Source organism: Andrena cerasifolii, chromosome 13 (assembly GCF_050908995.1).
Source record: "Andrena cerasifolii isolate SP2316 chromosome 13, iyAndCera1_principal, whole genome shotgun sequence".
NCBI lineage: Eukaryota > Metazoa > Arthropoda > Insecta > Hymenoptera > Andrenidae > Andrena > Andrena cerasifolii.
The window spans coordinates 3,194,358-3,316,298 of record NC_135130.1 but is presented as its reverse complement, the minus strand read 5'-3'; the positions used below and the strand labels follow the sequence as shown (position 1 = coordinate 3,316,298).

The window sequence follows — 121,941 nt, the reverse complement described above, 5'->3', positions numbered from 1 at the left end:
ATTGTATCTACACTCACTATAAAAATAATAACTATTTACGAAATAAATGTTTCAAGTGTACGTACATATATATTTTTATACTACTGCAATTTTGGATATGTTGGCCTCGAGTTCTTCGTGTACCCTTCATGTTCTCTTGCATTAAAGAAATTTTAAGGCATATACCAATTTATTCGTCAGTAAATGGATTATAACAGATAGCAGGACTAAACTGTTAAACTAATCTGATACTATAATACTTGGCCACTGCTTCAGAGCTAGCCATCATCCCCATGAAGCAATAATTTATTTTTATCATTTTTAAGTAAGCTATGAGTGACTAGGAGAATTTAAAAACCTATTAGAGAATTCAGAAACGATATGTTACGCAAGAGATTGCGGGGGCGTTTTGTGTAGAAAGTTTTTGCAAACTAGTATTTTCTGCAGGAAATATAATGAAGATGTATTTTACTTCATTTGTAAATAATAATATCTACGCTTACCTGAAACGAAGAAACAAAAAAACGTGCTTCAACAAAATAACCGCTTCTCGATTTCGATGGCTCCTACTCTTCTGGCATAGATGGGATGAATAATAATTAGTTTGCTCCACAATCTTTAATTTTTTTATCCAAAATATCTTCCATATGCAAGAATATTTGAAATTTATCCCAATCAAGCTGATGACTCGGAAAATAAGATTATTCAATACTTGAAGGACTGTTTCACCCTTAAATTGTGGACTTAGCAAAAGCGAAACAATAATTCGTAATCCTTCAGATTTTAAATTATTTACAAAATATTTTTAATAATCTGCATAGGTAATCTATTCGAATCTTTCTCTGCTCTTTTGCATTAAATTTGCTAAACTTACTCCAATTTCAAGTAGAGAATATGCGGTTTGCTTCAGTAACCGTTAACTAACGTAAGTTGATAGAAAAATATTCTATTCACCAGGGGGTGTTTAAATGCTCAGCAAAGAGCGTGTTGAAAGCGTAGGTATTTCAAGAATGATATGTCATACATATCAAATTAATTCCAGATACGTGGGTAAAATATACGTTTCCACTGATCCCACATTCAAAATGGGCCCAGCTCACCCCTACAATTCTAAATAAAAAAAGGTACTATTCTAGCCTTTCACATGTAAGCTGTGTCAATTTTCGAATCGATTCTCCATTTCAGTTGAAATCCCATTTCAGCTGCTCAGCTGAGGACCTTGCAGCGAGAGGGATGCAACTCCATTTTTTACAGTTTTTGAGTTATGACCTGAATATACGTAAAAAAATTCTACATCGTCCGATACAAATCCGATAACAAATGAGCGATTTATTGCAAGTTTTGAAACTGCACCCACTACTGTCTTGTGCAATATTTTTATTTCAGGCACTTCCAGGTTTGAAAAATTCGACAAAAATAGGAATAAAAACTTACCAACTCAATAACTACTACTTATTGTGTGAATATATATAGTTTTCAATTAGCGTTCTCATTTTAATATTTTAAGTCAAAGCAATAATTTTATAAACAGTTCTTTCTAATTTACTCGAAGTTGGTAAAGAGGGAGCTGCACCCCCATCGCTGCATTACTAAACCTTGAACCATCGGTAAAAACAAAATAATCTCCATATAATGAGGGGTTGCATGGGGGTAATTAATCGACAAGCCGGTGATTTAATTGGACAATTTATTACGTGTGCGCCGGTATAGAAATATCATACAAATTCGAAGATGATCCGAATAGATTACGAAAACGTTAGGTTCTAAGGGTGTTCTCCCTTTCGGTACATGTACATTACAAGGGTATCGGTGTGGAACAATTCTATACAAACACTTAAAGGAATCACCACTAAAACGAATCACTATAGTTAACGACAATCAATCGGCCGGGTAAGAGGAGGGGGGGGGGAGGAGGGATGGGGTGGGAGTTATTATATACAATTCAGTGCTCTCCCGTGTTCACATGAAGCTCCGCACACTTTGGTATTAATCGAATGTACATACCTGCGTTTACAATACAACTTACAACGTAAATCGGGAGTAACGTGCTATCGTCGATATTAACTTGCTTTTTTACTTTTTTTTTTTTCTTAAAATCCTTTAATACGTGACTCGGCTATTCGTGTATCGATATTATGAATAAACAGCGCCTTACGGTACGTCGTGGCCCGAATTTACAGTGTTAAATATTCCGCTCACCTACATTGTAAACGTGGCATTTGCTCGCCGTTCACAGCACCGCAGTTTGGTAATCACAGTCGGAGACTACGTGTTTATTCGCTAAGAGCTCGCGGCTCGGTACCGGCGGTGAGCATTTAACGCGCAGGGGGCACGATTCCGAGCGATCGTTTCTCGCTTCTTTCTTGCCGAAGGCGAGAGCGAGCCTCGACGCAAAGGACGGAGTATCAGGCGTCCGAAAGACGGAGCGAGGCAAAGTGTCTCGTACCGTTCCTCGCTCGCCTTCAGACCTGCTGACCCGCGCTCGTTTCATCTCGCTCTCGTCTTCGCAGGACAGGAGTCAGCCAGAAGTGGTGGGGTAACGAAAAGCATTCAACGTGTAGGTCAGACCGAGCTCTTAGCGAATTAATGCTGTACCCCTTTTCACATTTTGCTGTCTCGATGGGGATGCGGCAGGTAATCTGGGTGAATTTTGATATGATATTCAAGGAACGTCATGAATTTTATGCGCTGCTTAGAAGTTCGTTAAATTGTTATTAAAAAAGGCTCGAATGTCGAGACTGCCAAAGGTGAAAAGTGTGTGGACTGTATGCATGGCTTCAATGCTATGCTGGATTTGGTCAATTTTGAGTTTGATTCACTGCAAATTAGTTTATTCCCTCGTTCTGTGGTAATTTGTCGCTATTTAATTGTGACGAAGTTATTTCTCTCCTTGTGACTGGATTATTGTGATACAAAATGTAGCAAATTGGGTAAATCATTTTCGAATGATTTTTCTTTAAAGTAAAGTTACATGTTGCAAGTACGTTGTGTAATTAATATCTGGTTTATATTTAACGTTACAATGTATTGGATAGTGTTTGTTGGAAATTTGACCTTTAAACTAAGAGTTTATAATAAGGAATCGATCTCTCAATGGCAGACGCGAGAGTGAAAAATATTAGCGATGATTAGGGAGGCTGAAAATGCAAAGTAAAAGAAGAATGTATACTAATATATTATAATCCGTTACGCTATTAAAATTTATTAAACCCTTTCAGCTTTGTAAATTGGTAGAATTTACACAATTATTTATTTAAAAGAAGTAAGATTAGCGTGAATGTACTTTGAAAAATTAATCACCTTGTGTACGTTACTTTTTGCATTTTGTTTTGAATAAATATTATTTAGTCCAAACAACAAGGATATATTTCGAAAATATTTTGTTCGTCCATTCTACAGAAGTTTATAATCAGCAGGGTTGTAAAGAAAGGTGATTCAAACTTTTAATATTCGGAGGGTCAATATTAAATTCGGTCAGAATACTTTTCTATTACACTAGAGTAATTATTTCTTTAAAAAAAACATTACAAAATATTGCAGACGACAATGTTGAAACGATTAGTATGAAATAACGAAGAGCAGAAAAGGGTTTGGACATGCAATTCTTTGAGAAACGCATGAAAATGTTGAATAAATAAAACTCGTTTTGAAGAATATGTATAATAAATAAGTCAAAATCATTCGAAAATGAAGACGGGTCTTAATAAATAAAGTCTCATTATTTTACAAGCTCGAATTCGAAGAGAAAGGTTGTCTTTCATTTACAAACGAAACCTTCTTCAAATAAATATTTTATTCGGCACGAACAAACACTCATTACTTCCACTTTGATTTTCATTTTTTTTTTTTTATTTAAATACACGATAAATCTGCTGAATTCTGTCGACGATTACGCCCTTAATTTCCTCCTTCTCTTGCTGTTTCGGTGACAAAAACGCTGTTTGACCATTTCAATGAACTAAAAAGAGATTTGATAATAAACAGAAGTCACCGAAAACGTGAATGTTGTACAAAATTGATTAAATTAAACGTCCAACACAATTATCAAATTTCAGCGTAAAACAGAAATTTACTCACAATCACAATCGTTTCCAGCTAATTAATACAACCTCGATAGGATACTATTCATTCTCTGATAACATTCGTCGTTAACACAAGACTATGTTCTCAACAGAATATTGAAAACTTAATTACATAACTGTCTTCCTTGCTCGGGGTCGATCTAAGGAAAATTCACTACACTTATTGCACCCCTTCACCCCGTGAAAGTCCACTGAAATCGCGCAAAGATTAAACAAACAAATCGATCTGCCATTTAAGCAACGGATATTAATTTGTAATTATTTAATCTTTCGTGCAGAGTCGTTCGTCGTAATTCCAGTGCACTAGGGTGAATTTCGCTTAAAAGTATTAGCACAGTAGTAAATTAATTTTATAAATGTTCAAACTAATTGTCATTTACACAATCTCCCCTTACACGCTTCGTAAATTATAATAATGATCGGTGTCGTCCGGTGGTCTTCGTTCTCCACATTTCTTTGCAAATTATTTGATTAAATTATGATAGAAGTACAGTAGTTATTCGTTAAGAGCTCGGGATTGGCGGTAAGCATTTAACGTAGAGAATGAGTCAGATTGACTCGCTCTCGCCTTCGCCGGACAGGAGTGAGTGGCGGGGACAGCGCCGAGCTCTTAACGCGTAGGCCAAACCGAGCTCTTAGCGAATAAACACCGTATGTTGCCTGAAAAATAACGGTACATCGTTTTACATGATTCCTCCCGCCTGTTCCCCTCGAATACCATTATCGTCTCGCGATAAACGATCAGCTGTCACGCCAACGAATTCAATCGACATCTTCCCCGAATCGTCATATGCATTCTACCTGAGATTTCTCCTGAACAGATGCATTCGTATATCAATCGAATTTCCCTGGTTCACGATACGAATGTTTAATTACGAAACATCGAGCACGACGCCTACAATCTGGTAAAATAATACGATAAATAATCATCGACTTTTTTTACACTCCGAAATATGATCGGAGCACTTGAGACACGCATTATTTATTTTTTTTTGTTTTCGTAAATCTTACAATAATTTCTAATTACTTCTGTCGATTGAACGATAGTAATTCGAGCAATTGCTTCGATCGTTCATTTAAGCTCTTGTTCCTGCAGATTACTCCTTCTCTGGTATAATTTGTTTTCGCATCGAAAAGATCGATTACTCTTAACCCCTTCGCGCGGATATTAATTTTGTCGCAATGAAGTTTTATGAAGCGACGAATCGCAAAAGTAAAATTTTGATATTCCTGTTAAAGGGTGGGATGAAGATTAATGTAGGGAAATATTATGCCACTGTCTTATCACGTTTAGGCCCTGCTCAGGCACGGCGGTTTGAATAAGGCTTTAAAAGTGGAATCGTGTGTAAAAAGAAAGCAAATTTACAGGTGACAGATTTTCATAAAATTGAAACTTTTAAGAGAACGAATGAATATCCATTTTTCATAAAAGATATCTCTTCTGTATTAAAATATTCCCACATTGCGAGGGTGTTAAATAGTTTTTTAAGCGCATAGAAATAGGTATCCAAACTAATAAAATATTTAAAAACGAATTGAGCTGTATTAAATAGAATAATGACGTGTTATTAGGACACTAGGGACAATTTTGTGATGTATTGCGCAATATTAAAATTGAAGTATCTATAAATGATATTACTCACTGTTCGCTTCATGGAGAAATGATAAAATATTTTATTTCCAATGCCTACAGATTCAAATACTAGTTTTCGATTTTCCAAAACTAGTAAGTGGAGCCTGTGTTCTCCATATTATACACCAATAATTTAAAACATTAAAATTTGCAGACAAACATGCCACGAAATTTATACTTAATGCATTTCGTCATAACATTAAAATTCATCTAGAAAAACTAAAAATTCCTCATACCATTCTCCGAAATTCAACTAAATGCGTCGATCTACAAAGCATTATTTCTCTTAAGTTTCCAAAAAGTGTAAATAGTTGGGTAACTAGGATATCACTGAAAAATAAAAGAATCCTTATTTTAAATTATATTAATCATGGAACCCATTTAAACATTTAGCTGCTCCATTCACTAAACTTTAATTCGATTCGTAGTCACCCTACTGCGATAACGAATCGAATCAAAACTGAAAACTATTCGATGGTGAAAAAGGGACTATCCCTTCCATCAGGCGATAATTTATCTCGCGTCAGGCGCGAAAGGGTCAAGCTACTTTCCAGAAAAGCTACCATTTCCGAGCAAACTTTCATCGTCCCGTATCAGTTGTCCATTTCACCCTATTTGTTCTCGCAGACTACTATTCTCTTCAAGCACTTGTTGAAAGAAGACCACGAAGAAAGCGAACACTTTCGTCCGGGCCACACTGCACAACACTATGGACTTCCTGTATCGTGATGAAGGGAGTCACTGTCACTTTCTAGGTAAGTTACGTAGCTATCTGTGCTGTCAGGGTGCTGCCCCATGTCCGGGCCACCACCGCCAGGGTGATGTGGCCCTGGAGGTGGCAGGGGACCCCCACCGCCGCCGCCTCCACCGTCATTCATGGGCCCACCGAGCATGCCCGGTGGCGGCAATTGTGGTGGTCCACTGTGTAGATCGTAGCCGTGCATCTGAAATTTAAATATTAAATTCGAGATAAATTGCAGATAAATTTTCAGCTTGAAAATTATCGAATTACTTGTTGATTTCGGCTAAAATTTTTTCGAATTACTTGGAGATTTCAGCTCGAAAATCTTGGAATTACTTGGCGAAAAAATTTCAGTTCGAAATTTTATCGAATTATTTGGAGACCAATTTTCAGCTCGAAAGTTTTAGAATTACTTGGAGATAAATTTTCAGCTCGAAAATTTTCGAATTACTCGGTAATAAAGTTTCAGCTCGACAATTTTTGAATTACTTGGAGAAAAATTTCAACTCGAAAATTTTCGAATTACTCGGTAATAAAGTTTCAGCTCGAAAATTTTGGAATTACTTGGAGAACAAATTTCAGCTCGAAAATTTTGGAATTATTTGGAGACAAATTTTCAGCTCGAAAGTTTTAGAATTACTTGGAGATAAATTTTCAGCTCGAAATTTTTCGAATTACTTGGAGATAAATTTTCAGCTCGAAAATTTTGGAATTACTCGGTAATAAAGTTTCAGCTCGAAAATTTTGGAATTACTTGGAGAAAAAAATTGAGCTCGGAAAATTTCGAATTACTCGGTAATAAAGTTTCAGCTCGAAAGTTTTAGAATTACTTGGAGATAAATTTTCAGCTCGAAATTTTATCGAATTATTTGGAGACCAATTTTCAGCTCGAAAGCTTTAGAATTACTTGAAGTTAAATTTTCAGCTCGAAAATTTTCGAATTACTTGGAGATAAATTTTCAGCTCGAAAATTTTCGAATTACTCGGTAATAAAATTTCAGCTCGAAAATTTTCGAATTATTTGAATATATTCGAACAGATCTCCAACTTTCGAGTATTCGAGTAAATCGAGTACTCGAACACGCCTAAAATTTAATCACCATTGGGTAAGGGTATCTGTTAGTAATTATTCGTGGGCTACAAAGTAACACTGACTTCATTTTGTTAGAATAAAGAAGACGATTGTATTATTTCAAGCACTTAAAAGTCTGTGACGAAGAATTTTGTATTTACTCTCGTGTGCTAACGTGAGAATAGGTTTCTTATAAAATTCCTTGGGTCATTCCACAACAAATTAATCACTTTTTGCACATGATGTCAGATATTTTCACTAAATTTAGATATGACGTGATTTATGTGAAATTAGGTGGGGTTTAAGTTATCACTTTCCTGGTTTCGAATTTGGTTAAAAAATACAGGCCATCGAAATTTCACTGTTTTCGTGAAAAAACGAATAGAAACTGCAAACTTTGAGGGCCTATGATTTTTAAACAAATTCGACACCAACAAAATGATGACTTAAACTACACCTAATTCCACACAAATTACATCATATCTCAGTTTCGTCAAAATTCCTGGTGTCAAATTCAAAAACCAATAGACTTATCGTGGAGTAGCCCATTTACAACTTGCAATACTCAACAGGGTAGTCAACTACAGACAAACTATCGAGTTTGGATATACAGAAACGAAAATCCACTACTTAAACAACGTCCAATACAAAATCAATGTTTTCACAAAGACATCACAAAGATGCATCAGTTTCTCATTCCCTTTTTAGCCCAGAATTGCAAGGATAGGCCCTGAATGCTACCACATAGAAGTTTCTGCACATAATTCATTACCTGCGAGACCAAGTGGTGGAAAGACGGGGTGTTTGGATCTAGCCTGTCCAAGTCAGTGTGAAGGGCGAAGTCTGAGAGGGCTTTCCACGGCGGTTGGTACGCCTGCACTTCGAGAGGCGTCATTCCTATGGAACTCTCGTGTCTCACAGGACTGCTGGCCACCATAGGAATCCCGTGCATACCTCCGAAGCCTAATTTACGGCCATCCTACAACAGAAACCACCGCGACCTGTTAGATTATTACTAAGGACGAGCTCTGAAGGCGCTTTCAAGGCACGCTTGACATTTTATCATACGTGAAGAATACTTGTAAGCTTGCGATATTAATTACTTCGACGAACTGAACCTTAACCCTTACACGAAATTTGTAAAGTAACACGCGCGAGTAAATTTCGGTCGAATTTACCCAATATAGAAGAATTAAACTCAGTTCATTTAATTATTACGGTTTAATATTTTAGGAACTTTAACATCAATAAAAAAAATATTTTATTACTGACGGTTATTAGTTATTTAAAAATAGGAAGGAGTTTCAGTCCCAATAATATATTAGTAAAGGAGGAATGAGGATTTGCGACTCGATTTTGGGTCCAAATGACCCAATTTCTGTAATAACTTCTTATAGAGAGAAAAACACATCTTGCAATAACGTACCATGGAGGACATTTTTCCAATTAAATCGTCAATGCTTTCATGCCTCGTTAATAAAATATGTTTCATACAGCCAATCACAAAAGTGAATAATTATCCATGGAACTCCAAATAAGTCCAAGTATTTTCTATAATATTGCAAAATAGGGTGTACGTGAATTTTTGTGACTGCCCGTACAAAAACCAAAATATTTTTTAAACGTTCTTCACATTCAATTATTGCAATCAATGTCTTGCTTCGAAAGGATTATATGAGGCTCTGAGAGAAAAAACGGACTAACCCACATTGAAAAATATTCAATTTTTCCTATTTCATGTGATTAGTACAGACTATTGGAATACATTATTGCTACTAACTCAATTTCGCAAAAATATGGGTTAGTCCGCTTTTGCTCTCAATGCCGCATAGGCCGTAGAGGAATTTAACCCCCTGAGCGAATTAAAATCTAGTAAACATCGAATCTCGAACCGTGTAAATCCCCACCTTCTCCTGCATCTGCTGCTTCATGGCGATCGTCTTCTTCTTGTCCTTGCACCGTTTGTTCTGGAACCATACCCTGATCACGCGCGGACTCAGGCCCGTCATCTCGACCAGTTGCTCCTTCATCAGCGCGTCCGGCCGTGGATTCGCGGCGTAGCAAGTCCTCAAAGTGTGAAGCTGCTTCTCATTCAGAACTGTGCGCACTCTTGTCGGCTTCCCATCGGAGCCGCCGCTACTTTTGTGGCTGCCCGATCCCCGGGTACCACCCACGCCCGCCTTGTGCGACCCACTTTCGGACCCAGAATCTGCAAAAAATTCACCACGTTCAAATTAGGTCGTTTGCTCTCTTGGCTGGGTTGCTCGATTCTTTGAAGTAATTTTAACCAATTCGGTGCCGAGGGTAAAATTCGCAAGGGTATGACATCCGCAAATGCTTAAAATGGCTTTTCTAGGGTCATCTTGAAGTATTCAGCTTTTTGTGTTTTTTTTTTAAACACTGAAGTACGCAAAGATGGGTGCTAAATGATGCGTATTGATTAATAGTGAGTAGTGACGGAGAATTTGAATCATGAGGGTTGATTTTGGTTATGTGAAGTTCTTGTGAGGTTTTTGAATTATTTCTGTATTTCACCTGCAAGAAGTAATAAGTTTCAAGTGAAACTGTATCGGCCTTGAAATTGCAATGTTTTAATTAGGTAAGATAAGTAGATGAACTCTGGTCACTACTTTGTGAGATTATATTTTGATAACTCGAAGATTCTAATGAAGTTGTAAACGCTGAAACTTTGACAAAGCGATATTAGACTACGACGTTCAAATAAATATTCAGTAATATAGGACTTGACTATATTTATAGTAAGTTCTTAATAGTGTTTATGGTGTAGTTAATTTTCAATCCTTCCTGAAAAGATACCAACAAAATAATTGTTTGCAGACCATGTTGCTAGAAACAGTAAAAAAGTGAAATCACTTCCATTATTATATAGTATTCCTTACTCTTTATAGTTTTCTACTATAGTAGAACGGACTGAACCCCCCGATATTTCAGATTATTCACTTGGCAGTAGTTATGGTGGCTTAAAAATAATAGAAAAAGATAAGGAAAGGGTCGCCAGCCACGAAAGTGTTTTGTTTGAAACGACCCTCAAAGCAGATGATTTATTTATCAATCTATCTATACCATTTTATAAAAATGTTCGTTTATGTATGCATGTATGTTTGAAAGTGCAAAACTCAAAAACTACTGAACGAATTGCGCTGGACCACGTATCAGAAGAATCTTTGTTTTAATGAGACTATTATAGGCTATAGAATATTTCAAAAATCCACGCACAGAGGGCGCAACACTTTTAAAATTAAATGAGAACGGAAACCCAAATTTACACCGTAGCGAAGCGCGGGTCTTTTGATAGTAATCTATAAAAATGCATGTTACGTTTTTAGGTACTTCATACTCGGCAGAAATAAGGAAAAATGAAATTCCCTAGGTATCTTCCAACTCTCAGGAGACAAATAGGTATACACAAATACCTAAACTATGAAATCCACTCCGTGACGAATAAAACTCACATCTGCATCCACAGTTCCTCAATCTTAACAAATCACAAAGTGAAGAGCATGCACCTTTCTTTCAGTTGCCCCAATTTGTATGCCCCCATCTGATACTAACCTAATAAAACAGCAGAAAGCGTTCCCAAGAGAAGTGAAGAATAAAATTACAACAACCACCGAAACAAACCCCAGAAGCACATTCACAAGGAAAAAGATGTGGTCACCAGACAGCACCACAGTTCTCTGCCCCCCACTGGTTTCGAACTTTCAAGACAGTGCAACGAAAACTTCTACTCGTCTCACCAGGTGAAGCAAAGAGAGACAGTGAGGGAAACGAGCCTAGCGATGAAGAAAAAGGAGCAGACACTTGAAAGGAGCACTGCGCGAGCTGCGATTCCTTTGCGTTCGCCTGGCGACTGTTCGCCGATCTGATGCGCCGCTTATTTGGAAGAAAGCTGACTCCTCGGGGAAGAGCAACGCGACTAAATCAGGAGAATGCAGAGTAGAATGTCCGACTATCGTCCTAACCGGTCCTGCGAAACCTTCCTCGCTGGCTAATGGAAGATCCGGATACTGGTCCAACATGGCGGCTGGAGAACGCGAAGACGAACGCCTGGCGCGTATTCAAGAGGCTAGCGACGATACTGTCGATGGGAAAGCTGCAGCCACTGTATCGTGATCGGTCCTGGACCAGAGTAGATCGAGGATCTTCTTGAGAGCGTTCACGTGGGATCGAGAACACGATCGAGAGGAGTTTAATGCAGCTACGCGCTAGCTGCACGTCAGCGAATTGCATGAAACTGTCATGTCCTGCAGCAGGATTAGCTGGTGATCAGATTATTTGAAAGTCTATGGGACTGTATACGAATCTGACTTAGATATTAAAATGTGCATTTAGGTGGAAGAGATTTTAGTTGAAGTATTTTCGAAGCATAAGATGAACAGGTGGAAGTGAAGGGGAGACCGGGGCTGGTTGACTAATGAGGTTAGTTGACTGGTTCCCGCTAACTGTTGTATTAAGCCGGGGATCCACCTGGAAGCTAATCTGAGCTATGCTATGCTAAGTCTGGCTGTGCTATAAAACATAAAAAACACAGTACAGCTTAGCTTTTGGTGGAAACGGTTGTATAAGGATGTATTGAAGCTAATTTTTAAAAACTTAGCATAGCATAGCATAGCATAGCATAGCATAGTGTAGCATAGCATAGCATAGCATAGCATAGCATAGCACAGCGTAGCTTAGCATAGTGTAGCATAGCATAACATAGCATAGCATAGCGTAGCATAGCATAGCATAGTGTAGCATAGCATAGCATAGCCTAGCGTAGCATAGCGTAGCATAGCATAGCATAGCATAGCATAGCATAGCATAGCATAGCATAGCATAGCATAGCATAGCATAGCGTAGCGTAGCATAGCATAGCGTAGCATAGCATAGCATAGTGCAGCATAGCATAGCATAGCATAGCATAGCATAGCATAGCATAGCGTAGCGTAGCATAGCATAGCATAGCATAGCACAGCATAGTGTAGCGTAGCATAGTGTAGCATAGCGTAGCATAGCATAGCACAGCATAGCATAGCATAGCATAGCATAGCATAGCATAGCATAGCATAGCATAGCATAGCATAGCACAGCATAACATAGCATAGCGTAGCATAGCGTAGCATAGCATAGCATAGCATAGCATAGCATAGCATAGCATAGCATAGCATAGCATAGCACAGCATAGCGTAGCGTAGCATAGCATAGCATAGCATAGCATAGCATAGCATAGCATAGCATAGCATAGCATAGCATAGCATAGCATAGCATAGCATAGCGTAACGTAGCATAGTGTAGCATAGCATAGCATAGCATAGCATAGCGTAACGTAGCATAGTGTAGCATAGCATAGCAGAGCTTAGCTTAGCTTTCAGGTGGATTCCCGGCTTTATAGAGTAGATTAGGCTTCGATTCGCGCTATCGAAACATATGAATGATTAGCTAGCGATTTAATGTGCCGCCGTGACAGAAACTCGCCTGTTATATCAGTGAGGATAAAAAATCTAAAATCATCGACGGTTAACAACTCAACAAAATACCAATGGTTCATGTATAAAAATTAGTCAACTAGCCCCGGTCTTCCCTTGTCTCATGAGGGAAAGTCACAAAGTTTGGGTAACGGATTCGGTTCAAGTTTTGGATATAGTTAGGCCGTTTGTCCAGTGCGGCAACGCAACTGAAATGTAGCTATGAAACGACTTGCGCGCAGTGGCGTGGGTATAATCCGAGGAAATTCGTCAGATGTTTCCTTGACAAATTAAAACTTTGGCTGTTCGTCCATCGCCGCAACGCAACTGCAAATCGACCCATCAGAAAATTACATCTAGTTGCTACTACGAGTTGGACACACGCTTTTAATTCAAACCTCGTCCACCAAAACAACTGCAATTCGATCTAAATTGAACCGATCTGCAACCGATCGCAGCGCAATTGTATGTACAGATCAGTTTCTGGGCAACTGTCGTGTGATTTCTTTTACCCATTAGTTGGCGTATTAAAGTTATTATAATGCCGGAATTATGTATAAAACTTGTACAAACGATTGAAAAGTATCAGTGTCTGTATATGTAATCATAAATTGGTGGAATATTCCAAGAAAGATGTAACAGAAAGGGCATGGGTTGCAGCATTGCCATGGTGGAGCTACACGCAATTCGAGAAAATAATCAGATAAATAATCTCCTAATTTTTGGGCATTTAATGTATCATCAATAATGACCTCACGCATTCCCCTTGCACGTCTGTGGAGGTTGTTAAAGGAGTTTTGCAAAATTTTTCAGGTGGTAAAGTTGTTACTCATGTTTGAGGCCGGGGGTTAGTATTTCAAAGTTGAAATCGAATGATAGAGTTTGACGATACGGAGTACCTATTGAAACTTAAAACCTACAAATGGAATATATTGAAATTCTACATACATATTATAAAAAATAGTTATTCACGACAGCAGGCCTTTAAAGTGAGATTGCCTTTTCGATAACAAAACAAGTGCAGCTCTTACTTGACAGACAATAAACAAAGCGTCTACTCCCAGTTATTCATATTCCTCTAATTCTAAATTTAATTCTAGTTCCGTCTCCTTTCCTGTTTATCAAGACTTGTGTTTAGCTCTTACGACTTTTAATTGGGCTTAGTTATGCAGAAACCTACCAACCCCAAAATGACAAAAAGTTAGATAAAGACAGTACGAATCTCATAATTTTGTGAGATTTATTTTACATAAAATTACCAACCCTTAGAAGAACTCTTGCATTAAAAAACAAAACTACAGAAATTTAGAATAATATTAATTATGCCACTATTAAATAACCCATTAAAAAAGATTGTAAAGCAACAACAAGAAGTAAAATATACCCAATAGAAGAAAAGCTACTTTTAACCAAAATTAAAAGTTAACCAACAATTAAAATCTCGAAACTAAAACTCAATTTCAGCTCATTGAGGATTAGTAGCTTTCTGCATAACTAGTCCCAATGCTTCTTCAACTTCTAATGATTTCCAAGTAACTGTACCTACTTCATTAGCACCCAACGTTTCTGCATTCCAGGATATACTCCACTAACGACTGACGATCTCATAAATAAAACCCCCAGGATATTTGCGATCGAACCTTTCTGAGAAACCGGGCGAATTTCGACAGGGGGCAGAAAATTTTCAGATTCAGTTCCCCCGTTAGTCGCATCGATCAGCGAAGGACTGCTCGAACGAGCGGGGAAAAAGAAGAATCGCAAACCTTTCGGCCACATTTTCGCCGGCCAAACAGCGAAACCTGTTGAGCGTCGAATTTCATTAACTCCCAATTAACGAGTAATAAGTAACTCGTGCCGCGATAAGGATCCAGTTTCCTTGCCTGTGTCCTTTGGAAGGATTCGGTGGACGCACGAAATCCAATGTTTGCGCATGGCGAGAGCAACAAGTCAGCGGAGCAAACGGCACCCTATCTTTGCGTGCCAACTATTAATGGGTAAGCGCGCATAAATGAAGAATCACGTCTAACAGAGTGAAAGTTGATTCGAGGGAACTCACGGATGAGGCAGACGTCAGGCAAATCCTCGAAGGAATCCTCGGTGAACGTGGAATCGATTACTATTAACGTCCAGGCTGGTACATCGACCCATGTTTGCTAACCTTGTGCGCTTCAATAGGTAATGGCCATTTTCGTGACGTTCCGCTATTTATTCGGTGTATGGTGGTTAAATGAACGACGTCGGAGAATCAGATTTTTACATCTTTTTAACAGATTTATTATTTATATTGTGGAGATTGGATTGGAATAAAGTAGAGACTATGCAATGTTAGTTTTCTTCGAAATTCTAAGGATTCAGTTTGTGACGTTTGGCTACCGATATATTGCAATTGCTGGTTTGCAATATTTTGATGGCAATTTTATTATGGTTCCATTATTCGAGTGGGAATTTTTGCTGGGTGGTAGGTCTGCTAGTTTATTTTCTGTGTGGGGTGGGGGGGGGGGGGGGTAAAATTGTCGTCTTTTAGGGATTATTTTCTCTGGAAGACAGTGAAACAAAGTTTTTGCTCTTATTAGAAATATTTTCGATTCAAAGATTTTAGTAATAGTGGTATATAATATTATTTTTTCAATTTTAAAGATACTTATTCAGTTTCACAAATGCCAACAACCCCTTTTACTAGTTTTTACAACGCACTGTATAAATGTGATTCCTTTTTCTCGTTTTTTTTCTTGTTTATCTAACATATTAAATAAATCAGTTAGGGTAGGGTAGTTATTTGGTCTCATATTTTGAAATTCCGTACTTGAGATTTCAGGTGCATCAAAGTTTAACTTAATATTACTACATTCTCGTTCATAAGTAAGCAGACATCTCCTAGTGATATTTCACAGAGATTATTTATTTTTCATCACTTTCGTTGCCGCATTTTTGCCTAAATGTATTCTTCCGTCTTAAGCAATTGTTACGTACACAGGTAACTTGGCGATTTAATGCAGTTTATTTCTGGAGAATGTGTACTAAATACGATTCAGTGCAGAGGGCTTTCCAAGTCCAATTCTTTCAACGCACTAAGATTGAAATATTTACAGCATGAGTGGAATAAAATAACAACGGAAATCATAAGAGAATTAATAGAATGACTGCCAGGGGGGAGGGGGCAAAAGGGGAAGTTGTCGCCCTGGCTTTTAAGAAAAAATCCCTTATTTTTCAAAACTGATCTTTATTAAGTTTAAATAATGAAGTTGGAATTTCGACCGTAAATTTTTTTTAAAAAATTAGAACATATGATTTCGACGCACAGTTCGGTCAATTAAAAGAATAAAAGCTAATTTGCAAATATAAGAAGTATCATCTTCTGACGTCAATATTTAGACCTTTATCAAGGAAAGTTTGAATAACTAAATACTGCGTATGCTTATATGTAACATGCTTGATAGAAGCGTGCGACGTACGAGTCGGTTGAACAATGACTGAGGCAAACAGTACTTTATTAAGTTTATACTAAAAAAGGGAATATTTTAATATAATTTTGGGTTTTAAATTTTTAATTAAATTGACACTATAAAATTTAAAAAAAAAGCAAGAAGGGTATATTTTTCTTTACTATCATCCCAAAGTTGCCCCCCTCTGGAAAAATGTCTGCGGACGCCCCTGCATCACAATGCGCGACGGCTACATCGACGAAAAGAAAATTTGATTCTGTCACATACATAGTAATGTTTCTATTGTAATATTGAAATATGTATTCGATATAGCGCAATATGTCACACTGAATAACATTCAATAATTTTGTAATAATAATGTATCAGGTTTACTTCATCTTCATGTATAAAGCAGAAAGCTTCTATATGTTTGTGTGTTTGTCTGTCGCCTAAAAACTTTCGAACGGTAAACTCTGGGGTCACGAAATGTGTCCCAGCTCCTTATGCCTAGCTAATCCAGATGAATGTGACTATTTTCACAAAAAAATACATTTTTTTTTATGAAATCAGAATTTTAATTTTGGGCGAAGCCGAGTAGTAAAGCTAGTATTCGATAAGTCTCTCGTAACTTATGGACAGGGGTGTATTTTTAGCATTAAACCCTGTAAAAGTGGAAGAATAAAATTGAGGAGCTCAGTGGAAAAGGGGCACATGCCACATCTATAGATTTCTTGTTTTTTTTTGTACTGTCAAGTAACGCCTGCAATCTAGCGTCAACTCCACCAACTTCTAGCAACTTTCTTGAACAAATGCATATTAAAATTCCGTGCTATTGGAAGGAGATGAATACCTAGTGGAAAAGATACCCATGCCACTCAGTGTATGCCCCATTTTTTCAATCTTCCAGGTGTGATGAAAGTGAAGAGGAACAAGAGCTTAAGAGAGAAGAATAAAAATTTGTTCTACAGTCGAGATACAGTATAATAATTATCCACTCATACTCTGATTATTATAGTGTCATTTCTTTTTACTTGAACGACACTATAATAATCAGAGTATGATTCATAGAATGAATAAATCCACCCACACACAAATATATCAAAGACTTAAACATAGCATGAATTACCAAATGAAAAAAAGCTAAATCACTTAGACCAAAAAATATAATACTCATTATAAATCCCAACTGACTTAAAGTAGACAATGCAATAATCTTTTTTAAATCAAACTCAAAATTAGCAATTAACCCTGATATCATTATTGTAAAAACAGATACAAAAATTAAAACCCCCAAATCAAAACAAAACAAAACCTCATTATAACGAATCATTAAATAAACCCCAGCCGTAACTAAAGTAGAAGAATGAACCAAAGAAGACACAGGTGTAGGAGGTGTATTTCTTTGTTATTTACCAAACATATATACAGCAATATAATATTCCAAACTGACTGAAAATATCAGAACAACAGGAGCTGATGAATCAATGGTTTATTCAAAGTGAGATATAATAGAAGCTGTCAAAGAACATGAATTTTGGAGCCAAGATTTGATAGCAGTTGCCATTCGTCATCTAATTCAACTGTCAGTTATAATAATTACAAATTTAGTACCAAATTTCCTGAGAAAATCATTTCTCCTAAAATTTCTTTCCTCGTGGCATATACCTGTTCTCCACTGAGCCCCTCAATTCGTAGAACCAACCAAATAATTGGTTTTGAAATCATAATACTATACCACTTCCTATCTTAAACTTCTGCATTTAACAAAAGATCTGTGGTCCACTGACGAGCGAATAAGTTGTAGTGCAAAGACCTCATCTTCGAGCCTGCCAGGCTAACCTGTCAAACGAATCAGTCTCTCGAAGCTATCGATAAATACTAATAGTTGAGAAAAGATGAGAGGAATCCTGCCTTCTGTCTCTCGACCCAAAACTCATGCGTGATTTCGTGGCTGGCCCCTCCATTACGACGTACAAGGAGGGCAAGAAGGGAACGACTTCCGAAAGGGGCCGTAAAAAGAGGATGAGGAAAGGAAAAAAGATGACTAAACTTTCATAAAGAATAAGAAGAGATGAAGGTGATCGTGCGTAGTTATGTGCCACGGTAGTTGGCGCGGAGGTGCTACATTTGACACCTCGGCTCCTCCGTAAAGAGTTGTCAAACCACTGCCGTCGCCCGCCGCTCTGTGACGGCCACAGGGTTCGCGCGTCGGAAAAGACGGTTTAGGACGGGGCCGATTTCCATAAAGGCAGCCAAGCGACAAGCTCCGTGGAAAATATGCGGGTCGCGCGCGACACCACGAAACTGTTTACGCGGGAATTAGGAAATACGTGGCCCCGGCTGGGCCCCTGTGTCGCGTAGCCACACAATTCCCAATTATCACCGATCAACCGTTGTCGTGCCACGTCGTTAGACCGCCCGTCCAAATGTAATTCATCGCCGCGCCGTGTAAATAATGAATTAGTGATCAACGTCCTAGTGTGTAAATAATAAATCGGTTTACCGTGACTCCCGGCACTGGGGGATTTCCTTCGCGCGATCTTGCCTCATCTCGTGGCCGTTTGGAGGCGCAGCGGTCGACGGCTGTGGCGAGGACGCGATTGCGTCGTTGCTTCCGAGGGATTCGTTAGTGAATATTCGCGTGTTTATTACTGTTTGGAGGAATCTGCTGGTATTCGCTCTTTGAGACACAGTAAAATTAAAATTAATTATCGAATTTCATGACTCGCAGTGGCAGTCAAAAGAGAGGTTAGAATATTTCTGAGCATGCGTTTATTTAAGTAACTTTGGTTTTGTTGGTTATTTTGGATTCTGTTATGAGAGCGAAAAAGCGTACTAACACTGTGTAATACACGGTGTAATTAGACAGGTGTTCCGACTCCTTTTCAGAATGTGTGTTTTTTGTCCTAGTTCTTCTGGCGGCCGCTAGATTGGCGCTCAAGCAGGAAAGGCTGACTTTTTGCGCATAAACTACTAAAAGCTCTACTACTACAATCATATAAAGGCATGCGTACATGGATTTCTTATCACGACGCCTCTCGCGACAACCAGAGGAACTAAACAGAAAACGGCACACAGGGCGGTATTCTCAAGGCCGGTATTCATAGTCGCTACTTCTTCTTAAGCAAATGCTTAAGTATGTGACATCCTCTACTAACCTAGAAGCTAGTAAAGGATGCCGAATGCTTAAGTATTTGTTTAAGAATAAGTAGCGACTATGAATACCGGCCTCAGTCGCTATTTATTCTTAAGCAAATGCTTAAGCATGCGGCATCCTCTACTAACCTAGTAGCTAGTAAAGGATGCCGAATGCTTAAGCACTTGCTTAAGAATAAGTAGCGACTGAGAATACCGCCCAAAAAATCGCTGGGGTAAAGGTGCTGAGTCGGAACACCTGTGTATTACACTGTGGTGTAATATATTTTAGAGATGAAGAGCAAAAGGAAGTATACAGAGCGAATTCCACTTACGCCCAAATCGCCCGTGATTTTCATTAGGGTAGGTTTCCCTGTACGCGACTGGACGCATCGTCAAGAACTTGAAACTCGATTTTCTTTTTGTCGACTTATTTACTTAGAATAAGTAGAAAAGACAGAGTAACGGTATGCATAATGTGACAGGACCGAAAGTTGCGTAATTAAACTATTATCGACGTGAGCCTCATTGGGCGTTTAATCCAGCCTATCCTGCCGATGTGTGTTCACATATTAGGACGGCTGGCTCGAAGAACACTAATCCCGTGTAATCCTGCTGCGTAGGAGGGAAGTGGTCAAGCCTCTCTGGTCTTAACGGCTTCAATTATCAACACCTAATTATGACCCGTGATCCTAACACAACACCGTTATGTCGGGAGAGCCCTTTGAGTTTCCCCTCGAGCGGATACCCTTTCGCAAATTTACCCTTTGTACCCTTGAGTAGCCCATGTCCAGACAGTGTAATCCACGAGTAACCCATGCTCATTTGTACGCGTGATAAAAGTCACGGCATGGTTATCAAATCGTGCATCGTGTCATGACGTCTTGTACTCAGACGTGAGTATAGGTGGCCCCATATCTGCGTCAATCTACAGTCTCTGATTTTCATGTGCTTACGAGCGTACAGACAACTTGTCATCAGCAAAAGACAAAGAACGTTTCTTAAAGCATTAAGACATTCGTGTTTAATAATATTCTAAACCGAAAAACGTTTCTGCAGTGTACGGGTTGACCAAAACACTTGTTGATACTTTAGTGCTGTTTTAAAGTATTCAAGGAATTGATCAAATGGTTAGGTATAAATGTTAGGTTATGGTTAGGTATAAATGTTAGGTTATGGTTAGGTATAAATGTTAGGTTATGGTTAGGTATAAATGTTAGGTTATGGTTAGGTATAAATGTTAGGTTATGGTTAGGTATAAATGTTAGGTTATGGTTAGGTATAAATGTTAGGTTATGGTTAGGTATAAATGTTAGGTTATGGTTAGGTATAAATGTTTTAAGGGGTAATGACACTGTAGAGCCCAGAAAGGCAGCCTCGTTTTGATAATTTTTTTATGCGAGTATAGTGAATGGAATACAAAACCTATTTGAAAGTCTTTATTGTACATACCTTGAAGTACGATCACAATTTTTATTAAATTTTTTTAATATAAAATGGAGGCGCCACAGCTCAACAAAAGAAGCTTCTTCTGAAAAACAGTGTTTCGCGGCCGGAAAGATTTCTCCTTCAATTTTTGACATAAAACAAAAAACCGATTTTTTTTTAGTTCTATATAAGATTATTTCGGGAAGTACACGAGGAAAGTAAAAAATACTGATTCTTGTAAGAATGGTGCGTCATTGAACAAAACATGGAACTGCCATAACCTCGAAATTGTTGAAACACTTTGGGCTGCCTTTCCGGTCTCAACAGTGACATAACCTCTTAATGCTTCGGGAAATTTGTTGACGCATTGTCTGTACGCTAGTGTGCACACGAAAATTTTTAACCGGGTATCTCTGGGAGTGTATAGGGTGATCTGTATTTGGTAGTAAAATCGAGAGGGGAGAGAATTTTAAAAAAAAAATTCATTAACCTTCGTTCCTGAGGAGAAACATTTCGAAATGCTATTTTGTACGAGCTTGTTGAACTAAAACTCGGTTCCATATTTTTTTTATCTATATCTACGCTATCGCAGTGCGTTTTCTAACGTTCAAAAGTACACGTGGTTCTGTAAACATTTAGGGTCTTGCCTGAAGGGATTTACAATTTTTCTAATGAAGCTTTTTGAGATGCGAACTATTGCTACAATTATTTCATGTCTTTCAAAATCTACAGTAGCTCGAAGCATAAAAGGTATCAGTTCGCTGAAGTGGATACAAAGCAGCAATTAATGCTGGTACAATTTGTGTTAACAAGTCTCAGCCATTTCTGGTCCTACAGTTCGAAATTCGTGGTATTCACGCATCAGTATTAGTTTCTTTTTAGGTACCTACTTCCTTTATGTTCTCTTTTTTTTCTATTATCTTCTCATATTTCTTAACCTCTATTATTTTCATCTGCTGATTAGTAATAAAGACGCCGTATTATTATTACTATTATACATATATGCTGAAGTAGAATATGGTTCTTTCAACAATTTTCCAGCACGACATATCAATTTACTGTAATATCTAATCAACAATTATATGAAATCACTTGTTAGTTATTTAACACCACCCCCCCCCCCAACACTTCCTATTCCAAATTAACATTAAATAAAAATTAAATATATAATTACACTGTAATAAAATTAAATATATAATAATATACATAAAAAAAACAATTTTAAACATACAATTAAAATTCAATTAGGTATGTTGAATTGAAAACCTTCAATATAAATTAAACTCTATCCTTAAAGAACAGTACAAAAGCACCGAGCAATAGTGAGCTTTGAACACGTGGAGTTACAAGACTCGCGCACCCATGCATTACCTGATTCTGTTTGGGCATGCGCGGTGGAGGTCTCACTCTTGCTCTGCATACCTATACATGCATTTTCCAGTGAAAGGCGTCCGGAGACTTTTTTCAGGGGTGGGGGCAACTTTGGGATGGTGCTAAAGAAAAATATACCCCTCTTGCTTTTTTACACCCATTTTGTAGTGTCAATTTAATTCACAATTTAAAATTTAAAATCGAAATTTAAAAATATTCCCTACAAGGTAACCCGTTAACCGGGAATTATTATTATTATTTATTATTTTAGATAGCATATTTGTAAATAGCCAATAATCTAATCTAGTACGTATTTAATGTATATTCAAAATTTCGTTGAAATCCGTTCAGCCGTTCAGGCGTGAAAGAAGGATAAACAAACAGACAGCGTTTCACTTTTATATATTAGTAAGGATTTTAGTATAAACTTAATAAAGATCAGTTTTGAAAAATAAGCGATTTTTCTCAAAAGCCAGGGGGAGCAACTGCCTTATGCGCACCACCTCCGGACACCCATGTTTCCAGTAGAATCTTTTCTCGCTCGAATCACGGCGAACGTTTAATATTCCCGTGGAGTATGAAGCCGATGAAAAGAAATTGTTCTTGTACCTGATATCGAGCCGTCGTTGGGGTGCAGATGATGGTTATTGTTCATAAGGGACGCGTTGTTGTTGTTCTCGCTCCCGGGAACACCGGCAGCTCCAGTACAGAGCTTCCCACCCTCGAGAACGTCGTGGTCGAGTCTGCAGAAGAGGCCATCTTGTCTCAAAGCGAATTCATCGCCAGGTACTAACTGCCTCATGCACGCCGAGCATCGGAAGCACTTTATATGGTAGATCTTGCTCTTTGCCCGCATCACGTAGTCGTCCTTGCTGAAGCACTCGCTGCACTTGTCGCATTTCGTCCCAAACAACCTGCACCAGATTTTCATTATCGATAATTTCTTTAGAAATGCATCGTTAACAATTTCATTGAATATTACAATTGACATTGCGTATGCTTGTCTATTTAACCCAGCGTTACCTAAAATGGGTTGCCATAGACCCTAAAGCTTGTAAATTGACTACCACTTTTTAAGGAGTTGTGCCTATTTAGTTAGCTGGCGAAAAAGAACGCGATTTTCGGGAATTTTTTTGTGGAATATCTACTGTATATTTTCTTACAACTACTCGCTTATTTTAAAAGTAACTGCGTTCATCTAGTGAATTCAACCATATATTTACAGAATCTTTTTGAATTTTTAAGTTTAGATGATCTGGCTCAGAGAAATCGTGCTCACCGCACAGCGCCTTAGCTTCCGCGAAAATGGCTGTTATTCGTTTATTTTTTAATGGTTTTCTATAACAAAATTACTGAGAGTTGCTGCATATATGTAGTTTTAAAGCAAGCGAATAGTTGTAAAAAATATACAGTAGATATTTCACAAATAATTCCTGAAAATCGCGTTCTTTTTCGCCAGCTAACTGCTTAGGCATAACCTCTTAACAACGCATGGCAGTGAGTCCTGCCTCAGTGTAGCTTCCCCACATTTGTACATTATTTGGGTGGGTCTGTGGGACCCCGCCTTACCACTTTTGTCACGTTTGCCACCTTACCAGCGCTGGGTTAAAATCAAAATGAAAAGTGCCTCGCAATCATGTTAATCTAATTTGCTATAAATGGTTGTAATTAATTGAATTAAGAATTGAAGTTAGAGGTCTCTTCACGCGAAACACTTTTGACAGTCACTATTAATATTACGGATGTATTAACATATTTTCTATCTCATTCTATTTTTTTTAAGGGAGGACAACAGGGTAATTGCCAGAAAATTAAAGGTCTCTTTGGAAATTTATTAAAAGCAAACTACTTGATGAATCTTTTTGCAACTTTCAGCACTTTTCATTGGACATTTAAGTTACACGAATGTCTTTTTTGAAATTTATTTACAGCTGATTTATAAGCTGTACAGGACCAGTAACTTAGCGCTGCAAAAAATTTGTGCTGACTTGGTGGACAGTTTTCCGACGAAACGGTTCTTCTAAAATCATAAAACCAAAATGTTTTAGAAACTATATGCGGATGGCTATGCCACGACGGGAGATTTTTTTGATTGGTCATTTTCTTCTATTTCTCTTTCAACAAGGGTGGTAATTTTCTAGAACAAAATCTTAGTTTTCTTCAGATGCCCGCCATTTTGTCATTTTGCAAAATTTTCAAAATCGATCCCGTCGTGCCATAGCCACCCGCTTATAGTTTCTAAAACTTTTTATTTTTTTTTTATTTCAGAAGAACCGTTTCGTCGAAAAACTGTCAATCATGTCAGTGGAAATTTTTGGAGCGCAAACTTACTGATCCCATACAGCTTATAAATCTGCTTAAAATAAATTTGAAAAAAAGATATTCGTGTAACTTAAATATACAATAAAAAGTCCTGAAAATTTCAAAAAGATTCATTAAGTAGTTTGCTTCCAATAAATTTCCAAAGATACCTTTACTTTTACGACCATTACCCTTAAATCAGCGCTGTCTCAAGCACAGTTTTTCAGGTGTCAAAAATAACAAATACGTGTTTTTTTTTTATTTTGGCCCGTTTGCATATTTAGGGGGTGAAATCACCTTTGCCAAGTATTGATATCAAGTTTTACACAACACAGTGTTATAATATTCTTTAATCTAACAATAGGAACTTTTGCACCTCTTCTTATCAACTTTGAGGGGTGCTTTCACCCCCTAAATATGCAAACGGGGCAAAATACAAAAGCACGTAGGTATTTGATATTTTTAGGTCGTCCAAAAAATATCTGAAAGCCAAAGCAATTAGGGATGGACACCTGAGAACCTCCCTTAAGTGAATATACCCCAAATATGAATCGTGAATAACAGAATCGTACCGTGTAAAATGGCCCTGACAGTTGGTGCATTATGCTTTACCGATTACCGAGAAATTGGAGAAGTTTCTTGGCGATTGGAGAGTTTCATAACTGACGTTTAATTAAAATTTTATTCTCCCTCTGTAGAGAAACTTCAATAAAATGAGTTAACAATAATTTGAACACGTAAAATGAGTGACAGCAACAAAAATATTTTAAAAGTCACCCGAATAAATACACAATGAATAAAATTTTATATTCCTTGGTAATTTAAATATCTTGTATAAAATCTGATGTTAACAACAAGTCTCCAGAATTATCCCAGTTTGGGAGCTCCTAACTGCAAATTCTGCCGAATGAAATTAATATCAGGCACCCTCCCTTGTTCGTAAATTTTGTTTACTGTCTTTATTCGCATTGCCATGCCCGCGCAGGTTTCCGCGAAATTTAGCTTACACGCCGGATGGACCAGTCAATTATCGGTTTTTAAGCTAATTGTATTCACCTGCAGCACTTCGTTCGATTTCTCCGGGCGAAGCAAATTGCATTCATTAGCGGTGGTTCCTAAATTGCCTAATTTTATTAATAAAACCTACCATGCGATACGTGGCTCGCTACACTGGCTGCCTGTTAATTATTCACTGCCCGAGTAGTCGTATCGCGTCGTGGTCCAATGATAATTAATTGAAGCGGATATGATTGCTGTCGCTTTTCTGCTGCGACGCGGTGTAACATGCTTATTTAATAAGTTATTTAAAATCGAACGAGAGGAATGCCTGGCTGGGTGAAAGTAGGAATGCAGGGACAGAAGATGGTACATAACATCTGCTAATTAATCATGCTCCACGACTAATAGTTGACAATTACGTTGGCGTCGGATTGGTATTTCCATTGTCGTCCTTTGATAAATTGAACGGCATGGAATTCCTATCTCGCTTTTACCATTCCGATGTGCATTGTTAATAATGACAGGCAGAATAATTCAGGCGATTAAAATTGCTCGCGTGATTTTATTAAATATTAACCCTCGATTGTCGGGCTGGCTCAAAATGACCCACAATTTGACTTTCAGGTAAATTATCTTTGAGGCATCATTGAAAATGGTACTACGGTTTAAACCTGGGAATGCTTGATGTGTTAATTTTCAACGATGAACATACGTATATTTGACAATGTTTAAGCTTTATCTCAGAATTTGTGCAATTTAATTTAACTAATTTTTTTTTTTTTTTTAAAACAGCTGATTGGGAATTGGTTTGGGTAGAATCGACCCAGTGTGACAAATAAGTATTTAAGGTTAGTAAATACTTTGTTAGAGGAACTCTGGGGAATATTTCTCGGCCAGAATAGGTTATATTCGACATAGCACTTGGAAATACGAAAGTGCGACGCCAGCGCCTCTTCCGGGCTTTTGGGTAGATGCCGCACTTTTATGCGCACTGTATCGGAAGGTACCTAAGTCGACTAAACGATGCTTTTAATGCTAAAAATACAAAAAAGTGTCTCAAAATAGATACCGTGATATTTCGAGGCAAATTATTTATTTTTTAATGACAATTCTGATAATCCAAACATATTAGTGGGCTTTTTACTCTTTTTCACATTTTATTTTTATTTTATGTGTAATGAATGTGGAAGGAAGAAGAAAAGATAATTAAATTTAGAAAGGCAGAAATAATATCTGCACGTATTTATTTTTCCAATTTTATTGTATTTTATAACTGTATAAATTTAAAAGATATTTCATTGTACTTTGCTTTTACTATTTTTTTTAAATAAAAAGTTAAAATTGTTGAATTATGTTAGAATGTGGCGAGATATTTCGGTGGAAGAAATACACTTATCACGTGGATGTCTTTGGATATTTTATTTTCAAATACAACGTCTACTACTCATGGCTTCTTGTCGACATACAAATCTGACTAAATACACTGTCCAACAAAATTAAACTTTTTTTCTGTTCTGTAAAATTCAACAGCCGTTTATTATAGATTTTTGTGCGCTGAAAACGAATCCGCAATCCGTTTATCGCCATCACCCTCAGTTTTCGATAAATTCGATTTTTTTAAAAAATGCAAATTTTCAACTTTGAACATCTTTTGTGTTCAAACAATAATAGTTATTTGAATTATAAGCATTTAAATATGTTTAAAAAACGATCAAAGGGAAAAGGACACCCGAAATGCACCAATTTTTGCAGATATTTTGCTACATATTTTAACAACTAAGGGTCTAGGAAAAAATTTAACAACTCCACGCGATGCAGTAGAAAATTTTCTTTCGAAAACCATCAACAGAAGTGGTAAGTCACGTTTTGTTTTCAATACAGAAGCGAAATAGTTTGGCAAAACGTGCAGCGCCGACAGTGGTAGTCACGCGTGTCAAGCGATTGTGTGACGCTGAGCGGCAGTGTATCGCGCGCCGCCGTTGACTACCACTGTCGGCGCCGCACGTTTTGCCAAACTATTTCGCTTCTGTATTGAAAACAAAATGTGTCTTACCACTTCTGTTGATGCTTTCCGAAGGAAAAATGTCTGCCGCGTCGCGTGGTGTAGTCAGATCTTTTCCTAGACCCTTAATTTTTTAAATAAAATTAAATATATCTGCAAAAGTGGGTGCATTTCGGGTGTACTTTTCCCTTTGATCGTTGTTTAAACATATTTAAATGTTCATAATGCACCAATAACTTATACCACTGTATTCGGGAGGGTTTATAGCATAATTTGACGCAACAAGCAACAGAATAACTGTTACTGTTTCGACACAAAAGATGTTCAAAGTTGAAAATTTGCATTTTTTTTCAAAATCGAATTTCTCAAAAACTGAGGGTGATGGCGACAATCGGTTTGCGGATTCGTTTTCAGCGCACAAAAATCTATAAGAGACGGCTATTGAATCTTACAAACCAAAATGGCTGTTAGATAGTGCTATCGCAGAGGGCGACACCACTCTCAACGTACAGACACACACACACACGCATACATACAGACCCGCACAGGATGCATTGAACATGTATTCTCAACAAAATTTAACAAGTTTTTAATCGTTTTTCGAAATGCGGCACTCCCGCACGTGCGGCGTCTCTCCTAAAAAAATGGATGTTTTTAGTCCGAATTTTTTAAGGGTGACAAATATTAAAATTTGGATTTTCTTTAATGCTAGTAGTAGGGCAAGATGTTCAACTAATAATACGTATCCTTGGAACAAATTTTCATTGCAAAATATACACACAGTGACAATTTTGCTTAAGATGCGGCAACTACCCCACAATTACCATACGCGTTATCTTACTCTCAACAACAACTGATCTCAACACAATCAGTCATATATAACTACCCTAATTTCTAAAACCAGAAATAACGAATTCCCCAATTCGCTAAGAATTCTTACAAAATTCCCAACAAACCCACATATGCGCGCCAATTTTATACAATTCAACCGAAATAATTCGTCACCCTAATATCAGGAAAAAAATCATCGCTACTGTTACTCTCCCCTTCTTACTCACAACCATCTCCAACAACTGTCTGGCTCGCGTAATACCCAACCCTGCCGCCTTCCACCGTCACTTGGAGATCTAATCAGACGGCCCTATTTATTCAGGAATATCCACGCGAAGGAACACCCAGAAGGGAACCGTTTTACCCCCTCCCGGTTGTTTCGACTTTTCGAACAAGGCGATAGAAACAACAAACAGTCGTCATCGGTGTCTCTCCAGCCTGGCGAATCCATGCCGACCGGATATGCCAGTCTTCTTCTTCGTTCCGTGGGCATTTCGACGTCCGATGGACCCAGTGCAAACAAACCAGCTGTCCCCGAAAGAGAGAAATATTTGGCGCAGGTTGTCGGTAGGAGATCGTGTCGATCAATGCCGCCGTTTAAAAAGTTCCGTCTTTCTTTTCGAGGAAAAGCCACTCGTTTCGGGTTACATTCGAAATGGCGCGTCGCCGCTACAGCCCTGCCAATCCGTCAAACGTGTTCCTCTTTCTTTCTACGTTTGTTTATGTTATTCCCGCGTAACCGGCGCGCGTATTTTTGCGTCACGTCTTATTGTTCTCTTTCGCTGCGATGGTTATTCAATGCACAGACCCTTAATTGTCAGTCGCAGTTCGCTGGTTGCCTTATTATTAGCAGCCCGAGGAACCGTGCCACGCGTTGAAATTTTCGCGCGCTTTTTCCTGGTAATCGGAGATGGGCGAAAAATATATTCGTACCACGAATAGCGGATAAACTTTTATTCGCCACAAACGGATACTTAAGAATTTATTCGATAAGTTTTTAGTGAAATAATAATTAATTTATTCAGGTACTATAAATTGTTTTTAGTCGGAGAATTATTTAGTTGTAACTTTCATAAAGTTAACGAGGTTCAGGTTTAGCAATTGCAGAAAATTTTTATACTTAGTACTGTAATTGTATAAGATTCTATAAATCAATGCTAGTATAGGATGCGGTTTTCAGCCAAACTCGAGAAAATCGACTTTGAAAAATTGTAAGTTTCCTTATATACAGGGTGGTCCTCCACCTGTGGTCAATACTAGGGTTTGTCGGGTTTTAAAAACCGGGTTTAAAAACAGGTTTTTATTTATGAATTTGTAAAATTCGAAAACCGGGTTTTAAATTTAAATAACCGGTTTTATATATTAGAATTAATACGCAGAAATGAGTTAATTATTTAATTAGAAACGTTAACATTTTGACTTGAAACTCGCCTCGGACACGAGCATATTGTAGTATAAGATTTATAATTAGTACCACTGTAAAAAATTTATATTTTCTGCGGATTTTAGTTTTTTTTTTCATTTGGTTTTGTATGCAGTCTATTTTATTCTGTCATATTTTTGTAGATCCATAAATATTAAATGAACTAACAATTTTTACGGATTTTAGTTAATTTAATTTTTATTTATTTATTTGGTTTTGTATAGATACAGTATATTTTATTTTGTTATATTTTTGTAATTCCACAAATATTAAGGAAATTGGACATTTTCAAAATAAGTACCAATATTTATTTACTATTTTAATTATATATTTTTTGTGAAATTTCGAAAACCGGTTTAACCGGTTTTGGGGGAATAGTGGAATTCGAAAACGGGTTTAACCGGTTTTGGGGGAATAGTGGAATTCGAAAACCGGTTTAACCGGTTTTGGGGGAATAGTGGAATTCGAAAACCGGTTTTTTCAAAGGTCGGTTTTTGTATAAATCCTAGTCAATACTCTGTGGGGTGATTATAAAGGCAAAAAACAAGATGAAAATCAAAAGTGACGAAATTGAAGTAAAGGTTTCGTTTTTGAGAAAATTGACTTTGAATTTCACCTAATACGTGTGCATCGTAGGCGCTTGAGGGGCGCGCGTGTTTCGATTTTCTCGAATTTGGCTGAAAAGCGCGACTTACTGCTTTGGGAAATTAATGTCCGAGTGAAGACACTCACGTACACTAAGTATCAAAATTTTCTGAAATTTACAAACCTGAAGGTCCCCTTGTAAGAGGAAATCGAAACTCTGAAGAGTTATTCGCACCATTAAATAATTAAAATTAATAATTTCGTAATAGATAATATTTTACAAATAACGAATAATCATTATCCGAATGAAATATTCGAGTAAATAGGATTTGCTCGGATCGTAGTTATTTTAGATAAATATTTATTCGAAAGAATTCGTGTAATGCCCAACTCTGCTGGTAATATTATTTATCATCGCGATACTATAATACATTTGTTACGCGATCTTGGATGTAGCGAGGTTTTTTTATGAGTCTTTGTGGTATAGGGAATTAATCATTAACTCGGAGGGTTAATTTACAACAGAAGCGCTACTTGCGAAAATATGAAGACTGTTTGAGTTTTTGTTAGAATTTTTTAAAGAACTTTAATAAAGATTTTAAGATATTTCATAAAAATTATACTTTAACATAAAAATTACAAAGTTAAAAAAAAATATTCTGAAATCGTGGTTTTTTACGTTTCAATTTTGAGTATTTTTGAGCCGGTAGCGACAACCTGTGTTACAATATGGGGTGCGTCTCCCGCCGGGTTAAAGGAAGTTGAAGGGCAGGTAAAATGGATGAAAAGTGCCCTGTCAACATGTTTTCAAGATTTTACAAGTAATTAATGTTATTTATAATGTTCTCTCTTGGTACAACTTTAACACCACTTTTTAAAATAATTAAGTGATCACCTCTAGGAACCTAAAACCTTTTTTCATGAACGTTCTACGACGATTCCTTCGCTCCCTACAAGCAATTAAAGTAAATAAAAACGATTTTTGCTTCAAAGTTGAATAACTCGGCCAAAAAAAATCGCACAACAACCACTGAGCACTGATTTTGCTCAGGAAGCTAGTCGCTATCGACTGGTATAAAAGTAAAATGTGTAAAAAAATTTATTCGCCCCATGGAACATCGTAAAGTCGAACAAAAATTAAAAAAATGGGCAAAGTGCTCTTTATATCCCTATAACTTTGCCGAAAAGTAATGCAGCTAAAAATCTGAATAAAATGCAGCTGAAAGTAGAGATTCCACGCTTTCAAACGATATTTTGAAGATATCGATACGACCAGTTTTGCCGGAGTTATTACCATTTGAATTTGCCCTCATTTTTCGGATTCCTGGAAGTAGTCCCTTCATTATTTTGAGAAGTCTGTCTCAAATTCTAATTCTTTGAAATATTTTGAAATCACTTGACAGATATTAAAAAGATTTAGGTACTATTTTCCAATGTGCTAAGTAGTGTCTTTTATTGCATAGGTACTTTATTCTCAACTTTCTTTCAAGCGAATTTTCAAATTGATGTATTCAACTTTGCACTTCACTTAATTTATTTTTCAGTTTACTGTGGCTTCATCAATCATCACAAATCACTTTTAACTACACAAGCTGAAGAACCCAGAGGTATCCTACACCTGAATATTCCGCGTTTTTGAATTTTGAAAAAGGAACGATTTCACGAGGGTGAAATGGTAAAAGAAAAGTCACCCTCCCTAATTTTTTTAAATTAACCCACGTGTTCCCTTAAACCTCCGTGGTCACACCTTCTCATAATCACAAATTGCACTCCAGCGTCATTTTTGATTTACCATTTTCGTATTTTTGATTTACCATTTTCGTATTTTTGATTTACCATTTTCGTATTTTTGATTTACCATTTCCGTATTTTTGATTTACCATTTTCGTATTTTTGATTTACCATTTTCGTATTTTTGATTTACCATTTTCGCATTTTTGATTTACCATTTTCGTATTTTTGATTTACCATTTTCGTATTTTTGATTTACCATTTCCGTAGTTTTGATTTACCATCTTCGTATTTTTGATTTACCATTTTCGTATTTTTGATTTACCATTTTCGTATTTTTGATTTACCATTTTCGTATTTTTGATTTACCATTTTCGTATTTTTGAATCTTTTAACTTTTCAGTGATAGGTAACTTTTCACTTGTAATACTCATACGATCATGCTCCAATAGTCTTTCCCTAGAAATGTAAATTTTGATATTTTGAAATTTGTATTTGAAAAAATAGTTGTGGATAAAAGCGATTCTTTTGGTTAAAATTCGCCAAATTTTAAAATTGTATTATTAAGGTCTAAAAATTTACAGAAATATTGGCAAAGGCATATCCTGGGGTGCGATACACCCCGTGTGACCGCAAAGGGTTAATATTTAAATTCCGAAAAAGTTAAAAGCAAAATCAATGTTCCCAATTTATAAGCTCGTTAATTTCATTAATTTCATTAAAGGTTTCGAGCAATTGAGAACCAAGAAGGGCTCTCAGATTTACCTGCCGAGGCTCTGAATAATTTGGCTACGCGAGCTTGGTCACGGGCACGGCGCGAGGAACATTAATTCTGCATTCGATTTGGTGAGTCGAATGTAACCACGTGTGAACTGCACTTTTTGCCGTGGATGGATTTCACCGAGCAGACGGCAGCTACTGCTCAATATATCTCGCAGATAAAAATACACCGAAGAAACGCTTTGTCAGTTCTTACTTCCCTCGTCTCCTCCCTCCGCCCCGTCGTTGGCGCGCTTTTTTCTCTATTTCTCTGGAATCCCAGCGCGATTTCCAAACGCGTATCGAAAAGAGCGCATCGCGTGTCGCTCGAGAATGCTAAGTTCTGCATTCATTACCATGTTCCCCTCGATCGGACGCTTTTTTATTTGTTTCTCAGGCTTTCTCGAATGAAACCCCTTTTTATCCCTTTTTGCGCGAATTATGGGGCGAAATAATTGAACGATTCCATTTCGATTGCTTTTGTCGTGAAAAGCCACTCATTTGGAGAGCTCTGTTTTTATAATATTTTAAGGAATGTCGAAACAGATAATTCTCTGGTGAGCCAGCAAAGGAGTAGGTACCTAAGTCACATTTCGGTCGAAGCTTATGGGGACCTTCCGGTCTAAATGTCGATTCTTTTTTATTTCATTTGTCGCATGTTCAACCTGTTAGGAATACGTGTTTAAAAGGATTTGTTGAAATTCGTAAAATTCCCGAAGTTATAGGCATTTGAGTAGCGGCAAATGCATGGGCAACAACCGGCTACTAGGCGCCCACGTAAAACTTTAAACGCGTTTTTCTCGAAACAGAGTTCTCAAAACTGTGGGACATGTGTCTCCAAAAGTTATTGTCCGATTCGGCTGAAACTTTTTTTATTTTGAAGAATATACTTCTGGCTAGGGGGAGTACCAGAAAAAATACAAAAAATTGAAAATTTATATTTTTCAAAGGCGTTGAAAAAATGAAAACTATAGGGAAAAAGTGATTTCAAACTACAAGTGTCATTGTTTTCTAAAAATATCATTTTTGTATTTTTTTCCTGGTTTCTCCCCTAGCCAGAAGTATTTTCTTCAAAATAAAAAAAGTTTCAGTCGAATCGGATAATAACTTTTGGAGATACAGGTCCCACCGATTTGGATGAATTTTTTGACGCCTTGACTTTAACGACTCCCCAGTGCTGTCTGCAATGATTAATTATAAAACAAAAAATATATTTCTATAGCTTAAGGCATCCTTAATACAATGCAAAAAGTTCCATTAAATTATATATAGTATTTTTCCTTTAATTAATTCCTAAAAATCACCTATTTTGGGGGTTCTAGACCAGAAGATTCTCTTAAACAGTTTCTTATTGGTTCTTTTTCGTGAATCGAAGTTAAAAATAAATGTTTCTGTTAACATATATGTTATCAACTCCAACGTCCAAAATTTAACACCCCATCTTACATAGCACTTTAAATATTTCAAAGTGCCTATCTGCAAAACTAATAATTCTCACTTATACTCGTTTGCTCGCCCATCAGAGAATTATCGAATGGCGAATAATAATGATGGATTTACTGTACATTCACTGAATTTTTTCCATCTGTGAGGGCTTCAAGAAACTGTACCCTATTATAACGAAATTGATAATATTCGTGGATTTTAGAATTATTTTATCTTTACTCTAATGTATCTTCAACAATACCTACTTTAACATACATGTGCTAGTTACCAGTCAGATTAATTACGCTATTAGTCTAGTGAAATTAGGATCTGTCTACGGAATAGTTCCCAGCAAACTACATTTTGCCACGGGCCTTTATTTCGTCGTTTTAAATAATATGTCAAAAGTCTCCATCGATCCGACATCCGCTGAAAATGTTACAGAGGGTTGAAGGTAAAAAAAAACAGTTTTTCGCGAATATCTCGTTAGCTATTTGTTTTACGACAAAAATAGTTATTATAAAATTTGTAGCTTGGGAAATTCTGTACAAAAAAAGTCCTATGAGATTTTTTCGTAGGAGTATCCATTTTCATGTATAACGGGTTACCGAGTTTCAACCCTCATACATTTGACAAGGTAAAATCCCGAATCCGGAAATTCAAAAAATTCTGAAACTATGCAGATATGTAGAGGACGTCCTCCTGAATGCAACGCACTTTCGTTCGCTACCCAAACTCGCTCCAAGAGGAGATAGAAAAAAGTTTTCAGGAAAAGGTTACTTCTTATAATTAGAACTATCATTCAGTAACTTATAGTCCCTACAGTTCTTATAGTTCGCGAGTTATAACACAAAATCGTAAAATAGCCGGATTTTCAGGGATCAACTTCATCCCCAACGAGTCCGTAGGGAAGCACACAAACTCTTCGCATACCTCTCGTGCGGAAATCCTTTAGTCGTATCTACTAAGCATTTCGTTGAACGCCTATGAGCGTTTAACGCACAGTGAACATGTACCGACCAAGCATATAAGAGCCAGCAGCACCCAGAAGGTTAACACTGCCTCTTCTCCCCTTATTATCACTTACAATAAATAAACATTAAAAAATACTGGCGCTTCCAAACATTTTGTCACCCTTCTGATTCCGAAGCTATTTAGTATTCCTAAGTTCGACTCGATTTTCTTTTGAATAGTGCTTGGAAGAGATCGTTACCTGACGTAATCCCGCTTGCAGTAGGTCTTCCCATCCCGTACGAAGCAGGTGCAGTGCTCGTCCAGAAACTGCTGACACTCAGCGCACTTTAAGCATGCCGCGTGCCACTCCAGATTCGGCGCAACTCGCAGAATCCACTGGTCGTGTATCCGCCCGCCGCATCCCACGCAATGGGAACTTGTGCTCTCTGAAAGAAGACGCCTGCCTTGAGTACACGCGCTTTTCCTTGGACGCGCGGGTTCGAGAGAAATGGGAAATGTGCATGGACTGTTTCGATGTTCTAGAGGTGGAGGCACGCGGGGTTGAATTTTTCAGGTGGTCGAGGGTGTTTCCTCGACGACCTAGAGCTTCTTAGATATACCTACCTGAGGTTCACCGGGTAGCCATACAAGCTTTCTGTCGAAATTTTATTTAGGCAGGTAGCTTTCGAAAGTTATTGTGGTGTGATTGATTGAAAACACTTTTTGGAATCAGGAGAGCCATGGCACTTTGCATTTCAGGGCCCAGGAGGTGTAATAATTGGAGTACCGAAGTGGGTTAAGTTGTCAGTGAAAGCAGGAGCATTGAGCTTTAAGGGGGTATTCTGGTCTGACGGGCAAACAAAATCGATTTTTTCTTTTTGCATTTTCTAGAGGTACATTATATGGGTAATATGTGTGGAAAAGGATTTTTCCAATTCGCATTATTTGCAGAGCTACAGGGTGCGGAATAGGTAGGTATATGGCGCGCTCACTGAGCGGGACGGGCGACGCATAACAGTTTTGTTCCTGCAAGTGTATTTCGGCAAAGTTTCAGCGAACTGTTCTTTCTGGGGCTGGTGGGGGTGCATTTCTGTGTCTTTTAAAACACATAAATCGACTATTTGGTTACAAAGAGACCGTTACTCTCCTAGGTCACCTTTCTGTCTAAATTATTACGCAAAACTTTAAACGCGTTTTTCTCGAAACCATGTTTTTCGAACTGGTGACCATGATATTTCAAGATCGGCTGGACCAACTCGGTCCAAGTTTTGCATATATTATCAGCACGCATGTGGCTATCGTCCCTACCAGAATTATGATAAAATATTTTGTTTTTAAACTTTCACAGACCTTTAAAGTTGAAAAATTGTGCGAAAATCGAAACTTAATTTTCAAACCGCCGCCATTTGCTTGATTTTCAATATTTTTTTTATTGTTCTGGTAGGGACGATAGCCACAGGCATACAGATAAGGAATCTCTTTTCATTTTTTGTTATAGATCACTAGAACGAGCCCAATCATGGGCACCGTGACACCATGTTTTTTTTTTCACCATTACTTTAAAGCAGTCAGCTGCGTTCGATTTTAATTTTTTTCTATTGACAAAATTTGTAAAGATAGTTCAAACATCAATAAACATGTAGCGATAAACTAAATAATAATAAAATTGATGGGTTCTTTGCAAAAAAATTTCGAAATAAGGCGACGAAAACGCCTCGTCAGACCAGAATACCCCCTTAGAGATATTTCAGATTTTTTTTTTAAAAAACTGTGGGCCATATTGGATTAAACTCTTTTGGGATATAATGAGGCATCCTTAGACTTGCAGAAAATATTTTTTTTATGTCGATCCTTCTTATTATTTAGTAATTATTGCGCAGTCTTGTCCACCCCTTCGACGACGTGACTCCTGTTGGTGGGATGTGTAGCACCTATCACAGTCATCTGATCGCAAAACAGATAGAAGCTTCTTAAAGTTAGATAGTTCACGCTGAGATTGGTCCACTTTAAAGAAAATAAATGAAAAATTGAAAGAGTTATAGCGTTTGAAAGAAAAAGTAAGTTTTTTCCTTAGACAGATTTTTCATATTATTCTTTATATCGACGAAAAAAGTATTACAAACAAAAACCTAAAATCAAAATTTTAGGTCCAGTCCCAGCGTAGATTATTTACCTTTAAGAAAATTTCTTTCTTTTTGCAATCAGATGACAGGTGCTACACCTGACGCGAACATCATCGAAGAGGTTAACACGATTCCACAATAATTAATAAATAATAAAAAGGATCTACAAAAAAAAATTTACAAATGTAAATATGCCTCCTTATGTCCCAAAAGAGTGTAAAGCAATATTAACAATAGATTAAAAAAAAAATCATAAATTTCGGGGGCTGTTACACGAGAAGCCCCCCTTAAGGGGTGAAAACACTGCAATGGTCAGAAATGTAAGGGTATTTTTCAAACAAGCAATGCAAATAAATCAATGTACTGCTTACAAACCAAAGCAATCAGAGACGAACACCTGAAAATCTTCTAACTTTGAGGGGTGGTTTAGGCTAGGGTTTTAGGGTAGGGCACCCCCTAAATATGAAAACAGGCTATAAAAAATACGTATATCTTATTTTTCGGTCCTCTAAAACATAACCAAAAATCCCAGCTCTCCTTTCGAGTAGAACACATTAAAATAAAAAAAACTGGATCTCGAATTTCTAGGTCAAGGACAATTTTGCACCTAATTCTTTCCACCAGAACCCACCGTTCCAAAGATGTGCTTAGAATCCCCATGCAGTGGGCTTTCTAACCTTCGAAACGAACTGCAATAATTTAGCTACGTCTTAGGTACACAGCCAGTGGTATTAAATTCATACGTTCCCTAAATCGATTATAACAGGCTGTCCATTAATTACGCATTAGCCACGTATTAGCGACGGGATCATTGTTAATAACGACATTAAATGTCACTCGATGAATTATGAAGGGGTATCGGTTCACCAATCGCAAGATAATCTGATTGCACTGCCGATTACGTTCAACTGCTCCCATTTCGCGACTCATTATACGGATCTTCTGGGTAAAACAGCGATGTGCCAATAAGATGTGCAAATAACATGCCGCTTTTTCCTTCGATATTACGAGAAAAAAAAATGAAGAAAATGTCTCGATCAGCGAAGCTGCCGAAGATTGCAGTTTCTCGAAAACTCCATGCGAAAGTGGTTAGTCGAGTTCATTAATGCGGTACACGTTGTCCCGAGGACTCTTAACTCAAAAGGAAACTCAACTGACCGATTAAACCCTGATAGAGTTTATATCAGGGTGCTTCGTATTCATCTTGATGATAATTTCAACCATCATACCTTAGTTGCCAGTTAGAGGAATATTGTATAGGTATCGTGAAGATTGGAAATGCTGAGTTTTCGAGCCACTTTGAGGAGGCTGACTCCGGAGAGCAAGGGAGGCGGAGGGAATATTATAAATAAGGCCAGATGATGCATCGATAGAGCAAGGGGTGTGGAAATATTATAAACTTGTACGCAGGCACCTGCATGTCAACATTAATTCCAGATTTTTGTACGCTTTGTGGTCACTCGCTTATCTAGAAGTGTTTCGCATCGGAGAACTTGAAAATTTTCGATATCTTCCGGGCACTAAAAATCTGTGGATGTACTAAATCTTTCGACACAGTGCTCTTAAAATCGGTGGAAGCTGTAACTCGAAAAGTTATTCGATTCGGTTGAATTTTTTTTATTTTGAAGAATATACTTCTGGCTCGTGGAGAATCCAGTAAAATTTAAAAAAAAATTTAAATTTAAAATTTTTAAGTGTTGAAAGGACGACAAATATAGGGAAATTTTTTTGTAATTTTTACTGCTAAGTTCGAGCGAGTTCCATGCGATTTAATAATCTGGCATTGTTTTTGATTTCAGCCCAATGGTTTTGGTGCTACAGGTTCCACCGTTTCGGATGAATTTTTTATAAAACAAAAAATGTAGTTCTGTAGTCTAAGACATCCTTTATACAATGCAAAAAGTTCCATTGAATTATATGTAGTAGTTTTCCTTTAATTAATTCCTAAAGATCACCTATTTTTATGGGCTCTAGACCGGAACAGCCCCTAATCCGCTGATGTCCCACTTTGTGACGTAAACGGTGACGCGAGTCTCGCAGACTCCTCTTTAATAATTTGACACTGTCAAGCCTGAACTTATTTTGAGCACAATTATACTGGAGTTATTAGTGACTTTACTTAAAAATATACTTTTGCGTGTTTTCTTCAGAACCACTGAAAGTTGTCTTCGTGACATTGTAAAACCAGGTCGAATGAGAAGAGAGAAAATATAGGAAAAATAATTCTACAGGAGTCTTCCAGGCTCCACGACACCAGTTGAGAGTTAAGGAGAAGAAAATTAACATGTGTAATTTAATTATTGGTGCTATTAATCTATAAATGTGTTATAATTATTTATGTACATCACGATTTGTGCACCACCCTGTATACTGTTCTTGAAAATAAATATCCGCATAAAAGCTGGCGTCGCGGGTGAATACAGACACTTTTTGCGATAATTACAGTCATCAGCTTTTGTTTCAGGAGCGGGATACGCGCCGGGAAGCGAGGATGTCGAGATTGCAGTGAAGGGCCATCGATAAGCTTTCACGCGCAGAAGGGAACAAAAGCGTACGAAGGGTCTCGCCGCGAAAGAATCCCATTTACACTTACAATTCTTACACACTTAAAAGAAAGAAGCTGCGGCACCCTGTGCGTGGGGTAAAACGCTAAAAGTAGTTTTCTGACAGAGCATCAAGTTGCAATTTTCGAATCACGTTGCTCCATAAAACGTAACATTTTCAAAATTATTTTTAATCAACGAGTGCATATTCGACTAAATTACTCGACGTGTCTGAATCAGCCTTTAAGCACAGGGCACACGTATTTTTGTTATTGGCGGAACCGGCCACATCTGCTTATTACAATGCACACAGACGGAGGCTCAGGCGGAGCTAGCGGCGGACTGCGCCGCCTGCCAGGGGCCTTCTTTCTGTGCAGCAATAGTGCATAACTCGTGTTTACGTAAAAGACCATATACATACCCGGAGTCTGAAAAACCCAAAACTTTGCTCCGACTTCCCCCGCAAATCTGTTAGCACATACCCCTATCGCTTTAATACATTACTATACATAATGATCACTATAAATACAACTGCCCGCATAATTTGGATCAGCGCTAAACTCAAAACTCCTCCCCCCCCCCCAAAAAAGGTGCACTGCCTTCGTTAGGAAAGACTCGAGCAGCATGCCATCTTCCTCATACCCCCAAAACTTCTCAACCCTCCGAATTTCCTTCCTCAAAATTTTTTCAAAATTCTCCTCTTTTATACAGTAGGCATCGGCCAGAATCCTGCGGACCGAGCGCGAGGGAACAACGAGAGAGCGCGAGCAAAAAAAAACGGTTCGCAAGTTTGCCCCGTTGCGAATGCAACTGCAACATTGGCCGCCCCACTGTCCGGCGCGCGGTACTAAAATTGCCTACGTCGCGGCGCGGCGCGTTTGCGCGGCCCAAGTGCGCCGTGGCAGAAGCCCCCAGGGTGGGAAGATCGTGAGAGGGGAACGGTGAGCACAGCGGACGAACAGGGGACGAAGCTGGGCGGTGCGCGTTCAGCTCGGTAGCTCGAAACTCCGCCCAGCTTTCCGTGGCTGAAACCATCGAGTCGGCGTATAGGTTGAAGGTTCCTTCGCCTTGTCTCCCGAAAGCATTTCTGCGGGCCGCTCGAGAGCCCGTGGCCCTGACAGGCCCGTCTTATCGGCCGGCCTGTCGGAGATGCTCGATAAATTTCGGTGCATCATCCGCGTCAGCCCTTTCTGCGTGGCCCCTGAATCTGACGCCTGTCGCAATATTGTCCCCTGTTGCGCCGCGCCGTGATTTCCTTCGGCTGTTTATCGCGTCGCTCCTCCTTCCACTCGCGACGATTTCGGCCGCGGAGCGTCGTACTTTGTTCGCAATATCGCTCTCCGGCGAGTTTCCTTTGCAGCGATACTCTTTATTCTATGGCCTCTGCGCCTTCGCTGGGAACATCGTCCCCCGTCGAGTATTGATATTCCGTTTGCGGGGATAGTACTTCGTGGATCTTGCTATTTTATTTTCTAGGTTAGGTACCCTTTGCACCGCGTGGATGCTTCTTCTTTAGTCACGCTACTCTTTGGGGAATGGAAGGTTGCTTTGGTACGCGGGCTTTTACCATTATGGTTGAACACATGTGTTTTGTAGCATTTTTACAATCGTTTCGGGATACATCACATAGCAGGGGGATCCCTTCCAATACAGATACGTGGAGTTTGGTGCTTTCCTTTGTCCATTTGAATTTAGACACTTTGCCAACTGGCGACACTCGGAGAAAAATTTCCGGGAGATTGAAAACTGCCTAGGGTCGTCCGCGATACTGAAGTTCATCTGTCTCCACGGGAGTTGCGGATAGATTGAGGACACTGGGACTTGCTTAGGCTACACCTAGGCCACTGTCCTCGCAGCGACACTTGATGTAGACAGAAGTGTGGTCGGGTAGACGTATCTTAAGGGGCTATACCTAGTCAGGAGGCCGAAAAAATGTGAATGTTTGTGAATTTTTTTTGAAAAAACGAAAGCATATATTTTTACGAAACTTTTTGCATTTTAAAGAGCAATATTTAGAGAACATTTGGTAATTTTTTTGTTGAAAAATATTTACGTTTATAATGAAATTACGAGCGACATCCAAGAAGCCTTTTTAAAAAGTTGTTTTGGGGCGAGCACTGCCATTCGGAACCAGATTATCTAAAAGCAAAAAACGGAAAAGATTTTGTTAGTATATTAATGTATCCTCTGATTCGCGGAGGGATTTTCCGAAATATTAATTTAAAACAAAATGGCGGCTATTTAAAGTTAAAGTCCTGATTTAGTAGTTCTGTTCGCGCAAGAATCAGGACTTCAACTTTAAATAGCCGCCATTTTGTTTTAAATTAATATTTCGGAAATTCCCTCCGTTAATCAGAGGAAACATTAATATACCAACGCAATCTTTTTCGATTTTTGATTTTGGATAATCTGGTTCCGAATGCCAGTGCTCACTCGAAAATAACTTTTTAAAATGGCTACTTGGATGTCGCTTGTAATTTTATTATAAACGTGAATATTTTTCTGCAAAAAAATTACCAAATGTTCTCTAAATATTGCTCTTTAAAATGCAAAAAGTTTCGTAAAAATATATGCCTCCGCTTTTTCAAAAAAAATTCTCAAACATTCGCTCCTTTTCGGCCGCCTGACTAGGTATAACCCCTTAACACCACTTCCACAACACTCACTGTTTCTCAATACACCTATAGTTCTATCCAGACACTGATACTTCTATCAACCTCGCAGAAAAAGATGCTACACTTGTCAATTTAAAAAAAAAATTGGAATAGTAAATACAAATATCTGATACACACTTCTATAACGTAAAATAATTACCACCCTATTTTATACCTGTTAAGAGTGAACTCCAGTCATATCGAATAGAAAATTCCTTAATTTACCAAAATAATTTGTGCCACTTTTGTCTCGTAGAGTGCAATATAGGTTTGAACCGCTGTTTAAGAGATTCGTAAAGAAACATTTTTTGAGGAATAGGTACATACCGAACAGTTTGACTCGATCATGCAATTCAGTAGCCCATCGTCAGAGAATTAACGTTACATTAGATACTCAAAATGTAAAAAAATGAAAGAGATGAAAGGTTCTCTCTATTACGTTACTACCTACTCAAAAGTATTCAACATGTAATTATTTACAAATGTACCAAGAGGAAGCAATTATTTATCCAGTGCAGTTGAAGACAACGGAGGTCTGCTCTCCATAAATTACAATTATGGGCAAGTAAGAAATATCATTCGTGGTTGTCGGACTGCGCATTTTACCTGGCGCTGAATTGCTCCATAATCTGTTATAATGCGTTTTCTGAAATCTATTAGAATTCCTTGGAGGCTTGTCAAAGAGTGCAATAAACGTCAGAAATGAAATGTACACGGCGATGAAGATCATTTAAAGGTTTATATAAAGATAGATCCCCTGTAACCAATAATTTTAGATGCTATATTTAAATCTGAAACTATTACGCAAAATAGTTGCGGTTATAACTACGTACATGTACAGCTTCTATTTTTATAGTACCTATATATACTGGGTGTTTTAGAATTATAATCGCAAATTTAACTGATTAATGATAATCATAAAAAGAAACGAAAAAATTTTGCTATAAACATAAAACATCAGAAATCAATCATTTTCGACATTATTCAATTTTTTTTTTACATTTCGAAACACAGTAGTAGTAGTTTTTTTTATATTTTTACGTGTAGAATAAATAGTACAGTGGTGATAAGAAAAATTGAATATACCTTTCAATGCAATTTTTTTCTAAAACATCACTTAGGTATTTAATTTATCTGACTGAAGGCATAAAAGATTCTTTTTTAAATATCAGGCGCTGGAAGGTATTTCAGAATGTTTACTTTAAATCCATAACCAGGGTTGCCAGATAGTTTTAAAGTCGAGCCCCCAGCTCGCGTAGGAAAAGTAGCCCAAAAGCGCCAAAATTCAAATATCTTGAATGAAAAGGATGTAGAAATAATTTCTTAACACTTTCTGCAACTGTTTTCTTCATTTATTTTAGATACAACAAATAAACTTTATTTGAACAAAAACGAATTTAAATAAAACTGATATGAAAATTAAAATTAACGTTTTAGCACAATAATGCTAATCTATTTTATAAATTTTTTCAAAGCAACCCTGGTCGATATTGTAGCCCAATTCAGAGCCAACCGTCGTCAATTTCAATTTTGGAGCGCCAGTTGGTTTTGCAAAGTAGCCCAAATGGCGGAAATCCGGCAACCCTGTCCATAACTCTGTTTCAATCTGGAAACTTAATGTGTACGTTGCAAGAAACTATAGCCAACCCTGAGAGTAGGTAGTAATTCAAGTAAATGCGCATGCTCAAGTAGAAGAGAGCTTCGTAGAGCAACTTCTGAGGGGATACAGGCAACCAGGTCGGGCTCGTCCCTACAGGCAAAATTAGGTAGCTGCCTAGGGCGTAAAGTTGACAAGGTGCGAAGTTTGAAATGAAACTTACTATAAATGTTTAAAGCTACGAATAAAAATTCAGAGTAAGATCATGAGAAAGCTGAAATACCTAAATGCATTATAAAGAAAGGTCGCATGTTGGCTAGTTCGCCTAGAGCGCAAAAAAGGCTCGAACCGGGTGACAACTAGCTTCGAGGTTTGGCAGATGATCTACTATCGAGGTTTGCGAAGAAGAACGAAAAATACTGGTGGTTTGACCCCCCGCCCCAAAGATAAAATAAAGACTAAACAAAAAAAAAAGAGGCGGAATACCGCACCTTACCACTGTACATATGTATATACTGCACACATTGTATAAAAAGAAACCTAGCGCAACTTAGAATAACTTAGTCTAACCTAGCCTAAACTAGAATAAGATAGATATAAGTTACCTATGATACTATTATTTATATTTATTTCTACTATGTAAGCAAAAATTACCGAAGCGCCCTTTTCCCTTTGAACCACACGCCAAATAAACACTCAGGGTGCAAAATGTTCAAACTAATTACCCAAGTAGGAAACTACAATTAAAAAAAAAGCGACCACAAGGATTACTTCATAGCCCAGAAGCGGGCAGAATGACTCACTCTGTAAGAGCCAACTGGCCATAAGAGTCCCAAAAATAATTGTAATGTATGTTTTTGCTATCGTTTTATAACATGTAAAAATCTATTGTAGGCATAAATAAAATGATTTCTGGAAAAAAAAAAAAAAAAAACTATCGAGGTTTGACTACCTGGTGGCTGGTACTTACTCAAAGATATTTTACAAATTTCGTTAATTTAGGATGCCCCTTCTTGGCCCTTAAACAGACTGCCTGAAGGTTGCGTATCGACTTTGCGGGGCTTGCTCGCGAGGCACGCCTCGCGGAGTGGATTCCCCGTTACTTTTCACTTTGCACAAAGTGATCGTGTCGAGGTAGTCTCCGGCCTCTCCGCTCCGCGAGGCGTGCCTCGCGAGCAAGCCTCGCAAAGTCGATAAGCACCTTAAAGGTAGGCTCCCACTAGGCCTCGCCTCTCTTCTTCAACATATTCTCAAGGAAGAATCCACGGCTCGGAGTCGCGCCGAGGCGAGGCGAGGCTAGGTGCGGATTCTTCCTTGAGAATATCTTGAGGAACAGAGGCGAGGCGTAGTGCGAGTGGATGCAATGCCACCTGCTCAGGAAGAGGTTCTCTGAGCAACTCACCAAACCATGGACCTAAGAATTAAATGGACGGAGCACAAAGCTGCGGGGCCTAAGGTCCTATAAGTAAGGGGGGTGCAGGACACTGCGCATGCGGTGGTGGACGATCGGTGATTGGTTAATGAAAGTGTACATATCATTGATAAGAGGCATTGCCACTTCTATATTTTTTCATGGTTAACTTTGTCGTTGAGTTTGAAACGTTAATAAGTAAATGCAACATTACATTTTGCTGTTTTAAAACTTATGCCACTCGTCAACTGAGGGGCCCATATGTATATATATAAGTAATATATAATATAAGTATACATAAAAGCATATATGCTATTAAAATATATTTTAATACACCCAATATAAGCATTCCGTTTCAAATAAAGCGCGACGCATGCGGACTACTCAGCCAATCACAAGCCGTCCACCACGACTTTTCCAAAGAGGAGATACAACAAGAGGCGTCACTCGACAAGGACAGACATAAACTAGGAAAATCACTAGACAACCAATTTAAATGCCCATTCGGCAATGATCGGTAAAGCACGGTAAACTTCGGCAATGATCAGGGAATTTCGGTAAGGTACATTTAGTCGATTTGAATATCCCGCTCGAATAGACAACCAATTTAAATGCCAAGGTCAAGTAAGGACTTCAAAGGTGCCGCCCGGAGTGACGCCTCTTATTATATCTCCTCTTTGACTTTTCTCTTCCCGATCGACTAGCTCGACCCCCTCGCCCATGTCGAGACTTTGTGCTCCGTCCATTTAATTCTTAGGTCCATGGACCAAGCACATGGAACCGAGGCTAGCTCAGATAACTTCAGGTGCGGAAAAAAACCGAGGCGACGTGAGCCTACACTGCGTTCCATATAAGAGTAGACCTGCGTCGTTACCGATTTGCGACCGATCTGCGCAGCTCCCGGAGCTGACGCACGCGATTGGTCGTAGCACTGTCGCGATTGGTCGCGGCACTGTCCCTGCCGGTTTGCTACCAATCAACAGTGCATCCCTGCGCGAAACGAGTACGCTCTAATGTGGAACGCAGCGTAGATGTGAGTGCGAAGAAAGTTGCGCCGAGGCGAGGCGGGGCGTAGCGAGGGCCTACCCTTAAATTCTAATTAAAATAAAGCCTGTCTAATATTAAATTCTCGAAACCCTTGCTTATTTAAGTAGGGTTACCACGCGTCACGATTTGACCGGGACAGTCCCGGTTTTCAACCCCGGTGACTCTAGATTTTTTCACGGAATTCTAGGAAGAAAGTAAGAACACTGAAATATTTCCGAAGACAATTTAGCACAGAAAAATATGACTTGGCTTCCAAGTAGATTGTTGCCGTACTTATAAATAATAAATCCTCCATTGTGTCTTTCATCATATGACATTTTTTAACCACTATAATAATCGTAGGGAGGGTTCCCTGAACGCCGGACGGCACCCAATGCCGGACATTAGCTATATCTGCGATATTTGTATCGCTGCCGAGCTGTTATGCCGCGTAAACCGCAGAGGGGATAGAAAACAACAATTAGGCTTCGATGCGTTCCAGTCGCATGTCCACAGCTAAGGAGATCGATTAATATTATTTCTTTCCTCTGACTTGAGGAAAACCTTAAGGGGGTATACCCGTTTGAACCCTCGGAAAATGTATACATTTTGTGGATTTTTTTACAAGTCAACGGTTTGATGCAGATTTCCCGTTTTTTAACTATGTTTACATAGTATTATGAACTACTTATAAAAAAAGTTTCAGTTAAAAAACTATTGTTTTTCGGAAGTTACGGATACATGTCCGAAAGTCTCTCGATTTTAGACGGCTAAACGGTGGCCCTAAAAACTGGCGCTACGTTCAACCAATTTACTTCAAATTTTGCATGCAGAATCATAATAAGATTCCGCATCGTCCAACGAAGGCTTTTTTTATTTCGATTCCCCGTTTATTATTTATAAAGGAAAAAGGTGGATTTTTCTCTTAGAAAAATTTAACTTTACCTTTGATCTCTCACCATTTCTTTATTTTTCAAAATTTTCAAAATCGCCTTCGTTGGACGATGTGGAATCTTATTATGATTCTGCATGCAAAATTTGAAGTAAATTGGTTGAACGTAGCGCGAGTTTTTAGGGCCACCGTTTAGCCGTCTAAAATCGAGAGACTTTCGGATATGTATATATAACTTCCGAAAAACAATAGTTTTGTAACTGAACCTTTTTTTATAAGTAGTTTATAATACTATGTAAACATAGTTAAAAAACGGGAAATCTGCATCAAACCGTTGACTTGTAAAAAAATCCACAAAATGTATACATTTTCCGAGGGTTCAAACGGGTATACCCCCTTAAGCCTCCGGCACTAGGGGAACTCCCACCTACTCTTCTTCAAAAAATCTTCATCCTGTCCTTTTTTTACCTGCCCCGGTTTGCCAGCGAATAAATATGGCAACCCTACTTAAATAAGTACCAAACGAAAACTCACGAATATTACCGGGTTCGGGATTAAAGTCAAAACCTGTCGTTAAGTTAGTCAACCTAAACGCTTGCTACTCTACCTGTAGATTTTTTTATCGCGCTTTCAGACACATATGCTTGAATGTATCGGTCAGTATCTCGATAATTATTTCAATTTCTCGCGGCTCGCGTAAATAAACTATCGCTGTGCGTGAAATTAGTCATACCATGAAATACAGCGACGCGGAGCAATTAGTATCGTTTTATATTCGCGCGTTATACTTGTGAATAATAAACGCGGCGTTTCCTGCAAGTTTTTACAGGCGTAAAATGCTCCGTTTACCCGGGCACGAGGTTCTACTTGCCGCTTGAACCAGTCATTAGAAGAAGGAGGTCATATCGCTGAATGCTAGTACTTTTTTTTTATCGTGCATACCTGGCCATGATGGCTGGCGCGCTGTGCTTCCACTTATCAAACGATAATGTTAATTACGGTCTATGGCAGACTTCGTGTGCACGGTAACGTTGGCTAAGCCGAGGAGATTCACGTAAACTCCTGGCGAACGTTCAGAAATCTACTCAAGTAAAAATACAATATCACTTTTTCTAGAAGTCAAATACTTCGTGCAATAGTTTTGCCGATAGAGTTTGGGGACGTTAAATGTTTTGGTAATTATTCTTATAATTTTTTTCAAGGGTAGAAACCCTTTAGCAAAGTACGAAAAATAGGTATACGTGGTAAGGGACAATTAACTCGGCGGGAGGCGCTACTGGGTAAAATTTACCACGGAGAAGCTAGTTGCGAAAATGAAGACTGTTTGAGTTTTTGTTAGAATTTTTTAAAGAACTTTAATAAAGATTTTAAGATATGCCATAAATTTTCTTTGATTCTTAAAACACTGTACTTTAACATAAAAATTACAAAGTTAAAAAAAATATTCTGGAACCGTGTTTTTTTACGTTTTAATTTTTAGTATTTTTGACTCGGTAGCGACAACCTGTGTTATAATATGGGGTGCGCCTTCCGCCGGATTAACGTGATTGTTGACATGATAATTATTATAGACTGCCTCTTACTTAGCTTCGTTGTAACTAAGGGCACTTGCTGTTAAATAATTAAATAAATAAACTTAGTATGTAAATAGAACACTTTAATAACGAGAATGCAGAGTTTGCCTAACCGATTTTTTTAATTCAGCTGGTACATCAGAAAAGAAGTCCACAAAATTATATATGTATAGGTATTATTGGCATGAATGCAAATAGGATTAATGCTACCAAATTTCTCATATAGTGTATGCTGAGGTTCGATATAAAATAAGGCGTGCTGTTTCAAGGTCCTGGTAAGTGTTACATAAAAAAATAGCTTGAGAATATCAGAATATAATATTCATGGAATCTAGAAAATATAGTAGGCAGGTACTTGAATGTGGGAGGGAGGAATAGTTGCCTTTTTCAGATTTTCCATTTTTGTTTAAAGCTTCTTGTTATTGTAAAGTATTTTTTTTTTTTAAGTTTCCTAGAAATTAGTCTTGGGTCTGTAGCGTTAAAATATGTGTGAAGTTTAACATGTTGTGAGCGAACTCTTTTCAATTTTTATCACATCGTTTGTTTCCTTCTTGGATTTTAAAACGGTTAGAAAAATTTGGTTTATGGAGGTTAGGATACAGTAACGGGCTAAGAAAGCAGACGATTTTTAGACGACAATAATAAGAAAAGTAAATAATATAAGGTTTATAAGGTATATAAGGTATATAATATAAGGTTTTGTATTTTACTTTACTATATTATTAACTATAAAAAACGTGTAATATTTAAAAAATAGAATATCCTTTTCCTTAGGGGAGGTCAGCTGGTGAACAGGATTCCGGGAAATCGGAAGGGCTGAAAGAGAAACCCCCAAAATGTCAAAAACTATAATAAATTTTCTAGGCGTTCCACATTTCAATTTTTGTAAAAATTAACAAAATGCCATATGTTTGAAATATAGCGATCAATATTCGACAAAATTGTGTGACCTTTTTGTTTACATTTTGTAAAATAATTAAAATTTTAAAAATATGGGACCGCCAACGCCTGCAAAATATATTATAGTTTATAACGTTTTTGGGGTTTTTGTTTAAGGGTGGGACCCCTGAAGACTTCGGTGGTGGGCCCGCGAAGACTGCGGTAGTGAAGAAATAGATTTCACATGCCGAATTTATAAAAAAAGAAAGAAAAGAAAAAATAAGTTTCTTGAAAAAACAAACTGGGTCTCATATTAGGACCCATTTTTTATCTGCGTATTTGAACGACTTTCGCTTTTCTTTTATTATGAAGAAACCGAATCTTTGTTATAGTCCTTTCAGTAGGTTGCCAAAGCATACATATTCTACTTTTAAAACGTGTACCGAATTTAAATAAAAGTGTTCCTAGTCAAGAGTTACGACGTTTTTAAGAAATGGGTCTCATATTCGGCTACTTCACCCTAACCCAGACCATGGCAGCATTTATTGTCGGCATTTTGACGGACAACTAATTCCCAACTTGGGGATACTGTGGGCCAACCAGAAACACTACTAGGGTAAGTTCTTCAAAGTCCCTAAAGGGCCCAAAAAAAAAAACTTTAAAAACAACCAAGTTTCATCTATTTCGGTGAATAAAATTACTTCGAACCCTTTCCTCTTCAACCTTCTTCGATAAATACGGCGAACACTTTGCGGCAATCTGCACATCTTACTAGATACTTCTATCCACTGCAACGAATACTCTGCTCCTCTAAAAAGAGGAGCAGAAACGATCATTAACAAAGCGGCGAGTGCCATTAGGGCCGTGTTTATCGCGATTAGAGGAGGGATAAAGGCAAGGGAGGTAAAATAGCTCCCCGCGATATGACAGTTTTTACGAGACGACACGAGCGTGACGCGGAGGTTGTCGCCTGGCTTCCGACTTCTCGAAATTTTGCCTCGAAACCGGTAAAAACCCGGGGGCCCGGGGGGACGTTTCCCAACCGGTTGGGGAATAAGAAGACCATCGGCAACGGCGTACACGATAGCGCGGATAAACTTACAGATGAGCTTTCCTTCGTCTTTTTGCTCTGTCCCCGGCGCGTACAGCCAGATGTAAATGCGCGTGGAAAAAGGGTTGAGATTTACGGCCACCCTGAAAGGTCTCAACTGTGCGCGCATAAGATTTAAGAAGAGGGAAAAGGGGCGGCAGGGGCCGCGGGGAGGGGAAGGGTGCGCGTAGAGACGACAGAGAATTTGACCTGGATTAAAATAGCGGGGGTAAAGAGCGAATGGGACACTCTAAAAGTAAGAGTATTCTAATGACATGGCTGCCCTCTGTAAGGAGGAATAAATTTGTGGAGTGAAGTGGGCAGCGAGCGTTGGAGCAGCAAGAGGTTTTACTGTTGGTTGGGCTGGATGCGGTGGGGATTTCTGTTGTCAGCTTATTTGAATCAGGGATCGAAAAAGTTGTCGAACCCTCGTTTTTAAAAAAAATTCTGTTAGAAATTATATGTTTCGGTTAAGAAAATATCTGTTGCTGTGGAATTTTTATTGAACAAAGTGTTACCCTTAGGAACTTCTTTAAAATAGTGTTCTCGTGGTACAGATGTTTTAGAACCTATATAATAAAAGTTCCATGGAAACAAGTTACATTAGAACATTTATTAAAAAAGTTTTCATAAGATAAAGAAATGTACTAAAGTATTAGGTACTAGTTTTATTTAACAATATAATATTATATTCTTTATATGTTTATTTAATAAAAGGTATGAAAATCATATAATACATAAGTATTCTTTATCTTATGAAAACTTTTTTAATAAACGTTCTAATATAATTTGTTTCCGTGGAACTTTTATTATACAGATTCTAAAATATCTACGGAGGTAAGTATTACAAATAAATAACACATTCAGAATAGCAATTTAACTGTAATAATTATTTAATATTGTTGTAGTACTATCCATTGAATAGTATTCAGTATTTGTTACAACGATTGAGAACTTTTTTAATATTGGTGAACAAAATATCTGTTCCTGTTATAGGAAATTTTTTATTTTTATATTTTATAAGTTCCATTCCAACTAGAACTTTTATTTTATCGGATCTCCTGGGAACTTATAATGCGAGAACATTTTTAAAAAAATTCCACGGTCCATGTGTGAAATTACTGTGGATTAAATAAATTTCAGTGAAATGACTGCAGCCCAAAAATAAATTCGAGTGAAACTACTGTAGTCCAAATAAATTCCAGCGAAATTATTCTAGTCCAAATGATTTCGAGTGAAATTAGTATAGTCGAAATAAATTCGAGTGGAATGACTGTAGTTCAAATGAATTCGAGTGGAATTACTATAATCGAAATAAATTCGAGTGAAACTACTGTAGTCCAAATAAATTCCAGCGAAATTAGTGTAGTCCAAATGAATTCGAGTGGAATTACTATAATCGAAATAAATTCGAGTGAAACTACTGTAGTCCAAATAAATTCCAGCGAAATTATTGTAGTCCAAATGAATTCTAGTGGAATTACTATAGCCGAAATAAATTCGAATCGAATAACTGTAGTCCGAATAAATTCGAGTGAAATTACTGTAGTCGAAATAAATTCGAATGGACTAACTGTACTCCGAATAAATTCGAGTGAAATTACTGTAGATTAAATAAATTTCAGTGAAACGACTGCAGCCCAAAAATAAATTCGAGTGAAACTACTGTAGTCCAAATAAATTCCAGCGAAATTATTGTAAATGAATTCGAGTGGAACTACTATAGCCGAAATAAATTCGAATGGACTAACTGTACTCCGAATAAATTCGAGTGAAATTACTGTAGATTAAATAAATTTCAGTGAAACGACTGCAGCCCAAAAATAAATTCGAGTGAAACTACTGTAGTCCAAATAAATTCCAGCGAAATTATCGTAAATGAATTCGAGAATTCCAAATGAATTCGAGTGGAACTACTATAGCCGAAATAAATTCGAATGGAATAACTGTAGTCCAAATGAATTCGAGTGAAATTACTATAGTCGAAATAAATTCCAGCGAAATTATTGTAGTCCAAATGAATTCTAGTGGAATTACTATAGCCGAAATAAATTCGAATCGAATAACTGTAGTCCGAATAAATTCGAGTGAAATTACTGTAGTCGAAATAAATTCGAATGGACTAACTGTACTCCGAATAAATTCGAGTGAAATTACTGTAGATTAAATAAATTTCAGTGAAACGACTGCAGCCCAAAAATAAATTCGAGTGAAACTACTGTAGTCCAAATAAATTCCAGCGAAATTATTGTAAATGAATTCGAGTGGAACTACTATAGCCGAAATAAATTCGAATGGAATAACTGTAGTCCGAATAAATTCGAGTGAAATTACTGTAGATTAAATCAATTTCAGTAAAACGACTGCAGCCCAAAAATAAATTCGAGTGAAACTACTGTAGTCCAAATAAATTCCAGCGAAATTATCGTAAATGAATTCGAGAATTCCAAATGAATTCGAGTGGAACTACTATAGCCGAAATAAATTCGAATGGAATAACTGTAGTCCAAATGAATTCGAGTGAAATTACTATAGTCCAAATAAATTCCAGCGAAATTACTGTAATTCAAAAAAATTCCAGTGAAATTACTGTAGTCCAAGTAAATTCAAGTGGAATTACTGTACTCGAAATAGAATCGACTAAAATTACTGTAGCCTAAAAATTCAATCCTGTATTCCCTACCTTCCTACCGCTTTATCAAAAAGTTTCACTTTATTTATCGACCTCCATTGATTTTAATTTTCTCTCCCCACCAATTTTGCCACCCCCAAATTTGCCAGCAACTTTGGGCAGTAGCCTCGCTTGCGCCTGCTAAATAGCTCGGGCCCTGTACCCGATGGAGCGAATCTTGCGTTTGCGTCCAGCAGTCGAATGTCCTCCAAACCCATCGTACACTTTTGGAAAAGCTTTTTTACCACCCTGAATTTCGCAGGCTGGCGTTATCGGCGCGGCCCGCGGGGGGCCGCGGCAATAACACGATGTACGGAGTATGTATAACTTGACAAACGATCGGGCTTCCAGGCGACGCAAAAATCGATCATTTCTACCGGATCTCCTCCGTGCAACGCCACCGTACACGCATGAGGCCCGCGACCACCATGAAGATCCCCGTGGAGGCTGCGGATAAGGTCAGGACATGGGACCGGGAACAAGGAGGGGAGGGAGGGGAGGCGGAAAGAGGAGACAGGAGTCGCGGAGGTAGAGGCAAGGGCAAGTTCGGTAAGGATCAAAGGGATTCGAGGGAGAGGAGAGAGTGTCGGCGGCGTCCCATTAGCTCCCAGAGACGACAACCACCTCGTAGCTTCGAGAGCTGCCCGTGCACTATACATATATGTATATATATATATATCTATATATATATATATATGTACATGCATACCGATGCACCGATGCGCCTCTCGGTTGCTGGGCTTCTTATAAATATGGAACGTTCGGATTTATGATGTTTGCTCGCGGTGACGGGTTCGCCAGGGTAACGTCGCGTGTTTGTTCATTACATCGCGCATTTTTGCGGGTAACAGGTGCGCCGAGTCGGATTCTCGCGGTCGCCTGCGTTTGTGGAGTTGGCGGTACGTGGTATAATGATAGGCGAATGGAAGAAGGGTGGATGCAAGAAGGGCCTCGGTGCCAAAAATCAGTCTCGAGAAAAGTATCTGTAAACATTACGAGGTTCGATGCTTTGTACTCGTAGTGAAGGTGCTGGAACGTTGTCTATGGTGTTTAAAAATTTGACGTATCTCCTTTGCAGCTGCGATATTATAATCGCAATTATGTAATAAATTAATCAGTGGAATTAATTTATTAATTAGAAATATAGAAAGGGTGCGGGTTTTTAAGATTATTTATTTTATTATTTATTTAATATTTGCATAATACTTGGAAAAATATGGTCGTAAAAATTGTCGTAAATTGTGCTACCCTCGCAATTTTAACGATACGGCAATGAAAGTTAGAGGGCGTATGTAGAAGAGAATGAGGAATCTAATTGTGGGTTTTATGCTAATAGAACTTGAGTCTCCTGAGAAGGTACGTTGCGTCCAACAGTAGGTAAAATTAAGAAAGTGGCGAAGGTGTTGCTGGAAATGTTCTGGGACTCATGGTGGAAAATATTGTTGAGAGATGGAGGGAGGCTCGGGGGAGAGCATTTTGAATATTATGCAGGGTGTATCTTAACACTTGGGACGCAAAAACGATGAGAAAAGTTCATACAAACACGTGCCCTGTTTGAAGGATAAGTGGGAAAAACAAGGACTATCGCAACGCAAACTTATTGGGAAAATCAAGTTTTAATACTTTAGTGACTAAAGTTTAGTCCGTCACTACAGAAACAAGGTTCAATGAACTTAGCTGTAGTGTTCATAACTTGAACAATTTATACTCCAATTAGGCATCAGAACTGACCAAAGAAATTATTGTTCTGTATTGCTTTGATATCTTTCAAGTAGAACGCTGCAGAATACTTAAAATTGAATGTCCACTTCTATTATTATCGAAACAAGGATGTGTACACAGTGACGTCCGAGGGCTCCTGACGTAGTAAGTACCTACGAGTCGCTTTGTACTGCAATAATAGCAAACTTAATGGCAAACAGAGATAGCGTACTGATTCTATTAAATGGTTGTTTAACTCTTTGTAATTGGAATTATTTTATTTAATGGAAAATTAACAGGTTAATTTTCTATAGACTTCTTAAGTCATCAATTGAGTGGAGTAGTGGAAGAAGTTCCACTTCGTGTCGTACGTAACATGTGGTGCATCACGGAGCACCGCCGCATTAATTTTTATTCAGAAAATCTTCAACTGTCTGCGATTTAAGATACACCCTGTATTAAATCAGCCATTTAAAAAACGAGGAGGTAGAAGGGACTGCCACATTGTGTTAGTCACATGGACTATAGTTCATGAAATTGTTGAGGAATTTCTGAAGGCACTGAGGGATAAATATTCGATAGTGTAAAAAAGAGAAGTGTTAAAGTGGAGAATGGAAGGGGTTATCGCGATACACTCAGCAACTGAGAGGGTAGGAAAAGTATTATCCCTAGTAGCATTTATTGTTGGCATTTTGATGGCCAACTAATTCCCAACTTGGGGATACTGTGGGCCAACCAGAAATGCTACTAGGGGTAGTACTCAAGGTTGCCGTGGAATTGTGAATTTGTAATGTTGTGAGGGAAATTAACCCTTAACTGGTATACTGTTTTTTCAAACGTAACTGTTATCTTGGGGTCGTGGCAGACCCCAAATAAAAAAGGACACAGAAATTTGTAAAGTCGACATTAGATCAACCTCTATATTTTGTTCTTAGGTAATGTATAAAATAATAGATACGTAGAAAGTTAAACTATTATTATAAAATTAATTAGAAATTCAGTTTACAAACTTAGACAACCAAATATTTTGCAGCGAACCTTGCGTGCTTGGGGTCATCACTGACCCCAGGATACCAGTTAAGGGTTAAGGGACGTGTCGAGGAGAAAATGTTGAATGAAAAAAGAGAAATTAAGAAAATGGTAAATGAAAGGTAGGTACTTAACGAGTTCAAGATCCTGACAATCTTTAAAAGCGTTTGAAGTGGGAATGTCCTGGGACTTATGATAAATGATTTATAATATTGTTGAATAACTGAATAAAGCTTTGCATTAGCGAACACAGCTAAGATAAACAATTGTTTCTTAAAAAAAAAATATAAAAAAATCCTTATAAAGCCTTATAACTTTCTATTGAAAATTCCATTGAGCTGAAATAAAATAAAAAACTGAATGAAGCTTTAAAAAATTGCAAAATGGCTTTATATTTACTGAATGGAAGGTCGTGGTAAATTTTAAAAATGTTTAAGTGAAAAATACTGTGAACTGGGCGAACATTGACATGCTTTTGGAACATTTTGCTGTATAATATAAAAATTAACCTCCTATAATAACATTGCATCTTTTGTGAATGCACTGCAAGTGTGAAAATGCATACAATTTTTTCCATTTCCTTTTTAATATATGTTAAGTAGATGCCAACGTTACCCCGTACTGCAAATGTTCCCCCAGTTGACAGTACTTTAGAACTGTTGTTTCATAGCAGTGTTTCTCAACCTTTTTGAATCGCGATCACCTTTTACAATAATTATTTAAATATTAAACCATCGAACGCCCCTCCCCCATATAATGTAAGATAAATATTCCCTTCCTTTTTATTTACGAAAACCCAGTGTTACATCATTAATAGAATACGCCATATTAAAATAAAAAAGTGCCAAAAATCCTAAACGAAAAATAACCACGAACCCCCAGAAAACACTTAGCGATCCTCGGATCGCGAATGGGAATCACTGGTTTATAGCATTATTAAAGCAGTGGCTGAACCGCAAACGAGAGAGTATTGAATAAGAAAAATAGAAATTAAAAAAAGAAGGTTCAATAAAAGAACCCGTCACGATATGCCAACTCGAGGTTCCACCAGGTCGCACATAGAAATTTCGATTCGGCATAGAGACATTTTGTAATCAGTTTTTTTAAAATTAATTTCGCCGTGCCTCGGTCGTTTCATTAATCGTAATTGCGCAAAGTGGACAGTTGAGGAATCGATAATCGAACGGGTCGGAGCGTTTGCACAGAAGCCTTCATCGGGGAGCGCGATATTACTTTGCGCGGCTGGATCCGATGTGAATTATACGCTTTAAATTAAGACTGAACGATCCCTGCGACGTTTGAGGAAACTTGCGGCGCAAGACGGAAATTCCGCGAGCGTTTGTAGAATCTTATCGACCGGCTCGTTAACAAAGTAAATGAAGGGTTTACCGTTCACCGCGTGGTATATATTTAAGAAACGTATGGAATACGCTTAAAAGAAGAAAGTGACGCTTGAAATGCTCCTAACGCAGTAATAATGATTGCGCGTCGCTTCTGGGAGGCTATGGGGAATGCATGGCTTCTGCAGCTTCCACTATAAAACAGCGTCGGGAATGTGTAATATTATTTATTACTCGAGGGCTTGATTATTCTTGTATTTGCTGCTGTACCTGGAAAAGTTTCGAAATCTGTTGGCAATTCGATGGTTACCGTAATTGTTAGTTGGCCAGATATTTAATAATTAAGTAACACCGGGTGGGATTTTCGTTAGTTACGCAACTGGTATGTACGTAGCTTGAAGTATATGTTAATGAACTTTTATCGTTACGTAATTAATCCTCGACCTACAGGTTCCTCCGTGAACTGGTTTTTTCCTGCCAGTATTCGTGTTGCCTGCTAACGCTACTTCTGCAGCAGTAATTCATTAGTGAAAGTCGATAACACCTCGCTTTCTATCATGTACCTTTGACAACAGAGTCTTGGAGACAGTTTTCGACAGTAAATCGAGGCATCCTCGTGTCTGTGTTTGAATCTATCGGGAAAGGATCTTTGACTTTACATTTCTAGGATGGCAACATACTTGATACAGCTACGTATGCGTGGTGTGTGTACTAATGCCGCGCTGGAGCTGCTCGTCTGCTCAGAAAAAGCTGTTGGAGCTTTATTGGGGATATAGAAACTGAGGGTGGATTGGTACTTAAAAGCTTTGAGTAATCTGAATGCTTTGAATAGCTCGAAAAAGTTAGGTACGATCTGAGTATCTTGAACGCGGTTAAATATAATTGTTATTGTTGTTAAACGGGTGGTCACCGTTGGGTTACATAAAATAAAGAACGTGAGGGAAGAGCGAAGGTATAAGCTATGGTAGAGTCAGACCTAATTGAGTTATAAGGTACGGACAGTGTCACGCAGCGCATGAATAATTTGTCTTTTCAGGGAGATAGTAGAGTTGTGCGAGTAGAATCAATAAATTGGAATAAATTTTGTATAGTAGAAATAAGTTGGAGTCAAATACGTATTGCCTGAATAAATTCGAAGAAAATACGAGAAACGTATCAAATGAATGCAAGTAAAACTTGAGTAGTTTAAATAAACTGTGGTGAAATTCGTATAGTTTAAGTGAATTTGAGTAAACTTGGTGTAGCTGAATTAAACGTGGGTATTGTAGCCTGGATAAATTTAAATAAGATTTGTATAGCTGAAATAAAGAGGGAAACTTGTGTAGCTCAACGAAATTTGAGTAAAATTCGTGTAGTCGAAATAAATTCGAGTGGAATGACTGTAAGCCGAATGAATTCGAGTGAAATTACTACAGCTGAAATAAATTCGAATGGAATAAATGTAGTCCGAATAAATTCGAGTGGAATGACTGTAATCCAAATGAATACGAGTGAAATTACTGTAGATTCAGTGAAATTACTGCAGCCCAAAAATAAATTCGAGTGAAATTACTGTAGTCGAAATAAATTCGAATGGAATAACTGTAGTCCGAATAAATTCGAGTGAAATTACTGTAGATTAAATAAATTTCAGTGAAATGACTGCAGCCCAAAAATAAATTCGAGTGAAACTACTGTAGTTCAAATAAATTCCAGCGAAATTATTGTAGTCCAAATGAATTCGAGTGAAATTACTGTGGATTAAATAAATTTCAGTGAAATGACTGCAGCCCAAAAATAAATTCGTGTGAAATTACCGTAGTCGAAATAAATTCGAATGAAATAACTGTAGTCCGAATAAATTCGAGTGAAATTATTGTAGAGTAAAAAAATTTTCAGTGAAATGACTGCAGCCCAAAAATAAATTCGAGTGAAATTACTGTAGTCCAAATAAATTCGAATGGAATAACTGTAGTCCGAATAAATTCGAGTGAAATTACTGTAGATTAACTAAATTTCAGTGAAATTATTGTAGTCGAAATGAATTCGAGTGAAATTACTATAGTCGAAATAAATTCGAGTGAAACTACTGTAGTCCGAATAAATTCGATTGAAATTACTATAGTCGAAATAAATTCGAGTGAAACTACTGTAGTCCGAATAAATTCGGGTGAAATTACTATATTCCAAATAAATTCGAATTGGCTAACTGTAGTCCGAATAAATTCGAGTGAAATTACTGTAGATTAAATAAATTTCAGTGAAATTACTGCAGCTCAAAAATAAATTCGAGTGAAACTACTGTAGTATAAATAAATTCCAGCGAAATTATTCTAGTCGAAATGAATTGGAGTGAAATTACTATAGTCGAAATAAATTCGAGCGAAACTACTGTAGTCCAAATAAATTCCCGCGAAATTATTGTAGTCAAAATGAATTCGAGTGGAATTACCATAGCCGAAATAAATTCGAGTGAAACAACTGTAGTCCAAATAAATTCCAGCGAAATTAATGTAGTCCAAATGAATTCGAGTGAAATTACTATAGTCGAAATAAATTCCAGCGAAATTACAGTAGTTCAATCAAACTCCAGTGAAATTACTGTAGTCCAAGTAAATTCAAGTGGAATTACTATAGCCGAAATAAAATCGACTAAAATTACTGTAGCCTAAATAAATTTCAGTAAATTTCATATAACACAATTAGTACAGTTCCAACAACTTTGAGTAAAATTCATGCAGCTCAACCAATCCAATAAAAATTCGAGTAACATGAACAGATTCGACGAAAATTCGAGTCACTCAAATAATTCAGTCTGACCAACTGGAGCAGCCGAAACAATTACTTCGCCACTCGAATATTCAGCAGATACCTACGACTTAACAAATCAATTTCTCCTGGCTCCAAAAATTCTTTGCTGATCGATTGTTTCGAGTAGCCAGGCAGCTCTGTCAGGACACAAGTAGGGGCGCATTTCACGTTATAATCCGCGCTTCCGAGAAGCGTGTGCCCAGGTAAAACGATGGATAACTCCTGACAGGACGATAGAAACCGTATAAAAAGTCCCGAATTTAGAGCAGGTAGATAAGACAGAGAGGAGAGGTACAAAAATAAAGGAGGACATAAATAGAGCAAGAGGTAGAGACGAGAGGGTAGCCAGGAAAGATGGAAGGGAAAAAAGGATGATGGAGGTATCTTGGGGTAGCGTATTGTAAAGCAGCGAAGAAAAAAAGAAACGCGCGATTAAGAATGCTCGATTAGCAGGTCGGAATCCGCATATCGAATATCGTAATTTACATATCTTCCTTACACTGCCTTGCAGACATCGTGATTAATAAGAATAACGGTCGTCGATGTTTTACTGCAAGCAAATTGCTCGTCAAAGAAAATAAACTGCCTCGTAACTGCTTCGCATTATCCTTCTCTAATCGGAAAAAAGTCTACGCTACGTACATTCGCATGAAAATTACGCATATAATTACAGGATTATTTGCCCACGATGGTCATAAAAATTCATTACTTTCAGGTCCTTTGCTTTTTTTTGTCATCGATCAATAATGTGCTCTGTTTTTATAATAATTATCCCCAGATTTTACTGGACCCTAGAAAAATTGAGTAGTCTTTTTCATCGAGCAAAATACTGTTTCCTATTGCGAAAGATATACAGAAGTCCTTTACAATATGTTAATTATTACGCGATTACGGTTTATTCGTAACAATGCTCGTTCTTGTTCCTGCCTGTGTGTGCTTGCCACTCTCTGGCTGCATAATTGTTTCCAGAGAAAACTTTTTCACAGTGGCGAAGGAATTCGGCATATTGAATTCGTTGGACTATCGCCGATACATTTTAAACAGTTAGAAAGTCCAGACTAAACTCAGCGACAACACCTCCGTAAAATATCGCTCTGATAAAAATGCCAACTTCCGTATGCAAATGTGTGTATTTTCTGGGAGACTTTGAATAATTCAGCGAGCTTAAACATAGGATCGCGTGTACATTTATACCGAGCCGAATGTACGTTTTGAATCACTGTGTCGTCACCATTTGTCTCACACTCTTGAGTGCCACTCTTGCTGATTATACTTTTTACGGTTTTTTTCGTAATGTTTAAAAAAAAATTGTTTCAATTCTTTTTTTTTTAATATTTCTTGTAATAATTCTTCAAGATCAATTTCTATAGCAGTTTTTGTATTAAATTAACGGGCCATGTGGTTCTCCTTAAATGTTATTTTCTTCTTTACAAGACTGTATGAAAATTATTTGGAAACTATTTGAAATTAAGAAAGTTATTGCTGCAAAAGTTAAAGCACCCGAACATCTTATTTGGAGAAAGCTGTAACGAGTTGTAATACAATTTTTAAGAAATTTTTTAATTAGATATAGAAAGCGCTGAGTTTAGAATTTGGGGGCAGAATGTAAACCTTAAATGTCTAAAATTTGTGCTTCGTTATTTAAAGCACAAATTCGTTTTTAAGTTAACAAAGACTTTCGTTTTAAAATCCATTGGAATTTTTTGATCCCCGTTAACGAGGCGTTAAAGATCTCTAGAAGAAGTTTCGATCATAGATTTTTCAAGACGAAGCGAACCTCTGTATTCCCTTGATTATAATTTTTGAAAAATTAAATCTCTAGAAGAATGAATTACACTCGAGCATTACTGTAGGAATTCCCCTGCTTTTATTCCCAGTCATGACTTAGCGAAGTGATTAAATGTCTGTTAAGTTAAGTAAGACATGCAAGATGATTGGCAATTATTAAAAATTTATTGGCAATTATTAAAAATTTATTGGAAATTATAAAAAATTTCATATTGGCCGCGGGGTTTTAGTGGGTAAAAATCCCACACTACGCTGGCGCCCCCGGGGGATTCCCCTCTGAAGGAGTCGGGGTGCCTTTTGAAGATTTCCCCAAGTTAAAAAAAAATTTATAAAAAAAAAATGTAAAGATTTTTTACCGTGGAGACAGCTTCAAAAGGCACCCCGACTCCTCCCGCGGGCACCAGGGTAGTATGGAATTTATACTCACTAAAACTCCACGGCCACTCTGAAATTTTTAATAATTTAAACCCTGTAAGTCCCAAAAATAAAATTCTAAACTCTCACCACTGCAGCTAAAGTTTTTCCTTTAATTTCGGCACTTAGCGTTTTCTACAAGGACTCTTCAATTGTTAATCTGTAAAGTCGCTCGTGGCCTTAGTTATCAACGCGACTTTAAACCTTAAATAAAAATAAGAAGAAACTTACATGCATAAAAGTATCTGAAATCGCAAACATAAACGAAAATCACTATTACTCCCCAATCTCCCAACTCGTCCTTAACCCAACGTCAGGAGTCCCGAAGAATCATCACTCCCAACCATGCCCATAGTCATCAGTCCCCCAGGGTTCCTAGTGGCGACAAAGAAGTTTTCGGAGCAGTCAAACGCATTCTTCGAAAGTCGAAAATCGATGAAGGGTTAAATGTGTCGGATAAGGCCCAGGCCGTGGTAAGCTGGAAACGCGGGGAAAGAGGAGGGGGGATGGAGAGGAGAGGGAGGGGGGGGCCCGCGCGGGAACAAGCCGATATGTCGGAGCAGCGATCGCAGCGCTACAGAAGGCCCTGGAAAAGAAAACGGCGCCGTGGACTGTGTCGAGGATGTCTGGTTGGCAGTTCAGAGGCGCCGACCCGGTGTCCCACGGCGTTCGTTTGGTATTTCATTAACACCTCCGCTAATTATTTCCCTTTTTTTGTGCGGGCCCGGCCGGTTTCGTAGCAGGGCCGGGAATGCACCTTACAAGTTGCGAGTCCGGGTACCTTCAGCCTTCGCTGCGGATACCGTATATACCCGCGTCGCTGTGCCGATGTAAAATGCGTCCGTTGAATATCATTTATAAGCGCGCCTATCGCCTCCTGTGCCTGGTGCACAAAGGGCGTGGAGGCGGAGGGGGTGGTCACGTCACGTACACTTGGGTTCTTCATTATTTTCTTTTAACGAGTACGCGGACACGCTGTGATCGGGGAACTGTAGTTATTTAGTTGCAGAAGACTATAGAGCTATTATAATAGGATTGAAATTAGTGGAAGTAGCATATTTTTTTATAATACTTGGATGGGGTGTATGCAAACTTTTGTGGGTGGATAAGTTATGGAAATGGGTCTAATTTAGGAATTTGGGACTTTCATTGTTGCGGTTCGCAGTGGAGGAAGTGCAGCGTACGCAGCCCCATAGTTGACAAGTGAATTAAGTCCCTTTTCTTAGTATTGTGAAAATTGGACTTTCTTGTAATGCTTTATAAAATATTCAGAACAGAATCTAGATTTATTGTAAGAAAATAAAGTGAAAGAGTTGTAATTATGATAGTATGACTTAAAAGAAAAATTATATTTACTTCAATAGTAAACTAACGGTAACATAACGAATAATCAAGTGACATTATTGCTTAAGTTAGATTGGTAAATAAAACAAGTATTCTTAATACTTACTATTTCTATAGTAAACTCATTTTTGCAATTTTGGACTTACGCCACTTTTCAATTGAGGGGCTCATATGTATTCGGAATACTGTTGGTAATTCGGAATATCGAAGTACCTATCTAAAAAACTACTAACGTTATCTAATTTGTAACAGCGTAAATAATAGGGGCGAATGACCTGTTAACTAATGGTCATTTTGATGTTTTCGACCTAATCTGCAAAGTAAGAAAACGTCAATTTGCAACATTTTTTGAGGAAGCATTTAATCGTTCCAATTGTGGTTAAAATATGTGAAAACTTTAGAGTTAAACATTTAATCTACTCATTTGCATATTCATTCTATGGTTTCGTGTCAATTTTCCGACCATTTTGAGAACACAAAATGTGACATGAAATTTTAGGTTATAATGCCATGTTGCTAATTCGCAATACCGAAGATGCTAGTGATTTTTTTTGTAAGTACCTCTTCTGCAATATGAATTATAGCAAAGACAAAAGGGGAGATGAGAGTAGGTACACTGTGAATGTTCTGGTTATGACTCCAGAAGTTACACCTGTGTCTACTGCACGTGAGTTTTAAGACTCACAAGGGAAGATCTCGAACCCGGAAATTCAAAAAATTCTGAAACTTCGTGAATATGTTGGGAATTTCCTCCTGATTACAACCCAAATTTTGTTTGCTCCCCACATTCACTCTAAGGGGGTGGAATCGACCCCTGAAAATCCGCCCATTTTCCGATTTTGTGTTATAACTCGTGAACTGTAAAATATTTTTTCACCATATGCTAGATCTAATTATAAGAAGCAACTTTTGTCTTGAAACTTTTTTTTTATCTCTTACAGTTTCTGAGTTATAACACAAAATCGGAAAACAGCCGAATTTCCAAGGGTTAATTTCACCCCCTTCGAGTGAATTTGGGCAGCAAACAAAAATTGCGTTGTAATCAGGAGAATATTTCTTACATATTCACAAAGTTACAGAATTTTTTGAATTGTCGGGTTCGGGATCATCCCTTGTTAGAATAATTGATATTTACCTAAGGTGATTTTTTCTATGCTGTGATTTTTGGGCCTGATTATATCACAAGAGGAAATAATTGTATTATCTACTTGTTTTTTTAATTAAGTATATATATGAAGGTAAATTGGAATGTCGGTATTCCAAATAACCTACACCTTAACAAAATCGTTACTTTCAATTAGACCAAAGTTTTAGATACTTTTTGTTTTTCATTATTACTGAGAGTTTGAACTATAAAAGTTGATTAGTTTCCCTATGATATTATGCAGCTTTATTTGTTCCCATCCTCTGCCGCAATTTTTTAATCCAAATATACTATAGGTACTTCTTCTAATCGAGACTTATAAGTACAACCCTCCTGGAACAATCTTTTGATTTTCCGTAAGCAGGATTTTTTAATGTATTAATATCGCGTTTACAGATTTTCGATTTTTTGTTTCTTATTTGAATGAGCAGAGGCGTGTTAAGAGGAACATCGGGACTAAGGAGGTATATCCGGTAGGAAATGTGCACTCTTGGAGTTTTTAGGGATCTGATGGTTTTATGGGGTTGCTCCCAGTTGAGGCTTCTGGATTTTGTTTCAGTGTCTTTCAAGCATTGCAGCTGGCTTTATCGCGGTCTTCTGACTTACTGATACTGCATCCACAGATTTTTATCTTTTGATTTTTAGTTTAACAAATACAAACGTTCTAATCTTAATCCTAATCCGTTGATTGAAACGTTCTGGGTGTTGATAAGTGCAGAGAGAATATGAGTGTTTCTCTTAAAATAATATTTTGCGTTTACTGTTATAAAAAACTGTACATATATATTGCAGTTGTGGGAACACATCTGAACGCTCAAAATACCACCATAATAAATATGTACATACTTAAAAAAAAATTTTAAAAAATTATTTTTAACTTCTTTCTTTTTATTTACCTATCAACAAAACACATGAACAGCATCCGCACATTCGTTATATTAATTTATACTGTTCATGCGTTGGTCTGATAAGAGCGACGACATTTATTGTTAGTCGGACTTATACCAGTATGTTTCAAAACGCTCTGTTCTTGTCAGGGTAAACGCGCCAATAAATGAACACTTAAGGCTAATGAATGAACGCTATTACAGAATTGTGTTTGCAGCGCGATTGATTCCACGTGCCGCAAAAATTATTTGGATATGATGCAAGAAACTAAAAGAAATCTCTAATTAATTAGTTGCTTATTTTAATAACATATTTGACTCGTTTTAAGAAAAAATGTCCATTCACTGGTACGTGTTCATTTACTGGCACAGCCACCCAAGTTTCAGTCGAATCGGATAATAACTTTTGGAAATACTGGTCCCACCGTTTTGAGAACACCGTTTCGAGAAAAACGCGTTTAAAGTTTTACGCAGGCGCCTAGTAGCCGGGGGTTACCCTTGCATTTGCCGCTACTCAAATTCCTATAACTTCGGGAATTTCACGAATTTCAATAAATCCTTTTAAACACGCATTCCTAAAACGTTGACCATTCGAAAAATGAAAGAAAAAAAAATCGACTTTTAGACCGGAACCTCCCCTTAAGTTACGCTGCAAGCCAATTTGAAAAACGTGGTTCCGAGAAAAACGCGTTTAAAGTGCCATTTTGACTGAAAAGAAAAGAAAAAAAAATATCTTGAAACTACTTAAGATACGTATAATAAAGACGGTTAAACAGATTTTCGACTTATTTCTTTGTTTGCCCACAAACAATTGCCAAAGGTAAGAACACTACGTTGCGCCGCTACAGTGGTGTTACCCCTTAATTCACTATGAATTAAACAAATGGAGCCTTTAAGACTTAACAACCGTTCTTAACTCAAATTATCAAAATTTGGACTTGCACCACTATGATTCTCAGCCCTCCAAGTATTCCATACAGCATTTTAGCGCAACAAAAGGTTCGAGCTATTAAACAGCGACGAACATTGATGCAAAAGAACTCGCTGCACTGTGAGATGGTAGCAAAGCGCGTTTAGTATGTGTGGACAAATTTTGTACGATGGGTCAGGTGACCTGATAATGTTTGCTTTTGTATGGCGAGAACTAATTGGGACGATATGCAATGATAATGAGAATCTGATGGCCTTTTTTCGTTTTATGTATGTACATGTTTTAACATATATTATAATGAGCTTTCAACTACTTTCTTACATATTTATCTTTCACGACTTCCGGACAATCAAGTACTTTCTACTGGTTTTTCAATTCAAAAATAGACTCGGGCCGCGGCTTCATTTCTTTGTGCATTGATCCTATATAATTACAGCTGCAAATTAAGGAGGTGCAGTAAAAAAATGTATCAGTCTTATTGCCTTTCGTTTCTCTCCTTCTGTCTTCACTTTTATTTAACATCTTACTACCCAGTTCCTGATCACTTAAGAGTAACTACCGCGGGTTCTTAAACGTGTAAAGGGGAAACTTAACCAAATTTAAAAGAGTTTTTGTTATTTCAGTAAATCTATGTTTTATCTTTAATTTGGTATTAAAAAAAGTACACACATAATAATAATTATTTTATAATTTAACTTTGAATGTGAAAAACGCAAAGGGTGCAGTTTCTGATCACCTTCACACGTTTTACTGTGAGCTATCAAATTTTGCGTATAAATTTCAAAATAGTTCATAATTATTTAGTAATTTGTTAGAATAAATTTGTATCATATTAAGCTTATTATTCAGTTTATTTTCCTAAACTGATTAGGAATTGGGTTCTGATCAGGAACTGGGTCCTTGATGGTATATATTTATTCAACAGTTTTATAAATACAACTATGGGTGTTTTAACTGTGGTCATTAAATAATGGATACCTCTTTTTCCAAAGAATAATTAAGTATTTATATGTTCAACTTGATTGAATCGACGACGCTACACGTTATAATTGGCTGCTTTTAAATACTTTTAAATAAAAATTTTGTTACTAGGATTTATTAAATAACTCAATTATTTTATAACAAAAGACTGTCGGTTATCAAAATCACCAGAAGTTCATTATCCCAAGCACAATATCATCAATTAGACTACATAACCCCTGATTTTTTTAAAAGAAAGAAGCAAAATGCTGACATTCCCGTCCCGAAATACATGATTTTGAAAAAGTATGCTACCAAAATTCAACCCGAGAAAGAATTTTTCCTTCAAGTACTAATAAAACAGCTTACACGTGGAATCAAAAGCCAATATCTAATTACTCCGAATCGCGTCAATTTACATTTCGCACCCCAATCAACCATTTTCCACAACGAATATGAAAACCGTAGTAACTATAATCATTATTTACTTCCAATGACATTTATCACCAATCCAAAGCTGAATGTCAAACTTACCCAAAAGCTGAACAGCACAGTCTCCCTCCACATCCAACTTCCCCCAAAATTTAAATAAAATCCCCCAATGCAGAAAAATTCCCTTACAGCAAGGCAGGCTTAAAAAGCATCCACTCAAATCCCTCTACAATCAAGCACTCCCCCCTAAAAAAGCCACCAAAACCTCTCACGGAAACCCCCAAAGAGTTCCCCACTAGCAACCACCAAGTTTCCACACGAGGCACCACTAGACCGCGTCCCGAAGCTCGCAATTACTCAACGCGACGCCTCGTCCGGCATCGCGTGCGCCGTACACGGGGCATCACCGCGCCCGGAGCAATTCCCCGGGGCTAATAAAGTCGCGATAACGTCCTCTGACGAACGTCGGCGTCGCGACGGGCCAGCGAGGCTCCTGCACGCACCGCCAGGCGCCTCCCGTGTCCGCGGAGGGGCCCGATACAGCGCGCACCATGGGCCAGCGCTGAATTTAGGATGTATGCTTAAATGAACGAAAGGTCGTCCTCAGATATCCCCGGGGCCGAAATTTATGTAGGTGTTGCCCGTGGCTTTATCAGCCCTGGCTGGCATTCCTTTGCCTTCCACCCGGCGCCCCGTTGTCGCCCGAGAGCAGGTTCTAATTCGTGTGAACTGCGGCCGGGTTCCCCGAAATCAGCTCCTCGCCTCCGGCCCGGCCGCTCGCGGAAAGGTCGCGCCACGCAAGGACCCGCACGTTTATACATTGACGGGCGAACCAGCGAAATTATTCGCCGTTATCTGGGCCCGGGCCTGTGCTTCGATTTGTTCGAGGAGCCGCGCGGCGGATAATGTCGCTTCGGGGACCGGCTTCGGCGACCGCAGCCGAAGCTCGCGATTTACGCGGCGGCCCCGAGAGGGCCGCGAGTCTGGGCCTTCCCTGCGACGCTGCGGATCTACTCCCATCGGTCCGGCGGAGAAGCTTCGGGGAATCGCGCGGGGTGAGTACCGGGAAACTGTTGCTTTTAGTTGGTTGAGAAGCAGAGGTCCTTTAGAGAGAGTACGATGCACGTTTGGGGCTCTCTTGTTTTCGGGGCTGGAGCGCTGGGTGAGTGGAACGAAAGAGGGGCTTGAAAGGTCAATTTCTTTTTAATGCGTGGCTTAAACGACGCATTAACCGCACTTAAGGGGGGATTCTTGTCTAACAGCTCTAAATACTGATGTTTAAGATTTTTTTTTTTAAAAACTCCTGGTCGTATTGGATTAAACTCTTTTGGGATGTAATGAGGGATCCTTAGGCTTGCAGAAAATATTTTTTTTACGTCGATGCTTCTTATTATTTAATAATTATTGTGGAATTTTGTTCACCTCTTCGACGATGCAACTCCTGTTGGCGAGATGTGTAGCACCTATCGCGGGCATCTGATTGCAAAAAAGATAGAAGTTTCTTAAAGTTAGAGAGTTCGCGCTGGGATTGGTCCACTTTAAAGACAAAAAATGAAAAATTGAAAAAGTTATAGTGTTTGAAAGGAAAAGTAAGTTCTTTCTTTAGGCAAATGTTTCATATTATTCTTTATATCCACGAAAAAAGTATTACAAATTAAACCTAAAATTAAAATTTTAGGTCCAGTCCTAGCGTAAATTATTTAACTTTAAGAAAATTTTCTTCTTTTTTGCGATCAGATGACAGGTGCTACATCTGACGCCAACATCGTCGAAGAGATTAACACGATTCCACAATAATTAATAAATAATAAGAAGGATCAAAATAAAAAAAAACAATTCTACAAGTTTAATGTAATATTAACAATAGTTTTTCCAAAAAAATTCATAAATTTTGGGGGCTATTACACGAGAATCTCGACTTAAGTGGGTATTAGCGACGAAGATTTAAGTTAAATGAAGTTTAGAGATGTAGATTTTGAACTCATTATAAGAGAAAATTTTCAAAGCTTTTACAGAAGGGGTAGTAATTAGTAATAATCAACATGTAGGACTGTAATAAAGTTACATATCACTGTAACTATGAACAGAATTATTATTTTTGCACACAAAAAATTGAGCACATTCTGCGAATGTCAATTAACAAACGTACAAAGTTTGGAATTATAATACTCGATACTTTTTTTTTAAAAAATCCCTAAAATGTGCCTTATATTCAGAGCGTCAAATTAGAGAGACCTCTTAAGGGGACCTTCGGGTCTAGAAAAAATAGGTGATCTTTAGGAATTAATTAAAGGAAAACTACTATATATAATTTAATCGGACTTTTTGCGTTGTATTAAGGATATCTTAAGCTACAAAAATATATTTTTTGTATTGTAATTAATCATTGCAGACGGCACTGGAAAGTCGTTAAAGTCAAGGATGTCAAAAAATTGATCCAAATCGGTGGGACCTGTATCTCCAAAAGTTATTATCCGATTCCACTGAAACTTTTCTTATTTTGAAGAATATACTTCTGGCTAGGGGAGAAACCAGGAAAAATTACAAAAATGACATTCTTTTAGAAAACAACGACACTTGAAGTTTGAAATCACTTGTTCCCTATATTTGTCACCCTTTCAACGGCTTTGAAAATTATACATTTTCAATTTTTTGTATTTTTTCTGGTACTCCCCCTAGCCAGAAGTATATTCTTCAAAATAAAAAAAGTTTCAGTCGAATCGGATAATAACTTTTAGAAATACAGGTCCCACCGTTTTGAGAACACTGTTTCGAGAAAAACGCGTTTAAAGTTTTACGTGAGTGCCGAGTGGCCGGGGGTTACCCTTGCATTTGCCGCTACTCAAATGCCTATAACTTCGGGAATTTCACGAATTTCAATAAATCCTTTTAAACACGTATTCCTAAAAGGTCGCACATTCGAAAAATGAAATAAAAAAAAATCGACTTTTAAACCGGAAGGTCCTCTTAAAGCTCTAATGCTGCGAAAAATAGAATCCATATTAACTGGCCTGCGTAGGCCGCAATGGTGTATTAGCTTCATGCAAGTCTGCCGCGCAGTAGGCCTCGATTTTATTGCCGTTACCGCTTTAATTTCGTTTTCTGTGTTTTTTTGTTCGCGAGTCAAACATTTTCAACCAAAACGTATCTTTTTCGATTTGTTCGCTCGCATCTGCATAAAATAGCCGTTCACGAGCATTGCTACAGATTTTCCCTTCAGTATTTATGTGTAAGCTCGACGTGGGTGTACCAATACAAATCTTCACGCTCGAGTCGATCCTAATCGTTTCGTGTTCTGACTGCACTTTGTCCCCCTCCACTTCATCTTACGTCCTGGGCTTAACAGTGCATAATAATGCACGTGACTTGTTAACTAGGGAGGCAAGAAACCGCCAGTTCCTTCATCACTGATCCTGCAGAGTCACTTCGCAACTAACGTGGATTTAAAAACTGCTCTCTCCTAGCAAAACGTATAGTACAGGCTGCGAAAAGATGTGGAACACCTTTTATTAAACAATTTTATTTAAATTCACTCCCCTGTCTGTTTTTCCACGAATCGAATCGACTTGTAACTTCATAAAAGTAATTGTCGTTTGCTAAAAATTAATTGCACTTTGTTAAAAATAAAACATAATTGTTTGGTAAAGCTTAGTTGCAGTTTGTGAGTGTTCAGATATACCTACTTCTTTCAAAAGTTTTCAAAGGGATATTTGACTGGAGAATTCATCATTGATCAAGTTAAATAAAATTGTTTCACTTCAAAATTTTTTTTTTTTTTATATTTTTTTCAGAATCGATTCTACATGGCAAAATGATAAGACTTTATATAGATATTGTGCCTGACATCGCATAATTTTTTAACTATTCCTTGTTTTCGGGAAAATCAAATGTTCATCAAAAACACTCTGCAAAAGTGCAATCACTGTGCGATATTGTGAATAAATTACGTTAACATCTTCATGCATAGAACTCCTATCATTGAAAATCATACTGAAACAAATTTTTAATGGTATTAAGGATATTAGACGCTTAGGCTAGTAGTTTCAAAGTTTCTTAAAACTAAAAAACCAAATTTATTTTGCTGTGTAGAATCAATCGCATAAAAATGTCTCAGATTTTTATAATACCTTGTAAATGTCTGTTGTATTTTTCCAGGGGATTTTAATTATTGAGACACAAATATTTGTAGCCCACAGTGAACAGTATCCTTAACACTGCAGTGAATTTTCAAAATGGTAAAATGCTTTTGTTACATACCTAATTAAAATTGAATAAAAGTGAATGCAGGGCATTATGAAATCAACCAAAATTAGGCTGAAATAATGAAATTACATTAATAAAGAACTTCGTTGCATTGGGCTACTAAAAGGATTGTTAGGCTTGTTTTCGGGTTTAATAAACGTGAAATCATTCTTCCGTTCCATTTCTGCAGAGGCAAAGATTTTAGATATTTATCGAATGTATGGTTTTCTAATGCCACATGGCGCTCGTTAATACACACCATGATATTTTAACGACATCAGCTTCGTAGTATTATATGGCGCATAAAATGAAGAAGTTAAAGTGGTTTTAATTTTATGCTCGGGAAATGGTTAAAACACTTTTGCAGTAACAAAATTATAGCTGCTTGAAAGTCGCTTTAGGGCACCACTGGCAATGGAATGAAGGTAAGAAAGTAAAGAATTGTAAATACCATCAAGCAGTGTAATATGAAGTATCACCTTTTAAGGAATATTATAAGCAGCCTGCTGGTTTATAATTCAATTAACCATAAATAATATAAAACAGGAAATTTTTTTTCTCTCTTAAATTTGAGTAAATAAAAATCCCTTCAGGTATCAGTTCTGTACGATATATTGAACATTTTATTCAAATAAATAATTTATCAAAAGATTCGGTTGGCCGTTTTATGCATACTGAATTCCTTGCCTCAAGATTATAATATTTTTTCCATACCTCGCAACCCTGTAATTGTTATTCACCATATTCATACTGAACCCTCGGTTACTTCACTTTTAAATTTGGAGAAATAATAGGGTAGAGGGGGGCTAAAAGTCCGGCGGGTAAAAAGTCCCGGATGCGAAATCTCCATTCGTAAACAATCGATTGAATATTGCAGCATGACTATGTTGATGGCAAGGGTAATGGGGAGGACCGCAGAATCGCCAGTCGTTTTTGGGCTTTCGTGCGTTTCATACGACGCCTTTGTCATTTTATGCATATCAAGAAGCGAAAAAAGTACGTCGTTTTTGTTGTTATTCGAAGTAAACCACAGTTTAACAGAGTATCAGGGGAATACGTTAAGATTGTGTGTTCCTTTAGTAATGTGTACATGGTATTATTCATTTCTGAATGATAACATTTTCGAACCGACATATCGGCGAAACTATAGAGGCACCATTGGGGCAAAAAGTCCCTTATTTATTTTTTTCACTTATATTTTTATTTTTTGTTAAGGGAGTCATGTTAATATACTAAAAAGAGTGGTTGTCTTTGATGAAGCAAATCAATTTGTAAAGTCATAAATTATATTTTTTCCTGTTTATTTATATTAACATATTTTGAGTTTAAGAAATAAGGCCAAAGTGCTTAAAAGAGAGTTATATTTTTATGCAGAGCCAAGATTATTGTGCAATTTTTTGGTCAAGCTGAATTTGTGTCCTGTATTTTCATTATTTTGTTAAAAAAATATTGTATACCAAAGAAATTGGTTTAATAAATATTTTTTGACTTCAAGAGAATTTTTTTCTTATTTTGTTTAAATTTTGATTTTGTTTTGTTTTGCTCCGAGCGTGGGGCAAAAAGTCCATTTTGAATTGACACATATTTTGTGATATAACTCAACAAAAAATAGCACTATTAACCAACAACTTTGTAAAAGTAAAGCATAATAGAGTAGATGCACCATTTGTGGCCATTTTAAGGTATTGTACCAGTTTTGGCCACTTCTTGAAAGATATAATATTTTTCCGTGTAAGCAATAAATGTGACCTTATATTTCTGACGGTATATTAAACAAAATATTTATGATGTGAAATTCTCCACATAATAATGATCTGCAAGCAGCTTAAAAATAAGATAATTATACACATGGCCAAAAACAGTGCAATGGCCACAAACGGTACACCTACCCTAGTTGTAGTTTATATAAAATAACACCGTGTATCTCTAGATTGTTATTACTAGATTTTACATAGGTTTATATAGAAAACGACACTTTCAACCCCATCCCACCCTACCACGAGAAAATATCAAAGCAAAATTAATCGCACAACGAAAAATGTAATTCATCCCAGCACCTTATTATTATGCAAGTAGCCATATTTTTTAAATTCTCCCCTCAACATAACTAATAATTTCCTTGCACAAAAGTTACTCATTCAAATTATCCCAAAAAATTCTACCATTCTACCTCCACTCCCTGTAACATCCGCCATGGCCTACCTTAATCTAATAATTCAACTAACTAATTTTTCACAGGAATACATAATAATCTTTCCCTACGGAATAGGGTTTGTCGGTTTTCAAAAACTGGTTTTTATTTATGAATTGGTAAAATTCGAAAACAGGGTTTTAAATTTAAATAACCGGTTTTACATATTAGAATTAATATGCAGAAATGAATTAATTATTTAATTAGAAACGTTAGCAGTTTGACTTGAAACTCGCCTCGGACAGAAGCATATTGTAATATCTAACAGTCATTACTGTAAAACTGTATTCATGAGTTCATATTATTTGAAGAAAAATACTAAATGGAATAAAAATTTATAATTTGGTGCCACTGTAAAAAAATTGATACTTTGTGAGGATTTTATTTTCTTTTAGATCCATAAATATTAAACGAACTAAAAAATTGTACGGATTTTAGTTAATTTAATTTTTATTTATTTATTTGTTGTTGTATAGACACAGTATATTTTATATCCTTATATTTTTTTAATTCCATAAATATTAAGGGAACTGAACATTTTAAAACTAAGTACAAAGATTTATTTACTATTTTAATTATACATTTTCCGTGAAAATTCGAAAACCGATGCAACCGTTTTTTTTGGAATAGTGCAATTCGAAAACCGTTTTTTTCAAAAGTCATTTTTTGTATAAACCCTACTACGGAACTTACTCCTCCAAACTTTCCTCCACGTCGTTGCCCCAAAATTCCATCCTTCTACCTCCAAACTCTTTCACTTCCGCCACTGTTTTCGTTCACAGCGCCCTCCTCAAGCCTCCATTCACTACCTCTACCCAGGGTAGACTACCAAGTACACAGGGTCAAAAAAAAAAAAGAAGAAAATTGCTGAACCGAACATCCCAGCAAAAGCAACCATACCACCAAAGAAGGTACCCAAGAAGCGTGGAGAAACTTTTTGCTCCGACCATCGGTAGGCACGATGAAATTTTCCCCAAATCGCCATCGTGTTTGGTCGCGTCCAAGTACCCAACAAATTACCACCGTACACGCAGGGACAGCCGTATTAAATGGCATTCACGTTCGAATCGCGTCCCATGTTATTACATAGTAGTGTCCTGGAATAAGGGTCCGCTTCCTAATTCTCCTACGAAATTAGCGTCGCTGACAAGAAGCAGACCTTGGCGATGGCTCATCGACCAGTATCCCGACACGGTTTTACAGCTTACGGTTATCGGGGGAAAGGAAGGGGGGGGGCGAGGGGCCAGTTGACCGCTTTCGGGCGAACGATGTCCAGAAGGCTCCACGAGACTCCTGTCAGCCGCGACCTTCTTTGCGACGACTGTAAACCGAGCTTTCCGGGGCCTCTAACGCCGGCGCCAGGCTTCGGGTTTACGACACAGAATCGATATGGTCCCATCATTAGTTCGGTTTAACGAGCACGGACCACTGTCCTTCCGTTTCGTACCGTCCCGAGCCTCCACGGTCGGCCTGCGCTACGCGAGGCTAGGGCCCCGATTCACGCCTGGCCCCGTAAGCCCCCTTGCTCCTCGTCATTCACTGGGACTTCCAGGCGGTGTCTTGAAATGCACTCAACCAGGCAAGGAGACGGAGCTTCGAGGGAACTTGACGGTGTCTTGAGACTGATGTAGGTTTAAAGATTAAGTTTCCACGATTTTGGAGGCCTTAATTTTAGAACGATACTGTGACTTTGTGCAAAATTTGCAATTCGAGTATTTTAAAATTCACTTAACGGTTCCGAAAAATGCTTTTGGAGTTCTGTTCAGGCACCCTTGGAGAAGGTATTTACGGCAGTGGTGCACCCGGAGCCGGCCAAGGAGCTCTGGGACCCCCCAAAGAAGGGACATTGTAAAAAGAAAGGGAACTGGACTTTATTTTTTAAGAAAATTTTTATAATCACTTAATGAATTTTATTGAGTCTGCGTTAAGAATATTTTTATCTGTTTAAGTTGGCTCCCCTCAGGATTAAATCCTGAGTGGGTCAGTGATTTACAGCATATGGTCTTCGGTTACAGTAAGAAAATCGAAATTTGGGAGTGAAGCTTGATATTCTAGTGTCTGTAATCGGATTTGAAAATATTTATTCTGTATGTCGATACCGTTGGATCTTTTATGTTGTTGTTAATTTTTTCATCAAGCTAGATCCAAAATGTAATTTAAGCACCAACAGTGAGAATTTAAATTTTTAAAAATTTCAAAACCCCATCAAATTTATAAGATTGGAGAAGTCTACCAAACGCGAGGCTCCTGCGAAACGTTCTGAGGTCTCTTGGGTTTGGGAGATTAACCCAAGACGTCTGAAAGCATCCTGAATCATTCATAAGTTTTCTATTCTTTCTGCCAAGTGAATACAGGCTGTCCCAATTATAACTAACCTTTAAAAGCTCATTCTGCTCCCCTTCAGAAATGCTTCATTTTTTTGAATTTATTCACACGCTTTGCCGGTTTAGGACTTACCAGACTAATTTATTGATCGAGGTTCAAATGAAGGTCAGAACGTTTACAGTGTACTCCATTTTAATAGTTTACTAGGCACTGCTTAAATTCGTGTGAATAAAAACACAAGTATTTGCTTTATCTTGTAGGAATTCCTAAACTGCCTTGGAATTGCTTAAAGGAATCGCTTTTCCTTAATTTTTTAAGCAATTGCTTACAATCGAATACTGAAATATATTTTCTACCCCAAAACTGAGGAATTCCTAGTAGAAATATTACCATCATTGGAGTGCTCATTTATACAAATAAAATACTATAAATCACTATTTAGAAATGGATTGCTTTTAAAGTAAATCAGTTTGGAACACTTTACTGAGATTTCATTCGCATAGTAGACGAACACGTCTATTGAAAAAATTAAAAAAATTAAAAAACCTGACTGCTTAAAAAAACATTAAAAAAATTAATTTTTTGTTTTAATTTTTTTAAATGTTTTTTTTTATTAATTTAATTTTTTAATGCTTTTTAAGCAGTCGGGTTTTTTAATTTTTTAAATTTTTATTTATTTTTTTTAATGTTTTTTTATTTTTTTTATATCCTGTAACATTCGGAACGTCAAAACTATTCTAAAGACACCTGATTTGTCCAAATCGGTGTATCCGTACAGACTCTAGAGCGTAACATGGACATACATACATAGCCTGATAAACAAAATACCCTCCTTTTCGTGCCGCAGTCGGGTAAAAATGCGAGTAATTTATAAGGGTAGATATATAAATGTCGAATTTTGCAAAAAGACTAAAGGAAGATAATAAATTAAAATTAATCATAATTGCACAAAAACACTACAAGAAATTATGGTAGTATTATATATTTAACACGCGATAATTGTATGTCATTTATTTTAATGTTTATAAAGAATAAATATTTATACTTGTTGCAACGAAAACTGGGGAAGTGAAATAAGCTACAAATTTTTCATCGACATATTTTTCTATAATGTATTTCATTTATTTTAATGTTTATAAAGAATAAATATTTATACTTGTTGCAACGAAAACTGGGGAAGTGAAATAAGCTACAAATTTTTCATCGACATATTTTTCTAGAATCAAGGAATTCAAGGATTTCCCACGTATTGTTTAATATTACGTGTAATTGGGGATGGCAGTTTAAACGTTCTGTATTATTCTCACGAAGACACAAGGGTCAATAAAATTCTTGCGACGAAAAATGAGTCGAAGTTGTGCAATGGGTTTTTTTCTATTTGGAGGTCCACTTTCCAGGAAACAGCTTCAAACGCCACTCGATAAAGCAACCATATGTGACGAATCACGCTGTAAAGCCGGGTTCCCACGCGTGCAACGCCCTACGCGAAATGCGTACTCGAAGCTTTTAAAACGAATCGTTTTTTCGAAGCAGGTACTTTCTGTATCGCCAGTTGCACTCGTGATAACGTAATTCAATGCTCAGCCATTTGCAAACACGAGGTACGGAGCAAATCACGCAATTGGACGAGGCCTATCTGCTGTTCCGTTGAATGATACGAAGAAAAAATTGAATGGCTCGACAAAGTCTATCTTCTTACGCCCTCACTAATTTTCAGCCAGAAACTGTAAGCAAAACTTTTTCTACGTAAATCGATTCTTCTCATCATTTCGAGTAAATACAAAAATTTATTAGGGTAAGGTACTAGAAAAATTTGGTACTTTGTCAGATATTTTAAAAATTTTCCTTAAGCTTACATAACGAAATAAAAAATCACAGTAAAGAAGGTTCATAAACTGTTTATTTAAATAAAAGCTTCGAGTGACGAATAAAATTAAAAAAAATTATTCATGTGTGGAATAAAGATAATTAATATTCGTCGAATAAAGTTAATTAATATTCGTCGAATAAAGTTAAGGTAACTTTTATTCGACCCGTTATTTAAATAATTTTTCACCTCTCTCAGAATATTATTTCCCTCGGGAGAAAAAGAAATGCGATTGCAATTTTCACGCACGCTGTTATATTTATGCAAATAAGGAATTTATAGAAGCAGCTTTTTCAGAGCAGAACCGAGCAAAAGTATTCTAGTGATTATATCAATGACACTGGGGCTTTAGGCCACTTTAGGGGTTAAAAATTTTCTATATACCATTTTTTTATCGCTGATGGCTAATACCTACGAGGGGTTGCAAGTTTCTTCCTCGATGCATTTAAGCTCGGATCTTGACAGAAGTGCGAATGGATCAAGGGATTACCGAAATTGTTGAACGATGTAATCAGTTCGATCGTCACAGAGTTCCCGATATGGAAAAAAACGACATTCTACGGTTTGTAGTGCCTAATCATTCGGTACACAGAGTTATCGGCGATCAAAGGCGCCCTCCTCGTCCGACTATATAATGCCGAAAAAGAAATCACTGCTTTCGGCAGATCAAAGGCGCACCGCTGCGACGGGAAAGGCCGTTTCCAGTATCAGAGGCTCGATAACATCGGTGTTATCAGCCCGACGAATTGACTAACTGCCCGATAACTGACAAGAATCTCGTCATCGACTCTGATCCCGGTCGACGTAAATTAATATTTTTTTTACGCGTCAAGTGGTTCGAATAGAGTCTTGCGTTCCCTCTTGTAACGCATATTTGACAAAATTGGCTGCCCTATTGTTTAGGGCGGCACACAGTGTCGCGGCACGTGTTCAAAGAGCAAAAATTTGAGTTTTGAAATTTTGTGTTTCATTTCATGGAATTGACAGTTAACACTCCTCCGACATAAAAACGTCATAACTTAGAATTAGTAACATAAATAGCATTCAAAGTCGAATAACCAAACGCAAGCTGCCACAGACTACACATAGCAAATATTTACCCACTGCATTTTTGTTGTATTTATAAGTTCTTTTTTTTTAAAATAAGCAAAATGTCTTATTTCGTTTTATTAATTAAAAATTCTTGCATTTAAATATATGGATGCGTACCAGTGGCTCAAATTATTACTATTTTTGTCGCATCTTCTAAATTCTGGAGAGGCTTAAAAAAAATAAATATATCGGTTCTATCATTTTTTTACTACAATTAGTTCTTTTTGTGGCCTTTAATTTGGTATAAATTGTATTTGCTCCCGAGTGCTCCCACATCAGAAAAAATACACATAATAAAACGGAAAAACTAGACAAACCTGGGCTAGAATATTTATTTTTAAAAGACACTGAGCTTTGAGTTCCTTCAGACTCAACTGACAGAGACGAAGATGTATAATAAGAACGAATAATTTAAAATTTATTATCAATAAGAATTATATAAAAAATTAATTTCTTTTTTTAATTGTTTCATATATTTGTTATTAATTTGAGTTTAAATGTATTAAAATATATATTTTTTATTTGTTTTACTTTTATTATGTTCAAGAATATATTTTACTGAATTATTTCATGTTAAAAATTAATTGTTTCGCGTATAAATATGATTAACATATCAGTTACGTGTAAATAACTGTATCTTAATGGAAAATTGATTTTTTTCCCTATACACTCGTTACACTGTGCGGCAGCACAGAATTGATAAAATAATTAGGATTTTTGCCGATTTTATTGTGACTCGCGATGTTAAAGTCGCCTTATTTTCGAGGATGTTTAATGAAATCTAATTGATGGAATCGGTTTCCTTAAATTGTTAAATCCGAGATTATTCTCGTAGGTACTACCAAAGAATACACTACGAGGAGCTATTAACCACAGTGCTTTCTTTCTCAAAACACCAAATCGAAACAATTACATTTGTTATATTACACTACATATTCTTAATTTTCCTATAATTTTTTATTTCCCCCATTTTTATTTCACCAGAGGTACATTTTTATTCCTCCCTTTTAACTTTAATGGCTTTAATTACGCTTTTTATTGGCAAATAGATCATGGGCTACACGAAGTAATCGCGTCTGCTTATGAGAATATATACTGGGAGGGAAGTATTTGCAATTTGTTTTGCGCGCAGAACAGATCAGTTAATCTGCTCGAGGAAATGTGTTCTATGGATACTAATGGCTTTCGAAATCGCACGACGAAGACATATCACGCTGCTCGTCGACGCTCATCGGTCGGCAGACAAGTTAATTCGATACAGACGTAATGGTATCCAGAAAAAGATTCGATTTTGGGAAAGAATTATCTTCGCGCTGACGCCACATCAGACTACCGCAAAATATCGACAGACATTCGTTATCGACGCTTTCAACGTGCTACAAATAATTAGAAAATCTGTAAACGCCCCACAAATTTTCAATAACAATAAAACAGAATTTTAAGTTAAACAATTGCATTCAACTTGACCAAAAATGCATTGACTACAAAAATATAATTCTTTTCTTGTACTACGATTATTGCGATGGTGATATGTCATGTTAAATAAAATCGTGGGGCAGGATATTCCAATAATAAAAACCACGAGAGTTTCAACATCTCTGCACTATTAAAATTCTCTCGAATTTAAAATCAGAGGTAATTCGAAAGAGGTAGTAATAGTTACTGTACTCATTCACAAGGAACCATTAATAAAAAGGAATATGCAAATGGCTTCCACAAGTGCATTCGAATTTACAAAACTTGTCCAGTCATTTACAATAAATTATTTATTAAATTAAAGTTTAATATCACGATGAACTTGCATTACTGCTTGTCATGAAAAATGGATTGTTATTTGGCTAAAAGAATTACGTGGCAATATTTTTATATTTAATTTTTGAAATGGCGAATTTTATTAGAAATGAAAATTCGTTTACATTTATTTTTACCTGCACTTTGGAATATTTAATTTTTCATTATACTTCCGTTTATATTTTTATTGGACGTTATTGCTTGCTTTTCAGAAAACTTGTACATGCATTTCAGAACAGCTATTATTGGCTGCGATCCACAAACATGTATTTGCATGCACTTCTGATACTATTACTTACAGGGAATTAGCACCTTTCACTTTGCTTGTCACGATCAATTCTGTTGACAGGGGCAGTGTGCCAAAAGCACACATCGAACTTGCTCTAATAAATTACGTTAAGTCGCCATCACTGTCACACTGCCTCTCATTTCCTGACGAGTCTGTTCGTTACGCATCGTTCGATAATCATGTTCTGTCTTCTTTTGCGCACGATGTATGCTTCTAGCTTCTCTCTCCAATGCCTCGTCACATTTTATTCTTAACTTAGAAGGTAAGAAAGTAGATTTTTTTTAGGTTTTCCTTATTTCTCCTAACGAGCATTTTTCATCAAAAAATGGAGTCCACGAAAAGGCTTTCGTTACTTTAGAGTTTAGAGCAACAGAGGAAGAGAAATTCAGTAACAATTAGCTGCTCCTAATTGTTCATATCAAAGGCATTAGGAAACAAATTACTCACTTTTGTATGCCCCTGTAACTAGAAAAGAGTATAAACTATGATCCAAAAAAGGAAGGGAAAAATCGAAACTAGAAACTTCAAAAAGTAACTTTATTTTGGGCTTTGCTAAAGAAACGGAGGAAAAATTAACACACAGTTGAAGAACCATTGACACAAAAATTTACTTAATAAATTTAAGTAAACGCACGCAAATAGGTACGCAAAAAAAGTAGGAACAAAATGTTAAAAAAAAAAATGAAAACGTTTTTCCCTTGTTTAATCTATGACTCTCAATTTTTTTAAGTCGGTGCCTGATCATTTGCACTGTGTAAATCTGGCGCCGACTTAAAACATTGAGAGTCATAGATTAAATAAGGAAAAAACCTATTTTTCACTTTTCAGTGCATGTTTATTTGTTTGAAGTCGGTTTTAATATTTTTAAAATTTTTTTTTATTTTTTCTTAGTTAGTTAAGTTGTATAACTACATTTAGGTAAATGAACTGCGCGTGAAAAAAAAGAATTGTTTGGTAGAAAGGAAGATCCCAATAATAATGAAACAGATGTCTTATTGATTTGTGTAACTTCAAAACTACTGGACCGATTTTGATAATTCTTTTTCCATGACCTAAGTTGATTCAAGCCGAACTAAATGCGATAAGTTTCATCAAAATCGGTTCAGTAGTTGCGGAGAAATTCGCGGACAAACATAATACGTATAACATACATAGGTACATAAAAACACCTCGAACTGAGAACCCCTTTCTTTTTGAAGTCGGTTAAAAAAGGGTGTGTGTGTGTAATACCTACTCACGCGAAGGAGCGAGAAATGCTTAATCAAGTTAAAAAGTGACCATTTCGGTATAAAATGTGACTGTTCAGTGATCCTCAGCTGACTGTCTTCCTCTCATAGGCACGTTAAATCTGAGTAGCGAAAGCAAAGTAGGAGCTCTTCCAGTTTCAACCCCCTTTCTTCTCAAATTTCCAAATTTTTCAGTGAATCTTGAAAACCTTCGCAACATCTTGCAACCAGAATGTTAAATCCCTCCATCTCCCAATTCCATCCATAAGAAATCCTCAGTAACAGTGAATTCTGAGTCTCGTAAATCGAAGCCACCCCAGTTAACACCCCGCGCGTAAAAGCGAAACCGATAATCATGCAGACGTGGCCAAGACTGGCGAAACACCTGTTCGAAGAAAGTTTACGGTGCACAGCAAACTACCGGACTGTCCATGGTTTTGCGAAACGAGGCGAAGGCATTGATTAACACTAGAAGCGAGGGCTCCTGGGAAGACACTGATAGATGTCTACGCGCGCCGATAGAAAAAGAGGCCCGGACCTAATTCAATTGCAGGCCGCCGTTCCGCAAACACTCATGATAATTCAATCAAGCTCACCCCATCGAGTTATACCCACGTCCCACCCTCCGAGAGGGGGGTCCCATTCGGGCCGAGAGCCCCGCAGGGGCGTCGGCGGAGGGTTGGAAACGGCTTATAATCTCCGTACGAGAACATCTGCACTCTAATCGGCTGATGATTTCCACCTAAACCTCCGCCCGTCCTTTTCTGACCGAACTAATTGTAAGTGCACCCTGGACAAGATATACGACCCTTCGTCGGTAAATCATGCGGCTGTCTATAAAAATTGTGGTACGACGACGGTCACTCGAGCTCGATGTTACTCCTCGTAGACGGCAGCGACGCTTTTTATTCACACTTTTGCGGATTGTTTGCCATTGAAAGTTATTTGGCTTTCATTCCGGGGAAGTACAGGATTTTAATGTGCGCGAAGATCCTGAGCACCTGGGCGATATTATTGTTATTATTAAACGTCTTTATTAGTTTCGTGAATGGCGAGGTGCAGGCAGCATGCTGTTACAATACCTGAACCTTAAATACGTGTGTATAGATGCGACAGACAAAGGTACGTCTACACGACGACACTTTTGTGTCTAGACCAAGTGTCTTTGGGTCTAGCTAGAGCTACAGTGGCGTGCCAAAGTATTCGGCCGCCCTTTAAAACAGAATAACTTGCTTAAAATTGGTCCAAATGACTGGGGTTCTTTTGAGAAGCTAGAAGGATTAGTTTGCTAAGTGACGCGATTCGTCGTTTTGAAAAAAATTGCAATTGGTTGGAATAGCGAAGGAAATAGTAAATGTCGTGTTTATCAACTTTTTGGTCTGTGCTCGTAATGAAGATTTAAGAAGTGCCTTTTGTAGATTTAAGTAAGCTGTATACGTGCTGAAAATTTCATCAAAATCGGTTTTCCGCGGAAAACTGCCTAAATGTGTGATTTTCATCAACTTTAACTGTTTGTAGGTCATAGTTGTGTTAACCAATTTTGATGAAATTTTCAGCACTTATACAACTTACTTGAGTCTACAAAAGGCATTTTTTTAAATTTTCATTACGAGCAGAGACAAAAAAGTTGATAAACACGACATTTACTATTTTTTTCGCTATTCCGACCAATTGCATTTTTTTTCAAAACGACGAATCAAGTCACTTGGCAAACTAATCTTCCTAGCTTCTCGAAAAAACTCATATCGTTTGGACCAATTTTGGACAAGTTATTCTGTTTTAGAGGGTGGCCGAAACTTTTGCACGCCGCTTTAACTTCTGCGCACACTTATCCGTTCCGTGTCAGTTCCATATCCGTCGTGCCAGTGGTAAGAAGAAGAGGGGCGTAGAGAGTCTCTTCTTCTTACCACTGGCACGCCGGAACGGTACTGCCACGGAACTGATATGTGTGCGCAGACCTTAAAGATGACAAGTGTGTTTAGACCTTTATATAGTTGCAGTGTCTTCAGTCTACACTGCGTTCCACATTAGAGCATACTCGTTTCGCGCAGGGATGATTGGTAGTAAACCGGGGCAGATCGGTCGCAAATCGGTAGGGGCGTTGGTACAGTCTTATATGGAACGCAGTGTAGCTCTAGCTGCAACTCCCGCGACCAAAGATTGAATTCAGTGTCCGCGGACTGCTCTAGGCAGTTTCCTATCTCCCGGAAATGTTTTTGAGTACCGTATACACCTGGTCTAGACCCAAAAGTGTCGTCGTGAAGACGTACCTTCAAGGTTGTGTCAGGAATTTCAAGTATAGGGTGCATCCGGGTGAGATGCTCCGCCAGGGGAAGCCCCAATCGCTATATTTCAAATTCTATACGTAAAAGCGTATGATACGTGAACAGTTTTCTTTGGGGGTTTATCAAACTCGTTTCTTCTGTGTTTTTCTGGATATAGCTAAGTATATACTGAAGAAGTTAACTGGAAGCTACATTTCACGACTACTATAAAGCAGTAGTGTACAGAATGTTATTTAAAATATACTTCTAAGTTAATTTTTGGTTGATATTTTGGTTAAAAAGGTAGTAGAGGTATTGGGGAACAATGCAGCGAAAGTATTTGGCCATATTGGTTCTTTTTGTCAAAGATATCGAGTGAGGCATCTCTCCCTGAGAAACGAGAGATGGCCACAGTCATGATTAGGATAGATGGCTCAATAATGATAATAGGATTGTTGCTTAATTTAGTTTAATAATACTTGTAATATGAGGATCCTGTTTTTGTTTGACTTGTTCTTAACGACATACAGTCGAACCTGGATAACTCGAAAACCTCTAAAAGGCGAAAATTGTCTTCATTCCCTTCCGCTTCGCTGTAAACACCTCTACAATTCGAAGTAAAACTTTCTTAATTCGAAATATATTTTACATGCAAAATTATGTATTTCACCTCCACAACTCGAATTTAGAAGAACTAGTGCGACCTCTACAAGTAGAAGTTTACTTCTATACTGAATCCATCCTAAGGAAAACCTAACCTATACCGTTTTGTGACCGATCTACGCAGCTACTGCCTACGGGCCCGACGCAGGCGATTGCTCGTAGCGCTTTACCTGTCGGTTTCCCTGCCCCTCCAAGGGCGGGACGTGACCGATGTCAATGTAAACACTGCAGGGGTGCAGTGTATCTACCCGGCAGTTCTTTGGTTCCGAACAGATTTAACATCAGTTAAGGAGGTGCTCTAAATAGTCTATTTAGAATGCCATTTATTCCGTTATTTTTAGGATTTATATTCAAAGGAACAATAAGATTTTTGTACAAGTTTTTTTGCACACGTATTTATTGATACTTAAAGTATGTGAATTATTTTTTTGAAGCAAAAATAATTAAAATCACATGAGTTGTATTTGTTTTTATGGAGTCTCTTTAAAAAAAAAAGTGTCCTACTGCCAGAGGTCGAATAAAACTGTTAAAATTTTCAATTAATTATGAAGTAACTGTAATTTTATGACTATTATCTTCTGTGTTCTGAGGAAACTGTTATAATATGTAGTGTATTAACCCTTCAGCGACACTGAATTTAACAATTTCTCTACGCGGACGGCGGCAGTGATGTAGCCAGTAGTATGCCTACTATGTTGCCATTACTCTGCGTACGATGTAGCCACTGTGTCCCAAAATTATACTGGGATTGGTTACTACAATTAACATTAAATTTATACAGAGAAAAAAACGATTTACGGAAAGAAAAGTACACAAAGGTAATGAACACAAGATCATTCAAAACAACTGCAAAACAATTTTTATAAAACGCAGGCAGTTGCCGTGCGTATTCGGAAATAATTGTGCCACCGTGTATACAAAGGCGTCGCGTGCTGAACGGTTGACAGAGAGGTAACAGGCGGTAAGACGGAGAAAAACGTAGGCGGTTAAGTGGGGAGTGGGACCAATCAGCTCCTCCTCAGAATCATCCCTGCGCGGACGAGATTTTTCTTAGGATGAATTCAGTGTACATATGTATTACGAAATTTCGTAGAGAGATCTCAAAATATTGAGGAAAATCTTCCCTCTGCATTATTCACGATTAGAAATGCTATTGATTTACAGTACACTAAAAGACTAGCACAAAGCAAAATTACAACTTTTTTTTAATATGTGTTAAAGAGTAATATTTCGAGCATAAAATTTGTCTTATAATTATTTTTATATATGTAGGTATACATATAGGCAGTACATGCAAATATTTGATTATAGGTGTACACTAAACAATTGACCTTTAAAAATTGAATTTGTCTTGCTTTAATAGCTTCACAAGCCAAAAAATTAACAGTCGCACAAAGCCTCTATAAGTCGAATTTTCGTTTGTTGAACCTCTCTTATTCGAAAATTCGATAAGCCGAAACCTCTGTAATTCGAAGATTTTTTCTCTTCCCTTCAGATTCGAGTTACCGAGGTTCGACTGTACAATGTCAATATCAGATTTAATTGTAATTAAATTTTAACTGTAACTGAATTTTAATATATCTCTGGTTGTGGTAGTATTAACTCATAAACAATTTTCATTTCTTCTTTGTTATTTTTCTTTAATAATTATGTGGGGCATCTCTAAAGGAAATATTTGTCACTTTTCTTGAATCAGCATAAAATTTTAAGCATGTTAGATTTATTCTGATAAAATAAATAATGTCAGTACTAATAAGGGGAGGACGGGGTGTAGTAGAGATTGATTTTCATGAGCCTTGGCACGATGGATCTATGTCGAATATAGATGAATAGGTGTCTGAGCGTTTAAGTATGTAAATTATTAAACATTTCATGTTGGCCGTGGGGTTTTAGTGGGTAATAATCCAACACTACCCTGGCGCCCGCGGAGGATTCCCCTCTAGAGGGGTCGGGGTGCCTTTTGATGATTTTCCTACATTAAAAAAATATGTTAATTATATTTATAAATTATTCTTTTTTTTTAACGTGGACAAATCTTCAAAAGAGACCCCGACGCCTCTAGAGGGGAATCCCCCGGAGGACGGCAGGGTGGTGTGGGGTTTTCACCCACTAAAACCCCACGGCCAACATGAAATGTTTAATAATTTACACGTAAATATCTCTGCCTATTGGCTTAAACGCTCGGACACCTATTTACTTATTTTAGACATAGACCCATCGTACAAAAGCTCATAAAAATCGATGTCAACCACACCTTGTCCTTCCCTTGTAGGTAATTTTAATAGCATATTAATTTAATTTCATATTAGGTTAGGTGAGACAACTCTCCCAGACTAACCCCAAAACTGTGTTATGAAATGAATGTTCTTGAACCTCATTTGTGCATTGAAAGCCTCAAACCTGACTCGTGCACTAAGATTCGTCATCCCTGTCTGGGTCTTTAGAATATAAACAGAGCATGTGGAGATCTTTTTTTAAAGTATCAGGTATGTTATTTCAGAAAGCAGCGGCTAAGTCTTTATTACTTACCCCCAGCAAGTCAACGAATTTTCATGATATGAAATATCGATGCAATGTTATAAATATATTTATATTTAAAAGATCATAATTAGGGCCAACACTGAGATCGCTGATACAAAATTAAACATAAGTTTCTCCGTAAAAAGTATTATTTATAAAACTCCAGAAACCTTCGATTATGAAGTCAACAAACGGTTTCTTTGTCAGAAAAAACAAACACATTCTCTGGTATCGAGAAATTCAAATGCAATGCCAATTGCATACGTCGTTCCAAAAGTACCTAACAGAAATTATCACGCTCATACTACTGTGCTTTAAAAGTCGCAGTGTACAAATTAGTAGTGCGGGGTGTTTCGTAACAGGCGGTGTAACTGTAGGCGTATTGAACAAAAAAAAAAAACGAAATGTGCAATAAAATTTATTCGTAAGTGGCTTTGTATTCGGGGAAGTGATTTTCATTCTTGCCTACTTAGTACGCGTTACCAGCGGCCGTAGCCGTGATGAATACACCGGTTCTCGTTAGATCACCGAAGTTAAGCGTCACGGGGCGTGTACTGAGGAAAGATGGGTGACCGCGCAGCACCACCTTTTTCTCTCGGTGCACTGCTGCTGCTTGGGACCCGAAGGAGAGAGGAGGGAAAAATGGAATGACTAAAATAATTAATTAATGTTCGTTGGGCAATATAAGCAAAATGCTTGAAACGCCATCCTGTGTAAATAACACAGTAAAAACAAAATACAAATACAAATAGGTTACGCGTCACGTGGCTGTGTTTGTATTCATATGTATAACAGTAGAGCGTATGTATAACTGCATCACAAGACTATCGTATGACGTTGTCATATGATCTAGAACAATATAATATAACCGGAAAGAACATCGTCTTTCACTTCAAATTACAACACACTTCTGTATAATTGTATTCCGTTCGATCGATATTGAATACATTACACTACAAACTATGGAGCCGATACAATGAATTATTAACACGTTCTTGGAAAACTGAAAAGGTGGTTTGGACGTGAATGAAACGTTCGCCCGTTCTATACTTCGTGACTTATTTTTACTACGAGTACTACGATACATGCTGTTGCATTATGCTTCATCCCCACGTGTCTCTACTCTAATTTTATCGTAGTATAAATATGTCGATCATATAGGGCTACGTGGATTTAAAATAGCGATCCACTTGAGGTTTATATAAAGATAGCGTAACGTTACGATTACTAATCATAATTGTGCATAATTTCTTTTGACCTTTTGAAATTATACCTCTTCGGTTTTGTTCTATAAATAAACAAATATTTAGTGGCCAATTGGGAGAATAATATGGCATGGGGAAGTTCGATGTGTAGTTACTTAGTATTCTCGTAATCTTTTTTAAACAAGTACTTATATAAAAAAAGAAGAATGTTTATACTTTTATGCGATGATAATAAAATGATTAATAATTGAATGATATAATAAAGAAGTAGCTCATTATTCCAATTTTATACTCCGATATGTGTTGATTATATTTTCCTTTTTATTAATTTCAACAATCAGAATGTCAAATTATTTCTCTCATCGATTGATAAACTTCCGGGGTATATTAGCGATAATCGTTTTGAAACACTTTTAGTCGCTATTTAAGCCATCTTTATCTATTTTCCATAGCCTCTCATAATGGCAGCAGGAAATTATTTCAAACGCGATAATTATTTTAAATTGTTTGCCTACGCAAGAAGCTAGGTACCTGAGAACGCAGAACACGTGGATAGTGGAAGGACTGATAGTGACTAGGCTGTAGAACTTGCCTGGATAGAACAAGTGCATATAAAGAAATACAACTCTCCACGTCCATGATTCTTATAATGGATCCGTTGAATTATTTCCATAGTTCAGACTACGCTTACGTCGTTATTAATCGGGCGAAATTCATCTGTCAATTGATCGCAATGGCAGGGAAACTTATAAGTTTCTAAAAGGGGAACAAAATGGAGAATGATGAAATATGAGTAAATATTCTATACAGGGTATATCGACATTTTAATTACGTTGAAAATTTCATAAATACAGCTCATGAATTAGGCGAGATTGGAAGGGAGGATTAAATGGGCTTGACGGTTCCCAGTATTATTTTTAAGCAAGAAACGCCGAGAATTTTAATTATATCAGTGACTTTTCTATTCAGAACTGTTCTTCTAGCAAAATTTATATCGCTAACTTAAGGGGGTAGTCTCATTCGCAGGCGCGAAAAATAGAATTTGGGTAACTTAGGAATTTTTTTGTTGAAAAGTATAAGTTCAAATAAAACAGTCTTTTGGTATGTTGTTATGGGGTGTTCAGTGCATTGTTTAATATTTTTTTAGACATAAAATAATTGTTCATTATAAAGATATAACACACGTACTGTGCGAAAGCGTCCTTCGTTGGCGAAACTAATATCAGGGTTGATCTGTAATCAACATCTCCGCATTTTATTGCTAATAGGCTTATGTTCAGTGCTGCTACTAAAATCAACTAAAAATATCAAATATTTTTTTAGTTTTGTACCATTTTCAATTTTCCATTTTTCCACGACTGCCATTTAAAAAATTTTCAGCGAATAATGTTGATTCTAAAATTAGCACCAGCACTGAACATAACTGTATTAAACAATATAATGTCAAGATATTGATTATAATATGTAAATCCACTCATTATCCTAATATTATATAATTCCACCAACGAAGGATGTTTTCACACAGTAGGTACCTATGTGCATTAGGTATATCTTTATAGGGAACATTTATTGTGTATCTAAAAAAATACTGAACGATACACTGAACATCCCATAACAACATACCAAAAGACTGTCTTGATTGAACTTATACTTTTCCACCAAAAAATTCTTAAAAAAGTACTATTTTTCAAGCTTGAATGAGAATACTCCCTTAAGCCGGGAATCCACCGGGAAGCTAAGCTAAGCTACGCGATGCTATGTTTTAACGTAGCTTTTGGTGGAAACGGTTCCACAAGAACGTATTGAAGTTTTTTTTTTTTTTTTTAACGTAGCATAGCATAGCTTAGCTTCCCGGTGGATTCCCAGCTTTAAGGGAGGATTCTCGTCTAACAGCTCCAAAAGTAACTGTCTTTTTCGATTTTTTTTTTTAAAAACTCTTGGTCGTATTGGATTAAATTCTTTTGGAATATAAGGAGGCATCTTTAAACTTCTAGAAAATTTTTTTTTTTCATGTCGATCCATCTTATTATTTATTAATTATTGGGAATTTTGTTCACCTCTTTGACAATATAACTCCTGTTGGCGGGATGTGTAGCACCTACCACAGACATTTGATTTTAAAAAAATAGAAGTTTCTTATAGTTAGATAGTTTCCGCTGGGATTGGTCCACTTTAAAGACAAAAAAAAATAAATTAAAAGAGTTATAGCGTTCGAGAGAAAAAGTAAGTCTTTTCCTTAGACAAATTTTTCGTATTATTCTTTGTATCGACGAAAAATGTATTATGAATAAAAACTAAAATTAATTTTTTAGGTCCAGTCCCAGCGTAAATTATTTACCTTTAAGAAAATATTCTTCTTTTAGCAATCAGATGACGGTGAGGGGTGCTAAACCTGACGCCAACATCGTCGAAGAGGTTATCACGTTTCCACAATAATTAATAAATAAGAAGAAGGATTCACGTAAGAAAACAAATTCTAAAAAATTTAAAGATGTCTCCTTAAATCCCAAAAGAGTTTAATGCAATATTAACAATACTTTTTCAAAAGAAATTCATAAATTTCGGGGGTTGTTACACGAGAATCCTCCCTTAAAGTTGTTTTATGTATAGTAGTGAAAATGCAGTTATCTACTAAGTCACTGAAGACTTATCGTTACTTTCGTTGACACTCTGGGTGTGAGCCACCCATGAGCTGATTTTTAACGCTCTGTGCCTTTTCCAATACGTAGGTTCTACGTAGAATACCGTGGATACTCGTGGACTATCTCTATCTTTTAAATTACCGAAATAGCCTACTTTCTACATGTAAAATAAATACCTTTTTTTCTAAAGCCGACTTACAATCTATTTTTATCTCAAAATATTACATCTGAACAACAATTCTGCAGATTCTTAACTTCTAATATTGAAATTTGTAAAAGTTACAATTTTTTAAACATTCTTCTACAAAAGAAATCCAGAATTTTTCTACAAAAACTGTGATAAAATTTCAATAAAAAAACTATTGAAATACTTTCTAGAGACCTTGAAATTGCCCCATGATTTTTTTCATAACGATTGAATTCTCTAGATGAAAATGGCAGTCGTTCAAAAATTGTTCTGGGTGTGAGCCACCCAGGTATGTCAAAGTTGATCGAAAAATCGATGCTGCAAAACATTTTAAGAGCCATGTGAATTTAAAAAATTTATTTCATGAGGAAACTTCTTTGTACAAAGCCTAAACTATTATACGAACAAAACAAAAAAGAGAAATAGAAAAAATCTTACGTTTCCTCCTCTTTCAACTTTTAAACCATACTTTTGTCTCCCAGAAGAATGTCCCATTGCAAAGGAATCATACTCTGTAAATTTCTCCTGCGAGAACGTCGTTTAAGAAGACTTTGTCCATTTCCATATTTGTCTAATTAAAATAGTACTCGCACAACATTATTCCTCGCCACTGACTAATCATGTGACCAATTTCATCACTATCACAAAACGTCCTTCGCAATCTCTCTTCAGAACTCCATTTCCAATTTCCACCGCAGACTTTAATTTCCGTATTTTCAGTGGGTCCGTAAATAATTCTTCCATTAGCAATTCTATTTCGTTCATATTACTATACTTCCCACACTACAATTATGCATTATTCACATTTACCGCACACACACACACGCGTTTCCACGTTTCTTAATTCATAATGGACATTCTGTACTATATAAAACTTTTCCTTCCCTTTTCGTTTATCGGGGCCGACATTGCAGTCACAATACACGTCAGACGAGACGGGGTAGGCGGCGGAGGGGCAGAAAGGCAAATATTTAAATATTTAAAGCCGACGTCAAGCAAAGTTATACGCGTCGGTGAACGGCAGAGAGAGGAATCCTGCCATTAATGTCGCGGTTGTTTTCGATGCACGGAATGCTGATAGCGTGTAACTTTCAGGGTCTAATCATGCAAATGTATGAGCCGTTAATTAAAACCGACGCATGCTGCATTTTGTCCGGTGGCAATTGTAAAAAAGTTCCTTTTCTTCCGCCGCCACCGTGGATTCGCAGAGTCGGATGTTCCTCGTCTATCCTTCTGACAGTTCGTTCGAGTTCGGTGTATGTGAAGCCTTTTCATTATAATTTCTAATGCGGAGCTTCTGCTAATTTACTCGGGGCTATTTTTCCTTCATTGATTATTCCGGAGGGCAATAATATAAATTATAAATGAAAAGGGACGGGCATTGCCACTTTTTCTATGGGAAATACGTTGGGGTGTATTTGAGGAAGAAGAGGAAAAATTTGCCTGTTCTGGATAATAAAGATATGTAATTAATATAGCTATTGATATTCCAATGAGTAAATATATAACTATTACAAGTTCATTTATTTTAATTTTCGATGGATGATTATTAATTATTCTAGTGAAATAGAGGAATATAATTATTATTCCTCGAATAATAGAGATAAAAATTATATATAAATAGATTGATAATCCTGTAGTAATAAATAAGAATTGTATTCCTAATTTTATTTTGGGTCTGAATACTATGGGGTGAACTAAGATGTGCAGTCATGAAATTTTATTGAAAGTTCAATTGCTATTTTGAAACACCTACAGAGTGAGCTGTAGAAAAAAACAGAAGGCTACTTTAGGTGCTTAATTAACTGCTCCTTTTGGACTTGAAGATGTATGCCGAGAAGAAATTTTAGCGACGTATTTTCCTGACTCTAAAATATTGTAAATATTCTAAATGATATTTGAATTAAATTGTTATCAGTATAGAGCTAAAAATGAGAGCTACAAAATAATTATAGCTCTAAGAAATTAGAGCTGTAAAATGATTAAAAGGATATGTAAGTCCTTATTTCGATGATGATTTTCCTCCTTTTTCTGCTTCATTTTTTCATTATGTGTAATGTAACAATATTAAATTTTTTTTATTATAACAATATTAAAAAAAAACAGAAAAGAGCGATAATTTTAAGGGCTGAATTCACCCCTCTAGAGTGAATTTGCAACAAAATTTTGAAAAGAGTTAAAAAAATTAAAAAAATATATGAAAAAACTCTTTTCAAAATTTTGTTAATGCAAGTTTGTAGCTCTTATTGCACCATTAAAATTTTGTTTGAAACATTTTCTTCTGCCTGTTGTACTTTCAGAGTTATACGCGAAAAAGTGGAAGTGCCAATTTAATTTTGAGGTTAGGTTTCACCGCCTTAAAGGGCGATAGGGCCCAAATGAAACACACCGTTGTTCTTGTTTCGAGGCTCTCTAAAAACCCACAAAGTTGCGTTCCAATCCGCGTTCGCGGTGATCCCTTGTGAGAGAACTTTCCTTTCACGACGAACTTCAACAAAATTTGTCAATTTCCACCGTTGCCATTTGCGTCCCAATGAGTCCCACCGCTTTCCAGCATTGCGGAAAACGTCGCTATTGGAACCGTTACGAGGTGGCGAGCCGAATTCGCTAGAGTTTATTTTTGATTGCACCCATGGACCGATTCGTCGACCGGACTATTCGGCAGTTAAGTAGAAACAAATGAAGCGAATTCGAGGAATTCGAACTAAGACCGCGGTCTTTGAAGCTGCTCTAAATAGTTTTTCGAAATCAAACGCGGCCGACGGTCCACCCTGCCTCGCACTCTCCGCCGTCTCGACACGATTTTAACCAAACGATCTAAATAATTTCACCGTGTATCCAATTATTCAGCGCGTTACGTTACACTTTTGCACCCCCCGCCCTTCAAGTCTTTTTACCGATCAACGAATCTCTGTAACCTGGACACAAGTTTTAGTAACCCTTCCTCGTCACACTTTCTTATAATCACAAATTGATCACTGCACTCGCGTCACTTTTGAGTTACCATTTTCGTATTTTTTAAGCTTTTTACTTTTGAGCGATAGTTGTACATTCGCAATACTTATACAATCCTGATGTAATAGTGAAATTTGTAGTTGATAAAATAGTTGTGAAAAAAGCAATTTTTTTGTTAAAATTCACAAGGTTTAGGTCTGAAAATTTATAGAAATATTGGCAAAGAAAATAATTACTGGGGCGCGATACACCCCGTGCGACCACGAAGGGTTAAATCAAGGGAGACAGGGATTTGCTGTGGTGTTTTAGACTTCAAGATCGTTGGACCTTCTCTGTTTTGATGTTTGTTTTTAAGGAGAAGGGGAAACTATTATTTATGGCGTAAATCGGTGGCGCACCCAGAGGGAGGTTCTGACACCTCCAAAGAAGAAGGAAAGAGAAGATTAATGTAACCACGACTGAATTAATTCAAGAGCTTTGTAAAAAGAAAAGAAAGCTGGATTTTGTTCTTTAAATATATTTATATAAGCACCTACTGAATTTCATTGAATTTCCATTAAATATATTTTTATCCGTTCCACTCGGTTCGCCCAATTACCCCCTCCTTTTAAATCCTACAACCCTCACTATTGCTGTATAGGTACAGCATCATTTATAAGAGGCTTACTTGCTCTTTGGCCACCAATTAGTTTAAGGGGGTATACCCGTTTGAACCCTCGGAAAATGTATACATTTTGTGGATTTTTTTACAAGTCAACGGTTTGATGCAGATTTCCCGTTTTTTAACTATGTTTACATAGTATTATGAACTACTTATAAAAAAAGTTTCAGTTAAAAAACTATTGTTTTTCGGAAGTTACGGATACATGTCCGAAAGTCTCTCGATTTTAGACGGCTAAACGGTGGCCCTAAAAACTCGCGCTACGTTCAACCAATTCACTTCCAATTTTGCATGCAGAATCATAATAAGATTCCGCATCGTCCAACGAAGGCTTTTTTTATTTCGATTCCCCGTTTATTATTTATAAAGGAAAAAGGTGGATTTTTCTCTTAGAAAAATTTAACTTTACCTTTGATCTCTCACCATTTCTTTATTTTTCAAAATTTTCAAAATCGCCTTCGTTGGACGATGTGGAATCTTATTATGATTCTGCATGCAAAATTTGAAGTAAATTGGTTGAACGTAGCGCGAGTTTTTAGGGCCACCGTTTAGCCGTCTAAAATCGAGAGACTTTCGGACATGTATCCGTAACTTCCGAAAAACAATAGTTTTTTAACTGAAACTTTTTTTATAAGTAGTTCATAATACTATGTAAACATAGTTAAAAAACGGGAAATCTGCATCAAACCGCTGACTTGTAAAAAAATCCACAAAATGTATACATTTTCCGAGGGTTCAAACGGGTATACCCCCTTAAGGGGTCTCCCTACCTTGACGGACGAAAAATGCTGCGAACTTTGGGAATTTTTTAAAACAAAACCATTAAATATATTTACTTACAGCTTTGTGGTTTCATTTGTCAATCTTTAGAAAATATGAAAAAAGGTTGTATGCAAAAATAGTGGTTATAAGGGGCCGTCCTTAAATTACGTAAGGGTAATTTTGGCGATTTCTTACCCCCTCCCTCCCCCGGTATAAGAATTCACAAGATTTGATATTGCAACCCCCTTCTTACGTAATATTTTTTACACTTAATTTTTGCAGTTATTAAAATTCTTTTAAAGGTTTATATAATTCATTTAACTCGGTTTCGAGAAATTTAAACTAAAACTACTTTTCTGGAACATTAATGATAGAATTTGTATTTATTGAAAATTACGTTAAAAAATATATTAGTTAAGGCGCTACCTGACTCCCCCCTCCCTTGTAAGAAAACGTAAGAAATTCACGACCCCCGAAGCCTTACGTAATTTAAGGACAACCCCTAACCAGAGTTATAGTGCGTCAAATAGAGCGCCTTACAAAAATCAGTTAGCATAAAATCAGCCGTTGTGTTTGCCTGAAATAGAAAATTTAAAAACTTGCGTAATCTGTATGAGTGTGGTTATCGCCAGTACTAGATTAAATGAGAAATACTGAAAATTAAAAAAAAAATAGCAGCGTCTAAAACAGACATCGATTTCTGCAAAAAATTGGCTGTTTTTTAAGTCGCAGAAGCCTAATTTTGCAAAAACCTAATTAGTTTTAGTAACAACGAGAATGGGGCATCTACTGTAGATATACCTGTACCAAGTTTGAAGTAAATCGGGTGATTGGTTTTTGAGATATCATGCTAAGCAGTTCGAAAAACATCGTTTTGAGAAAGACGCGTTATTTTTTAATTAAATTTTTTTAAAATGTTGCTAAAATTTATACAAACATGGGCATAAAGTTTTCAGTTAATATAATTTCAGGGTTTCTGTTTAAAAAATCCCAAATATCGCGCTCCTTTTCAGGCCATCAAAGTGGGGAGACCCCCTAATTTTTCAGAATATCAATCACTTAATAGCACCCGCAATCCTACAGAGAAATGTTGACTTATAGTCTAAAATATTAAAATCAGTATATCTAGTTAACAAAGAAATTGAAAATACGCAGAGAAAATTTTAAAAACAACTATATAGCCTGTAAACCCATTTCCTCTGATTTTAGAACTTTCCTAGGATTTCTAAAGCATAGAACATTAAAAAATTCTGAAACTTCGTGAATACGTAGGGAATTTCCTCCTGATTACAACGGAATTTTTGTTTGCTGCCCAAATGCACTCCAAGGGGGTGTAATTGACCCCTGAAAATCCGCCTATCTTCCAATTTTGTGTTATAACTCGCGAACTGTAAAATAATTGTTTACCAAAACGATAGATCTAATTAAAAGAAGTAATTTTTGTCTTGAAACTTTTTTTCTATCCCTTACAGTTCTCGAGTTATAACACAAAATCTGAAAAAAAAAACGAATATTCAGGGGGTTAATTTCACCCCCTTCGAGTGAATTTAGGCAGCAAACGAAATTTGTGTTGTAATAAGGAGGAAATCTTCTACATATTCACAAAGTTTAAAAATTGTTTGAATTTTCGGGTTCGAAATCATCCCTTATCAGTTCAGCTCACATAAATGTATCTTAAATTTCATCTGACAACATAGTTGGATTCATAAGTTCCATTACGCCTAAAATCAATATTAACTCCGTGATATCTAAAATTCAACTTAACTCCCCTCCCAAAACTGAAGCTAGAATCCTTCCTCGTCATGCAAAAACTCGTGCAGCTCTCGCCCGATTTATTTGTCTGGAAAGCCACCGCATTACAAGGAAATTTATTCAAAAGACTTCCGACGGCTTTTTGCTCGAAGAATCAGCATCGTCGCGCGATTTTTACCATGCTCCGCGTAAATTGCGCGAACAAATTGTAATCTGCTTTGCGCCGTTACCTTATTCATAAACTATGCGGTAATAATTACGCAAGATAAACGCGCGGATGGTAGTGTTGCGCCGGGCGTAATTACGATCAACGTGCAGGATCCATAATCGTTCGCGGAACATGGGAAATACGTGTTGAACTAGCCGCCGTAACACCGTGTAACATTCAACGATAGAAAGTTATCGTTGTATCGTTGTACGCCACTGAATATTCCATGGCTACGGGAGATCGCGTTGGCGAATTATCTGATCCGAGAATGCACGTACAGGGCCTGATTTCTGTCGATGAACGCTGCCAATCGTCGGCGGTTCAAGCGGTAGGTACCGCTTCACCTGTTAACTGGCTCGTTTTTTTTCTCGCAAGAAACACGCTCTGAATTTAACCCTTGTACGGAACTTGTAAAGCTACAGGGATAAGTAAATTCGGGACAGATCATATATTTACAAGAAACGAGCATACGAAAGTAAAACGGAGTTTATTTAATTGCTACTGTTTAATATTTTAAGAACTTATTCAGGGGTTGTGCCCAGTCAGGAGGTGGAAAAGAGGCGAATGTTTGGGAATTTTTTCTGAACAAACGGAAGCATATATTTTTACAGAACTTTTTGCAACTAAAAGAGCAACATTTAGAGAATATTTGGTAATTTTTTTGTAGAAAAATATCTTACGGTTATAATAAAAATACAACGACATCCAAGAAGCCTTTTTAAAAACGGGGAGCAAGATATCGCAAAAACTACTGCATCAATCTTTCTGAAATTTTGTGGGCTTATTTTTTATATAAAAATCTACTGAATGACGGAGGAATTTTTTTTGCGTTGTACAGTTTCGATTTTATCAATAAAAAGGCGATTAGTGATAATCATGAAGCCATTTTTCATTGATAAAATCGAAACTGTACAATGCAAAAAAATTCCTTCGTCATTTAGTAGATTTTTATATAAAAAATAAGCCCACAAAATTTCAGAAAGATTGGTGCAGTAGTTTTTGAGATATCTTTCTCACGTTTTTAAAAAGGCTTTTTGGATGTCGTATTTTTATTATAAATGTAAATATTTTTCTACAAAAAAATTACCAAATGTTCTTTAAATGTTCCTCTTTTAAGTGCAAAAAGTTCTGTAAAATTATATGCTTCCACTTTTTAAAAAAAATCGCCTATTTTCGGCCTCCTGACTAGGTATTACCCCTTAAGGGGTATTTCCACTTTGACGCCCTGATAGAGTACCGCTGTTTGGAACATTTGTTTGTCCCAAAAGGAATGTGTTTACTAAATTCAACTTTTTCTATTTATTAATATGTGTTTTGAGAATACAATATTTTTTTCATATTTTCTTAATGCTTGCTGGCCCCAAACTAAGGGGGTGTAATATGCGCTGTGAAAAAAAGAGGTCTTTTAGTGCGTGGTCGATTTTAGAGAAACCATGTATCTGGGGCGGTGATATCAGGGAGGTTTGTAATCAGTATGACTGTCGCTATCGCCCGAATTAGAATCATACATTTTCCTTGCTTTTTTCCTCATCTTTTGGGTCGCAGAATGATTAAAAAATTTAGCTAATTTCAATAGTTCAACTTTAGACGCCCGCCATTTTGTTAATTCTTCGTCAATCTAATTAATCTTAGATCCTGCCATAGCGACAGTCATCCTGATTACCAGTGGCGGATTTAACAGAGCGGCCGATCAGCAGTTGCCACCTGGGCCCCAGCCCAGAAAGCCTCCCAGGCTCCCACCCTTAAAAAAAATTATGATTTTATCCAAACTATATTTTTTTTTGTATCATTACACTGAACCCGTTTTCAGTAAACTACCGCTTTATTTTCCCGAAAAATGGGCCCTGCTCATAAGGCCCTCCTAAGGCCCTGTCTTAAAAAAAAATATGATTTTTTCTATACTTTTCTATACACTTATCCCTTTTAGTAAACTAATTCCTTATTTTCCACAAAAATGGGCCCCTCAAAACGTTTTCCACCTGGGCCTTTTTCCTTAAATCCGCTGATTACGAATCTTTTAGCTTTTTGGTTTCAGACGCACGGCTCTAAAATCGACCGCGCAGTCGAGGCGTCTTTTATTTTACACCGCATATTACAACCACTTAATTTGGCGCAAGCAAGTGTTAACAAAATATGAAAAAAATAATTTGGTGTTCTGAAAGCTCGTATTAAGAAATAGAAAAAGCTTCAATTTAGTAAACACATTCTATTTGCTGCAAAAAAAGTTCCAAACAGCCGTACTTTATTAGAGCGTCACGGTGGAAAGCCCCCTTAAATTTTTACAATAAAGAAAATTAAAAAAATAATAAGAGAATAAAATTTAAAAAAGAAATTAAAATAATAATATTATTATTATTTATTATCGACAGTTATTAGTTATTTAAAAATACGAAGGAGTTTCAGTGCAAAGAATATATTAGTAAACAAGGAATGAGGATTTGTGACTCGACTTTAGGTAAAAATGAGCCAATCCCGTTCAAGGGTTAAAAAAACGTGCAGTGACTGACAGGTGTTTTCACAAAAATTAAGAAGAATAATTAATTACGAAATCCACTATCTTGCTTTTACTTCTTGGTGCCTAGATTGAGATCACTTGACCCACAATTTTAATACGAAAAACAATACCGCAAATATTATATGTTCAAATGAACGTAACAGTCTTTCGCGAACAAACTCGTGAGTGACTTCATATTTGCGAACTGTCAAAGGCGAATTAACTCATGCTTCTCGTAACAAATGCTCCGTAAGTTCTCGTCGTACAGTATCCCCTCTGTATATGCTAGACCAGGCCTGGCCAACCCAAATGGTTTCGCGGGCCAGTTTGATGACGCGTAACGTTGCACATGCAAATTTTCATTTATTTAATATTTTTTGTATACATACAACGAGAAACAAAAGATTCAAATAGAAATAGAAAATCGCCCGGCGGGCCTTGCGTGGGCCAGGCCTGTGCTAGACAGTGGGCCCGACCATTGAGAATTTAGAGAGGGAGCTCTGTATAACGAATAGTTTCACGTTAAAAAATGTTTCAAACAAAAGTTTAATGCTGCAATAAGCGCTACAAACTTCTGTTAACAAAATTTTGAAAAGAGTTAAAAAAAATATATATATAATTGACGAAAAAGACTGTTTTAAAAATTTTGTTAACGCAAGTCTGTAGCTCTTATCGCACAATTAAAATTTTGTTGGAAACATTTTCTTCTGCCTATTGTACTTTGAGAGTTACACGCGAAAAAGTGGAAGTGCCAATTTGACTTTGAGGTTAGTTTTCACCGGCTTAAAGCGCGATAAGGGTTAAATAACGGATAAGCGCTACAACCTTCCGTTAACAAAATTTTGAAAAGAGTTAAAATATATATATAATTGACGAAAAAGACTGTTTTAAAAAATTTCTTAACGCAAGTTTGTAGCTCTTATCGCACCATTAAAATTTTGTTGGAAACATTTTCTTCTGCCTATTGTACTTTGAGAGTTACACGCGAAAAAGTGGAAGTGCCAATTTGACTTTGAGGTTAGTTTTCAGCGGCTTAAAGCGCGATAAGGGTTAAATAACGGCGCAAATAAAAGCTACTTTAACAGTAGATTAATTGACGAATAAAGTTAATTTTAGCGTAACTTCAGCGTGAAATAAATTTTCAACTTCAACTGTAACCTTAACTTTAACATAACCTTTATTCGCCGTTGAAGAATACTCTACCGCGCGTTGGCGCCCGGGTTAACTATATTCGACACGTGGGCGAGCAATTTTCTCAACTTCTATTCATTATTCGAAATTTTGATTTAAATAAAATTCGTGCCCATCTCAACAATAAAAAAATCAAATCCATACTTGCTGCGGCCAATTTCAGTGTCACTGGAGCGCAGATTCGCGGAACCGAGGATTTGCGGGCTGCCTGAGAGTCACGAGTGCCTCTACATTATTCGGGAGCTTCGAGCCTCCTTTATTTCGCGGCTGGTAAATTGTTCTCGCGAAACGCACGGAGCCGCCACGAGGCAGGACGGTCGCGAGGAATCGTAGGAAGTGGTAGCGAGAACAAATTTGCGTCGCTACATATTTTATGCAGCGAAACGTAGGATCGCGGTAATCGGCTTGAACGATGTGCTCGGCTCGTATTTGCGCGAGACTTTGCAAAAAGCGCGGTTCAATTGATGGACTCGGAGTGATCCAATATCGCGACATTATACGCCGATAAAGAAGTCATCGTTTGAATCAATGGGCCTCGATAAAACACGCTAATACCCCCTCCCCTTCCCCTCCCCACCCCGCCGTGAGTGATTGCCTCCGCTTCTTCTATCAATTTCTGACACTTTTCCAGGATGTTTGTCACTCCGTCGCATTAACTCTTGGTAATGCGCATTTCCGCCCAAGGAGACGTGCAAATTCAGTTTGCCATTCTACGTATAGGGCGAAGGACCCATTTACTGACACCTAACCAATTACTGTCACCTTAAGCTATTTTACTTAAAATAACGAATAAATAAAGTATAGTATATTATCTATAGTATAGATTGTAGGTTGAATTACATAATTTTTTTTTTGTGAATGACTTTACATCGTTTATTTATTCGTTATTTTAAGTAAAATAGTTTAAGGTGGCGGTAATTGCTTAGGTGTCGGTAATTGGGCCTTTTACCCTGACTCAACCACGATTCTTGGATTCCACTTTTCACTGCCACTTTGTTTAACAAGGGATGCGCGTGAAGTTGGGGTCACTGAATTCATTGAAATTTCGCAAATAGCACAGTGAGCCGCAAAAGTATTGGGACACCCTTTAAGGATGTATTGGACCTATCTTCAAAATGGCAGCAAGTTGATGAAACTTTGCGAGATTGCTCTTTCTAATCTTCCTGATGTGCTCCAACAATTTTCAACGAATACAATAAATGATTGCTGAGTTATAACGATTTTAATTCTCACTGATTTTACACGTACTCTTGTGGAAAGAGACGACCTTGCCAGATAAAACAGCTGAAAAAATGTTGATGAAATAGTAACAATTTTTCAATTTTTTTTTTACGTGTAGTATATGGGCAGACGGAAATATCTGCCAAGTTTCAATTGTTTTCGCTACACCGTTTTAAGGAAATAAATTATAACTTGAGAAAATTGTGAATTCGGGGCATTTTCGCTAGCAAAAGTATGGCAAATAATGCTTGAGAAAGCATTTTTATAGTGAGAAATACCTTCCTGGGAGTAAAAATAAGACTCCAACTGTCGTTCGAGTTCCTTACATCTAGATTTACTGTGCGTAAAACGTAGATATTCAAGTATTTCAAGTTTCATATACTTTTGTCTAATATTGCACGTCGATATATCCTTAAAACAGAATAAGTTTTTCAAAATTGGTTCAAGCGACTTGAGTTTTTTTGAGAAGCTAGGAGGATTAGTTTACTAGGTAGCGAGTTTCATCGTTTTGAAAAATATTGCAATTGATCGAAATAGCGAAGAAAATAGTAAAGACCCCTTTTCCACTTTTTTACCTGAGCCTGTAACAAAAATTTAAAAATCCCGTTTGTAGATTTTAGTAAGTTGTATACATGCTGAAAATTCCATCGAAATCGGTTGATGCAGAAACAAGCCACAGACGAAATATGTAAAATCCGAAAACTGTGATTTCCACCACTTTTAAACTGTTTTTTTTTTTTTTTTTTTTAAATAACTCCTTTCTTTTATTCTTCATAGCTACATTAACCGATTTCGATGAAATTTTTAGCATGAACACAACTTAAATCTACAAACTGAATTTTTAAAGTATCATCACAGGCTCAGGTAAAAAACTTGAAAAAGGGACCTTCCTTATTTAATTCCCCATTCCGAGCAATTGCATTTTTCTCAAAACGACGCACCACGTCACCTAGTAAACTAATCCTTCTAGCTTCTCAAAAAAACTCAACTCGATTGGCCCAATTTTAAAAAAGTTACTCTGTTTTAAAGGGTACACTGTCCTCAGTTAAAATGTCCTATCCAGCATTTCGAAACAACCGAGAAAGCTGAAGTCTTATTGGTTTCTCTGCGCCGTCCTTATTTCCCCTCATTCAATTTAAAAACTGTCATTATTTCGTAACAGCCTAATATAATTTTTTGTAATAGGCGCACCGATAAATAATTTATTATTAACGTGGAATTTAAGTAAATGTTTCAGGATGGCTAGTCTAACCAACTGGAAAGCAGTTAGGTTAAATACACTAGACTGTTTTGTGGTAGACCTCTGCGAAACACGTAGGGGTTTGTAGCTTTACTCGAAAGGTAAAAGACGCGTGGAACTTGGAATATTTCAACCCATCCTGAAAAGTGAAAAAAATGCTGGGACATTTATAACTAAGGAGGACAGTATAATGCCATAAAGCGGACTACTGACGAATTTGAAAATGAGTTTTGTGGGTATGCTCGACACAATTGCAGAGTCCTAGTAAGTGCCAAAATAAACTATCGTACTATAATAGTAATAGTATTACCATTGGCAGGTAGAACATTTTCCGTTAAATTTTATTTTTCATTTCAGCGCTTGCAGAGTTTTCTGCAAGGACTCTTCAATCATATTCCCTATACTTCAGACAGGGGTAGGTGTAAAGTCTTAAGATTGTCTCTTGTTTACGCATAGATTTTGTTTTGTTTTAACAATAAAATATTTCCATCGCAAAATAGCACATTATGCGCTCTTGCCTCTCCATGAAATTTATAAAATAATTCTAAGGCCATCCCCCAAAATTTGGGGTCCCAATTACATCCCAACAGATCCACCTACACTATACTACCGAATTCTGGGAAGGGAACAAATTTGCGCTTGACTTCCTCGTGAAGTTTTGCGCAGCGGATTTTGCGCATTCAACGAGTCACTGTGCATAATACGAATTACATAACCACGCAAAACTTTAGTCGTATCAGCGAGAGAAACCTCGCGCGCGCCTCTTACGAAAGCTTTTTTACCACTTTGCACAAATTCGCACGTTCTAATTCGAGTTCTGCTCTTTTTGAACTAACGCTATTCCTGCCAAGTGGATAATATTCGGGGTAAAGGGGTGCGCATGAAAAGGTGCCCGACGAAATTCCTGCGAGGGAAGTTCCCTCGTTCCAACCGCGACTGTCATCTATTTTCCCCTCATTCGTGAAAGTCCAGCCTCGTAGCACTTATTTTTCAGCTGGTCACAAAAGACGCTGCAACTGGCGTGTCCTACGGCGACCACTGGCGCTGCTATTTAAAGTCCAACCACTGTCAGGTCGAATTTTTGTGATTTCTCTGCCGGATAGTCGAGCGTTCTTCGCGCGAGTAGGTATCTGTAGAGACTTTTCGCGGATTCGACTTGTTAGAGCCAATGAAGCGGAACGCGAATCTAGAAATAGGTGGAAGGAGTTGAAACGCTGAGACACTTTTCTGGCAAGGTATGATAGAAACGGCTCAAACAGAGGGATTATCATTTTGTAACCAGATATTAATCCCGGCTAGGTCTGGGCTAGGTCCCAAAGCCCAGTGACGTTTTACACTAGCATTCCCTGCAAAGTGGACTAATGGATTGCACTCGCAATCAGCTCAGCATCAAAAGGCATCCATAAAGCAGTAGCATTTATTTAGTAAATCATAAAGATTTAACTTTGCCGAATGGAACAGGGGACCGTACATGGCAGACCATTTTTGCTGAATTCGAATGGTAAATTTTCAATGGAGCTGGGGAAATAAATGGGCACACTTGAGCTCCGGCGAATGCTGAACGAAATTCAATGCAGGGTGATCGCGAAAATTTTAGCCGACGGCTGTTGTGTTGCATTTTATATAATCTATTTAACGACGAACAGACGGGCACAAACACTCGCACGTTTTTTTCTTTCGGCTCTTATGTTTGGTATTGTCGCACCAACTAACCGTCGCTGTTTGGTGGGCATTTTGGGAGTACCTGCTCTGAATATTTCGCGATGCGGCGAAAATGAGACGAATCATATTTTGGTGAATAATTCGGCCAAGGAAAATGTGAGGGTGAGGGTTTCAGAGTATGTAATTCGAGATAATGTGGGCTCCCTGCCGTTTATGAGATCAGAATTAGACAAAGTCGGATTGAATGTCGAGGGAGGTAGCCGCTGTCACATCAGGGAATGACACCCAGCTTCCTGAAAGTCGCTGCGTAATTCCCAAACTGACTTTTTATTCGTTTAGTTTAAGATTAAGGGTGATTTATTTATTGCAGCTTACTGTTAGTATTTATAATACGTCGGAGCTACTAACACTCCTGCTGAAATTAGGAAGTGTAGGAAGCGAGGGGAACAATTAGATTATCTTGCAGCGCACTTCGTTTTAAATTATTGACAAAAATGAAGACTTTAATGTTATCACTTCTCAATATTGGCGATTTCCGATCTTGAAGAAGTCGTCTGGTGTATAAAGCACTGGCAGATTAAATAACCCCTTGATAGTTAAAAGATAAGTTAAAGATGGAGGAACTAACGGAGACCACGTGCTATATATTATTTTTTAAATTTATCTGCAGACGAATGTACACAGTTACAGGTTTTGGGGAGTGGTTATCAAAATCTTAGTGCTCTCCTTTGTGAAATTCGGACTGATCCAGATCTGTTAAGGTGTAAGCTTTATTTCAAGAATTTTGTTACGAATATATGTGTTTACTAATCAAAAATTCACGTAGGTATATTTTCTGTCACGACTTATTGAGATTCTCAATTCACTAAACCAAAATCTGTTAGACGTAATCTTACTTTATTCGGTATCTATTTTATGAAACATTTAGCGAGGTTAATAATAGCAGTAGGGTGTCGCAAATATTTCTAAAAAACTGTTGTTTTATAACTGTTCATTAATCCTACAAACGATTGCATTAGTGCTTAAACAATTTTCTAAATTTGCGCTGACTGAAGCTAGAAATAGAAAGATGTCAGTGAAGAATTAAAGAAACTTTCAAATTAGGGGTGTATGGAGCTGCTAATATTAATTGTAGCCATAAATCCTTTGTGCCATTTGACACTTTACCAAATTCTAATAAATGAAACAAATTCTGATGAAGAATTCACGGAAGAAACCCTGCGAGTAATTCTAGACAAACTTATTGGTGTAAAGGAGAGTTTGGTTTTTAAATATTGGTATGCCGATCCCACTGCCTCAACTTAGCCACCACTTGTCGTCGGAGGCAGGATCGTTCACATCATTGGAATCACAAGGAACGACTATTTCAGTTGACAATTAATCGTAGTGTAATCCTATTTTAGTTGGTTTTGCTCTGAATACTCCACCTTACTGCTTAGATAAAATGGTATTTCATAGAGGGTGCTTGACTTCTATTCTAGTATGGACGTCGTGAAATATCTTCAAGCCTAAATGGAACCTCGGAGGACTCGTGTTGGTTACATACGAGTTCTAATTATAATCGTTTAACAGGCTAGGGAACAGATTACCGCCAAATCGGGTAACTTTGACCACTGGGGTAGTCAACGCCACGAAACTAGATTTTAAAACAATTTCCTCTAGCACCTTTTGTAGAACAGGTGTTATGACTTATGTGTTCTGAGAGAAAGTATCTTGAATAGCTTTAATTACCTACTTCAAGATGCATTTTGTCTGAGAATAATAATTTTAAAATCCAGTTTTGTGGTCAAAGTTACCCCATTTGACATTATCTACTACTATTTTCTAAAATCAGAATCAAACAACTGTGCTAAATTTGACATCAGCTTGCCACAAAGTGGGCTTTACTAACTCATAAAGATCCAACTCCGCTGTGTAATAACAGAAGACTATGCCCTTCCAAAGAATTTTTGAAATTTCAATTGAAAAAATTGAACTGCAAAGTACCAACTGATCAATCTTGAACATTAGAGCCCTTTCTTATAAGTTACCACCAACTTATTTGTCTGGAAAACTTTCTCAAAACAAGCATACGTGTATTGGGTCCAAGAACTACAGCTTTATGGATGAGGAATTAAAAAGCTTGTATTGTAAGAGTACCTACACCTAATCTAATAAATAATTTGTGAAGACTCGTAAAGAGTGACCGCGGCGTTTTAAGTTACTAGCAAGCAATTTCTAGGCTTCTCAGTTGTAATGCTAAAAAAGTAGCAGTGCATGGGGCAGCATACTTACTTTGGGAAGTGAGGTCACCAGGCTCGTCCTGTATGTTAACAGGTGAGATTTTCACTGACCTTGGAGGGCCCTGAAGGCTGAGGGGCCCGGGCCCTCCGGCAGTGCCCATCCTCTGCATCGCTGCACCCCCGATTTCCATCGCTCTTCCAGCCCTTCGCACCTCCTTCGACGATTTTCGAGCAATCTTGAGGCCTTCGCACCAAGTACGACCGACGGTCGTACTTACTTTTTCTCAAAACTTGACGAAAGTTCCACCTCCAAGGTGAGCAACACCTTCAACCCCTCTTCCTCCTCTCCTCGCTAAAGTCCAAAGCGTCGCGATCGAGCTGACAAAAGTCACTGTCCGACACTGCCTCCTCGAATCTCATTCGAAGCTCTAGAACTGATTTTAAATCTACTCACTGACTCGAGTCCCTACTTCGAGACAATTTAAACGGCTAGGTCCTTGGATTCCTGAACCCTCGTTAAGCAAGTTGCTTCAGTGACCACTTTCCAAAACGCAGTTACTCATGTATGGTTCCTCATTGACAGCCAGGTCTGCCTGCACTTTCTGCTGAATCTTTGCAGCTACGTGTTCAAGGGCACTGGGAACCAAGTATCCCTAGGATCTACAGTCTGCGGTTCGCTAATTGCCGCTAGCACACTCTGTTCGTCGCACAAATTGCTCCCCAATCACATTCATCGCGGCTTGACAGTTTTCTCGCGCGCGTTCGCACATAGATCGACGGTGTCAGCAACGGGTTTCGCACATCCAACGATAGCCCACCGGAACCCACGCCATTTTGCGGGCTTCCGTACGACCGACGTCCTCCGCTAGTCTCTCCGTTCTTTCCGCGCTTTCCTTCCCCAAAAGGAGTAGGCTTAGGTACAGACTCCCTGTTACCGCTGAAACTGACTTCTTCCACGGCTTCTTGACAGTTCACCCAGCTCCGCAAATGGTAGCTTCGAGTCCAAACCCTCCGTCGAGTCCTGACACTTGCGCTAAATCCAACTCTCCTCGAATCACTCGCGGTAATACCCCCGCGGAAGTCTAATTAACGATCCAGTTGTGGAGGATTCTTCGGAGCAACCACGGCGAGCTATCCTTCCATCGGTTCCTCATCGATCCTCCGCGTTCCTCCCGTGTCCCTTGCACAGATCTAGAACCGAACCACTTGCACAATCCTTGATCCCGTCAGTACTGGGTCCTCGTCGGTCCTGAATCCAAAGAGCCTAGTTGCCAGGGTTTTCGAAGGATGCCCGGCACCCGGATGGTTAGTCCGCTCGGGGTGAATCGTGACCCTGGTCCCGCATTCTTGGACACGCACCATCCATCACGAACAGGAGCGTGGAGATTCGCGGGTGTGTACAATTATTCCCTTATCACTCGCGGACGGGAGCGGCGTCGATCGTGGCGGCGGCGAAAAAAAAATATATATATATGCACACATATATATATATATAAGGGAAAGGGGGTGGAAAGGAGGGAGGGAGAGGGCTCGAGGAAGAGAGAGAAGGAAAGAGAGAAAAAAGAGAGAAAGAGAGGACACGTTACACGACACAACACCAACGAAACTGACGGCGCGGGGCCCTGGGAGGCACTGACTGCCGGTTAGGCTCCTATAGAACCCAACCTAACCACCCGAGCTTCCCCCCACCTTCGAGGTCGACCTTTTCGACCCCACTCCGAGGTCGCCTACCACCACCAGGCGTCCTACGGCCACGTCCTATCCGGTGGCGAGGAGCCGAGGCTCGTTTCCACGCCGACGTCGAACCATTCGCTCTCCCGATGGAGTCGACTCTGTCGCTTCCACGCCTCCTGGGGGCAGCTGCGGGACACTTGGCCGGCTCGAGCCGCCAACAAAATGGCCGACAGACCTAATCGATTCGTACCTACCCCTCTCCTCCTTCTTTTATTTCGCCTCTTACTCCCGTCCACTCTCCTCCTCTCTCCTCCCTTTGGCGTCCGGCTCCTGCCCGTAGCTGGGCCCTCCAGCTAGCGATCGCGGCTCCGCGCGGCTCTATACGCGGTGCCCGATCCAACTGGCCATCCAAAGAACCCGCGGAAGCCTCTCGCGGACCTAGCCGGGCCAGCCTAGAGGCACCTAACCCATCCGTCGATCTCGTGCCGCGATCTTCTCCCGGTACCTCGCTGAACTTTGACTCCTGAGGATCCGGGGACCTGTTGTTGGCGGCCCGCGGCTGGCACCTCGGTCCCTTCTTTAATCTTCCGATTGATGGTGTTTCTCGTCGTCTTTTTGGGGGGCGGTTTCTGCGAATCGATGGAGGCCTCGCTGTTTTTGCCGGGCGCTACCTTTTTGCATCGCGATTGGCAATATCTTCACGCTTTATTGATTCCACGCGGTTCAGCCTCGCTTTGACGGACTTTTTGCAAGAGTTCAGGAGTTTTAATGTACGCTTGCGGGTGCTTCGGTGGATTTAGGGTGGAATCCAGCGATTTCTCGGAGGCGTTAAGAGTTTCTTTGTTGGGCAGGCAGGATTTTTAGGTGAAGGATGCTTTTGTTTATTCTGCTGTGGGGAATTTAGGAGGCTCGGTGCTTTTCTGACTTCTTTCTCTACGCTTTGTGTTCGGGGTTTTCAACACTTCTGCTGCCACAGATATTTTAATCGTTAAGTGTAATTAAACGTTTTACTCAAGTAGAAGTTTGTAAGCTTCTCAAACGTTCCTTGCTTTTCTGTCCGGCATCAACAGACTTTACTTTCAGGTTCATTGCTTCTTTTCCCTTTTGCAACATTTTTATAAATATTTGTTAACTCTTTCTCAGTGGGAAAGTGTTTTTTATATAATAATTAATTCCTTCTTATTCATAGGGATATTACAAAGCCTACTCCAAAAAATATTCAAGGTGGTTTTTGTACATTTCTTTACTAAGTTAATACATGTTTGGATATGTTATGTTTCTAGTCGCAGGACATTTAAAGAGACGATCGTTTCGCCACAATTTTCACCTACTTGTTAATGACATTTATTAACATTCCACCCCTTTGTTAAATTCTGTGTGTTATGTTAATGCGCATTTTCTGAGTATTTGAACTGTTTAATTCACTCCACTGCAGTGGAATTGTTTACCTATGGATCGAATGATTAAAGAGGATGCACCATTAATAGTGACAGTTATGCGTGAGCAGAGTTGAACGCGCTTTCTTCTACATTATATACTCTAAATTTTTATGCCAGTGAAAACAGTGAACACTCAGTGAGCAGGTACTATAATTTCCACGAGTTGCAGTGTTCAAACATTACTGTCGCATACCAAACAAAATTGTTATTTAATTTTCTTTCCTTCTTTGCTTTCGATTTTCAACAACGATACCTTTAAATTTAAATCATCCATGCTTATTAAGTTCTATATCCTTTTCTTTTAATAGGAACTCAGTGGCAGTTCAAACAACCATTTCTCACTGCAATTATTTAAAAAAAATTTCGAATATTCTGCATTACTAAACACTGTTTCGTTTAGTGGTAAATGTGAGCATAAGAATTTTTTATTATTCATGCAATATATATTGTAACAAATCAATCACTTTCTGCGCTGTCTGTCAGTTCCTACTTCAGCCATTTAAAAAAAGGGGTAGCTGCAGCCTGCAATTTGCAATTCCACGTTTTTGCAGATACAGCACTTAAGCTTGATAAATTTCGCTTTCAAACATCAACAAAGATTAATTAGTAACGCAAAATAGATGAAACTATCTTCAAACCCCTCTCCATAAGTAATTGCACTATTTCTAAGCAGAAGCTCTCCGAAGCCGAGAATTAACTCTTTCGTGCATCCAATTTCCGTTTCGAAATGCAATCGACACACATTCCAAGGAAGCTTTTTACGCGACACTATAATTCACAACGTTTCCCATAGTCGTCCCCGATCCCGTCGCGGCTAATCAGCCGGCTAAATTCATCGACGAGCCAGAAATAAAGAAACCGATTGGCAGAAACGCGTTAATATGCTCCCGCTTAAAAGTAACAGTCAATCTTCCCCGCGAGCGTATTTTCCACGGCTGAAATGGTGACGATTCCGTCCACGAATACACCGTGGATTAAAAAAAGGAGTCGCGATTTTTTTTTCGCCCCAGCAACACGATGGACAGCTGGGCAACGAGACTTGGACAATTCCAGGACAGACGCGGACTCATCAAACATTCAGTTCCCCCCGCGCTGCCAGATGAGCTAACGAGCAAGTCCACCAGATCGTTGTAAAATGTGAAAATGAATCGAATTACGGGAACAATGAAGCGGGATTACATCGATAATGTGCATCTTCGTTAAGTGCATTTTAATGCACTTTGTAGTCCAGCGCGAGGGGGGGAAAAATACCCCCGAATGGTAGCGCATACTGTAACTATTTTATTTAATTACTTGATGACGAAATTTTCATGCACAGAGCTCCGCGTGTTATTATATGTATTTATACGTTCATTTAAATATAATCCTCATCAATTGATGATGATGAGTACCGAAGTTTCGTAGCTATATTGTCGAGTGAAATTTGGGGGAACTTCAATTTCAATGTTTCTGTGAAAATGTGTTTTAGATGTATTGCTTTATTTCGTGCTGATAATTTTTATATTGTTTAGGGGGAAGCTGGGATAATATTAGATGTTAAGTATCAGAATTTAGGCAATCCTTGGACATTTCGTTTGGATGCTTTAAGGGGTTATGCTGTTAGGAGGCCGAAAAAAAGGGTGGTCTTTGGAAATTTTTTACTCGAAAGCTATAACACATTTCGCAGAAAATCTTTTTTCCTTTTAAGGATTGCATCTAGTACCGTGCATCGTAATTTTTTTAGTTAAAAATATTTACCAATAACTAAGTTATTGTCTATCACTCCAAAGTTCTCTAAAAAAGGCTTCTGCGGTGACCACTGCTGCTCGAAAGTCGATCATTTAAAATAAAAAATTCAAAAGAATTTACTTATTATATTATATTGTCTAGTACTTGAGCGAAGGATTTTTCGAAATATTCATTTGTGAGAAAATGGCTGATGTTTAAAGTAAAAGTTTAAAATTTTTTCATAAATCGTGCCTGATTTTCGTCAATTAAAAGAAAACTAATAACAACTTAGTTATTGATAAATATTTTTAAATAAAAAAATTACGATGCACGGTACTAGATGCAATCCTTAAAAGGAAAAAAGAATTTTTCAGAAATGTGCTATAGCTTTTGAGTAAAAAATTTCCAAAGACCACCCTTTTTTCGGCCTACTGACCGAGCATGACCCCTTAAGGGGAGAATTTATGGGCTTTAAGGGGCTTATTTTGTAGCAATTTTTAGGAACTTTCTGCAAAGATACCAATGCGCTAATCCTTTCGGAACATTAAGGGTACTTTATTTAACATTAAAACAAGTAAAAACAATTTTATACCAGTAAAATCAAGGTAATAAAGAGGCGTCGACTTTGCATGTCCAAACAGAAGTATTTAGACAATCGAATGCATTGGTTACAGGTAGGATTTCCTATACACGACTGGACGCAACGCCAGAAATTTTAATATCGATTTCCTCGAAAATGATAGGCGACATAAACAAAGTCACTAATTCGTTTCGACTCACAATAAATAATTAAGTGACGAAAAAGGAATAAAATCTTTTTTCGAGAAACCCGACTTTGGAATTCTCGACGGTGCGTCCAGTCACGTATAGGAAAGCCTACCTTAAAGGAGATTACCACATACTTTGAGTCTCGAAAAAAGCTTATTTTTTAGGACGTTTTCTGAAGTTAATTAGGTGCCATTATTAAATTACGCGAGGGTAATTTTGGCGATTTCTTAATCCCTCCTCCCTCGCTATAAGAATTCGTGAGATTTAATATTCCAACCCCCTCCCCTCTCTTCCTTCCATAAAATTTATTACATTGCATTTTTTCAGTTATTAAAATTCTTTTAATGGTTTTTCTGATCCATTTAACTCGGTTACGTGTGTGCGATGAAGCATCGTTTGTAGGCTACTCATATTGAAAATGAGGTTAAAAACATATTACGTAAGACGCTGTCTAACTCCCTCCCCCCCCTCTTTGTAAGAAAACGTAGGAAATTCGCACCCCCTCCCCCTCCCCCTAAAAAGCCTTACGTAATTTAAGGACGACCCCAAAGAACCTTCACTTAATATGCAGAGGGTGGCCAAAGTATCAAACTCAAAAAATTCTGCTCAAAATCTGTGAAAGTCCTGGCTGTAATTGAAGTAACAACGCATGAATGTTATTGTTTTTTTTTCATTTATTGGTTAGCTACAACATCTGGCAACACTGTGAGTAATTTTTCAACGTATAAATCTCATTTGTTTTCAAAAGGGCGGAGATAAAATTATTACATATAAGGTAGAAATAATAGAGAATATCGCCAGAGTATGGCAGAATATTGCAAAACAGCAGGAAGTAGCCACAGCATGCATTGAAAGCATGCCACGCCGAATCCAAGCCGTCATAAAAGCTAAAGGCGGAGTCGCCAATTGAGTAATTGTATTTCTCTTACAATATACTCTTAAACGTATATAAATGTATTTAATTTGCATTCTTAAACACATATACTAGTATTAAAAAATAATATTATAACACTAAAAACTATTCTAGTATTTTACTCCATCGCTTAAACTTACAACGTATAAATCTTTTTGTTTGAGTATAATAATTTGGCTACACACTTTATATGGAAAGTACATGCACATTGAAGGATCCTTACGTCCATTTTTATAAGCAACAAATCAGTAAATGTAGCAAATATGAATATTTCGTTTAACGTTGCTATTTTTTATTTAGTGCACTATCTCTCAAGTTTCCCTGCCTCGAATGGTGTGAAATAAAAAGAATTCAAATTTTTAGAAGCGGTGTTACAGTAGCTACCCTTGGGCCAGTGTGTCTTTAAGAGCTTTCTGCTTTTAACTTCCTATTTATATATACCCACAATGATTATAGTGACGGCACAATGATGTAATAATTTAAATGGAGAATTATATAGTAAGAAGATGAACAAACAGTTTTTGACAGATTTGGGATTCTTGGAGCAGATTTTGGCGCGTGAGCCTTGGTAATAAAACTATGTGTAACGTAGAATAATTACCAATTAATGTGATAACAAACGTGCTGTATAATGAGCTCAGCAGTAGATCCTGAATCCGCTGAATTGACGATTGCTAATTGTCGATAATTAGCTTTAGGAAAGGATTTAGTGTTTGCATAATTAAACCCTTTACCGGCAGTGCAAACGTATTTGGCAAACACGTCGCGCTGGAATACAGATTTTATAATTTCACTTAGTTTACTTACAGATATAATTTATTCAAACTTAAATTTCGGCGAATTTTTGCAGAATTAGTCTGTATTTTTTCGTACTGTACAACATGTGCTTGAGATAAGAAATAAAACTGTTTGATCTAATGTTAGTTTCAGACCTAATTTCATAATTAATGTAAAAATGAGTAGATAGTATTTCTTAATAAAAATATAAACATTCTGGTCTGTAATGTAGATAACAAACAGAACGAAAGGACGTCAATTTAACTCCTTCTGCATTATTGACAAATAAACATACCGGTGAATTTAAATATAAACTCTCTGTTGTTTTCCACACGTAACATGAACTATTTAACTTCGTTTTCCAACACTCGCACCAACCTTGTCTGCGAAATTGAAGCAACGTATAAAATTGAATAAACATCTTTAGAAATATGAGAATACCTACTTTGTTCCCCCGAAAAGAAACTCTGAATTTAACAAATCAGTGTACTACTTGTTGTGGTCACATTCTTCCAATTAATCAAATTTATTATATTTGTAATGCTGTTAGAATGAAGTAGAATATTTTTCGTACACAGTATATACTCAAAAGTTATTTATTAAAAGACTTGTACCTTAAAGCTGTATAATAAATAATCACGAATTTATACAACCACAAATAAAAATTTTAAGAAGAGACTTTTCTAACATCTTCTATTATACTACGTTCCCAACCGACCTGTGTCTTGGGGGTTGAACGTTTCAAACAGTATTTGACGCAACTGGGATCTCCATCACTGCTGGAGCTGGCCTTCCTCCTTGAATATAGGACAGAAGAAAGTTGCGCGAAAAGAGCAGCCTCGAAGAAGCCGAGCGTGATTTGAGTCTCCCGAAAAAGGACAATCCTTTGCGGCTCACCGACCGTGTGCGTATTAGCTAATCCACGTTGCTCCAGTACGTTCAACCGTGAACGAACCTTAGTACATTGGGTCCATTCATTGTTGAGAGCCTCTCACTTTAGTCCCTTCTCCTTTCATTTATTTATTCTTGGATATTACTTGGTGCCACGATGGAGCAGTGTTATATCGAGTAAATGTTTTTTTTTTTGTAGATACTGTAGCGGACAAAAAACTACAACTTTTTCGATATGCTTTATTTTTGTTATTTTTTAACAGCAACTTGGTACTGTGGTGTGTGTTTAATATACGCATTCTGGTGGATAATTGAAAGCTGTATAAAACCCAGTTAAAGTTGAATTTATTTAACTAAAAATAAATAAATTTTTATGGTCAGTTTTGGTCAGTTTTTAGGCCGCCCTGAAAGCAGAAGGTGCCCCACGCAATATTAGATTCTTTATTACTTTGCAAAAGTGGTGAATTTTTAACAGCTTTAAAAGGGTGTTGTGTTTAATTGTGTTAGTTGAGATTTTGTTGGTTAGTTAAATAAATGCAACTTTAACTGGGTTTTATACAGTTTTTAATTTTCTATCAGAAGTTTCACAGTTCTAAGTTGATGCTAAAAAATAATAAAAATTAAATAAATCGAAAATTTGGTAGGGTAGGTGTCCCGATTAACGTGCCCTGTCCCTATTACCGTGCTTTTTGCTTAAAGAAGCCGTACAAAAAAATCACATAAATAAATAAGGAAATAATTTTTTTTAATTAAGTTAAACTATTAATGTATGTGTTACAATCGAGAAGGTTGCATTTTTAAACAATTAAAGCAATGTAAAAAAAAATTAAAAAATGCATATGTAGATTTCGATGGATTTACCTAAATCCTTATCGGAAACGGCAAGGAACTTTACAGAAGTGAATAAATTGATAATTATCATGAGTTGCACTTATGTAAAGTGTTTATTATATCATAAAAGGTTCAAATTTTATGGAAAAATAGCAAAATGGACACTTTTGAAACGTTTTCGTATTTTTAAAGTTAATCCGGTAATTGGGACAGGAATTTAACGCTTGTCCCTATTACCGTGCTCCTCGAAGCCCACTGGCTCCCTCTGCAACTGCTAAACCTAACCTTACTTTCGTTTCTCAAAACGAGTGAACAGAAATTTATATTTGCATACTTTGCTTTTGTAATGAAAAGATCATATAAAAATTACATAAAAACACCTCTCGTAGAGCAAAAAATGTTTTGAACAGTTCAAAGTTGAAAGATATAACCTAACCGCGGAAACGCTATTCAAAAAAGCGCACAGGAATAGGTACACCGCATTTTTCAGGACGCGGTAATTGGGACAAAAACGTGTATTTTTACTTCAATTAAAAAAATATGAAAAATTAACATTTTCAACCCGAAAAAAATGCCTTAATAAAGAAAAAAGTTCAAAACACCGATATAAATTTTCACCAAGCAAAATTAAAGTAAGAGAAGTCAGTAATTAATTCCTTCGCGAGCAAGTCGGCGTCAAAGCACGGTAATTGGGACATCTACCCCACCTATCTTATTTGTCCGCTTGATTGAACTAATTTTCTTCATTTTACATCCGTAACCACCGCCTGGAGACCAGTGAATAACCGAACAGCCTGTATTCAAGTGAATACGTGAAAATAGGACTGATATCAAAAGTGTCGACCACCTCTTTTGACAGACCCTGTACTCCAAGAAAGAAAGGGCCTGCATAGCGAGTGTCAAACATAAGGAAAACACACGTAGCTGCACCGTTGATCGGAGATTTTAATCGCAAACACAAAACACGTTCCAACTGTGTACAAAACGTTAATCCCAACCGATGTCACACAGTACACCTGAATGGCGTCACGCTTCTCTCGCGAAATTTCGTTTGAAAAGGAGTCCGACGACATGTCGCCGCGGTAGGAGAGCAGTGGACGTTGGACACTTCAATATTTGGACGCGAATCCAGGGCGCAGGTATAGGTAATAAAATTCAGTAAAAATTGTTTTATCAGGCCACTTCGTAACTAAACAGGTTTTTCTGAAATCTAAGTTTATGAAAATACTACTTGTCACAATGCTATAAATTAACACTCTCACACCCGCTGTCACGTCTGCATAATTTCACGACTTTGATCTACAAATTTCGTTGAGCCTAACAAATCAATTTTATGTCATATTTCACCAGTGGTCAAGCAAACGAGTACAAGTCGGAAGTATTAGTTTCGCAGGAAGACCTTAGAATATTTAAAGTGCTATGTAAGATCAGGCGTTAAATTTTGGATAAAGGAAACTTTTATTTTTAACTTCGATTCATAAAAAAGAAACTGTTTAAGCTTTAGGTAAAATTTGACTTGTATTCGTTTGCACACCCACCAGAATTTATCATCGACAAAAATGTACCATTCCAAGATTTATACTCTGTTTACAATACCTATGCTGTTTCGGTGGCGCGAGCAGATATATTTTGTCTAATCAATTACTCTCTTGGTCCTTTGAATGAATTACACTCCGCTAGTCTACATATCAAATTGTATTTAATATAATAGTATGAAAGGAATGTAAAGGAACGGTGAGAAACTCGCGATGTTTACACTACAGTGCTCAAGCCACGACTGCTCGCGACCGGTTACGTTACCGATTACAATAACACGGAGCACCTTAACAAATAATTGAGCGAAGCAGTGGACTGTGTGTCGAGTAGGGCTGGGACTAATTGCCGAATTCTTCGGTATTCGAATATTCGAATGCTTCAGTTGCTCAGTTATTTGGCGAATACAATTCGAATATCCAAGTATCCAAATACTATTCGAATATTTCAGTATTCGAATATTTCAGTATTCAAATATTTCAGTATTCGAATATTTCAGTATTCAAATATTTCAGTATTCGAATATTTCAGTATTCAAATATTTCAGTATTCGAATATTTCAGTATTCAAATATTTCAGTATTCGAATATTTCAGTATTCAAATATTTCAGTATTTGAATACTATTCGAATACTATGCGAATATTTCAGTATTCGAATATTTCAGTATTCGAATATTACAGTATTCGAATATTTCAGTATTCGAATATTTCAGTATTCGAATATTTCAGTACTCGAATATTTCAGTATTCGAATATTTCAGTATTCGAATATTTCAGTATTTGAATGTTATTATAATTGCTAATATAATTCGAATATCCAAGTATCGAAATACTATTCGAATATTTCAGTATTCGAATATTTCACTATTCGAATATTTCAGTATTCGAATATTTCACTATTCGAATATTTTACTATTCGAATATTTCAGTATTCGAATATTTCACTATTCGAATATTTCAATATTCGAATATTTCACTATTCGAATATTTCACTATTCGAATATTTCAATATTCGAATATTTCACTATTTGAATATTTCAGTATTCGAATGCTACTCGAATATTTCAGTATTTGAATGCTATTCGAATTCTATTCGAATAATAACATTCGAATCCTCAAATATTCGAAGTTTATTCCTAGCATTCGAATACTTCTAAAATATTCGAATATTAAAGTCCCAGCCCTAGTGTCAAGCCACGCGTGGCTCCCTAGAAGCAAGGAATATTGAAAATATTATCAGTCTAAATATATTTTTCCAATAAGGGAAAATTGAGAAAGATGGACAGTCTGCGCGTGTAAAAAGCTGCGGCCGTCAAGGTGTTGAATAGGGATCTTCGACGACGTTGTATTAAAAGTTTATGACTATACCTTAATCGAATATTTCATTTATTACAAGCAGAATATATTATCCAGTATCTTGTACGAGTTGAATAAAGAAAATAACGCAAGTGTAGCTGTGAAAAATATTCTTTCAGTGTATCGGGAAATTATTAGCGTGAGTCAGTGTCAAGAAGGATTTAAAAGTGAAAAAAGGGAGGAACACGAAAATGTTGGTGAATTCATTTAAATAAAATTAAGGGAATTTTATTTAAGGGGAATGGAGAAGCTAGTAAAAAGATGTGAAAGGGTGGTAGAAAATGACAGAAAACAAAGGGGAAAAATGGCACTTATGGAGTGACATAGGACAATCCAATTTTGACTCTGTTTTTGAATCACAGTTTATAGTATCTGTTATTCGTCACTTCTTCGTTCTCGTTTACTAGTAAGTACCTTCTTCTGAGATGCAACCTTCTAGATTCTAGATATTCCCTTTTTTGGTCACCTTCTGACCCCTTCAAAAACCACAGGTGTCTTTTTCTCTGTACGCATTAAACGGCGATTTTATTATGCTACAGCTGATAAGAAAGATTCTTAACTGAAAAATGTGGAAAGTAGGTTTCTTCTTTTGCTGGGTCGAGCAGAAGGGCTTAAAAG

At 37.4% G+C, this 121,941-nt stretch overlaps 1 protein-coding gene across 2 annotated transcripts; it reads right to left on the bottom strand.

Moving 5' to 3' along the window:
* Positions 1–1,649: 1,649 nt before the first annotated feature.
* Tup (LIM1_Isl and LIM2_Isl domain-containing protein tup) lies at positions 1,650–111,205 on the bottom strand. Of its 2 annotated transcripts, none has more exons than XM_076825747.1 (6): positions 109,487–111,205; positions 35,602–35,788; positions 22,942–23,246; positions 9,401–9,717; positions 8,281–8,487; positions 1,650–6,638 (listed from the first exon to the last, which is right to left on the bottom strand). In XM_076825747.1, exons 1-6 carry the CDS (start codon positions 109,623–109,625, stop codon positions 6,402–6,404), a joined length of 1,392 nt encoding a protein of 463 aa, XP_076681862.1. In that variant the 5' UTR covers positions 109,626–111,205; the 3' UTR covers positions 1,650–6,401. The 2 variants fall into 2 exon arrangements, with proteins under 2 accessions (XP_076681862.1, XP_076681863.1); XM_076825748.1 differs by having other exon boundaries at positions 9,416–9,717; positions 109,487–111,197.
* Between the last annotated feature and the right edge of the window lie 10,736 nt (positions 111,206–121,941).

Bases quoted from the DNA above. Each gene is read 5' to 3' on its own strand.
- Tup (XM_076825747.1), bottom strand. From the start codon at position 109,625: ATGGAAATCGGGGGTGCAGCGATGCAGAGGATGGGCACTGCCGGAGGG. The intron at 35,789-109,486 runs GTAAGTATGCTG...GTCTTCTTTCAG, and splicing joins TGGTGACCTCACTTCCCAAA to AGAGCACAAGTTCCCATTGC. The intron at 23,247-35,601 runs GTAACGATCTCT...AATCTGGTGCAG, and splicing joins TGCAAGCGGGATTACGTCAG to GTTGTTTGGGACGAAATGCG.